General features: G+C 40.6%; 1 protein-coding gene across 1 annotated transcript; it reads right to left on the bottom strand.

The window, feature by feature from the left end:
* Positions 1-28,341: 28,341 nt before the first annotated feature.
* Positions 28,342-143,459, bottom strand: LOC124595279 (putative U5 small nuclear ribonucleoprotein 200 kDa helicase). Its single transcript, XM_047133957.1, has 26 exons — positions 143,334-143,459; positions 143,067-143,230; positions 131,421-131,592; positions 126,884-127,076; positions 124,477-124,628; positions 108,442-108,688; positions 104,026-104,379; positions 99,688-99,881; positions 96,426-96,581; positions 94,192-94,362; positions 81,200-81,370; positions 80,525-80,705; positions 73,523-73,638; positions 67,078-67,188; positions 65,125-65,256; positions 64,812-65,041; positions 61,857-62,013; positions 61,641-61,747; positions 61,336-61,435; positions 60,922-61,069; positions 59,977-60,136; positions 44,484-46,672; positions 37,939-38,228; positions 37,401-37,643; positions 33,466-33,589; positions 28,342-28,676 (listed from the first exon to the last, which is right to left on the bottom strand). Exons 1-26 carry the CDS (start codon positions 143,376-143,378, stop codon positions 28,549-28,551), a joined length of 6,435 nt encoding a protein of 2,144 aa, XP_046989913.1. The 5' UTR covers positions 143,379-143,459; the 3' UTR covers positions 28,342-28,548.
* Between the last annotated feature and the right edge of the window lie 720 nt (positions 143,460-144,179).

The raw sequence follows: 144,179 nt of genomic DNA, 5'->3' as shown, positions 1-144,179 counted from the left end.
CTAAAGCTTTCGGTTATGTCTGGAGATAAGTCTGGTGGGTGATAGAAGGATCCAATTATGATTTTATGCCCACTCCTGTACAGTCTTGTGCAAACAATATCACATGCAGCTTCAGTTCCGATCTTGGTGGATTTGAGTTTCTTGTCTACTGTGACAAATACACCACCTCCATTTCTCATTTGCCTATCCTCTCGGTATACACTTAAATTTTCCCCAAAAGTCACACTGCTATCAATTTCAGGTATGAACTAGCTTCCTGCATCTAGTATTACGTCAGCTTTACTGCTTTTCACGAATGCTTCAAACTCTGGCACTTTGTTGCGATTGCTTTGTCAGTTTACTATTAGTTATTTCAATATTCTCACTTGTGGGAGGCATTTCTTTCGATCTTATGTGGATATTTCTGGGTTTAAAATCGTTATTGTTATCTGGGTTAGATAACGTGTCACCTAATCTAAAAAGCCCTCGTGTGCACGACCCATACACAGTCAGGTACCTGAGTCAGCTGCGTTTGATACGTAGTGCACATCTGACCCATTTAGGGGGACCCTACAGTTCTCAGTCCCACTCTGCAAGTCTAGGAAGTCGCAGCCTAGCTTGTCACAGAACCTTCAAAGTATCTGGTTCAGTCCTTCCACTTGACTCAGAACCAAAGTCCCACAGTCAATTCTGGCGACAGTGCTGCAAATTGTGAGCTTCGTTGAAACTCCATGCCCAAGTCTGGTCTTCTCAACCTTCTCTGCCAGTCACTGGCATGACCCAAAAATTACCTCAGAGCCCTGATCACAGGCATCATTTGTTCAAACATGTGCCACACTCTGCAGTTGCTTGAACCCTGTTCAGTACCTTGAATGACGGCCCAGGCATAATCACTGAGTGCATCTGGTGTCATTTCATGTCCCTTGCTCTCATTTCCCCTAGGGGTACCATTATTTGCTGTACGTTTGAACTTCCGCCAATTAATAGACCCCTCCTCTTTTGGATCTGTTTCATAATGACACAGGACAAAACAGAACAGGTAAAATGAGTCCCACTGGCTCAGTTTCAGTTTCAGTGAAAGACAGAACCTCAGACTTGTTTGTTAGGGGGATTGGTACAGCACCCTGAGTCATCCCTAATCCCAGTCCACCCTGTACAGGATGCCTAGATCTGCCATTGACACACCACTCACAGTTAAATGGGCGTGTAATGACAGATCCTGTACTTCCTGCAGAGGAGACAGGATCTACAGTAGGGGATAATACTTGAGGTACCTCTGTCACAGGTATCATAGGTACACAACTCTCAGAAGCTTTTGTGTCACACTGATTCACAGCAGCTGCCAACTGTTTGACAGTAGTAGGACGATTTCTAACTGCTTACAAACATCAACAAACTTATCCGATATTCGAGAACAGCATTCACAATGGGGCTACATTTTGGCTGGTGCAATGTATTATAAAGTAGTGAAGCCTGTTGAATATCTTTTAAGCTTTTGAACTAGAAAGTTGCTGATTCCTTGTAAGAACTGAAGCAAATACGCAAAACGAGATTTCTATTAACCAGTAGTAAAAATTACCAGTTTCCTAAAAGGTTTTGATGTTAATTATAGTTGCTAGCCAACTCGAAAACAGTGTCAATTTATGCAGATAAAATACAAGGCTATACTTCTTAAAGGGAAAACTAGATGTACACAATATGTTAGTTAGAAAAACTGCTACGGTAAACAAATCACAAACGCCGATTTACTACAAATTGCTCATAGAGTACCGGTATACAAAGGACGATGGCAGCTTCCCAAAGTTCTCAAAAACACACGTTTATTTGTGTTGGTATACAATGAGATTCAGGAATAATGTATTCTTTGGCTGAACTGTGAATCACAAACGTTGATTTGCTACGAAATAAATTACAGATCCAAACACTCGTACCGGTAACTTTCTAAAATATAGTTTTGTAAGCGGCCGAAAATTTTCAAAATGACCTATTTCTCACGTAATTGTGCAACGAAATTAGAGAACGATTGTTTTGAACGAGGATAGGCCTACTGTCCTCAAAAATTTTAAAAGAGCACATGTAAGTTTACGCCTATAATTGACGATAACACTAAGAGTTTATCACGGCATTCGCGAATGTTCAAAATTTCAGGGTATATAACAATACAAACGGGTATTAATACAATCAATGAAAGATTACGCAGAAGCGAAGCCAACAGTAAAGTATGCGAATTTAGAACTATAAATCGACACGCGATCTTGTACACCTGGTCTCACACAAACGAAAATTCCGAATCCGGTACCAATTTCTCATATACTTGCTTCATTTCACCAGATTGGAATTGCCCTCTTGAAGCATTTCCCAAGTTGATAACGGGGAATAAAGTGGTAATGGTGTGCATTAACTACCTCATAATTACTCTGTCGCCAAAACTGTACTGACAGCCAAAGCGGTTAAATTCTTCAGGCTTCTTTGAGAACTAATTTTAAAACCACGGAGCACCAAACGTACTTATCCCATTGTTTCAGTCAAGTCTGGTGTCAGAACTAATTTCCTGATGCAACATCCTTCATACGGTAATAACCGCCTATCTTCTAGAGACGAATGGCCACACAAAACGTTTTAACGTAAGACATTCGTTGATGAAAAGAGAGTTAAGATATGATGCTTTGTCTGTTGTAACATTCGTGCAAAGCAAGACCGGGTTTCACGTCATTTTTCCTTATAAACGGTTGAGAGACTCAAACAGTAATGGATGCTTTGCTCCCGTTAACTTCACAATGCTCAGAATGATTACATCAAACATCTCATTATCAGGACAAAAGAAGTGAGTAGCGAGCACACAGGCAGATCTTTGGTGTCCAAGATCAGTGCAATGAACATTACAGCGGTAACGTAGTACCGGTATGGATTTTTATATGCGTGTATGGTCGATCTATCAGAGAAAATACACACACACACAAAGTATTGCATCACCCCAGTTCCTAGAACTTCTGAAGATAGATGTTGACTGTGGATATTGCATCACAGACACAGTTCATTTGAGTGTTCAGAGATATCACTAAACCCGCCCAAAGTTGTTAACAACCATGCATGAGCAGCGCCTATTAGATAGAGGGGCCCGAGAGCCGATCAGTTCCAGGAATTCCACCAGGAAGGAGGTACATGTTTCGTGTTGTCTGTAGTTCAATCATGCCTAGACGGTCAATGGCGCGGTACGATCGCGTCCGCATTGTTACTTTGTGCCAGGAAGGGCTCTCAACAAGGGAAATGTCCAGGCGTCTCCGAGTGAACCAAAGCGATGTTATTCGGACATGGAGGGAATACAGAGAGACAGGAACTATGATGAAATGCCTCGCTCAAGCCACCCAAGGCCTACTACTGCAGTAGATGACCACTACCTACGGATTATGGCTTGGAGGAACCCTGACAGCAACGCCACCATGTTGAATAATGATTTTCGTGCAGCCACAGGGCGCAGTTTTACGGCTCAAACTGTGCACAATAGGCTGTATCATGCACAACTTCAAAGCCAACGTCCATGGCGAGGTCCATATTTACAACCACGACTCCATGCAACGCACTACAGATGGGTCCAACAATATGCCAAATGGACTGCTCAGGATTGGCATCAGGCTCTCTTCACCAATGAGTGTCGCATATGCCTTCAACCAAACAATTGTGGGAGACATGTTTGGAGGCAACCTGCTCAGGCTGAACGCCTTAGACACACTGCCCAGAGAGTGTAGCAAGGTGGAGGTTCCCTGCTGTTTTGGGGTGGCATTATGGGGGGCCAACATACGCTGCTGGGCTCATGGAAGGTGCCGTAACAGCTGTGCGATATGTGAACGGCATCCTCCAATCGATAGTGCAACCATATCAGCAGCATATTGACGAGGCATTCGTCTCCATGGATGACAATTCACACCCCCATCATGCACATCTTGTGAATGACTTCCTTCAGAATAACAACATTGCTCCACTAGAGTGGCCAGCATGTTCTCTAGACATGAACCCTATTGAACATGCCTGGCTTAGATTGAAAATGGTTGTTTATGGACAACGTGACCCACCAACCACTCTGAAGGATCTATGTTGCATCACTGTTGAGGAGTGGGATAATCTGGACCAGCAGTGCCTTGATGAACTTATGGATAATATGCCATGATGAATACAGGCATGCATCAATGCAAGAGGATGTGCTACTGGGTAATCCCTAAGATCGAAAACCCGCAACTGCCTAGTGATTACCGACCAATTAGCATACTGCCTGCTGTTTCCAAAGCACTCGAATATATTGTTCATGACCAAATCACTGAACACTTGCATGAATTCAGCCTATATGACAAATTTCAATCTGGTTTCCGTAAACATCACAGCACAAACACTGCTCTAATTAAAGTAACAGATGACCTGAAATGTGCCATCGACAATCGAAAGGCAACAATATTGACGCTACTGGACTTCAGCAAAGCTTTTGACACTGTTAACTTTGACATATTGCTCAGAAAAATGCAACAGCTTAATTTCTCTGATAGTGCAATGAGATGGTTTGAAAGCTACTTAAAAGATAGACAGCAATGTGTTGTCTGCGTAAATGAAAAATCTTCCTGGAAACATGTTTCCTCGGGAGTGCCACAAGGATCAGTCTTAGGACGACTTTTGTTTTCTTTATATGTCAACGATATTTCGTCGGTTCTGTCCTCCTGTAAATATCATTTCTATGCCGACGACCTCCAGCTCTACCTAAGCGTCAGACCTGAAGACGTAAACACTGCAATCGCTCAGATGAATGATGATCTGTCTTCGGTAGTGACATAGGCGAAAAGCCTGGGGCTTAAACGAAATGCAAAAAAGACGCAAGTAATCTTAATAGCCCATCAGAAATTAATAAGTTCAGATTTCCGCGAACGGCTACCTACGATTCTGCTCGACGGTACTCCAATACCATATCAGAAAACAGTGAAGAACTTGGGTGTAACTTTGGATGAGCATCTCAACTGGGCGGAGAATACAGTCGCAGTGTGCCGAAAGACGTCTGCTTGTCTCTATGCTCTCAAAAAGTTTCGGAACATATTTCCACAGGACTTGAAACGCCAGCTCGTGCAAGCACTCGTTCTACCGAACCTCCACTATTGTGATGTGATTCAACAAGACACGAGTAGTGAAAACAAAAGACGGCCAGAGCTAACCATGAATGCCTGTGTGCGTTACACCTGCAACATTCGCCGATATGATCATGTTAGTGCTTCATATTCCGAGCTAAAGTGGCTGCGGCCGGACAAATTGTGTGACTACCACACTCTATGTCTACTTCACAGACTCCTCGTCGCGCAAGCACCCCAGTACCTTGCTTCAGAGATTAAAAACCTGTCATGCCATCATAATAGAAACACGAGGTCACTCTTATTTGGTATCCTAACTGTGCCCACTCACAAAACAAAAAGTTTTGCAAACTCCTTCTCAGTTGCCGCTGTCCGCCTCTAGAACAAACTGCCCCTTACCTTGCGCAAAATTCAATCTCCTGCTGCTTTTAAGAAGAAGTTGAAGCATTTCCTACTATCATCCTCATAAAGTTCTCCACAAAATTAATGTACCAGGCCAATCCTCTCATCTGTCAAATAGCAAAGCTAGCGTCTCCTCTCTTGCTCCTGAGATGCCTTCCCCTTCATCTATCTCTATTAGCCAGGGAATCTTCTTTTCCTTTATATTTCCTTAATTATGTTTCATCATGTCTATTGTTCTCCTCCCTTCACCATGAGTCTCCCTCATACTCCCTGCTGCCAGCACTCCTATCTAAAATTTGTCTCTTCAATAATGTCTAATTATAACAGTACTTATGATCTACAAATATAAACTCTATATGTATGTATTTTTCCAGGTGTACCTTTCTAATTGTTTACTTCACTTTTTGTACTAGATGTAGTTTAACATGCCTACTAAAATAAGTAGAATGCCTGGTTAGATGTAAGAGAGGGCCTGATGGCTCTAATCTTGCCAGGTTAAATAAATAAATAAATAAATAAATAAATAATAGAGGTATCAGTGTGTACAGCAATCTGAACCACCACCTCTGAAGGTCTCACTGTATGGTGGTACAACACGCATTGTGTGGTTTTCATGAGCAATAAAAAGAGTGGAAATGATGTTTGTATTGATCTCCATTCCAATTTTCTGTACATGTTCTGGAACTCTCAGAACCGAGGTGAAGCAAAACATTTTTTGATGTGTGTATTACAGCACTACTTGCGCTCTTACTGATTCCTGCATCATTTGACAGATCTAGCCTAAGAATTAGATGGTAGCGATCCCACATCATGGAGAAGAGCCAGTTCTCGGCCCAGGCAACTCAATGAGTCGCGTGGGGTGCCAAGCTGAGAGGGGCACCAGGGGCAATCAACTGCAAGATTTGTATTCAATGTGTACCACAATTAGCAGCGAAAACTGACATGTGTGACAGTGTATGAGAGAAAAGAAAAGGAGGAAAAGGCAGATTGCCGTTTGGCGAGGAGGGGAAGCAGTGCAGCATGTTGTGAATAGTCCATGGTGCCACGGCTGTAGTCATCAGCTGCACACAAGTCACATTTGATTGCCACTGTCTACAATTATTTACAGCATTTGTGATGTCTGGACAGTTCAGGGACTTACTTATTTAAAGAATACTGGAATTTGTTATAACATTCTATGTATCTAATGCGTATGTATTAGCCCGCTCTGTTGAGGCAGGCAGTTAACCTCCATCTGAATTTTCATGTGTATAAAATATGTGATGATATCATTTCAGTTTTATGTGCTCGTAAATTCATTTGTGCACAGATTCTTCCAAAAATTAGTTGGAGCTTCATCTACATCAAAATCAATTTTGCAATAAAATTGACCAATTTTATTTATTTGACTACAGGTAACCTATCCCCATGGTGAAATCTTGTACTTTAGTGGCAAACATGACCAAACTATATACATCAGATACACAGTGTGACAAGAAAAGTGTCAAGTGTCCCAACAGGAGGAAGTATTGGTCAAACCAGAAGAAAAATTTCCCATAATTACATTTTTGGAATCCAATACCTTTTGAGATATGGGGCATTTAACTTGTGAAGAGTAACACATAGTATTTGGTGGTGTCTTATTGTTGCAGTTCATTGTACATGTCTGAATGTTTGTAATTTACAGGACATAGGTGGTGACACCGATGCCAATCATAGCGGTGCAACAATATGCTACGGCCAGTTAGCTGAGGTTGAGCTATTTACATTAGCAGAACAGGATTAATGATTTCACGAAGTGTCAACAAACTGTACTATAAAAATTGCAATGGAGGCATCCATTGCCACGAAGGAAATGGCAGACATGGTATTTTGTTATGAGTTAGTCGATGGCAGTAATCATCAAATATGTGGACTGTATGCCAAATGACACCCAAAACCTTTCATTCCATCTGCAAGTATGTTCAGCAGGCTATTACAGTGACTTGCAGATACTGAATCATCACAGCGAACACAACAGACTGCATTAAGCCTTGCACAGTTTGCATGCTGGAGATGGAGGGGTAGGTATCGTGAAATGTACAAGATGATCCTGAAACAAGCTTGCAAAGTATTGTAGTTGCTGTAGGTATCACCCATACTCTTGTGTGATCAGTTCTGCATGAACGGTTGCTTTATCCCTATCTATTGTGTGCAACATCTGCCAACTTGTTGGCCAGCAGACTGCCATGCCTAATTCAATTACAGTTCTACCACTAGCTTCTACAACAGACTACTGAAGATTCACAGTTCACAGACAGCATTTAATTTACAGATGGGCCAGGATCCACAAAATATGGCATACTAAATTACCACAATACACACATGTGGGGAGATGCAAATCCTCAATCAGTCACAGAGATGAGGCAGTCACAGAGATGAGGCATCAGAATCACTTCACTATCAATGTACATGTGGGAATTGTTGGTGAAAAGGGCCATAGGGCCATACACTTTACCAAACAGACTAATAGGTGCTGCATACTATTGTTTTCTGTGTGATGAATTACCAGTGATACTAAAGAATGTTACTCTTGCAGAAAGACAATGACTGTGGTTTATGCATGATGGGGCACTACCCCAGTTCTTACAGATTGTGTGAAAAGACCTCAAAGCAATGTTTTTTAGTGTGCTGGGGGATGAGTGAGTAGTGGTGACATGCTGTGGGGCCCAGGGCAAACATTGTTAATAATTACAAGGAACTTTATTGATCTAGATACATGGCGTAGTGAGGAAGGCACACCTCTCCTCGCGGACCATGGTTGGGCCTGTTGTATGGGCAGCAGCTTCCACTTGGTTCTGCTGCTGAGCCAGCACCTCATTCTGCTGAGGCCAACAATCTCCATAGGCCACGGGCACTGACATTAGGGGTGTGTCATGAGGTGCTGCGATGGCATCCCACTTGGAAGCCAGCTCCTCAGCTCCACATAGGGCCATTGTGGTGGCGTGAGGAGATTGTTGTGTACTACTTCCTTCAGTGTCATGTAGGCCTGGCATCCTCTCGCCACACTTATGTCACTGTGACAAAAAGCAAAGATGGCACTGCCCTTGGACGGTAGTTGGCTGGCAGCTGGTGTTGTGGTACCAAGTCCCATGAAGGACTTAGTGCAGATGGCAGGTGTAGCCTGGCCTCGCACCCACGGCTACAACTTATGGAGCCCAGTTGTCTTCTGTCCAACATCACTCTGGCATTATGGTGGCACTGGTGGCTTCTGGTGATGACAAGTGATCCCTGCCTTGAAATACAGACTTATTTATATGCTTCTAGCACCCATTTATTTCAGTAAAATTCAGTACCTTGTCACATTGCCAAAACAAGAGACTTACCATGTTTACCACTGAGCTCAGCTATCCTCACTCCACAATCCACTGGTGTGTCTGTTATTGTAACCCACGTCACCACACTTATGACTACCAACGCGTGGTTGTTAACACAACACTCTATGGTGCTTCCATGCTACTTTTGTTAAAGACTAATAATTTTCTGACCTAAGACTGGGTCATGGCACTACAGTTTCATGAACAATGGATTCACTGTGGTGGTCTGGAAGTGTGGCGAGTTCATTCACTGCAGCTATTGTAATGCTGGGGATGGAAACATTTAAAGGTGTTGGTGTATGATAAACCCATCAAAAATGTGCAGACATTACAGGAGCATGTGATGTAATCTGAATGGAGCCAGGTTTATTTGAAAGTACGTGAGACTCATTGTGAAAAAGGCCTGAAGGATGCGTCAGGACGCATGTTAACCACATGTAGCATGAGTTACGGTGTGTGCTTTTATGTACAAAGAGATTGGAATGAAGGGACAGATTGGTCCATATCTCAACAGGTATTGGTTTCCAGACCTATCATTATAGGAACTTTCCTTCTAGTTTTGACCAATACTACTTTCTGTAGGAATACATGACCCTTTTTTTTTAACACCCTGTATCTGTATGACGTAATTTGTATCAAAAATGCATACGGATTTCTTTTTTATATTAACCATCCTCAGAGAATAAATACAAAGTTAACAAGTTTTAATACACTCCTGGAAATGGAAAAAAGAACACATTGACACCGGTGTGTCAGACCCACCATACTTGCTCCGGACACTGCGAGAGGGCTGTACAAGCAATGATCACACGCACGGCACAGCGGACACACCAGGAACCGCGGTGTTGGCCGTCGAATAGCGCTAGCTGCGCAGCATTTGTGCACCGCCACCGTCAGTGTCAGCCAGTTTGCCGTGGCATACGGAGCTCCATCGCAGTCTTTAACACTGGTAGCATGCCGCGACAGCGTGGACGTGAACCGTATGTGCAGTTGATGGACTTTGAGCGAGGGCGTATAGTGGGCATGCGGGAGGCCGGGTGGACGTACCGCCGAATTGCTCAACATGTGGGGCGTGAGGTCTCCACAGTACATCGATGTTGTCGCCAGTGGTCGGCGGAAGGTGCACGTGCCCGTCGACCTGGGACCGGACCGCAGCGACACACAGATGCACGCCAAGACCGTAGGATCCTACGCAGTGCTGTAGGGGACCTCACCGCCACTTCCCAGCAAATTAGGGACACTGTTGCTCCTGGGGTATCGGCGAGGACCATTCGCAACCGTCTCCATGAAGCTGGGCTACGGTCCCGCACACCGTTAGGCCGTCTTCCGCTCACGCCCCAACATCGTGCAGCCCGCCTCCAGTGGTGTCGCGACAGGCGTGAATGGAGGGACGAATGGAGACGTGTCGTCTTCAGCGATGAGAGTCGCTTCTGCCTTGGTGCCAATGATGGTCGTATGCGTGTTTGGTGCCGTGCAGGTGAGCGCCACAATCAGGACTGCATACGACCGAGGCACACAGGGCCAACACCCGGCATCATGGTGTGGGGAGCGATCTCCTACACTGGCCGTACACCACTGGTGATCGTCGAGGGGACACTGAATAGTGCACGGTACATCCAAACCGTCATCGAACCCATCGTTCTACCATTCCTAGACCGGCAAGGGAACTTGCTGTTCCAACAGGACAATGCACGTCCGCATGTATCCCGTGCCACCCAACGTGCTCTAGAAGGTGTAAGTCAACTATCCTGGCCAGCAAGATCTCCGGATCTGTCCCCCATTGAGCATGTTTGGGACTGGATGAAGCGTCGTCTCACACGGTCTGCACGTCCAGCACGAACGCTGGTCCAACTGAGGCGCCAGGTGGAAATGGCATGGCAAGCCGTTCCACAGGACTACATCCAGCATCTCTACGATCGTCTCCATGGGAGAATAGCAGCCTGCATTGCTGCGAAAGGTGGATATACACTGTACTAGTGCCGACATTGTGCATGCTCTGTTGCCTGTGTCTATGTGCCTGTGGTTCTGTCAGTGTGATCATGTGATGTATCTGACCCCAGGAATGTGTCAATAAAGTTTCCCCTTCCTGGGACAATGAATTCACGGTGTTCTTATTTCAATTTCCAGGAGTGTAATTCCAAGTACCAATTTTAATAACTGTGGTACCATCTTCTGGTTGTCACAAAATACATCCTGCTCACCTATGATATTCCTTCTCACCATGAAAACTGATAAGAGACCATTGACAGCCTGCTGCATCTAATAGATCTGCATCCATACTCTGTAAACCACTGTGGAGGGACAAGCAGAGGGTACTTCTCATTAAACAATGTATTAATTGCCTCTACACCCTCTGTAATTAATCAGATCTTGTCTTCATGACCCCTAAGGAAGTGATACATAGGTAGCTGTAGAACATTCTGAGATTCCTCATAGATACTGGTTCTTGAATCTAAGGGAATTTCACAGAATAGTTAACCCCTATCTTCAAATGTTGGCTAGTTCTGATTTTTCAGCATTTCTGTAACACTCTCACATAGGTCAAACAAATGTGTGACATTCTTGCAGTCCTTGTTTGTGTACAGTCAAATGATTCAAATGGCTCTGAACACTATGGGACTTAACTTCTGAGGTCATCAGTCCCCTAGAACTTAGAACTACTTAAACCTAACTAACCTAAGGACAACACACACATCCATACCCGAGGCAGGATTCGAACCTGCGACCGTAACAGTCGCTCAGTTCCAGACTGTAGCATCTAGAACCGCTCGGCCACTCCGGCCGGCTTTGTGTACGATCAAAATCCACTATTAGTCCCATTTGGTATGAGTTCCAAGCATTTCAGTAATATTCTAAGGTGGAACGCATGGGTGTGTTTTAAGCATCTGCTTTGTCAACTGATTGCATTTTCACAGTATCCTACCATGAAACAAAATATGCCACCAGCTTTATTTTGTACAAGTTAACTGATTTGAATTTTGAGTCACTGATACTGTAGTCATAGGCTGCTACAATTTTTCCAATTATGAAGTGGTAATTTTAAATTTCTGAACATCTGCAATGAGTTGCCAATCTTTGCACCTCTTTGAAATTTTGTAAAGATCTGACCGGATATTGGTGCAGCTTTTTTCAGATAGTGCTTCATTTATATAACTGTATTATCTGCAGAAAGTATGAGGCTATTATTAATATTGTCTGCCAGGTCATTAATATACAGCATGACCATCAACGGTCCCAACAGATTTCCCTGGGAACACTTGAATTTGCTTCTGCACCTGTCAAATACTCTCCATCTACGAGGATGGTTTGAAAAGTTCTCAGAAACACCACGAGAGGTCAGTGCTAACGCAGCACGTTGTTCACATGATATTCATTGTACTGTTGCCTTTAAACACGTGCCATGTCCGTGCTCTTGGAAGAGAGCTGTGGCAGTGACGTGACTCTGCTGTTGTTCCCACATAGTGATTTGCGAAGATGGAAAAAAATCGAGATTTAAGCGCTTCATGTAGAAAGATATGAAAGCAAAAGACATTCATGCTGATTTCCAGAATACACTGGCGGGCTCTGCTCCTTCATATTCAACTGTTGCCAAGTGGACAAATAAATTTAAATTTGGTTGGGAGAGTTTAGATGATGATCCGCGCAGTGGTCAGCCAAGATGTGTCACTATGCCAGAAATCATTGCAAAAGTGCACAGGATGGTCATGGAGGATCACCGATTAAAAGTGCATGAAATTGCTCATGCTTGCCAGAAGTCATCTGAAAGGATATATCACATTTTAACTGAAGAATTAGAAATGAAAAATATATCTGCAAGATGGGTGCTGTGACTCTTGACACTGGATCAAAAATGCATGAGAATGGACAATTCGGAACAATGTTTGGCCCATTTTAGGACAAATGAACAAGATTTTTTGTGCCGGTTTGTGACCACAGATGAAACTTGGGTGCACTACTATACCCCAGAGACAAAACAACAGACAAAGCAGTGGAAACATGCTGATTCTCTGCCACCAAAGAAACCAAAGACACCAAAGACATTTCCTTCGGTGGGAAAGGTCAAGGCGTCAGTGTTCTGGGATGCGAAGGGGATTCTGGTTGTAGAGTATCTTCCCTTGGGCAAACAATTACTGGAGAATACTATGCTAACCTCCTGCACAAACTGCAACAAAAGATACGTGAAAAAAGGCCAGGTTTAGCAAGGAAGAAAGTCAGCTTCCAACAAGACAATGTGTGCCCGCACACATGTGCCTTCGCCATGGAAAAATTACACAAACTAGGGGTTGAATTATTGTCACACCTGTCTTATTCACCTGATATGGCTCCGTCAGACTTCCATCTCTTCCCAAAACTGAAAATTTTTCTTGGTGGACAAAGATTCATTTCAAACGAAGAATTGATAGCCGGAGTTGACAACTATTTTGCAGGCCTGGAGGAAACTCATTTTCGAGATGGGATCAAGGCACTGGAACATCATTGGTCCAAGTGCATTAATCTACAAGGAGACTACACTGAAAAATAAAAAAAGTTTCAGTGATGTAAGTACTTTTTTTCTATTCTGTTCCGAGAACCCACTCTGATTGGCGGCTAAACCCCAATTTCGAACCACAGAGCCAGGAAGAAAGTGTGAAAAGGAATGCGCCAATGGGTGTCGATGGGGCAGCATAAGCAGATGCGGGGAGGGTGCATGGCTGGCGACCATAGAGCCTTTGGCCAAACTCTGATCTTCCACTGGCATAAACCTGTAGGAACTCAAGAAGCATGTCAAGGGGTTGTCCATGGTGGAGCCCATGCTGTATTTTTTCATTTGAACCTAGAACATGCAGATTAGACGTTCTGCCTTGCCGATTGATTTGGGCTGAAAAGGAAGAGCAATCACATGGCAAATGCCTTGTTGGGCACAGAATTCGTGGAAGGTCTCAGACAAAACTGTGGACCATTGTTCATCACAAGTGTATAAGACAATCCTTCAATAGAAAAAAATTTGGAGAGGGGATGAATCTTAGCCACAGCTGATGTCAAAGGACAGGGGACACCATATGGAAATTTAGAAAAAGCATTGACAACAAACAACCAGTAAGGACATAAGAAGAATTCCGTGTAATCAACATGGACGTATTCCCACGGACACTGTGGTATGGGCCAGGGAAAGAGCGTCGCCTGTAGGGTAGCACACTGAGAGCAGGCCATGATAAGATGTACAAAGTCATCATCGATGCCAGGTCAAAACACGTGCCAAAGGGTCAATAACTTGGTACGCTAGACTGTACAGTGTCCGTGATATAGGAGCTGAAGCACATCTCATCATAGGGTGACTGATATCACAAATCTAGGCGACGACCCATTCATAGCTAAGAGAACACCACCATCAAATCCTGAAAGGCAGCAACAGAGGTCAAAATAGTTATGCAAAGGATCAGAAGCCCTGCCGGAGGGCTGTCCAGCTGATCATGCTGAACAATGTGAACACCTTGAAGCAAAACCAGATTGGCAGCGACAGTAGTTGCAATCTGGAAACCCGTTATAGGAAATCCTTTTGCCGTACATTGTGCCATAACATCTAAGTGAAAACAAAGGAGTTCATCCTGATGAAAATTAGAATCTGGCCCCTTCAGAAGTTAGGACAGCACATTGGCAATGGCACGCTGCGTGGTACACAAAAAATGTATTTCATAGTTGTACACACAGAGAAACAAGGCCCAGTGCTGGAGGCAATGTGATGCTTCATTGGGAAATGATGTAAAAGGATTAAACTTGTTGATTGCATAAATACAAGGGTTGCCCAGAAAGTGATGCACTACATTTTTTTCTCAGCCAAAAACAATGCTATGAATGTGAAACATTACGTATGTATTATTTGAAGTCTCCTGAGTGAGTGTGCCAAGCTTCCATCCCTTCTGACAGATAGCGTAGCTGCAGGACAGGTTCAAAATGGCTTCTGTAGGTGATGTACGTTACAATCAAAGTGCCGTCATTGAATTTCTCACTGCAGAGAAAAAAAAAAAAAAAAAAAAAACGCGTGGGGAATATGCACAAACACTTGTGCAAAGTCTATAGAGCATCTGCTGTAGACAGAAATACAGATAGTCACTGGGCATGGAGGGTGGGGTCATCAGAAGGTGGTTCAGAGGAGCTCCATGATTTGCAATTGTCGGGGAGACCATCCACAGCTGTCACACATGACATGCTGCAGCGTGCTGATGTTGTCATTCGTGAGGACAGACACAGTGTGACTTCGAGGTTGGCACTGCATCTGTCAATCAGCACAGGAAGTGTGAATGCAATTACCCATACTCTAGGATATTGGTACTGACAGGGCAAACACACCCTTGTCTCGCACTGGAGGAAGGCCGAAGAATGGGATGGGGATTACATGGAAAAATAGGGTGCGTAGATAAAACACCATTCTTTCATTTGTGTAATTCTCATTATGATCAATAAAGAATTGTTGAAGAAAACATATGTGGTTCATTACTTTCTGGCAGCCCTCGTATTTTTGATGATTAAAGTCTGTTACACGTATCCATTGTGCTTATTAAACTTATGGAAAAACACTACAAACTTATGTACCAACATAATAATTTAGATTTCAAAATTGTAAATGCATGCTCACAGGCCAACATTCACTGAAATGACAACTTTCTTGTGGAGCAACTCATGGAGCGGATGGGCCTACATAGGTGCACCTGTAATAAATTTGTGATAGTAAGCAATTTTACCTAGAAATGCTTGGAATTGTTTGACATTTGCAGGGCAAGGCAGAGCCCTGACTACATGATGACATATATGCTTAACACCATCCCTAGAAACCTCAAATCACAAACACAATGTGTGGGTGAAAACAGTGGGACAAGCTGCATTTAGGACCATGACAAGGTGCATAGGATACCTAAGTACTTTTCCGTGGATGCACCCATCACGATGATGTCGTCAAGATAGTTGATGCAACCCAGAATGGACATCGTCAGTTGCTCCACAAATTATTGGGGTCCTAGCCACACCAAACGGGAGGCACGAGAATGGTGTAACCCCAAGGGGTTGTTAACGACAAGGAGCCATTTAAATTCTTCATCCAATGGGACCTGTAAATAGGCTTCAGATTAATTAATTTCAGAGAAAAACTGGCCCTCCAGTGAGTTTAGCCAATAACCCAACCGGATAGCGCAAAGGGTAGGTGTCAATGACACACTGACCATTAACTGAAAGTCTAAAGTTGACACACAGGTGACATGAAGGGGTAGACCACTGACCACTCACTCGATGTAACAGGCTGTATGAGACATGACAATGACAGCCTGTCTAGTTCTGCTTTAACTTGATCGATCACACAAAGCCACTGGAATAGAGTGCGTGCAGAAAAAATGTGGCAATTCCCAGGGTTCAGGGCAATGTGGCCTGCAAAATGAGTGGCAGAACCTAACCCATCTGGGAAAAAGAGACGATAATTCAGAAGACAGAAAATCTAACTGTTGGTAAGTGACCTGGTTGGAAACAAGGTGCACCGCACCCCAATCAGAAAAATCAAAAGCACTGAAAGCACCCAGACCAAACAAATTTGCGGTTTCGGCATCATCAACTACCAAAGAAGTCAAGGAACAAACCACAGCTTCATACATAGTAGTACCCATAAATTGGAATATGCTGCTTGTAGTAACGCACCAAGCATCGAGTAACTGGAGACAATGCAAGAGATCCCAATCCACATAAGTTTTTGAGTTCAGTAAGTCATGGCTGCACTCATATCCACTTGTAGTCTAAGCACTTGCCTATTACTCACACTTTGATAAGCAGTTTGTCATGATTTGGAAACGATGGAGACACACAATTAATATCCATCTCCACATCCATAGGAGGGAGCTGGGAACGACACACAGATGCTATGAGTCCTTTTTTTCCTACAGTTCTTGCAAGTTGCCCAATGCTTAGGGCATGCAGCCCTGTCATGTTCCATGAGACAGTATGGGCAAGATAGAAGCACAGAATGCTGCCATTGCTGTGGTTGTTTTGCATGTCTCTGTCCACTGTGGCATGGAGGCTGCAGTTGTACAGCTGCCACTTTGTCCTCCCACCTGAGAACTGACTGATGAGCACGAACACAAGCAACCACAACAGTGTCACACCAAGCTTCAATTTGATCACCTGTAGCATGAGATACCTCAAAAGATTGAGCAATATGTAAAGCTTGAGCCAAAGATGGATTCTCGCACTGCAGTGTCTATTGATGCATCTCCATGTCAGGAGCTAATCAAATGATGGCGTCGTGGACCATTGAGTCAGCATAGGAATCATTATGACCACAGGTAACAAACTGACATTTGCAACTGAGGCCATTGTGTTTGCCACCCATGCCCGGTAGGACTAGTGGGGTTGTTTACGACAGTGGTACAACTCTGCACATGCTGCAGTGACATGCTTGTGTTTACCATGATCATTTGACAACAACAGATGCATTTCATCAATCGAAAGAACACAGGTTCTGGAAGTGGGGCTAACTGGCACTACAACTTGTAGATCCAAACAGAAATCCTAGAAAGGGACAAAGCCTTACATATATTTACATCAGTGATACCAAAGGGAAGAAAGTGTTGCAAAAGCCACTTCTCATAAGCCTCCTAGACTTTGGACACATTGTTGTAAGGGGGAAAGGGCAAAGGGTATACTTGTGGTGTAGGATCCTGCATAGTCAAAGCGGCCAACAAGTTTGTGATAGCAGTCTTAAGAGCCAACTGTTGCTCAAGGAGAGATTTGAGCACTGTCTCGTCGGCCAGAAGAACCAAAGGAATAAGCAATAGAGTAAGCACACAGAAGTGAACATAATACTCATTGCCAACTGTATCGTAATGTAAGACTTGAGCAACAATATGACCACAATAAACCAAAGTTTATTCTTCCTCCACATACAGAAAAATAACAGTTGAGGACATAGACACAGACATAGAAACAGTCCAGGTACTGACTCAAGCATTTGCTGACTTTCAGTAAGAACACAATATGAGAATGAGTGGCTGCTGCACAGCACTTACACAGTGGAGGGCTCTGGTAGACAGTGGGGTGGATGATGTGCCGTGTACAGAAATCATATGGCCCACTGCAGGCAGCACCAGAGGTTGGCCCATGCAGATGCCAATGACAGCCTATTCAAAGTGTTGCGGTGCGTATCCAAGTACTACATACCAGGTTATAGCATTACTTATTACTAAAGCTGTCAGTGGCTCAGAAATGAGTTTAAGTGAATAAACAAAAATTTTGATCATTTGCTCAATAACATAAAAGTCTGACAGGCAGTAAAGGAAGATTTAAATCCAACCTAAAATAATTCCTTTTGGACAATTCTTTCTATGCCAGAGAAAAATTTTTAAATTAAAACTGGTAGTTAACAGTACAAAAGGAACTCTTCTTTTTAAGAATGGTTGAGGGAGTAGAGCCGAAAAACTGTACATTTATTAATGTTCAATTTAGGCCAGTGTGCCATTTAGGAAGTTGTAAATTGTTAGCATGTAGCCATCAATCAAAACTAATCATTTATATACATCACATAGATAAAAAAATCGTTGAAATGATCTATTGGTGAATGGCTGCTCTTGTAAATTTTATTTAACGACCAGTTTCATAGCATAGAAGCCACATCATCACATTGGATCTGTTAATTAGAAACAGTTCCCACCTACGGAGTTCTTAGAAAGTGGTGTCTGGGGGGAAAGTCCAGACAGCAAATGTGATGAAAGATTCGAGTCCAGTAAGAGAGGCATTCTCACACCAAACAATAGCAAGGGTGAACCATCCACTTCCAGTATTCCCTTTGCCAGCGTTGGGACTAAAATTAACTCAACATCCACGGAAAAATATGGGTCCATTCAATATAAAAATTTGTGCGGTTCCATTTGTGCCAAGTTTATTTTCGAGGCTTAATATGTGTTTTTAGACAGGCATGCGGTGGCGGCGTTGACGATACACACGTCGATGAGGCATAGCGCTTCAATGCTGTTGCAGATAGAGCTCACAGCGGAATGATTCTGCTGGCGAGCACTGCCTGCTTACATAGGGAGCGAACGACCTTGGTTACGTAATGGAGATGATAAGGGACTTAGACTCTGCAGGCACCAGCAAGCAGGTGTTATCCCGGACGCGCACACTGGGAGCTCAAGGTGTGCGCGTCTGCTGGTGCGCTGGCCTGGCACCGAGCCAAGCGGGTTGCGTAACCAACCGGCTAGGTGCCAAGCGGGCAGTGCGGCACTATGCTTTGTGAATTTTTTCAATCTGTTGTATCCTTGAGCCCCCGGTTCGAGATGTACCCTTGTCCAGGTCATTATTCGCAAGTTGTAGAGCATGTTCTGCGACAGGATATTGTGTTGCCGTATACAGCTTTTGTCTATGCCCAGTCATCCTAAATGATAACTTCGTGGAATGTAGAAAGCTGAATAGTGTTAATTCATACTGGACCTGGTACATGACATGTGTTGCTTCACAGGTGGCTCGCCCTTTGACAGTATATGTTTTGCCAGTTACAGGGCTGGTATAGGTGGTGGTACGAGAGTGCCTAGGGTCTATCTTATAGCATGGATTGTCACTGGGGTAGAAGCTGTAGGGCAGGGTGCAGAAGGACTGCAGATCTGACCAGGATATTACAGAGATTTTTTTATTTTTAGGGGGAGGGGGGAGGGGGAGGAGCTATTCTAGGTATGGTGGATAAAATGTTGTACAGAATGGGCCTCATTTCAGGGCATGATTTTAGGAAGTCACAGCCTTGTCAAACTAGCTGATTAATACATTCATGCAGGGTAAAACTAAGTAATGAGAGGTGTACTACTGAGTTGTTTTTTGGAGGGATCAACAATACCAGGATTGGATGTGACAGCCAAGGAAATCTGCTTTTGAACTAGGCTTGTGGGGTAATTACAGCCAGTGAAGGCTGAGGTTAGAGTGGTGGTATACTGCTGTAAAGAGTCTCCATCTGAACAAATTTGTTTGCCTCGAATGCCAAGGTTGTACAGGAGATGATGTTTCTTAATAGCTTTAATATGAACAGAAGTATGTAGCTGACCCTTGGTGAGGATGAGGTCAAATTCAAGGAAAGTGGCATGGGATCCAGAATACGACTAGGACTAAATGTCTTGAATGTATTACTCAGCTACTTCGACAAGGCTATGACTCCCTAAAATCATGCCCCTAAAAGAGACCCATTCTGCCTGACATTTTACCCACCACACCTAGAGTAGCTTTGTGTTGCCCCCCCCCCCCCCCTCCCTCCTCAGATTACTGCAATATCCTGGTCAGACCCTAGACCCTATGCTTCTTCTGCACTTATTTCCTTATCCTATGGCTCCTACCACTGTTACTGTCTCCACTGTATGACTTACCCTACCTCCGCCTGTATCCGCCATGTAACTGCAAAACACATACTATCAAACACAGATACCTGTGAAATGACATGTTTTGCATCAGTTGGTATGTAAACACTGTTCGGCCTTCTGCATTGGTAAGGCTACCACCAAGTATTGGTTAGGAGGAAAGAGCAAAGACAAAGGTTGTATATTGGCAACATAGAGCCTGCTCTTCAGTGGTTGTTTCACCAAACATGCCATCTGGATTCTTTTCCCAGATACAACTTTCTCAGATATACACAGGTGGGAAATGGTGTTGCACCATGTCCTTGGTTATCACCATCTACCTCTTAATTCCTTGGTCTTAGCATTTCTTCTCAATAACTATTCATTTCTTCATTCTCTTTTAGTTTTCTATATATCTTATTTTCTTCCTATCTAATTCTCCCCCCCCCCCCCCCTTCCACATATATTGCACTTACTGATCTCATTAACTTATGCTTATGTTTTGTCAATAACTTCTATCTTGCTTATTAACCTATCTTCCACCTTTAAGATCTCAAGTTTTCAAATCTCAACTGCCACAGTCTGCTTCTCATCCTGTCTGGTAGGTTTCACCTGACCCGGGGTTCTGGGCCCCTTTTCTGAACTCTCCCTATTTCTTAAACCTTGTCAGTCCTTCTCCTTCACCCCCCTTCCTTCCCCTTCAACCCTTCTGCCAGAAGAAGCTTGTGATTTGTTCAATCTTTATACGTGTTTTTTCCTGCCACTGCTTGGTGAGTAGATTTTTTGGTCTATCCAATTATATTTTCACAAATTGATTATTTTCATTAATATAAGTAAGGTACAGAAATCTTTGGCTGGTGAGGATAGTGAGAGAGTAAACTGTTCATCACAAAGGTCATTGATGACTGCAGTATAAGACAACAGGCTGTCATGTTGCTTACTGATATTGTTAGCACATCAGTCTGCTGTTGAAAATTAGAGTGTAATATTCCCTGCAGCTGTCAAAAATGTGTGCAATACATGACCTATATGGCTTTCTTTACATAATTTCTAACGATATTGTCAAATTACAGAATAACAGCACAATATTTCAAATTTCAGCATTTTAATTTGACTAGAATTAAATAATTCCACCAAGCAACAGTACACGACCATCCACTGAAACAGCAAGATCACCACAGAAACTCAATATATGTTCTACAATTCTCTTCCAACTTCAGTAACAATGTAAAACAGTGTTAATCCAATACAATAATATACTAATAAAAAAGTAAATAATCTTACTGCACCTGTACAATATTCTAACTTACAACTGTCAAAGAGATTTTCCATAGTTTATTTCCTCTGTGTCACAGTTGCTTATTTTACAACTCCATGTTTCCACAGACTTCCATCATTAGTTTTGCTAGCTTCAAGTGTTTGCAAATACACACATTACATCTGTGGCAATCACAGTTGGAGCATAATGTTGTGTGGTTTGATCTTGTAAAATGTCCTTTGCCCTGTCATCCATCTGCTGACATTTCAGTTATGAAACACAATCAGGTATTGTGGAACTAATGTATTTCCACCCATCCTATCCACATTTCATCAGTTATATACAAAAGTAGGAGGGCAAATTATATATGAAAAGCCAGGATGGATGAAAAATAAGAAATATTGCATTTCTAATTACTTGTTATTAAAATAGTTTGATTTTCTGACTCTGAAATTCATCTGCATATCTTTTCTTCTACAGAATTAATTATTGTATTAAATACACATTTGTGTACATATGTGTTGGATTAAATATTCAGTGGTCACAGAACTCTAGCAGTTTTATACTAACTGTTCTCTCTGAAAAAAAAAAAAGTTCTGTTACGCTGTAAAAGCCTAGCAAGTCAGATATTTTAAGAAAACTGAGGACTGACAGTACAGTGCATACAGTCAAAGTCTGCAAGCAATCACATTTTTCTCTTTTACTCAAACTAATGTGTACTCATCATAAATTTGATCTTTAGTTAAAAAGGACATAAACATTTACCGTATATGGTATTTATTCATGACTGTTTTCCTTCAACTCCTGACTTAAGACCTAGGGTTTTCAGCTATTTTGTATACCATCTACAACAGTGGTTCACAACCTGGAGGAATAATTATTTTTGCTCAGTGGTAAAAATAAGGTGTTTGGTGTGGTTTAGACTGATTAAAAAAAATCACTTTCTCACCATTTCAAAACTTCCTATGGATCATCCCCATCATCTTTGTAATCGACAGCCATCGAACATACAGTGCTGCAGTACACATCTTATGTAGACCTTTCCATAAATTATACATACACATATTTTGATACTTCCTGGCAAATTAAAACTGTGTGTTGGACTGGAACTCGAACCTGGGATCTTTGCCATTCGCAGGTATCTACAATGAAGTACAGTCTGAAAGAAGCTGCACAAATATTCAGTCAGATCTTAAAAAGATTTGAGTGAGGAAATGATTGGAACTTGGTTTAAATGTTCAGAAATACAATATTGTGCACTTCACAAAACAAAACAAAAAATCGTTAGGGACAGGGAACATTTCCAGACTGAGGAAGTACTGTGAAGGATCGATTTTTTGTCTGAAAAACAGGTTCCAGGTGCTGTCTGAGGCTGACACTGTCGCTGACCCTGATGCTGTTGCCTGTCCTGTTTCAGAGGAAACCACTCAGCCTGCAAGATCCGGGCAATCACAGAGGGTGGGATTATTGGTAGTTGGGAGCTCCAATGTTAGGCGCATTATGGGTCCTCTTAGGGACTTGGCTGACAAGAAGTGTAAGAAATCCAATGTGCACACCGTGTGCATACCGGGTGGAGTCATTCCAGATGTGGAAAGGGTCCTCCTGGATGCCAAGAAGAGCACAGGGTGCAGCCAACTGCAGATGGTTGCTCACGTCAGTACCAATGATGTGTGTCACTTTGGATCAGAAGAGATTCTCCCTGGTTTCGAGTGGCTAGCACAAGTGGTAAAGGCTGCCAGTCTTGCTTGCAAGATGAAAGCATAGTCGACAGGACCAATTGCAGACCTCTGGTACAGAGCCAAGTGGAGGGTCTGAATCAGAGACTCAGAAGGTTCTGCAACTGTGTAGGCTGCAGATTCCTCGACTTATGCCAAAAGGTGGTTGGGTTTCGGGTTCCGCTGAATAGGTCAGGCGTCCACTATACGCAAGAGGGGGCTACACGGGCAGCAGGGGCTGTGTGGCGTGGACTGGGTAGATTTTTAGGTTAGAGGGTCTCAGGAAAACACAATGGGTTCAGTCACAAAGGGAGCAGGCAGAACACAGGAAGAAAGTAGATACAGGAACCATTGGTATAACAGTTGTAAACTGTCGTAGCTGTGTTGGGAAAGTGCCATAGCTCCAAGCACTAATAGAAAGCACGGATGCTCAAATTGTTATAGGCACTGAAAGCTGGCTAAAGCCGGATATAAGCTCAGCCGAAATTTTTGCAAAGAACCTAACTGTGTTCATAATGGATAGGCTAAACAGGGTTGGCAATGGCATGTTTGTTGCTGTTAGAAGTAGTTTAACTTGTCGAGAAATTGAAGTGGATACTTCCTGTGACTTAGTATGGGCAGAGGTCATTGTTGGCAACTGGAATAAAATAATAATAGGATCCTTTTACCGATCTCCCAATTCAGGAGACACAGTTGCTGAAAGGTTCAAAGAAAACTTGGGTTTGATTTCAAACACATACCCGACTCATACGATAATAGTTGCTGGTGATTTTAATTTGCCCTCGATATGTTGGCAAAAATACATGTTTAATTCCAGAGGTACGCATAAAATATCATCCGAAATTGTGCTAAACGCATTCTCCGAAAATTATTTTTAGCAGTTAGTTCATGAGTCCACGCAAATAGTAAACGGTTGCGAAAACACGCTTGACCTCTTAGAAACAAATAATCCTGAGTTAATAACGAGCATCCAAACCGATACAGAGATTAGTGAACACAGGATTGTTGTAAAGAGATTGAATATGGTAATCCTCAAATCCTCCAAAAATAAGTGAAAAATACACCTTTTCAAAAAAGCAGATAAAATTCACTTGACGCCTTCCTGAGAGACAATCTCCACTCATTCCAAATTAATAACGTAAGTGTAGACCATATGTGGCTTGACTTCAAAGCAGTAGTACCAGCAGCAATTGAGAGATTTATACTAAATAAATTAACAAACGACGGAGCTGATCCTCCGTGGTACACAAAACAGGTTAGAACACTGTTGCAGAAACAACGAAACAAACATGCCAAATTTAAACAGAAGCAAAATTCCCAAGATTGGTGATCTTTACCAGAAGTTCGACATTTAATGTGGACTTCAATGCAAGATTCTTATAACAGTTTCCACAGTTAAACTTTGTCTCGAAACATGGCAGAAAATCCAAAGAGATTCTGGTCGTATGTGAAGTATGTTAGCGGCAAGAAACGGTCAATGCCTTCTCTGCGTGATAGCAAGGGAGATTACTATCGAAGACAGTGCTGCCAAAGCAGAGTTACTAAACACAGTCTTCCAAAATGCCCCCACAACAGAAGACGAAGTAAATATTCCAGAATTAGAATCGAGAACAGCTGCCAACACGAGTAACGTAGAAGTAAATATCCTCGGAGTAGCGAAGCAACTTAAATCACTTAATAAAAGCAATTCTTCTGGTCCAGACTGTATACCAATTACGTTCCTTTCGGAGTATGCTGATGCATTAGCTCCATACTTAACAATCATATACAACCGTTCGCTCAAGGAAAGATCTGTACCCAAAGACTGGAAAGTTGCACAGGTCACACCAATATTCAGGAAAGGTAGTAGGAGTAATCCATTAAATTACAGGCCCATATCATTAACGTTGATACGCAGCAGGATTTTGGAACATATATTGTGTTCAAACATTATGAATTACCTCGAAGAAAACTTCTATTGACACACAGTCAACATGGGTTTAGAACACATCGTTCCAGTGAAACACAACTAGCTCTTTATTCACATGAAGTGTTGAGTGCTATTGACAAGGGATTTCAGATGGATTCCAAATTTATGGATTTCCGGAAAGCTTTGGATACTGTACCACACAAATGGCTCGAAGTGAAATTGCGTACTTATGGGATATCGTTTCAGTTATGTGACAGGATTTGTGATTTTCTGTCAGAGAGGTCACAGTTTGTAGTAACTGATGGAAAGTCATCGAGTAAAACATAAGTGATTTCTGGCGTTCCCCAAGGTAGTGTTATAGGTCCTTTGCTGTTCCTTATCTATATAAACAATTTGGGAGACAATCTGAGCAACCGTCTTAGGTTGTTTGCAGGTGATGCTGTTGTTTATCGACTAATAAAGTCATCAGAAGATCAAAAATAAATTGCAAAACAATTTAGAAAAAGATACCTGAATGGTGTGAAAATTGGCAGTTGACCCTAAATAATGAAAAGTGTGAGGTCATCCACATGAGTGCTAAAAGGAATTAAACTTCCGTTACACAATAAATCAGTCTAATCCAAAAGCTGTAAATTCAATTAAATACCTAGGTATTACAATTACGAACAACTTAAACTGAAAGGAACACATAGAAAATGTTGTGGGAAAGGCTAACCAAAGACTGAGTTTTATTGGCACTTAGAAAATGTAACAGATCTACTAAGGAGACTGCCTACATTACGCTTGTCCATCCTCTTTTAGAGTACTGCTGTGCGGTGTGGGATCCTTACCAGATAGGACTGACGGCGTACATCCAAAAAGTTCAAAGAAGGGCAGCATGCTTTGTACTATTGTGAAATATGGGAGAGAGTGTCACAGAAATGATACAGGATTTGGGCTGGACATCATTAAAAGAAAGGCGTTTTTCGTTGCAATGGAATCTTCTCACGACATTCCAATCACCAACTTTCTCCTCCAAATGTGAAAATATTCAGTTGACACTGACCTATACAGGGAGAAACAATCACCACGATAACATAAGGGAAATCAGAGCTTGTGCGGAAAGATATAAGTGTTCGATCTTTCCGTGCACTATACGAGATTGGAATAAGAGAGAACTGTGAAGGTTGTCCGATGAACCCTCTGCTGGGCACTTAAATGTGGTTTGCAGAGTATCCATGTAGATGTAGATGTAGAATTTCAGCACTGATTTAGGAAAAAGCATGGAAAACCGAAATTGGAATTCAATGAGGATTTAACTACTGCCGAACGCAAGTCCGGTGTTTTGTTGACTGCACCATCTCATTTGATAAAACCTTATGATTATTAGTTCATTCATTTACATGTCATGTTCCATAAATTCCAACATGAATGAGGGCTGTTTGGGGTGAAAAAATGAATTTCACTCACCACAACTTGCTGGTATTAAAGTAGATGTATTGTAGTGTTAAAGTACATGTATTGTAGGAATGAAATCAAAACAGCGTTATTTGTTTGCATATTAAGTATTATTTATACCTCATCACTGTAAAAACAGAAGGGTTAAAATCTCCTCCCCTGTAAAGTTTAGGTACTTGCTAAAGTTTACGTAGTTGCTAAACTTTGTATGGGACACTGATTCTATCTTATCTCTTTCAAGGGTGATGTCCTCATAAAAACTGAGAATCACTGCTTTACCACAAGCATATTTCACATTTTCATCCAAAGTTTTACTGCCATCCACATATGTATTATTTAAAAGTTCTGACAGAAAATGATTCATACACTCTAATTTCTTCTGTAAAACTGCGTATGCAATCTCTATAAAGGGTCAACATTAATAAAACTGAAGGACAGATTACTGACTGGAAATGGTTTACGGTCGTCTGAACGTGTGTCTGGAAATGCGTTAATGCCATGGTAGATGCCGCTGACCACATGCCACATGTTCCTTGTGTGTTGCAGGCTGTGTCATTGACACAGCATACTGTGAGCAGCAGAATGGTTCGGTGTTCATGTCAGGAACAAGCTGAGTTGGTGTTTGTGTACAGCGAAGCAGATGGAAATGGTCGAGACGCAGCATGGCTATACCAAAACAATATCACACAATATTTCAAGCCCTTTATGGGTGTTTAAATGATCATGGGTCCTTTCAGAGAGATGAACATGCAGGGAGGTGGCAGACTGTGTGTACACCAGATTTGGAGGACCGAGTTCTGCAGGATATTGAGACGATCCCTAGTACACGCTCCAAGCACGTGGCCTGCCAACAGGGTGTAAACCAAAATACGATTATGTGTATCCTGTATGACAACCACTACTATCCCATGGAAGCCATTTTGAAAATATGCTGACACTTGGATGCAATGCAGCTCTGTAACATGTTCCAGGACGATTTGTTATCACACAATGCACACCGTCCATTTTTGGATACATGTTCATAAGACCTTTTTTCCTCCATTTTCAGTCAGGAATCCATCCCAGCAGTTTGTCGGTTCTATTAATGTTCATCCCGTATACATAAAGCAGAGTATATGTTTGTATCTCTTCCTAAACCCCTGGATCGATTTCAACCAAACCTGGTGCAAAAACTGCAGACCTCATGAGTATCAGCACTGTGGGGTTTATAATCTGCTAGTTGCAATAGAAGTGGGGATATGGGTAAAAAGTGATTTTTTCCAGCCCCTGGCATATAGGCTGTCATGCATGACAGGTGGATTGTGTGGGAATAGTATCAGACTGCCTTTCCACCAAGCTCTCGACAGCAGCCTACATGTTAGGGGCACACAATGGTTTTGCAGCCCCTTCTATAAAAGCTGAGCAGAAAGAAGGAAGGAACTGGGAAAAAGGGGACGAGGGGAGGAGGAGATAGATAGATCGAGAACGGTGAGGGAGAAGCAGTAGATGGAGAGAGGAGATAGACAGAGAAGGGGGGCAGGAGGAGATGGGCACAGAGAGGGGGGGCAGGAGGAGATGGAGGGAGGAGGACGCAGGCAAAGAGGGAGTAAGGAAGGTATAAGCCAGAGGAGGCCAAGGTGGAGATGGAACAGAGAGGGGAGGCGAGGAGATGGAAAGAGGAAGGAGAAGGGTACTGCAGAGAAATGGGGAAGAAAGAAAGAGATGGTGTGAGAGAGAAAACGAAGGAGACTGGGATAGGAGGAGATGGAAAAAGAGGGAGGGGGAGGAAATAAAACAAGATTAGGGGAGGACGAGATGTGAGCAATAATGGTATGTGTCGAACAAGTACGCGGGCTACGTTGCAGGGAAAAGGCTAGTGTTCCAATAAAAAGGAATCATTTATTAATCAAACTTTTTAATAAACACATCCACAGTAAAGTTTCACTCATCATTTACACAGCTCTCTGATAATTTATCCACAACTATTTTAGATGGATAAAACACATAAAATTATAAAGATGGAATGATATATATACAATAAAAGGATGATGAAATGCCATTATTTACACAAATCAGTCACTTGAAAATTTACAAGCCTGTTAGGCCTAGTCACTTCCACTATCGCTCTCACTGTCTCCGCTTTCGAAATCTCCTACATTAATTGAGAACTTGTATTCTTGATCACAGCCAAGGTATGCATCACTCATGAAATACAAAGTATATGTATGGTGACCTGCAAATGAAATATTCTGATCAGTAACATAAATAAATCTAAAAAATCAAGCAAATATTATTATTACTCACACTCAACAAAAATTGGTTATGCATTGTACCTGCAGTTAAGCGATGGTATGTTGATACACACAATGAAAAACACACAAACACAAATTTCAAGCTTTCGCAACCCAAGGTTGCTTCATCAGGAAAGAGGAAAGGAGAGGGAAAGACGAAAGGATGTGGGTTTTAAGCGAGAGGGTAAGGAGTCATTCCAATCCCGGGAGTGAAAAGACCTTAGGGGGAAAAAAGGACAGGTATATACACACGCGCGCGCGCCCCCCCCCCCCCCCCCCCCCCACACACACACACATATCCATCTGCACATACACACACACACACACACACACACACACACACACACACACACACACACATCCACCTGCACATATACAGACACAGACAGACATATGTAAATGCAAAGAGGTTGGGCAGAGATGTCAGTCGAGACGGAAGTACAGAGGCAAAGATGTTGTTGAAGGACAGGTGCGGTACAAGGGGCGGCAACTTGAAATTAGCGGAGGCTGAGGCCTGGTGGGTAATGGGAAAGAGAGAATATATTGAAGGGCAAGTTCCCATCTCCGAAGTTCTGATAGGTTGGTGTCAGTGGGAAGTATCCAGAAAACCTGGACAGCGTAACACTGTGCCAAGATGTGCTGGCCGTGCACCAAGGCATGTTGAGCCACAGGGTGATCCTCATTACCAACAAACACCGTCTGTCTGCGTCCGTTCATGGGAATGGCCAGTACGTTGCTGGTCATTCCCACATAGAAGGCTTCACAGTGTAGGCATGTCAATTGGTAAATCACGTGGGTGCTTTCACACGTGGCTCTGCCTTTGATTGTGCACACCTTCCGGGTTACAGTACTGGAGTAGGTGGTGGTGGGAGGGTGCATGGGACAGGTTTTACACCGCAGGCGGTTACAAGGGTAGGAGCCAGAGGGTAGGGAAGGTGGTTTGGGCATTTCATAGGGATGAACCAAGACGTTATGAAGGATAGCTGGACGGCGAAAAGACACTCTTGGTGGAGTGGGGATGATTTCATGAAGGATGGATCTCATTTCAGGACAGGATCTGAAGAAGTCGTATCCCAACTGGAGAGCCACATTCGGAGTCTGATCCAGTCCCGTAAAGTATCCTGTCACAAGTGGGGCACTTTTGGGGTTATTCTGTGGGAGGTTCTGGGTTTGAGGAGATGAGGAAGTGGCTCTAGCTATTTGCTTCTGTACCAGGTCGGGAGGGTAGTTGCGGGATGCGAAAGCTGTTTTCAAGTTATTGATGTAATGGTTCAGGGATTCAGGACTGGAGCAGATTCGTTTCCCACAAAGACCTAAGCTGTAGGGAAGGGACCGTTTGATATGGAATGGGTGGCAGCTGTCATAATGGAGTTACTGTTGCTTGTTAGTGGGTTTGATGTGGACGGATGTGTGAAGCTGACCATTGGACAGATGGAGGTCAACGTCGAGGAAAGTGGCATGGGATTTGGAGTAGGACCAAGTGAATCTGATGGAGCCAAAGGAGTTGAGGTTGGAGAGGAAAGTCTGGAGTTGTTCTTCACTGTGAGTCCATATCATGAAGATGTCATCTATAAATCTTTACCAAACCTTGGGTTGGCAGGCTTGTGTAACCAAGAAGGCTTCCTCTAAGCGACCCATAAATAGGTTGGTGTACGAGGGGGCCATCCTGGTACCCATGGTTGTTCCCTTTAATTGTTGGTATGTCTGGCCTTCAAAAGTGAAGAAGTTGTGGGTTAGGATGAAGCTGGCAAGGCTGGAGGAGATGGGTCCCACTGTGACGGAGGACGGAACTGTTCCAGGCAGGGTTTAATTTGGATAGTGTCTTGGGGAGCTGGATCTTTAGGAGTGGGATTAGGATTAAGATTATTTTTCTTCGTGGCAAAGCGATATTTCCAGTTCCATCCTCCGTCACAGTAGGACCCTCCTCCTCTTCCTCAAAATCACCCTCTCCAAACCTTCCAGGAATTTCTCACTTCAAGCCTTGTCTCTCGATCTTTCTTGAAAAACCTTAATCCTACTCCCAACATCACCACAGCTGAAGCCCAGGCTATCCGTGATCTGAAGGCTGACCGATCCATCATCATTCTTCCGGCTGACAAGAGTTCCACGACAGTGGTACTTGATCGTTGGGAGTATGTGGCTGAGGGACTGCGTCAGCTTTTAGGCAACACTACATACAAAGTTTGCCAAGGTAATCCCATTCCTGATGTCCAGGCGGACCTTCAATGAATCCTCAGAACCTTAGGCCCCCTACAAAACCTTTCACCTGACTCCATCAACCTCCTGATCCCACCGACACCCTGTGCCCCTACCTTCTACCTACTTCCTAAAATTCACAAACCCAAACATCCTGGCCACCCCATTGCAGCTGGTTACCAAGCCCTCACAGAACGTATCTCTGCCTATGTAGATCAACACTTTAACCCACTACATGCAGTCTCCCATTCTTCATCAAAGACACCAACCACTTTCTCGAACGCCTGGAATCCTTACCCAATCTGTTACCCACGGAAACCATCCTTGTAACCATTGATGCCACTTCCTTATACACAAAGATCCTGCACGTCCAGGGCCTCACTGCGATGGAGCACTTCCTTTCACGCTGATCACCTGCTACTCTATGTAAAACCTCTTTCCTCATTACCTTAGCCAGCTTCATCCTAACCCACAACTTCTTCACTTTTGAAGGCCAGACATACCAACAATTAAATGGGAACAACCATGGGTACCAGGATGGCCCCCTCGTACACCAACCTATTTATGGGTCGCTTAGAGGAAGCCTTCTTGGTTACACAAGCCTGCCAACCCAAAGTTTGGTACAGATTTAGTGATGACATCTTCATGATCTGGACTCACAGTGAAGAACAACTCCAGACTTTCCTCTCCAACCTCAACTCCTTTGGCTCCATCAGATTCACTTGGTCCTACTCCAAATCCCATGCCACTTTCCTCGACGTTGACCTCCATCTGTCCAATGGTCAGCTTCACACATCCGTCCACATCAAACCCACTAACAAGCAACAGTACCTCCATTATGACAGCTGCCACCCATTCCACATCAAACGGTCCCTTCCCTACAGCTTAGGTCTTTGTGGGAAACGAATCTGCTCCAGTCCTGAATCCCTGAACCATTACACCAATAACCTGAAAACAGCTTTCGCATCCCGCAACTACCCTCCCAACCTGGTACAGAAGCAAATAGCTAGAGCCACTTCCTCATCTCCTCAAACCCAGAACCTCCCACAGAATAACCCCAAAAGTGCCCCACTTGTGACAGGATACTTTACGGGACTGGATCAGACTCCGAATGTGGCTCTCCAGTTGGGATACGACTTCCTCAAATACTGCCCTGAAATGAGATCCATCGTTCATGACATCCTCCCCACTCCACCAAGAGTGTCTTTCCGCCGTCCAGCTAACCTACGTAACCTCTTGGTTCATCACTATGAAATGCCCAAACCACCTTCCCTACCCTCTGGCTCCTACCCTTGTAACCACCTGCAGTGTAAAACCTGTGCCATGCACCCTCCCACTACCACCTACTCCAGTACTGTAACCCGGAAGGTGTACACGATAAAAGACAGAGCCACGTGTGAAAGCACCCACGTGATTTACCAATTGACATGCCTGCACTGTGAAGCCTCCTATGTGGGAATGACCAGCAACAAACTGTCCATTCGCATGAACCGACACAAGCAGACAGTGTCTGTTGGTAATGAGGATCACCCTGTGGCTAAATATGTCTTGGTGCACGGACAGCACATCTTGGCACAGTGTTACGCCGTCCGGGTTATCTGGATACTTCTCACTGACACCAACCTATCAGAACTCCAGAGATGGGAACTTGCCCTTCAATATATTCTCTCTTCCCGTTACCCACCAGGCCTCAGCCTCCACTAATTTTAAGTTGCCACCCCTCATACCGCACCTGTCATTCAACAACATCTTTGCCTCTGTACTTCCGCCTCGATCGACATCTCTGCCCAACCTCTTTGCATTTACATATGTCTGCCTGTGTCTGTATATGTGCGGATGGATGGATGTGTGTGTGTGTGTGTGTGTGTGTGTGTGTGTGTGTGTGCGCGCGCAAGCGCGCGAGAAAGTGTGTACCTGTCCTTTTTTTCCCCTAAGGTAAGTGTTTCCGCTCCCGGGATTGGAACGACTCCTTACCCTCTCCCTTAAAACCCACATCCTATCGTCTTTCCCTCTTTCCTGATGAAGCAACCATTAGTTGTGAAAGCTTGAAATTTGTATGTGTGTTTGTGTGTTTTTCATTGTGTCTATCAATATACCATCGCTTTCTCATTTGGAAAGTTACAGCATCTTTGTTTTTTATATATATTTTTCCCACGTGGAATGTTACACACACGTGTGTGTGTGTGTGTGTGTGTGTGTGTGTGTGTGTTTTTTTTGTGTGCACGCTGATTACCTACTCTCCTACCACAGTTTGTATTCTACCAGGATTTTGCAAGTTATATTAATGTCATTGCTATAACAGAAATGTCAAACACAAAAACGACAGAACAAAACATACATGAAATACATATCCATAGGCATTGCAATATTGTATAGAAGAAGACATATCCAATACACACTAACTGACACTTAAATCAGAGACTGGCCACAATTTATGTTACAGTTCTCTTCTTCAAGAACCAGATCCTTACAAAATTCCTTCCTCTCTGAAGGCACAATAGTTCCAAGCAAACGTCACGAGAATAAAGCACTCACCTGGACTTGGTGCAACAAAGTCCAACTTGACTTTTGCTTTCTGCTGAAGTGTAAGCCTTTTAATTGACAGTAAGGAATTTGTTTTTGGGTCACCTATCACAACCCACCATCCTTCTTCACGTTTCTGCACAGGCACAGGAAGAAATGGAATTAAAATCTTGTCACAAATTATTATTATTATTATTATTATTATTATTATTACGGTATTTACACATGAAATATCTGATCCACAATACAGTAATACTCCAACTTATGTTACCCTGTTTTACACAAATCACCTGTTTGAGTGCTGCACACTTCTACTGACCCACTCCACTCACACAGTGCTTGGCTTACAATAGGTTCAGAAGTGTTTCCTACAGAACCATTTTATACACAGAGCTGGCTTGATTGATAGATTCTGTCATCCAAATGAAGAAGAGCTGATGTATTTGCATAACCCAAGGAAACAAAATCATTGTCTTTGGAATGTAAAATTAATACAGAGAGTACATAAAGTCCAGAAACACTTACAATTATTTATTGCAAAAGAACCAAACACTGTACACATATCATACATATGTCATTTTGTAGAGAAACCCTGAAATTATTATTATTATTATTATTAATTATTTTTTTTTTTTTTTGCCCCATGTGTACCTCCACAGCATAGTTTGCTAATTTTCCGATAGTCAGCGCTGGTCACAAACATGGTGAGTTCAGGTGTGGAGCGAGCTTTCTGGGTGTTGGAATTCAACAAAAACAAGTGTGCTACCACTGTTCAATGAATATTTAGAAATAAGTACGGTAAGAAGCCACCAACAAGGAAGGCCATTTACCACTGCCAAAACAAATTCGTATACAACAGGTTGCTTGTGCCTGGCAAAGACAAGCTGACGTCCCAATGTGAGTGAAGTCTATGAGAGACATTCATAAGGAGTCCAAAGAAATTGGCACATCTTGCATCCCGTGAACCTGAAATGGCTCCAATGACAGTGTGGAAAGTCCTGTGACAGAAGCTGTCTATGAAACCATTCAAATTGGAGCTAGTGCAGAAGCTCAATGACAACGACAAAGACAAGCATTTTGAGTTTTGTTTGCAGTTGCAGCAATTGAATGACGATGGGGATGGCATTGTTGATCACTTAATTTTTAGTGATGAAGCCACTTTTCACACTAATAGGAAAGTGAACAGGCATAATTGTCTAATCTGGGGGACAAAGCATCCACACGAATGCACTGATTTTGAATGTGATTCTCCAAAGGTAAATGTTTCTTGTGCCTTGTCACGTCGAAAACTGTGGGGGCCATTCTTCTTCGCCGAGAGCACTGTCATTGGATATTCCTACTTGGACATGTTGCAGCAATGGCTGATGCCTCAAATGCAATTGGAGACTCTCCATCCATCTTTCAGCAAGATGGGGCTCTACCCCATTTTCATTGTGAAGTTCACGGGTACCTGAACACAGAGCAGCTGCATCGACGGATCGGCTGTTTCACGAAATGGCCTCCCTTATCATCAGATCTCACTCAGTGAGACTTTTTTCTGTGGGGTCACATTAAAGATCTGGTGTATGTACTGCCTCTACCACGTGATGTAGCAGAGCTCTGGGAGATAATATGGGAAGCGACTGCCACAGTCGATGATGCTATGCTGGGACGGGTATGGCAAGAATTCGATTACCGTATTGACGTCTGCCGGGTCACTCATGGTTCGCATATGGAATGTTTGTAAAACAAACTTTCAGTGTTTCTCTTCAAAATGCAATACGCATGACATCTGTACACTGTTTAGTTCTTGTGCAATAAATAATTGAAGACGTTCTTGGATTTTATGTACACCCTGTATTATCACAGACTTTGATGCAAAAACTAAAATTTTTTGAACTGCCAAAAAAGTTTTAACTAGTGGAATCAACAGTCAGAACATCTACAAAGGTAAAGAAAAATTCTCTAAGCTACGAAAACCGCTCAACCACTGAATTAAAGTATCATTTGTGAACATCATGGTATTATCCCTCAGAAGGAAACAATATTAAAATTATGGTGTGCTCTCAAGCTGAGCTGATTTTTTAGAGACTGGAAGAAGCAACTGGGAAGTTGGCCAAAGATGAAACATTTAAAGCTAATAATGGTTAGTTTAGCCAATTCAAAAGTAGTCATAATTAGTATAGCATCACAGAAAGTGGAGAGGAGGCAAGTACTGATAGAGAGACTGTGTCACTCTATGAAGGAAAATTAATGGCAGTGATAGAAGAAGGTGGCCATACCAACCAAACCACGTTCAATGTAGATGAAACTGGTCTTTTCTGGAAGATGATACCCAACAGAACTACTCTTACACATGAAGAGAAAACATTTTTAAGTCTTAAATTCACCAAAGACTGACTGACACTGCAGCCGGTGATTGTAAATTAAAACCTCTTTTAGTTTATTGCCCAGGAAATCAGAGAGTTTTAAAATATACATATACATCTGGGTTGGCTGTGAGTTGGAAGTCGAATGCTAAAACTTGAGTGACAGCTTATTTTTTGAGGACTGGTTTGGTCATCACTTCATATCTGAAGTTGAACATTATTGCCAATAAAAACAATGCAAATTTTAAAGTGATACTATTAATCGACATCACACCAGGTCACCTTCCTGTTACTCTAATTAATTTCCACCCACATGTGAAATTTGTATTTTTGCCACTGAATACAACCAGAGACATTAAAAGAAGCTACGAGACAAAATGATGACTTCTGGAAGCAAGTGCAGCGGGAATTATTGGACAATCTCTGAACGAAATTTCCCAAAAAACTTTAAATGGCATTTGGAAAAACTGTGTCCAGTTTTTTCACTGCCAAAACTGGGAGGGGGGGGGGAATCAGTACCAGATCCTGATCAAATTGATAATGTGGTTGCTGAGGTGGACACTGTTGCCACACAATTAAATTTAGGGTAAAGGGGTTCATGAACTGTTGAATTCACACAATCAGGGGGTGACAACAGATGAGCTTATAGCAAGAGTAAAACATTGAATAACTTGATTTTTTACACCCAGTTCAATCAGAAGATCAACTGACAGTTACAAACTTGACATAAGGCCTCAGTTCAATTGTAAAAGGGTTATATATATAAAAAAAAAAACAGATTCAATAAAATGTGCATTTCTGCTACATAACAGGGAATAAAAAATTTATTAGCAAAGCTTTGATGAAATTATGTGTGTGGGGGGTGGGGGGAGTTGTGGGTCCTCGGTAGATGACATTTTTAAATTTTATGAAGCCTTCTATGTCACTTAATGTCTCACATTGTTGCAATGCATAATACTGTATTGTAATATAATTTTACTATATTGTTGTACATTTTCTTCTAAATTACATTGTTTTCTTTAGTCTCTTGTCCCAGTTGAACATAATTTGTATGTTTTTATATGTAAAAGTGGACCTTGACTTATGCAAATTCGACTTCCACGGTTATTGCTCAGTTCCACTTACCGCCTTAAGTCCATGATATTACTGTGGTGCCAAATTTCCAGATGAACAGCAGAAGTATTAAAATTTTAAAGATGGGACTATAAAGAGATTGTACATGAAAGAGAACGATGCTCTTACTGCTGTACCTTCAAAATACGCTCTTGTTTTTGTTTGCTGTAATTTCAATCACTATGCAATTTACAAGGGCAATTATACATGGTATCTTTGGTAATGGGACTTAATGTATTGACTGTAGTGGTTGACAGTGGGCCTTTCTTTAAAGGAATTGTTTCGAACAATGAAATGTGGTGGTTTGTTGCACTACCATCAACGAATATCTGTTAGTGGTTGGGAAAAACCCACCTCAGAGCATATTGCTATAAAAAGGCTTAGGTTATGCATGTGCATGTGTGCAAGGAGCGAAGACAGACAATCCAAACCTCTTTTCAGAAAGCTCATGATGTTTCTAACAAAAACTGCTACAAAAAATATTACCTGTGGGTAGAATGGTGCAATTACAGGACCTGTAACTTCATCTTCTCTCTCAAGCTGCACAAGAACATTCACAGATGAACCTGTATGTATCCTGTCCTTGTCTTGTACCTCATATCCCAGTTCAATATTGGGATAACGATTACAGAAGCGTGCAACATCTGCCATTTGTTGATCTGTAAGTTGCAGCAGCTTAGTGCGGTCTTCATCTTCAAGTTCCATAATATCAAACACTGTTTCCACACCCTGAAATATAATTGACACACAATTATCACATAACTGCAGCTAATTATTTCTTTTCCACATGATGGGTATGTATTTATCAACAGATAGATATTTTGAAAGAGAATAGCTACAATACTGCAAGGAATACATGCAGCATAATTTCCATCAGAAATATTTTTAGAACTGAAAGAAATCCAAATGTAAATATACATAATATAGTTTCAGAACTACAGGAGGTGCAGGGAAATAGCTTGCACAGATTTCTGACGCTTTTAGATAAGCTGTTCTAAAATAAGTGAAGAACAAATGAAACTACCTTCTCAGTACATCGCTTGATGATTTCAGGAGTAAAGTGTGGCAACTGCTTTAGATATGAGTCTTTGCTCCACATAGCTTGTGTCACCATCTGTGCCAGCTCCATAGCAGCAACAGCAGGAGACAGCCAACCATTTGAGCTCAGTACATCAACACAGGCCTGAATGAGTCGGATCGCCTTCCCCAAAATCACCTCAGTGTCTCCTTGCAGTTCAGCTCCAAGCTGCAATCGGGAAAGGTGTGCCTGCAGCATCAGGTTTGTCTTCACGTGTGGATCATTGAACCGAGCTCCTGAAAGCAAATTAAGTGTGTAAGCCACATTTTACAAAATCATGGCATATTTCACAAGGTCAGTAATAAAATGTGACGTTAAATGGAGCAAATTGTCCATATTAATAGTAAGACATAATTATTCTCCTGACAATTGAAATAATGGAAGGAGTAAAGGTAACAAACTCACTGTTGACATGTAGTAAATAAAACTGGACAAATTGGTAAGATTTCAGACAAACTCTTTCTTGAGTGCTACTACAGTTTAATTCATGAATGACTGCGGTTCATGCAGGTCGAGACATGAACAGGAACTGCAGTGTTGCCGGTTCCAAGCGGCAGTTGTGGTAGCATGCATACACGTGTCTTGTACTTATGAAGAAAGTACTTATCCTGCAATTTGTCTCTTGCTTGCTTATGTAGAATTTGTCACATAGCACCACCAACAGCAGTGACAACTCACAATAATGTAAAAAAGATTCACTAAATAACTCGCTATGATCACATTTAATGTTCATACTGGTCACAGCATTCACAGCAGAGCACTTGGACTGAAATATCATTGGCTGTCAGAGAATGTATGGCTCAGATGTGCAGAACAAGTCTAACACAGAAAACACACACACACACACACACACACACACACACACACACACAGATAAAGGCCTTTCTGGCCAAAAGTTTACTTGTTTGACACTCTTTTTGTTGTGTCCATCCACAGCATCTCCGCTATAGGGTGAGTAGTTATCTATTCTTTTCATAATATTGTCATCATTCCATACTGGACTTCCCATTGTTTAAACCTTTTCACTCACTTGTACAGCTGAGAAGCCCCCACACAGATAATTCACAATGGCACATTGAAGGTGTTAAGTCAACTAATGCAGTCAACAAATTGTGTCTAGGTCAATTAACATCACACATGTAAAAAATTTCTTTCACTGTGATGGACACCATATACGATCTACATATTTCATTGTTTCCAATTTATAAATGTGGAATTCCATTTTATCACTTCCATGGAGAATATCCCTTGACTGGGTCATGTTTTTCTATCTTACATCAGACCCTTCCCCTTTTTAAACAAGAAGAAGCAGAGAAAGGCTGACTGACACAGAGTTAAAATCACACTGAATTTGTAGTTATCAAAATTTTAGGCAGATGCGTAATCAGGAAAAGCTGAAACAGAAAATATAGAAGGGGAAAATGTGCTGGTGCTGGAGGGAAAGCCAAGTCTGCAAAAATCTCTGGATAAGGATGGACAAGGTGCAAGATAGGTGTCAGAGAAGTAACAACTCTTTTAAGAGATGAACATGATGATATCTTGGGCTACACAAAAAATTAGCAGAAAGCAGCAGGGTATTTCGAAAGATCTATAGAGGCATCTGTTATATTGCTAGAGAAGGCCGAAATGCACGCTATAAGCTCACGCAGGATGGCGTGAGGTCTGAAACAGGATACGTAATGAATGCTATAAAGAAAAGTACGTAGCTTCTGGAATACTTAACTTTAATCCATCATTTGTATGCATCGTTCTTGATGAGACATGCTTCATACGATAACTATCAATTGCTATGGCGCCTTGCTAGGTCGTAGCCATTGACTTAGCTGAAGGCTATTCTAACTATCTTCTCTGCAAATAAACGAGGCTTCGTCAGTGTTGCATCACTAGCTAAGTCGTCCGTACAACTGGGGCGAGTGGTAGTCAGTCTCTCGAGACCTGCCGTGTGGTGGCGCTCGGTCTGCGATCACTGACAGTGGCGACACGCGGGTCCGACATATACTAATGGACCGCGGCCGATTTAAAGCTACCACCTAGCAAGTGTGGTGTCTGGCGGTGACACCACAGCATCTACAATACCATGGAAGATGAGTGGGAATGAAGGATGAAAGATGACCTGCACCAGAAATTTGGAAATACACAAATTGGCTGAAAATTAGGGCACTAGAGGCTACAGTGGTTTGGCTGCATCCTTCAAGCTTATACACACATCCCATATTGAATTATACATTCTCAACCTGTTGAAAAATGCCCAAGGGGAATCCAAGAATGCGAGGGAAGAGTTGAGTGTCCCCCCCCCCCCCCCCCCAAATCATCAGTTCCTGACTGATTTGATGTAGACTGCCACGAATTCCTCTCGTGTGCCAACCTTTTCCATATCTAAGTAGCTATTTCAACCTACGTCCATTATTATTTGCTGGATTTATTCCGATCTCTGATGTCCTCTATACTTTTTACCCTCTACAACTCCCTCTACTACCATGGAAGTTGTCTCCTGATGACTTAACAGGGTACTATCATCCTGTTCCTCCTTCTTGTCAGTGCTTTCCATATATTCCTTTCTTCGTCTATACTGTGGAGGAGCTCCTCACTTCTTACCTAGTCAGCCCACCTCAATTTTCCTGAGAAGTAGTACCACATCTAATGCCTCAATTATCTTTCATTCTGGTTTTTCAACAGTCCTTGTTTCACTAACATACAATGCTGTGCCCCAAATGTAAATTCTCAGAAATTTCTTCCTCACATTAAGACCTACCATTGCTACTAGTAGACTTCTTTTGGCCATGAATATATTCTTTGCAGTGCTAGTGTGATTTCTATGTCCTCCTTGCTCCTTCCAACACGAGTTATTTTGTTGCCTAGGTAGCCTATATCTTAACTTCACCTACTTTTTGATCCCCAATTCTGATGTTAAGTTTCTCACTGTTCTCACTTCCACTACTTCTCATAACTTTTATGTTTCTTCAATTTACTCTCAATCCACATTCTGCACTCATTAGACTTTTACATTACATTCAACACATCCCACAATTCTTCTTCATTTTCACTAAGGATAGCAATTTCATCGGTGAATCTTATCACTGATATCGTTCCACCTTGAATTTTGATCCTGTTCCTGATCCTTTCTTTTATTTCCATCATTGTTTCTTCGCTGTGCAGATTGAACGCTAGAGGAGAAAGATATCATCCCTGTCTTACACCCTTTGTAATGAGAGTGCTTCGTTCTTGGTCTTCCAATCTTATTGCTCTGTTGCTTCTTGTACATATTGCTTATTACCGTCTTTCCCTATGGCTTAGGACTATTTTCTTCTACAAACATCTTGCACTATTTTACATTGTTGAACATTTTTTCGTGTTGACAAATCCTATCAAAGTCTCTTGATTTTTCTTCAGTCATGTTTCCATTATCAATCGCAACGTCAGAACTTTCTAAAGCCAAACTGATCATCATGTAACAGAACTTCAATTTTCTTTTCCATTCTTCTGTTTATTATTATTGTCAGCAACTTAGAAGATGCACAAGCTGTTTAGCTGATTGTGTGGTAATTCTCACACTTGTTGGATCTTGCTGCCTTCAGCATTGTGTGGGTGATATGTCTCCAAAAATCTGATGGTATATCACATCTCATACATTCTACATATTAACATGACTAATCATTTTATTGTCACTTCTGCCATAGATTTTAGAAATTCTGATGGAATGTTATCTATCCCTTCTGCCTTATTTGATTTTAAGTCATCCAAAATTCTTTTGAATTATCACTCTAATACTGGATCTCCTGTTTCTTCCCTGTTGACTCCTGTTTCTTTGTCAAACACATAATCGGACAAGTCCTCCCACTTATAAAGGCCTCCAATGTACTCTTTCCACCTATCTGCTCACTCCTCTGCATTTAATAGTGAAATTTCCATTGCACTCTTAATGTTGCTGCCCTTGTTTTTAACCCCTGAGCAAGTTTGCCTATGTATATATTTTTCACCATTCCAGTGTTGCTTTACAATTGCAAGCTCATACCTATTCCATCATTACTGGTTTCAGCTAACATAATGATTTGGTGTGTTGTCATACATCCAAGTGAGCATCAGCAATATAGAATAAATAGTTAGCTAGGTAAGGAAAAATTTGCGATCTGTGCAAGAAATGACCCACAATGAGGCAGCTGACTATAAGATAATTAGTAATCGAATAAGCGGTTGGCTGGGGTCTCATGCAGTGTTTAATGCTTCAAGTGATCCCATTACTGTGGGGTAATGTATATGGTAACAGAGTAATATAATGAAAGTTTATTTTAAACAATGGGAACTCCAGTATGGAATGTAACAATATTATGAAAAGGAAGTTGCCACTCAGGATGTAGCGGAGACGCTGAATCGCATTTGCTTGAGTGTGTGTGTGTGTGTGTGTGTGTGTGTGTGTGGGGGGAGTCTATTTTTGATGAAGCCCATAAAGAAAGCATTTCTTAAAATGTGTATAGAGCATGTTGCGCACCTGCTCGTTATGAAAAAGGTGCACCAGCTCAAGGGTTACTTTCACTGAAGATTGTTTTGAGTTTTCTATATGCTGAGTCAGTCTTTCCTACAATCATTTCATTTTTGATTTCTCCACAATTGTCATATAGCCATTTCCCCTTACCTTCCCTGCAATTACTATTTATTTCATTTTAAGTAACTTGTAGTTAGCTTCCATGTGTTCCTATGTTTTTGTTTCCTTTTTAGAGATGTCCACTTCTCTTCATCTGAACTACCTACTGAGTTATTTATTTTTGAAATATCTATAGCCTAGAGAAATTCATGCCTGTCTCCTCATTCTTTAATACTTCCGTATCCCACTTCTGGGCACACTGATTCTTCCTAACAGTCTCTTAAATTTCAATCTACTCTACATCATTACTAAATTGTGTCTACATCTGTTCCTGCATGTGACGTAATCTAATTGGAGTCTTTCTGTATCTCCCTGCCTATTCCAAGTACACCTCCTCCTCCTCCTCCTCCTGCTGTGATTCTTGAAAATAGTATTCACTGTCACTAGCTGAAGTTTATTTAGAACTCAATTAGGCTCTCTCTTCTACTCCTTCCCCTGCAATTGCATTCTAATCTCACTTGACTGTTAGATTTTCATCTCCCTGTATGTGCTAAATTATCTATTCAGTACCATCATATACTTTCTCTATAGATTCATCTTCTACTTGTGATGTTGGCATGTATATCTGAACTATTGTTGAGGGTGTTGGTTTGCTGTTGATTCAGATGAGAGTGATCCTATCACTGTACTGTTCGTAGCACCTCTCTCCCTGCCCTACCTTCCTATTAATAATTAATCCTATTCCCATTATACCATTTTCTGCTTTGTGTGCCATCCATTTCACTTCACTGACTCTCACTGTATCTATACCGAGCCTTACCATTTCTCTTTTCATATTTTCTAGCTTCCCTACCACATTCAAACTTGTGACAATCCATGCCCAAACTGTATAACATGACATTACCCTTTCGTTGTTTATTCAATCTTTTCCTCATGGTCACCTCCCCCTTGGCAGGCCACTCCCTGACATCCAAATGGGAACTAGTCCGGAATTTTCTGCCAATGGAGAGAGCATCACAACACTTTTTCAGTTACAGGTCACGTATCTTGTGAATTACATTGCGTGTCTTTAATGCAGAGGTTTCCACTGCCTTCCGTGTCCTCGTGCCATTGTGCATTGCTGATTCTTCCATCTTTTAGGGGTAGTTTCCCAACCGAAGGGCAAATGAGTGCCCTGAATTTTCGAACACTCCCTTCGCCCTCTTTGACAAGCATGGCTTCTTATGTCAGACATGTTGATGATTTTTATTTAAAACTTAAGCATCGGCGAGATCTGAACCAGGCAAGCAGGACATTTTGACCTGATCGAGTATTAACAATCCTTAAACAAGTGGAACCAACAACGGTGGAATAGGAAGCTAAACTCTCACAATGATGGACTACCATTTACAGTAGAAATCTCCTCTGGTGTGACTTACTGATCCTTTTTTATTGTGCGTTTTGCAGTATGTTCTTTTATAATTTTTTATAATGTGCTTCTTTCATTTTGTAGTGTGGTTATTTCTTTTCTGCTGTAGGCATTAAAAGGCCCATTGATGCAATAAATAATAATGATGATGGTGACGAGGAAGAGAGGAAAACTGAATATATCACTATGAGAGACTTATTTTTGACAATTATGTTACTAAATAAAAACAACACAAAGAAAAAATAATTTCTATGATATTACAATACACAACTAGACCATATGGTACAAGCCAATAAATATTTCTAAGTAGAACTGATACTGTACAGTCAATTATTATATCAAGGATTATTATTATTAATACGCCTACTACTGTTACAATCATTACTTATATCCTTCTGAAGTATCTGTAAGCACTCCACTCTTTAAGCAGTGACTTTCTATCATGTCTGTTCTGTCACCTTCTTCATTAAGGTAGATTAATATATAAAAATAGTATGATCTCACCTTGAGGCAGTTTATTTGGAAGGCGCTGGGCAAGATTCTTCAGTAGTGCATCCTCTTTGTGGCGTACGGGGACATCTTCATATTCTGCTGCAGAGGAGATAATCTCCAGCAGACCACGGATTTTGGTCTTATTATTCAAGGACAAACTGAATAATTCAATAGTTGTGTAATTAATGTAATAATATGCAGCAATCATACCCAGATTCAGAGGTAAACAATCCATTTCATCTTCAATGCTAATGCATTTTGACTGTTCCAAATCATTCAGTGTATTCTCTACAAGCTCTGATAAATGGTCAGACAGATGCCTGTGAGTTACACCTTGCAAGTTATAGTAGTTTGGGTTCTGTGTTAGCCTACGGTATAAGAAAGTCCATGTTAAGTAGTCAACTGCATCTTGTTTGTTTTCAATTGTTTTTGTAACAATCTCAGCATTGAAATGGTCATGGAGACGATGATCAAGATGACTCTCAACTGGTAGTGATTCATTCAAAAATTTCTTAAAGAAATCTTTCTTGGAACTCTGACACATGAGAATGCACTTTGCGTCATCATCTTCCAATGGTCTATTTGCCCGTCCAACCATTTGCAATACATCTGTAATGGGATAATCTTCATATGCATGTATCTTTCCATTGTAAAACTGAGTGTCCATAATGACCACTAAATGTGCAGCAATATTCACACCCCAGCATAGATTTTTTGTGACTACTGCCACCTGTATTGCACCTGAGTCAAACAATTGTTCAACAAGCCTATGGTCTCCAGGAGTAAGGCCTTCATGTATGTATGCTACACCTTGTGATAATGTTTCACGAAGTGTTTTATCCTGCATGCGATCTAAAAATGGTTTGATATCTTCTTCCTCTGCATGGAAAAATCTATTTGGTTGTCCTTCGGCAGCTGTGAAAGTTAGGAGGTCAATAGCTGTCAAGCGAGCTTGTTTCCTGGTTGGTACAAACACAATAACAGGTTTGTGAGGACTGTGTTTTAAAATAGCATTGTACACTGGTTTTGCCATCGCGATAAGTCTCGAGGCATTGTGTGTAATATTGAAACCCTGCACATGAAGTTCCAGAGGTACTGGTCTAACGGATGGATGGAAATTGAATGTTGCATTTGCATTACATCCAAGCCACTGAGCAACATCTCTTGCATCTGCTAAGGAAGCTGACAATGCCACAATCCTGATTTGTTTTTCTATCTGAGATGATATGTACCGCATACGAGAACATACTACTTCCAAAGTTGGTCCATCTTCACCACCAATCAACTGAAGCTCATCGACAATAAATAATTGTATATTCTGCACATTTTTTCGCTGCTTCCATCGCCTTGACAGAACGTCCCATTTTTCTGCTGTACACACAATTATCTGTCCTTTTGCCAGGAGTTTTAAGTCAGTCCCAGTTTCTCCTGTAAGTAATACAACCTTTTTACCAAGTGACATACCAAATTTTTGTTGCCACTCCTGAAACACTAGTTCTGCTAAAGCTTCTTTTGGTACCAGATACACACATCGACCATCTGAATTCTGTGATAATAGTCTCAGAACTGCAAATTCTGCGATTGTTGTTTTTCCAGAACCTGTAGGAGCTCCAATGAAGATATTATCATCACTATTATAAACAGCATTGAAGACTTGGGTCTGAATTGGATTAAATTGTGGAAATCTGTCAGAATATAATGATTCAAACACATTGTTCCTGAGAGCAGATACAGGCAATGGCTGCAGGTCAAGAAGCTCTGTAGGTGGCAAGTTCTTTTCTGGCAAAATCAAATGTCTGAAAGAGACGGGAAGTTGTGTTTCAGCTCCAATCCACCTATCTGAGACAATTCGTAAGAAATACTGTGGCGGAAGAGGTTCAAATACTGGTACAAAAAATTTTACGAGATGCTCATCAGTTGAATATTTTGATTTCAAAAGAAAATATTCGTGATGAAGAATGACTTCAGAATCAACATCTTCAACAAGAATCCAAAATGCTTCTGATGCACCATGCAGCTTCTCGTCCCACTGGAAATCTGGAGTAATTGTCAATTCAACTCTAAGAGTAGATCGGGTAATAGGTTGAATGTGAGTGGATAGCTCAAGTTTTGGGAATTGGTGTACATATTTGTGAATGGTTTTTCCCAGCTTTGGAACTCGGATGAGTTCTCCTATTTCATTTGGTCCCAGGTCATACAATCTGAAAATAAAAAATAAAGCTTCTATGTAACGTGATTATGAAACATGTACTATATACTTGACAATATTATGAAAAAGATACCATTGCTAGTCACCACATGCAGGAGATGTTCATTCACATACAGGCACAACGAAAAGACAGCTATACATGTGTGCTTTCAGCCAAAAGGACTACTTCAATGTAGAAAACACACACATATTCATGCAGGTCCAAATCACACACGCATGACCACTGTATATTGTCACTGAGGCCGATAGGCCTCAATGGCCAGAAACAGTGGCCATATGTGTGAGTTGTGCTTGCTTGAATGTGTGTGTGTTTTCTGCATTAGAAGAAGGTGTTTTGACCCTTTTGACCAAAAGCTCATGTGTATAACAGTCTTTTTGTTGTTCTGTCTGTGGTCCAATGTCTCCTCTATACGGTGAGTAGCAATCTATTATTTCCTAATACTATTTTATTCTATCCTGGCTTTTCCACTGATTTATACTATATATCATTCACATAAAATACATAACCACTACAGAATATAAATCACAAGATATTTAGGTTATCCAAGTTTGCTTGAAAGCTTAAAAAAATTAGGTAATTAGGATGTCTGAGTTATACTGATGGGGACAACACATTACTGGGAGAAATCACAATGAGAGTTCTGCACGTTTCAATCAAGGGCTCATTTGCGTTCTTGCTCATTTTGATTATCTACTGTTTTATTTGACTCAGAAGGTAGAATTAGTTCTTTTTGCGGAAGATGTGAATATTGGTGTCAACAGAGAAAAGAGGAAACAATTTTGTCGTTCAATTTATTATTTCGTTTTGCACAAATGGCGTCACTTTGAATTCTGGAAAAAATAGCTTGTCCTGTTCTGTACTGTAAATAACATCACACCTTTTATGGATGCAGTGTACAAACAAATAATAATAAATACAGTAAAAACTTCTAAGCTTCGGATGCGCCGGAAAAACCATTAGCAGGCCTGCTGTAACATTTATGTTCAGCCGACACTATCCCAAGGATAATAGCCAACACTGGAGATGCAAAAATCAGCAAGTTAACAAATTTTGCACATTTTGATTCACTGATGTCCTATAGGATGAAAATATTATTTTAACTCCTCACTTAGGCAAAAGGTATTCACTGCACAAGGGAAAGTAATCGGAATTGTGTACGGGTCCACATACACACATCGTGCAGGCACCTGTTTGAACAACTGAGTACATTAACCACAGTCTCACAGTACACTTACTCAGAGATGAGATTTGTCGCCAATAATCCAGAGCAGTTTGAGGGTAATATAGATATTCACGGTTACAATATGGGAAACAAAACGGTCTGTATTTCCTTCTTCTGAATCTAACTTTGACACAAAGCAAGCAAATACAGTCTTTCACTATCTGGCTACAGAAATAGAAGTCTGATAGACAGCTGAAGTGTTTTCAGATGTAGAAAATATTCATTAACCAATCCGTTTTACACAGTACAGGAATTCTTGAACAGACTGAGAAGTCAATTACAAATCTACACACACTTAACACAAAAGTAAACTATTTAAAACACTGCTGAGAAGACATTATTAGGACTTTAAAGTAAGACTGATTTTCACGCTATACAATGCATTTTAATAGTGAAGCAAACTTAAATTTCTTCGAAAGCAATAGGTTTACGGTTCAATACCTTTCTGGTGATGATGATGATTATTTATGGCAGAGGGCGCTAAACAGCTAGGTCAACAGCGCCTTTGCATTAATGTTATACCGAAGATTTTCACAATCTATGGAAGGAGATAATTAACTGGAAAACTACATTTGATTCCACCACAGAAAATGTAAAACAACCCCAAAAAGATGAGGTTCATAAAAGCCCGTAATAAAACCCCAGCGAGACACAGTGGGATAACTAAATAAAATCATGGAGAAAATACCTGTAAGGATGCTGTTAAAAAAGGGACAAAAAACAATGGCTGGATGATGACAGAAATAATACGTGATCCAGTCACTTTGTGATGCATTAAGATCTCACATACCGAAGATTTTCACGATCTATGGAAGGAGATAATTAACTGGAAAACTACATTTGATTCCACCACAGAAAATGTAAAACAACCCCAAAAAAATGAGGTTCGTAAAAGCCCGTAATAAAACCCCAGCGAGACACAGTGGGATAACTAAATAAAATCATGGAGAAAATACTTGTAAGGATGCTGTTAAAAAAGGGACAAAAACAATGGCTAGATGATGACAGAAATAATACATGATCCAGTCACTTTGTGATGCATTAAGATCTCACACCAAGTATTTTTGGAAGAATTCCGGACACCACACAAAATTTTAAGACACGAATGACACTCGCCTCCTTATCAGTCAAAATAGAGGGAAGACTCAGTTCAACCCTCAGATCATCATATAAAACACACTCAGTTAACAGATGTCGTACTGACAGCTATGTCCCGCATCTCTGACATACGGGGGGCGTCTCCCGACGTAAGAGGAAGCCAGGTGTCAGTGGACAAGCCAGGTGTCAGTGGACAACGTCCCACTCTAAGATGAGTAAGTCCTACTTCTTCACACCGTCGCGAGCAGAAGGAGGTGATCCATGGTCGCACTGAAGTCTTGATGGAAGGTAGTTTATTGTTTCTCACTTCTAGCCCACCAACATATGGTCTTCCTAGTCACAAATGAAGTGAGCCTGCAGAGGGACTGAACAGCGGGCAGCAGGAGGAAGAGAGCAAGCCTCCTTAGCAGCAGCATCAGCGAGTTTGTTTCCCTGGATGCCCATGTGCCTTGGAACCCAGCAAAAAATGATTTCCTTGTTTTGCCTGTGCAAGAGGAGGAGAGCGTCCTGCACTTGTTGAACCATCCGATCTACTGGGTACATCTGTCCAACAGCGAGAACGGCACTTTGAGAATTGGAGCAGATGATAAATTTTTTGTCACGGCGCCGTCTCATCTGCTCCACTGCCCTCAGGACAGCAAACAATTCCGCGTAATAAACTGAAAACTGCTCTGGGAGCCCTATCCTGAGGACAGTGTCGGGGAACACAACAGAACAACAGGAAACATCTCCCTGCTTAGAACCATCTGTGTAGATGGTAATAAAATCTGGGTGACTAAGTAAAATTTTATTAAATTTAATTTTAAAAACATGGTCTGGGGTACAATGCTTCTTGTAAGCAGTCAGTTCTAAAAGCAATCTAGGCCTTGCTAGTAACCAGGGGGATGCTCTACCCACCCCTGGCTTTGGACCTTAATGCCTCCCACCTGTAATAATTCAAGACTCTCCCTTGCACGGATCCCAAATGGCCGTCTTGCTTGTGGTCGATGATCGAACAGCTGTTCCACTGGCAGCTGAACAATGTAACTGGATGCTGGCGATGTAGCAGCAGACAATGACCTATTTTCTTGGCATACCACGAGAAGAAGATGTTGAATAGACAGTGGAGGCTCACCATCATCTGCACACAAACTAAGAACAGGGCTCGTGCGATAGGCCCCTGTTGACAGCCTAATACCATCGTGGTGAACTGCATCCAGCATTTTAAGGTATGAAGGCCTTGCTGACCCATACATCTGCCATCCGTATTCAAGCCAGGGTCCCATGAAGGCCTTATAAAGTTGTAGCAGATGCACTCTGTCAGCTCCCCAAGACCTATGACTGACACATTTAAGGATGTTTAAGGCCTTGAGACATCTCAGATCTCAGTTTCAGTTCTTTAATGTGTGGCAACCATGTTAATTTCTCATCAAAGATAAGACCCAGATACATCACCTTTTCCTTAAAAGTGAGATCTGTGTCCCCTAGTTTTAAAATGGGCAAATTAAACAGACAGCGGAAACGATTAAAAGCAACACAAACTGTTTTATCTAATGAGAATTTAAGACCTGTGGTGCGAGACCATTCCTCCAACCGCCTGATCATCAGTTGCAATTGCTGGGTAGCCGTGGTGAGGCTGGAGGATGCACAAAAGATGGAGAAGTCATCCACAAATAAGGAACACAGTACTGGACGTCGCACTGTGGTTGTAATGCTATTGATTGCGATAGTGAAAGCCGTGACTCTTTAAGACACTCCCTTGAGGGACAGCATTCTCCTGCTTAAAATCGTCAGACAAGACATTCCCAACCCTGTATGTAAAATATCTGTCCGAGAGAAAGGACTGTATGAAGGTCGGTAGACGTCCACGGAATCCTCACTGATGGAGCTGCGACAAAATATTATGCCTCCGGGTAGAGTCGTAGGCCTTTTCCAAATCGAAGAAAACACTGATAAGGTGTTGCTTATGAAGGAAAGCTTGTTGACTAGCAGCTTCGAGCAGGGTCACGTTATTAAGAGTGGAGCGATACCTCCTGAACCCACATGGGAGGGATTGAGTAGGGACCTGGTTTCCAGAACCCACACTAAACACCGATTGACCACACACTCCAGTGTCTTTCCTACACAGCTTGTCAGGCTAATACTACAATAACTACCAGGGTCTCTCCGATCCTTACCTGGTTTTAAAATTGAGATTAAAATAGATTCCTTCCACGAGTTGGGAAAGTCACCAGTTATCCAAATTTTATTGAAGAGCTGAAGGAGGACTTCATTCGACCATCAGTCCAACTATTGTAACATGCTGTAGGTTATCAGATGGTTTTATACGAGTCAGTCATTATCTGAGCTATATCCATTGTCGATGTTACGAGAGACCCCTGTATTCGTACAGCTGCTATTGGCAGTCGAGAGTTGTGCCTTGAGATCCTCCTAATGGCTTCCCATAGTTTAGATGCAGGTGTGGACCTATTGATGGAGTTCAGGAACTCTTTCCAAGACCTCTGCTTACTCTCCTGAATTATTCTCCTCGCCTTTGCACGTGCTATTCGAAAGTTTGCAAGATTCTCACCTGTAGGGCATCAATTGAATCTGCACATTGCTGCCCTCCTGTTCCTAATTGCAAAGCAACACTCATTATTCCACCAAGGGACAGGTCGCCTCCTCGGCACTTCCACAGACTTTGGGATGGATGCATCAGCAGCATTGTGAATCACAGCTGTAATGTGATCCACCCAGTCCTGGATACCATCACATTGCTTGAAAACAGCAAACTACTTGTAAAGCATCCAGTTAGCCTTCTTGAATAACCATCTCTGTGGCTTTCTTTCAGGATATGTTACATCAGGCAGATGGATCCAGACTGGGAAATGGTCACTACCATGGTCATCATCCACTGCCCACTGAGCAGTGTCCCCAAGAGAAAGTGAGCAGGAGGAGAGGTCTATGGCTGTAGACGAACCTGCAGCAGTGCTAAAATGTGTGGCTTGACCCATGTTCAGCAGTATAAGATCTGTTCTGTGTAGCATATCCTCAAGTACCCGACTCTTGGGGCATGTGGTGTTAGAACCCCATAGTGCACTGTGTGCATTGAAGTCCCCCAAAAGGAGAACGGGTCGGGGTAGTTCATTAAGATAAGTGAGGTCCCCATTATCAAGAGGCTCTTGGGGTGGTAAGTACACAGAGCTCACTGTGATGTCAACATGGACCACTATCCGAACAGCAACCACTTGTAGTGTTGTTGTTGAGGGAATAGGTGAGGAGAGAAAAGTCCTTTACGAACACTGCAAACTCACCTTTTGCCCTGTCACCAGTAAGGTCGTCGTTTCTATAAAGGTGATAACCTCCAGGTACAGGTGTGTCATTCTCTTTAAAATGAGTCTCTTGAAGGCAGGGGCAAAAGGGTCTGTCCTGTACAAGGAGTCTCAGTTCTGCCTGATGAGTCCTGTATCCATTTATATTCCATTAAAGTGTGGGAGCAATTTCGTCAATGTGGTCTTGATTTACCCCTGTCTTTGTGCCAAGGTGGTGAGGCGCTTGTAGAGTGAGGTGGGGTTTTGGGGCTGACTGGGTCTGGTGATGAGGCATCAAAATCCATGAAGTCCTCATCATCAGTCAGACGTGCCAGAATGACATCTGATGGAGCCCGGATCAGCTTTCGACCTGAATGTTGGGATCCTTTCCCTGCACCCTTTCCCAGCAAGGATGAGGGGGAAAGGTGGTGGTGAGAGCTACTTTTCTTCAAAGAAACTGGGTGTTGAGGGACACACTGCTTTTGGGGTTCACTGTGGAAGCATTACTGGTCTTTTCAATTGTAGCTGTTTGAATTGCTATGTATTTCAGTTTACTTCGGCACATACAGGCACCACAAGTACAGGTGCTAGAGATGGATAGGGAACATTGGAGGTCGTGTCAGTCGAAGCATTGAACTTACTAACGGGTGTCTGCACCGACGAAGCATAGGAAGTGGCAAAGACGGGGTTTCATCCCCTGATAGTCCTTTTTGGCTTCTGTGTATGGGATCCACTTGGTCACTTTGATTCCCTGAATTTTGCGGTCCTCTGCAAAAACAGGGCAGGCTCGGCTCCAGACCGGGTGGCTTCCAGAGCAGTTAATACAGACTGCTGAAGATGGACAGTCCGTCCTAGCTTCATGGGCTGCCTTTCCATACTTCCCACAAGTCGCTTCGCCTCTGCAACTCAGTGTTGCATGGCCAAAATGTTGGCATTTGAAGCATCGCATAGGGTTAGGTACATAGGGCCGAACCCTAAGTCGGAGGAAACCTGCCATGATGTGTTCAGATAGCGTTGGAGAATTGAAGGTCGCAATAATAAAAGTGGCAGTCTTCTCAGTCTCTCCATTGTTCTTGTGTGTCCTTTGTTCCACATCTATGATCCCCTGTGGTCCCCATTCTTGTCTCAGTTCAGCAATGTCTATATCCATAATATCACTGCAGGTTACCACACCTTCGCTGGAGTTAAGGGAGTTATGAAACTCAACAATGATGTCATACTCACTCAATTTCAGTGACTTCTTAAGGAGTTCCACCTGCTTTGCCCGGTGTCTCAACAAGCGAGGAACCATTGCGCAACCACTTAATAGACTTTAGCGTACCAACCAGCCCTTCTAAGCCTTTATGGATATAGAAGGGGGACACTTTTTCAAATGTCCCCTCCTTCCTCTTAATCACTACAAAGACATTATGATTCATGACTCATTGAGCCCCGTTACTGACAATAAGTTGATTATCAGAAGGACTAGCCTCCCTCATTCTTTTTGATGAATGATTGTGAGGACTCCCAGGCAGTACACCCTTCCCGCTGGGAGGAGAAGAAGATTTCGAGGGATCCAGCTCGGTCCCACGAGCAGCTAGGGAAATAAGGGTCCACTCAGACAGAGCCCTGTGTGCCTAAGTAAGCCTTATACAACTGAGGTGCAGCAGGTTCCCAAAAGGTTGCCCGCTAACAACTGATCCACCTCAACAACCATGCATCTCATCAGTGTGCAGCACACCTTGAGACTGAGGGTTTTTTTTTTTTTTTTTTACAAAAGTTTGTTCCATCCTCGCGATCCAGGCGGTCAAGCCAAGATCCCCATTCCCTGTGACACACAACCTTCCACCACCGCACCGCACGTTGGTGACTGAAGCATGCCCAGAGCTTACGGTGACAGAGGGACTGGTGGCGCTTACCAGTCCCCAGCTCAGGAACCCTGGGATCACCAAGCCCATACCCAGCAAATGAATGCTGAGCCCCTGGGGGCAATAGCTTTCTGGCAGAGATGAAATGGCACATTCACTTTTCAAAGAACTACCAGACACGTGATAGGCACTTATCATTTTGATTTTGAAGATTTGAAAACCATAAGGCTAAATCAAAATTACCACAGTGAGAAACAGAATTCCTATAACTGTGTGTCACATTAAAGTGCTTTATTCTAACATCCAGCTTTCTGATCACAAGGAGCAATGAGAAGGCATTGTATGAATCGCGAAGCAGATGAGAAAAGACAATTGTGAGCATCTATGTGTAGACACTACCTGCCTAACAACACCTGAAGATGATAACTGGGTTGTTCATCAAAACACCATGCAGAAAAATGGAATCGACATCTCAGCTGAACACCCAAAAGCACATCATAAATACCTACAGACAAGGACAGGAAAAAAATCAGTTTATCTTCTGCCCACTTTGGTGTTATTTCCTGATGGCTTAATTTTCAGTCTTATAACATCAATCCCCTCATCAAAGAGATCATGGCTGTACCTGTACTCCAGGAGCTATTCCAATTCAGTAAGAAAATATTCAAAACATGCATGATGCATGTTGCTCGTGCTCTGTTGGAAACAATGCACAAAGGAAAGTATGGAATTCAGCTGAAACTTTGAAACTTCTCTCACCAGCTCATTGGGCTAGAGCACTAAGAAGTTTTGATAGTGTGATAAAGAACAAAGAGTCTATACTAGAATACATTGTTTCTCCTTCAGTTTATTTCAATAACACAGTAAGAAGTGCTGTTCTGAAGAAGGGTAGATGGGAGAAACTTGGACACGCAAGTCCCTTACTATGACCAGTGTCTATTGCAATTACTCCACTGGAGCAAACAATGACCTGTTGTGTCAGATGTGCATCATCACTTTCCTAAAACTGCAGTAAGGTGGACCGCCTTAAAAACAACTGCTTCATGCTGCCTTAAAAACAACTGCTTCCTGCTATCTCCAGAAAACCAGCAATGTACTACATCTGCAATTACAAACACAACAAAATCCATCTGCAACCCTATCCATGCTACAGCAAATTTGTTAGTTCCATGGTACAAAGGACTAAAACAAGACTGGCAAATATGTGACTTGCATTAGTTTGGCTCGCACGTTTACATGAATTTTGGAGGCGTTATTAAACAGTTAGGCTATTCTATGTATTGTATGAATCGTGGTGAGTGCCTATTGGCATATTTGCATTTGATTCTGAAAATCTGTTAACCTGGAACTGCATTTAACCCTTTAAGTGCTCTGGACATGTTAACACGCACACCTTGTACCTGTCCCTGTGTGGTCTGAACATCTTTACGCACGCCACCAGTCCTAATACCTCATACTCTGAACGTTTCTACGCCTAGACACGTTCAGAGTACCAGGTAGAAGGACTGGTGGCGCACGTAAGCACATTCAGAGCACACAGGAACAAGTATAAAGGGTTAAAATGATAACTGTCAAACACCGTGCAGTGTTGCCAATGGCCACTCTGGAGTTGAGCTGACACAGGAAGCCAAGTTCGCACCACCCGACATCCCCAAAGTTGCTGCACATGTGAAGGATGAGTTGTGTGCCGCACCGCAGTCAGAAAACATGACTTGGCTCATACAAATCATTACTGCTGCTGCCACAGCCACAGTGATGGCCAAACTACAGGAGACTCTGAAGATAAATGCAAGTGAGATCTGTGCTCTCAACAAATCTTTAAAATAAATTGAGGATAGGAGATGACTGCTCGAACAGAAGCTGATCAAGAAATCTCATGAAGTTGAACAAATACCAGCAGCACAATCATCTCAGACTGCTCTGGACTCCTGAGAACAGCAGAGGGAATAGCGACAAATTAGTGATCCATTTTGCCAAACAGAATCTTTGCCTGCAGGTGACACTAAATGCCACAGGCAGAAGTCACAGTGTGGTGTAAGACACCAGGATCTTCAAAACCTAGACCCAAAATAGTGATGTTTGCACAGTCACAGTCTATCATAACAGTTGCAACACTCTGTCCTGTTTTTCTTATCAGCAGCGACAGCAGCACCCCAAATGGCCAGAAAGCAACATCTCTGAGTATGATATTGGATAAGTGTAAATACAAATGCTTATAATGAGTTGCAACATAGTTTTACAATAGCGAGTAATCGACAATAACTAAAATATGACACCATGTTTGTCGTTATTTAGAAATACATGTTTATATTCTCTTGCTTTCAGCAGAATATGCTGCAAATATACACATACTGGGAAGTATTTTTTCTTGATAAGCTGTAGCTTATGTCATTGAATTAGGGTGATTCAGTTGTTTTTACATTATTTCGCAATAACTTATGTCTCTCTATAATTTACTAATGCACGGAGCACAAAAATATAATGACAATGTCCTTCTTTAAGTAAAAAAAACTAAGAACAAACAGTATCCTTACAACAAATCAGTGTGTGTGCTTCCTCACCACTTGGAACACTCGTGTCGCTCAAGCTGTCAAATGGTAACAGACGGTGTCATAACTGTATGTATTAGGCTGTGGTATAGCACAGGAGAAGATCTGAAATCTTCAGAGTGAAGAAGAAATTCACAGTCAGGTCCAACGATACATGAGGACCTCACTTCTGAAAGGGTAAAGGTTTCGAACAGTGGAATCTCGAGATTTGGGCTACAAAAGGTGTGGAGAAACAACATCAGAATAACGGTTAAGACCGAAAATGGGAAAAGATCAGTATGCAATGGAGATGAACTTGAATGCCTGTGCTTTAGGAACTTAAAACATGTCAATTCTTGCTGCCTCTAGTTTGTGCGTTTATCTTTGTGTCTATTTTGAGGAGAAACAATTTATTTCTGCAATGCTTACCTTAAAACAGTTTCCTGCTATTATCACTTGTTTGTTTAGATTTACTTTTAGTATTCATTATAAATTTTATGTTGAATTCTCATACTTACAATACCAATATAAGTCATTATTTCACTACTCTCATAGGACTCTGATTCACGAGATTAATTTACCATCTTTCTTCCATTTTTATTTAGCAATTTTATCATATTACTGTTGTTAACCATCATTAGAACCATTAATAATAACCCGTATTTTTATTCTGTTTATCTTGCATTCGATACTCCTCTCTCCCAGCTGGCTGTTCAACGACTGGTCCAATACCTCCCTTCTTCCTGAAGATATCTGCTGCTTTTCTCTTCCGAGAACCTCCCCCACCGCAGAGTGCTCAGGTATACATTGTTCCCCAATTCTCACTGGTCCAGAGCCGCTAATGTCTAGTAGTGGCATCCTTGTAAGCTTTGCACCCGCATACACAAGCTACATATTGCACACGGAAATGTCCAATCTCTGCCAGCTCATATTGATGAGTTCTATCATATATTTCAAGACATAGACATTCATGTAATACTTCTGTAATAGAGCTGATTCAAACCAAATATTCCCACTATTTCAGTTCATCTAGACAGCTACATCTTTCTAAAACAAGACAAATGTAACCAAAGGGAGGTTGGCGCAGGAACACACATATACTCTTAAGTTATCACCTACTGTGCTACATAAATCCAACAATAATGAAGATAAACAAGTGGAATATATGTTCACAGAGATCAGATCCCATAATAGAAACTGATACATATCCTCTACAAATCTCCTAAAGTAGGCATATTTGCATGTTTCGATACTGCTTCTTCCAGTCTCAAATCAAGAGACGAGCATATAATTATAGCTGGTGACATTAACATAAATTTTCTACGCAATAGGCCATCCAGTATGAAATTTAAGTGGATGCTTTCATCTTGAAAACATGTCTATTTCAGTTTGCTCCCACCCAACATACAAACAGTAGTCCACTCTCACAGATACATTTTCAATAAAAACCCCAAACAGAGTAATTTTTACCTCTCAAATATCTCCACTGGCATGCCCACCCCGACATAATTTTCATGACATACTCAGTAGAATGTCCCAGAAAGAACTGCAACAAGCTACTCACCGAGATGTCAGAGTCACTAATTTATCTGAACTTGCAACTGAGGCACAAGAAATAGTTTGGAGGATGTCTTCTACTCTATTCTTGGACATGAACAAAAAGCTTCATGTATTTGCTAACAAACGTACGCAACTGTATGATAAATATAGCCCTTTAAAGAAGGAAACATATTGCTTGGCTAACTGAAGACCTGAAACAGCTCATGAATCTCAGAGATGCTGCACATTGGCCACACAAAATTTTCATATCATTTTCAAGCAGAACAGAACCAGTCAAGCTGTGAGAAGTGCAAAACTTGGGCAATACCTTGACTGACAACAGAAATAGACCAACTGGCCTATGGAAAAATCTGCATGGTCTTGGTATAGGCATAGTAAAAGCTGCAGCTTATCATACTGTCCCAGGTACTTCACATTATCAGTAACCACAACTGTAACACAAATGAAATGGAGTCTCACTGATTACTTTTTATGGGAGTAGGGACTGTAGCCACAAAAAATTCTAACGCATGTGACTTGCAATGCCATCAAAAAGATCTCGTGTATCAAACCAGCATCTACTGGACACAAAGGCATCACAGTCCAAATGATGAAGCTTATTACTGACCCACTACTGATCCCTATAACAAGGATCTTCAACCACTCCTTAACCACAAGTGTTTTCCCTGAGGCCAGGAAACAAGGACTAATTATGCCCCTACCTAAAAAGGACATTGCCACAGCACCCTTCAATTACTGAGCTATTTCCATTCTTCCTTGTCCAAGCCTTGGAATACATAGTGCACAACCAGTAAACAAACTACCTCAACCAGCCTACTAGATGAATACCAATCAGACTTGCATAAACATCACAGCACATCTGCCTTAATAAAGGTAACAGATGCCAGATGCTTGCTATGAATGCACAAGAGGAACCTCTCATGTGCTGCTTAGATGTCAGCAAAGCCTTTGACACTGTCAACTTCGATATTTTACTTGCCAAGCTTAGCAGCCTAAATTTCTCGCTAAGAACAATGCAATGGTTTCACTCAGGTCTGGTGGCTCGCCAACAATGCGTCATAATCAACTCCATAAAGTCAAAATGGAGGCAGGTAGTATCAGGTGTCCTCCAGAGTTCGGTATAAGGTCCTACACTCTTTTCGTTGTACATAAATGATGCGTCATCTGTTTTGTTCTACTGCAAATACCAAATGTACACTGATGACCTCCAGTTTTATCTAAGTGCAACCAATAAACCTAGAGACAGCAATTGGGAGTCTCAATAACCTGTGTACACTATCAAAATGGGTGCAAGATATATATAGGGTTAAAGCTCAACCCATCCAAAACCCAAGCACCACTGGTTGGTCATTCTAGGCTTATTAGCCTGAATTATTGGGAATCCCTACCAGCTTTAACACTAAATGGGAAAAACAGCAACTTCTCTCCTTCAGCAAAGAGTCGAGGAGTAATAAGAGACAAAAATCTAATGCAAGATAGCACCAACATCTCTCCACGCGTTAGAAAAATATAAAAAGCTCTTCCCTCCTGAGAAAGGAACTTGTACAAATGCTTATACTTTCATTTTTTGATTACACTGACCCGGCAAGGCGCGCGCGCGCCCACACACGCCCACACACACACACACACACACACACACACACACACACACACACAGAGAGAGAGAGAGAGAGAGAGAGAGAGAGAGAGAGAGAGAGAGAGAGGGGGGGGGGGGGGGGGAAGGGGGAGGGTAGTGACAACAAAAATTGTGGATTTAGCAAAATTAACTTACCTCTCCCAGGGGAAATTTTTCTTCTCAATTTTTTTCACTATTTCTTCAGGCATTTTACGGAACTGTCTAAGAGGTGACATAGACTGCCACATTCGCCTGTCAACCATCTTACATAACGACAAAGCTTTATCTGCCAACTGTGCCCAACCACGGTACAACACTAAAAATCAAAAAAGTAATTAGGTTTCCACACATAAAAAAATGTATTTTTTGTTATGAAGACGTCAATTCTTGGCACAATTTTCTAATACAGTCTAGTTCTAGAAAAAGGGGGGGGGGGGGGGGAAGAAAAGATGTAAGCAGATTCAGAAAATTCATGGTGGAACTGTAAATTAAATGCAGCATGAGAAAATAATGCACAGTTCTCAACACTGATACAGCAGTAGGAAACTGAGTATTTAATACATAAAACGAATGAGTAATGAATGAGTAGGAGATAAATCTGGCAATAATGAATTGATGAGAGGGTATAGATGCATTAATTAACAGTTTCAAATACATTAAAAGATAGTATGACTAAAGGAGACACAACAAAAGAATGATTATCCAATTATGTTACAGACAAGTCCCAAAGAAATGCAGATGCCCGGTTTCTACAAGTTACACTGGTAATAATATACAATGATACAAGAATAAAATCATAGTAGCCAAAGGTGATACGCAAAATACAAACACAAACCAAATGGCGTCAGTTCTTCAAGAAAATAACTAATGAATGAAAAAATAGAAGTAGTTTAGAGAATGCAAATCCTGACAGGGATGGGTAAAAAGTAGAAAAAATGTACTTTACAAGAAAGAGTTAAACAGAAATTAAAAAAGGTGCCATAATTACGTTTCAGATTCACGGTGGGGGAAGCTGCAGAAAGAGATATGAATACTGATGGAAAATATTTCTAGATTCTGAAAATATGACACTAAAATCCAATAAACATCACAGAAAATTACCTATTTCAAAAATAGCACGCATCAGCCGTGCAGCTGACTGTGTAACATACACCATATCTGACATTAAAGCAAATCCTTCAAGTTTCAGCTGAGAGATGTATGCTTGCAGGAGCACATTAACTTTTGCACTAGGTTCTTCTATGCTCTCCTGTGTACATAAAAAAAATCAGACATATTAAAATGCTTATAATACTATCAAATACAATGCAGTGATTATACCGGAATTCAAAGACACATTTGAAACCTTTGTGTTAAATATGGAGTTTCACTCACTCAAATCACACTGCACAAAATATTCTGGGAAGAAAAGCATGTACTACAGTACGTAACACATAGAAAATGCTGTGATTTATCTTTTCAAATGATTATTCTTCTTATTTGCTGAGTTCTTCATTGAAATAATGTAAAACATACCTTAATTGGGATGGGTACTCGTTCCATGAGCTTCTGTAACTCCAGTTTCTCTTCTTCACGAACTGTGATATTCTTGAACTCTCCAGACAAAGAAAACACCCTAAAAGAAAGGTTATTCCATTAAAATGTGTCAAAATCGAAAACTGTGGGACAGTTATGTAACAGTAATCATGAATCAGGAAGCATGCCACCGTAATTCTGTAAACACTATAAAACATATTTTTTTCCCTACTCCCCCCAACAGTAGTTCAAAATGGTTATAAATTGCCAATAATCATAAACCTCACATCTGCGGGTAGAATTACCTGAAAAGTTCAATTTCACTGAGGGTTGGCTTTAGAAGCTGATTATATGTTGACATTGTTTCATGTGTACAATAGTAATGACTTGAAATTCGACCAAGTTCAGTTACCTGCAAAACATAGTACAAAATTACTATTCATTGTCTCATTTAAACATTGAGGTCCTTTGATATGTCATATTTACAGCTTATTTTAGTGAATAAAATTATAGGGATATACCTGAAAGTGACCTGTTTTCCTATCATATTTTATAAGACCACTACGATCCAAATGTAAAGCTGCCGTGTGGATGAGATTTGCCCTGTGTTGCACAAGTAGTGGATCTTCCTTCACTGTATCATGGGAGATACCATACAGAGTTGGAGCTCGTAAAAGCCTAAAACAAACCACTGAATTATAATTTTCACAATTTAACTATTTAAAATAACAACAAAGTAATTACAAGATTCATTCCTAATAATTTTGAGAGAGAAATGCAAATTCCAGTATTTATAAAAAAAAAAAGGAGTTGTCAAATATACTCAGATACTTTCCTCTAAGTTGTATGTATTGATATAAATATGTAAAGACCCCATGTTTGGCTGGCTTGGGAAACTTGTTGGGTAACACTTTGTGACTGGAATTATCAAAAGGATAGTTGCTACTCACCATATAGCAAGGATGCTGACTGGCAGACAGGCACAACAAAATGACTGTCAGAAAATGAGCTTTCGACCAACAACGCCTCGTCAGAAATAGACAACATACACACACACACAGTCACGCAAACACAACTCACACACATGACCACAGGACTGTAGCCACATGTGTGTGAGTTGCGTTTCTCTGTAGGTTGTCTATTTCTGACAAAGGCCTTGTTGGCTGAAAGCTCATTTTCTGACAGTCATTTCGTTGTGCCTATCTACGACTCTGCATCCCCATTCTAAATTATAGCTTCATTAGGAAAGATCCAGACCAAAACAGGAAAAAATAATTTTTTTAAAGTAGTCAGGAAATTGAACATCTATTTAAACACATCAAATTTAAATCTGTCAAGCATCACTAACAGAATACCAAATGTTGCATATTTTACTCCTGGCTTGGATGATCGCTGTATGAAGACTCTCGTGCCACGTATTACACACAGTTTCACATCCAATCCCTAAAAAACTTCAAAGTGTTAGTAAAATCCAACAGTTGGCAGCAACAACTAATGCTCTGTACACACATTAAATTCCTCTTTAAAGTGATTTTTTTTTGTATCTCAATTTGTCGAACTACTAAAAAACCTTAGCCACAAAAAGAAAAGAAATGCAAACTGCATTTGGTTAAGGGACTGATTCCCATTAAACTGCATTCAAAATTTTAAAAGACTCCAATTTCAACTCCATGACTGATAGGTAAAGATACTATTTACAGGTTGGCACAGAGAAAAAAGATTTTGCAAAGAACAGTACAGTGTGTACTATCGGATGTTGGCAATGCTTTCTTCAATCTGTTCTTGAGCTGGACAAGGCTTGTTGGTCTAGCATGCTGCACAACTCTCTTCTGCTGTTCCCATAAAAAGCTGTCACAGACTGACATGTCTAGAGACTTGGACAGCCACGCAATGTCAGCATTCCCCCAAATTAAGTGATCCCCAAACAAATGGTTCACTGCAACCATAGATAGTCAGGCAGTGTATGACATGGCTTCATTTTGTTGAAACCAGATCTGCTGAATGTCAAAATTTCGAAGAGCATGGAGCCTTGTAGCCAAAAATGTTTCTTTGTTGAAATAACGTTCAGTCAACACACTGCCACCAAAGCCTCCTTAACTTTCAAAGAAGGGCCTGTCACCAGAAGACAGGACAGTGCACATGGCACAGTACCACTGTGTAATGGATGCTGGTGAAATGTGACAGGATTTATTTGTACCCGGTAACATTTGTTCTGCTTATGTACATGACCACTTAGATTAAAATGGCCTTCAACTGATATCCAAAAATTTTCACATAAGTTCGCATCCTCACTGATTTAACCAACAGGTATATGCACACAAAATTATTAAGTTTCAGTTCAGTTCTGGAACAGACAGAAGTTTATGAGGATGAAGCTCAAGACTATCAAGTATTATTTGCACACACTGACAACCAATCCTCAATGATGGGGCAAAGTTTCGCACCAATCAATGATGATTCATTACCACTGTAGCTTGCACAGCATCAACATTTACGGGGCTTCATACAAGACAACACACATCCATGATGTTGCTTCCCCCCCGTCCCCTCCTTCTGTGGGACCAAACTACTGAGGTCATTGGTCCCAAGGTTTGCACACTACTTAATCTAACTTGAACTAACTTATGCTAAGGACAACACACACACCCATGTCCAAGGGAGGACCTTAACCACCGATGGGGGGAGCTGAGTGAATCGTGGCAAGGCACCTCAGATTACGTGGCTACCCTGCATGGTCTTTGCACTGGAAATGTGGATATTGAAGAAAAGCACACGAGCAGGACACAGGGTTGAGAGACGACATTTTAAAGACAGATAGCCCCCAATTGGTTTCAATCCAGACCACACTAGAAATTCTGGGTGAACATAAAATGAATGTGCTCTCAATGACATGTTTTAAAACATAGTTTGTACACATGGTGTGTTGGCAAAGGAGTGCCATTAATATTGATGAACTGCCCCACAAACATTAGTGTCACAGATGATATAGTTTTGACTTTATGCACTAGGAGTGTTGCTATCACATTGTCATGAGACTGCCCATGAACTGAAGTAAGTAGGTGAATCATGCCTGGGGGGGGGTCACCAAATGTTGCCTAAGTCTGGGATAGTGTAAGGAACAAGATGATGGGAAAAATAATAAAAGAGATGCCCACATAAGAGATTGCAAGAGAGACAGGGTTACAATAGTACGGACGTGTTACAAGAGTGAAGGTTGGTAGGAAGCCGTGACAACCTCATGAAATGACCACAAGACACAAGACCACAAGAAAGACCATGAGGTGGAGGCAGAGTTGGAGAGAAGTAATGTGTGAAGAAGAGAAGTGAAGATTATGGCAGAGAGGAGAGGGAAGAATGGTGGGAGGACAGGAAAAGATGGAGGGACTTCTGATCCAAGCTAACCAAGCCAGAGGCTGGAAACTGAAGAAGAAAAGGAAGAGCAGGAGGAGGAGGAGGAGGAGGTGATGATTACTGACCTTATATACAAATACGTGTATCCCAGCCATGTTACAGCATCTTTGACATTCTGTATTGTGCCAAGAACAATCTCAGCATTCAACATGTCAGGTAATTTGCTGATCATTTGTGACTCTATAGGTAGCTGTTGATTCAAAAGTGACAAATAGTACTGAAGTTCACTGTGATTCGTTATCAGAACACCCTCACCCTTGGTGTCATACTGTGGTCTCCCAGCACGTCCCAACATCTGCGGAAAAAGTTAAACACAATTATAAATATAGCAAACACATTTAACCTCCCTAAGAACAAGACAAAGTTCTATGTTCTTACCTGGAGCACGTCCAGAGCACCAAGTTCAACCCAGCGCCCCTTCTCAGGGCTGTAAACCTGTGTGCCTTTAATGATGACAGTGTGAGCAGGAAGATTAACTCCCCAAGCCAGTGTTGCTGTGGAAACAAGTACCTGGAATTTTGATATAAAAAGAATAAAGCTCTACATATGAACAGGTGTAGCTGGTAAGAAAGAAAAAGAAATGGAAGCAACAAACAATGTGTATGATATCTGTTTTCTTTTAGCACAACATGAACAGTAACCTGCATGAATGACAGAAACACACACACACACACACACACACACACACACACACACACAGGCGTGTGCTTGTCCGCACGCACATACAACTCGCATACACATGGAAACTGTTGTCTTCAGGCCCTGGGTGTGTGTGTGTGTGTGTGTGTGTGTGTGTGTGTGTGTGTGTGTGTGAAAGCATATTACTGTTCCATTCTGCATTTTGCATTGTTGCAATAAGAAACTAAAATTCTAAGAGAAAGACAAGACATTCTTGGCGTAGGGAAACACAGTGATAATCTTTCAATTTTTTAAGTTATATACACTGCCTGACAAAACAAGTGCAGCATCTGGAAGGGGAGCAGAAAACAAAATGAAACTCCACAGCTGAGATGATATGTGATACTGTTTCAATGATTACAATGTTGAGTGAAATTTGCAAAGAACTTGGCAGCATGAGCCCACTTATCAGTATGATGTTGCCTCCCCCCCCCCCCCCCCCCCATCCCCATGCATGAACTGAGTCAGTTGGAAAGGGGTCTAAAGCCATTGTACCAGGGTGTCTAAAGTCGTTGTACCCTTTCCTGAGGCAATGTTACCACAACTGTTGTAACTGGTCCTGGATGTCATAGATACTGGCTCTGATACGGAATTGATGACCGAGCTGATCACACACATGCTCCATCAGAAAGAAATATGGTTTGTGTTGTGGTGTTAACTGTAACCTACACATGGGACAGTAATTGCCTAGCCCAAATGCTGCTAGCCTCTGAACAAAGGTGTGGGACAACACAGAATTTTGCAGAGAGTCCATTACTTGTTCTTGCATGGCAGGTGCAGATGTGAAGGGGTTACCATGTACTTGGTGCACAATACAGTGATCCTCCTTTGTGAGGGTTAGATGTGTTTGACTGAAACCTTGACAACCAGAATGTCTGCTCACATGTTCCCATACAGTCCAACATCGGGCCACTGTTGTGTCTGAATGCCCCACAAATCTAGGTATTGCATGATCTGATCAGCTGGCCAAATGAGGTCCCTTTCAAATGCTGATAACGCTGTCTCACTTGAGTATGTGGCACCTTCATGACCTTCACAGTGATCACTCAATATTGATGCTGTTGAGGCCTAGCAACTACACTACACACCAGCAATACTAATGCACTCTTGTGACCATTCTACCTATCACAGCAAATTGCAACTCTAATCATATACATATTCATCGATGTTGTGTCATGTACAAAGACATATTGACATGTGGCCATGTGTTCTGGGTGCTTCACTTTTTTTGTAAGGCAGTATATTTCAGCTGCACGTTAGAAGTGCCCCCCCCCCCCCCCCCACACACACACACACATGCACACTTATTGCTGTTGAAAAATCAACTTTTCAGAGATACGCCTCACTGGGAATGTGCAGGCAGGAATAAGATGTGTAACACAAAGAAGTGCTGACACTTAAGGATACTAAATTCTGAATGAATTCACAGCTTCTATTAAAACTCACTCCTTCTTCTCCCATGTCACTTCTTACCTTCTCATGGATGACATAGCTTAAAAACTGCTCTTCAGAATTGCTGTCTATCATACTTTCGGGTTTTTGCACAGTGTACAACATTTCATCTACGTTTACTGATTTCTGAAAGAAGTAGTAACAGCATGGTACATGCTATTAACAATACAAAAGTTTATTAATTTGAGCACAGTATTTTACCTGAATATGTCGATCAGCAAACAGATCTTCAACAAGAGTTCTGTCAACACGAGTCATCCCAGCATGATGGATGGCAAATCCGTATGGCAGTAGATCTTTCAGCTCATTGTTCTAATAAAAGAGCAGGATAATCATCAGAAGTATGTAATTTATTATAAATAAACAAAATGATCTCAGTTTTGAGTACCATGTAATGACAAAAAACTCCACATATTCCTTCACTGCTTCAGAACTGTCAGTTTATAATATTGTTATGCAACTGTGAAACATGACATATATAGTGTTGTCTAACAAAAACTATTGCAAACTTTTTTTTTCTTTTCTCGTGCTATAATATTAATCTCTCATGACACTTTTCTACACTGGCAACAATTTTTTAACTTCATTCTCCCCTCTCTTAATAGTATAATCACTTTGTCATCAACATCATCTTCACCACCACCACCACAATCATCACTCCCCCCTTCCAATCCTATAAATTTAGGTCTTTTAACCTGATACTGTTACTGCCACTTCTCTTCTCCTCTTCTCTTCTAGAACAGCTTTGTCAGGTCAGAAATATTTTAAATTCTAGTCTTGCTAATGGGTCATACTGATATGCAGATTTGGCTACCTCACATTATTGCACGTGCTGAAGGAATCTGTGCCTACTTTACTTTTCATGTTATGTGTAAGCTTAAACAAAAACACCAAAACTTGTTCAACTGTTTTATTTTTTATGACAATTTTTACCCAGACCTAACATCCATCAGGAAGGCTGCAGCTTTGGTTCTCTACATGGATGTTTTCACACTAAACAGACTTGTGTAGAGGTTCTCTGTATGGATATTTTCACATTAAAACAGTTTAACATTTAATCATAATATTGCACCTTATCTGCACTTACATCTAATGTTCCACAATGCACATCACAGTATGTATAACAGAGGATACGTTGAGTCCCCTTTTAATTTCTCCTCTTTCCTGGGCCATTTGTGAATCATGAGTGGTAAGGACAACTACAGTAAAAGTCCAATATATTGCAAATTCAGATATAACACAATGTAAAAATCTTGTTACAATCTACATTAAGTGTTTCTGTAACGTGTCTCTGGCCAGCTTTTAAAACTGTCACTGGACAGAAACCTGAACACACATTTCATGATTAACACTGTGACACTATCAACAACGTATCTACATAACAATGTTTGAAAATAATCGAAATGAGTACAGCCATAATTCACTTCATTTGGAGTCTAGATTTTCTTGTGGTTGTTATAGTGTCCCAGAAACAAAAAGCATATTCTTTGAGTGCTAAAGTGAAAATTATTATTTACATACAGAATGGCTACACAAAATCCAGTTTAGTCGCATCTGAAGAAACAATCGAAAGGTGGATGAAACAAGAGAATAAACTTAGAAGTTTTGTAAACACAACTGAAAAAGATGTCTAAACAGACAGAAAGAGGATGACACAAAAAATTGGTTTTCAGTAATGCCAAAATGTGCTACTTTCTGGACCGATTCTTAAAGCTCATGCTGAAAAATTTCTCTCTGATCTACATGGCAGCGAACATTTCATTGACTCTGATGAATGGTATCCTAAGTGGAAATGCCAAGGAATTTGCCAAATAAGCACTGAAGGAGCAACAAGGTCTTTTCATGGTGAATCTGCTTCACAATTTCCTGATATTCTATGGTAAATAATGGCAGGTGAAAACTTAAATGGACATAACATGCATAAGTGTGATGAAACGGAACTTTATTATGGACTGCTTCCTACCAGAACTCTCGATGTAAGAAATTCAGGAAATAAGACTGCTTTCAAAACGAAGAAAGATAGAATTCCCCCTCTACCTGGGCTCTCTGGCACAAACATCAGGTAGCCATAAGACGAAACTTTTTTATAAAGGAAAAATTACAAGCCTAAGATGTTTCAAGCACATAACCATGTCATCATTACATTCACTAACATGTATTCAAAGAATGCCTGCATGACATGCGACATCATCATGTGGCACAAGAAGAGTTTCTTCCACCAGTGACAAAGCACCTACAATCACTTAAGCAGAGAGACGAAGCTCTGCTAATCCTTGATCATTGTTTAGCTCATCCACTTCTTGATGATTTGCAGTCAAAAGAGGGAAAACTAAAAACTTTGTTTTTGCCTAGAAGCACAATGGTATAAATTCAGTCAATGGATCAGGGTATCAAACAAGCATTTAAGGCTCATTGTTGCAGGGAACTCCTCACATCAATACTAAATTCTGATGATGAAAGAAAATATCCTGAAATCTGTAAATCTGAAAACTGGCATATATTCAGCTGACCACTGTTACAAATTGCTGGAAACGTTCCGTAAAAGAAAATGCAACAGATGAAGAATGTTGTAAAATAGAGTTCAGAAGCAGTGGCATCCAGTCTCCACATGATGTTCTGCAGGGCAATTCTGAACTCGAAGGCACGAAACTGCTGGGCAGCTGTCGACAATGACTAACCGATTGCAGCAATCATAGACAACAAAAATATAATTGGTGCTGTATGACATGAATGCGGTAAATCGACCGAAGATGAGGATGAGGATGAAGAAGAAGAAGAAACAACAGAAGATGCTCCCAGTACCTGTGAAGTATTGGATAATATAATGAAAGTTAATATACAGATGTAGTGACAAAGTGAACCAAATCATAGTCAGTTGAAACTGATAAGCATAAAACAATGCACATGAAGGAAAATGCCTAAAATGACCCACCACAGACAGCTGACTGACTTCTTTTAGGCAGCGGAAAAATGAGCGTACAGAATCATAAATAATCATATATTTTGCAGTGTATTTTATGTTCAGTGTTGCAGTATGGTATTTTATTTGGAACTACTTTAGTGTTATTGTTTGGTTTTCATTTGAATGAAGTTCATCTCATTGTTGTACTAGAGAATGTTTTTACATATTTTACTTCTAACATTCTTTAAACACATAGTACAGTAAGAGGCATCTATTCCACTTTGGATTCCATCTGATACACTAAAGATATTGATAATCTATTTTCACTCTGACAAATGGTCGCTAGCCTTATGCAGTTTTTTGCTCCTAAATAGTAAAAATATAAACAAATTTTATACACTAAATTTGAACAAACCACATATACCAAATTAAATTTGGCATATGTCTCAATACATCTGACATATGCAGATTCTGATTCCACTGTACCTCATTCAAATCTTCAAGAAGGGAATTTACAATTAATGGAGTATTTACTACCTCCACAAAACATATCACTGTTGTGAGAAGCAAAAAATTCCACGCGGTGTGTATTTCACTTACCGCAAGAACATCAGAAGAGTCTAATTACAAATGCATTTTGCATATGTACATTCATACATACAAACCTCATTTAAACTCACTCTCTCTCTCTGCCAGAAATTTCTAATTACATGCTTTCCTTTTCATACTTCAAGATTTCCATATGTTTTGGCCCTCATCACTATAATAACTTTTTGGCTTTGTTTTAAATGACTGTGAAGATTAAATGATCCCACTTGTAGCATATGATTGCCCACACAAGCTATATGTGAGTCTTTTTTGATCCCCCACTCTTTGAAGAAAACTGTCATAAACCCAAACTCCATTATGAAACATTTAAAAATAATTATTTTCTGAAACTTTCTGTGTGCCGGACCAAGACTGGAATTCAGGACCCTTGCCTTTCGCAGACAAGTGCTCTACCAACTGAACTACCAAAGCACGACTCATGACTCACGACCCGTCCTCACAATTTTACTTCCGCCAGTACCTCGTCTCCTACTGACCAACCTTCACAGAAGTTCTCCTGCACAACTTGCAGGCGTAGCACCGCTGGAAGAAAGGATATTGCAGAGACATGGCTTAGCCACAGCCTGGGGGACATTTCCAGAATGAAATTTTCACTCTGCAGTGGAGTGCGCGCTGATTTGAAACTTCCTGGCAGATTAAAACTGAGTGCCAGACAGAGACTCAAACTCAGGACCCTCGCCTTTCGCAGGCAAGTGTTCTTTAATCTGCCAGGAAGTTTCAAATTAGCGCACACTCCACTGCAGAGTGAAAATTTCATTCTGGAAATGTCCCCCAGGCTGTGGCTAGGCCATGTCTATGCAATACCCTTTCTTCCAGAGGTGCTAGTCCTGCAAGTTTTGTAGGCAAACTTCTGTGAAGTTTGGAGGGTAGGAGACAAAGTACAGGGTTATTACAAATGACTGAAGCGATTTCACAGCTCTACAATAACTTTATTATTTGAAATATTTTCACAATGCTTTGCACACACATACAAAAACTTAAACAAAAACTTAAAAAGTTTTTTTAGGCACTCACAAATGTTCGATATGTGCCCCTTTAGTGATTCGGCAGACATCAAGCCGATAATCAAGTTCCTCCCACACTCGGCGCAGCATGTCCCCATCAATGAGTTCGAAAGCATCATTGATGCGAGCTCGCAGTTCTGGCACGTTTCTTGGTAGAGGAGGTTTAAACACTGAATCTTTCACATAACCCCACAGAAAGAAATCGCATGGGGTTAAGTCGGGAGAGCGTGGAGGCCATGACACGAATTGCTGATCATGATCTCCACCACGACCGATCCATTGGTTTTCCAATCTCCTGTTTAAGAAATGCCGAACATCATGATGGAAGTGCGGTGGAGCACCATCCTGTTGAAAGATGAAGTCGGCGCTGTCGGTCTCCAGTAGTGGCATGAGCCAATTTTCCATCATGTCCAGATACACGTGTCCTGTAACGTTTTTTTCGCAGAAGAAAAAGGGGCCGTAAACTTTAAACCGTGAGATTGCACAAAACACCTTAACTTTTGGTGAATTGCGAATTTGCTGCACGAATGCGTGAGGATTCTCTACCGCCCAGATTCGCACATTGTGTCTGTTCACTTCACCATTAAGAAAAAATGTTGCTTCATCACTGAAAACAAGTTTCGCACTGAACGCATCCTCTTCCATGAGCTGTTGCAACCGCGCCGAAAATTCAAAGCGTTTGACTTTGTCATCGGGTGTCAGGGCTTGTAGCAATTGTAAACGGAAAGGCTTCTGCTTTAGCCTTTTCCGTAAGATTTTCCAAACCGTCGGCTGTGGTACGTTTAGCTCCCTGCTTGCTTTATTCGTCGACTTCCGCGGGCTATGCACGAAACTTGCCCGCACGCGTTCAACCGTTTCTTCGCTCACTGCAGGTCGACCCATTGATTTCCCCTTACAGAGGCATCCAGAAGCTTTAAACTGCGCATACCATCTCCGAATGGAGTTAGCAGTTGGTGGATCTTTGTTGAACTTCATCCTGAAGTGTCGTTGCACTGTTATGACTGACTGATGTGAGTGCATTTCAAGCACGACATACGCTTTCTTGGCTCCTGTCGCCATTTTGTCTCACTGCGCTCTGGCGGCAGAAACCTGAAGTGCGGCTTCAACCGAACAAAACTTTATGAGTTTTTCTACGTATCTGTAGTGTGTCGTGACCATATGTCAATGAATGGAGCTACAGTGAATTTATGAAATCGCTTCAATCATTTGTAATAGCCCTGTACTGGCGGAGCAAAATTGTGAGGATGGATCATGAGTCATGCTTGGGTACCTCAGTTGGTAGAGCACTTGCCCGCAAAAGGTAAAGGTCACGAGTTCGAGTATTGGTCTGGCACACAGTTTTTATCTGCCAGGAAGTTTCAAATCAGCAAACAGAGTGAAAATTTATTCTGGGAATTATTTTCTGATTGTGAATACAATACTTTTCTCAGACAAAGCATGTTTGCAGGATGCATTCGAGCATTTACAAAAACTTCAAAGTGCATGTGACCCTGCATGGTACATAAAGTATATGCAGCTTCAATATCTGCCTGCTCCCTTTCATCAAATGACTGCCCCATCAGCTCCCTTTGGCCTCCTGTTATAACACTGTAGATAACCGCAGGGACCACACAAGCTGACTACACTCTGTACACTGTAGATAACTGCAGGGACCACACAAGCTGACTACACTCTGGACAAATGCCTGCTGCCTCCTGTTCCAGCCAGGCCCACAAGTTGCTCGTCACCTACTACAATAGTATTCGAGATAACTGGGCAGAGTACACTTTTGGAAACTCTGAGTTACTTGCTGGTAAACTGGATCCACTGACGAGCTCAAGCATCAACTTGAATTTCTCAGATTTTTACTGTCATAGTCATCTCATAAGACATATGAGAGAAGAATGAACATTTCTCCCTACTCTTCTCGGAATGGAGAGTCTCAGAATTCAAACAGTAAAGTTTGTATGATGCATCACAGCTGCACGTTAAGAACAACATACCGATTTCTATGGGCAATATGAATCTCAGTTTAAGCTGAAAATTTCTTATGAATAAAATCGTAACACTAAAAAGTTACAAAAATTAAATGTGAAACACACTGCCTTGAGTTGGTGTTCTTTGTTCAATGCAAAATTAATGTTACACTTACCTTAACTTGTTCTGCTTCTGTTCTCAGAACCTCCATGGAGGCAGATCCTTCTCTTAGAAACTGACCAAGTGTATCCTTCTCAAGGCACATGTCCCTTATAGCCCTTGCTGTCTTTCCTTCATAATAACAAAAAAACAAAGATACACACTGAAACTGAGATGGTGATGGCAAATTACAAAACTGGCTAGCATAAAGTTTTATTGACCAACTGCATAAAACAATTCACAAGTCAAAAGCTTCTGACAAGCAGATGAGACTTTCAAGAAAATTAGTACTTCAATAGGAATAAAGAGTATTTCATGAACAAGATTAATATTTATTGCTAACTGTATTTATTGCTAACACTCAAGAACGATGATAGGAAATTGACTATTAATGAAAGTTTAATCAACGAATGTGGAAATATAACTGTTAAGTGATATACATGAAACAGTTTTACTATTTGGGAGTGTTGATTGACGCTATAACGGAGTTTCAAATCGGGAAAAAAGGCCAAGAAGGAAGACTGCAGTTTAATGTGCAGTCAAGTATATGGGCACAGACCGATTCACTATAAATCACACGAACAAAGAATGATAGGAAGAAAAAATTTGAGCATATCACAAAATTAATACAGTGATTAAAATGATGTGGCAAAGGATTAGAAATAAACAAATTACATTTGAACCAATTAATTGAATAAAAATAATAATAAACATTTCACTAAAATTTAAAAATAAAAAATTTCAAACCACCTGAGAAAAGATTCAAAACTACAACCATGTTGCTCGTCAAGAAAATATCTTAACCAATAACACCTTATTTTTATGGCTGTAGAGCAGTTGTCGTCAGACTACTACCCGGGGGCCGCATGCGGTTCAAATCAAATACTCATACAGCCTGTGGTTTTCAGTTGTATACTGTAATATATTGCATCTAGCAGTTAACAGCCAAATCTAAAAATGTCAACTAACATTCAGCCCTTCTTAAGAAGATAGTTTTCCTGCTCAGTAACAAACAAAAATACTAATAGAGACTGCAATGTTTTAAAGTGAGTTTAATTTTAACTGACACTGGTGAATTCAGCGGTGAGCTAAGTAAGGTCAGCTATTTATCTAAGGTGATACCAGAGTTATTAGTAGTATGATCACAGTGGGGCTGGAGGATGTCAGAAGAGGAAGCTTTTATCGTTTGTCTTCCACTACTGACAACTCACAGGCATGCACAACTTGTACCACTCAGCAGCTATGGTATAAGTTTTGACAAAGAAGTAATATGCATTTGTGAAAGTGCATTACACAGCCGGCCATCTTCAAAAGCAGTACCGACTGAGGTGACACAGTGGTTAGCACACTGGACTCTAATTCAGTGAAACAACGGTTCAACCCCCTGGCCAGCCATCAAGATTTACGTTTCCCGTAATTTCCCTAAATTGCTCCAAGCAAATGCTGTTATGGTTCATTTGAAAAGCCTACAGATAATTTTCTCTCCCATCCTTGAAACAATCCGAGCTTGTGCTCCTTCTCTATTGACAGTGTTGTTGACACTCCAATCTTTCCACTCCTCCTTGAAATGCAGCACTTATTTGTTAATTAATTAAGGATGTTGTAATACAATGCAGCAAGCAGAAGAAAACTACCATTTAAATCATTTATCAAACCTCTGTGATAGTTCTCATATTCAATAGTCCATTTAAGTATGACTATGGACACTATCATTAGTCAAAGTCATTCGCACGTGTAGAAAAACCAACACTTCACCATGCAACTATGGTGTCAGAACTCTTAGATCACTGTGAACTGGCAGCAATCAGAAATAGCGAACAGTCGAGACAAAGTGTTCCAAATGGTGCTGACTTTTAACAATCAGTACTTGGGGTCCAGCGGCCAACTTATTGCACCCTTACTATAGTCGCAGCACAATTTATGTAGGTTTACCTATTAATACCTTCTTCTATGGGCCATTGACCTTGTCGGTGGTGGGGAGGCTTGCATGCCTCAGCAATACAGAAAACTGTACCATAAGTGCAACCACAACGGAGGGGTATCTGTTGAGAGGCCAGACAAGCGTGTGGTTCCTGAAGAGGGGCAGGAGCCTTTTCAGCAGCTGCAGGGGCTACAGTCTGGATGACTGACACATTTGGCCTTGTAACATAAACCAAAACGACCTTGCTGCGCCAGTATTGCAAATGGCTGAAAGCAAGGGGAAACTACAACCATAATTTTTTCTGAGGGCATGCAACTCTATTGTATGATAAAATGATGATGGCACCCTCTTGGGTAACATAGTCCAGAGATATAACAGTCCCCCATTTGGATCTCTGGGTGGGGACTACTCAGGAGGATATCATTTTCAGGAGAAGCAAAGCTGGCATTCCACTGACTGGAGAACAAGATGTTATATCCCTTAATTGGGCAGGTAGGTTAGAAAATTTACAAAGGGATATGAATTGGTTCAAGTTAGATATAGTGGGAACTCATGTAGTTTGTAGGCAGGAGGAACCAGACTTCTGTTCAGGTGAATACAGGGTTATAACTACAAAAGCAAATAGGGATAATGCAGGTATAGGTTTAATAACGAATATGAAAACAGGCATGGGAATAAGCTGCTATGAACAGCATAGCGAATGCATTATTGTAGCCACAATAGACATGAAGCCCTCATCCGCCACAGTAGTACAAGTTTATATGCCAATTAGTTCCACTGATGATGAAGAGAATGAAGAAATATACAATGAGATAAAAGAAATTATTCACCCAGTGAAGGGAGACAAAAATTTAATAGTGATGGGGAACAGGAATTTGACATTAAGGAAAGGAAGTGAAGAAAAGTAGGTGAATATGCAAAGGGTGAAAGGAATGAAAGAAGAAGCCACCTGGTAGAGTTCTGCACAGAGCATAATTTAGTCATCGTGAGCACTTGGTCTAAGAATCATGAAACAAGATTGTATACATGGAAGAGACCTGGAGACACCAGAAGGTTTCAGACTGATTACATAATGGTAAAACCTACATTTCGGAACCAGCTTTTAAACTGTAAGACATTTCCAGGGGCAGATTTGGACTCTAATCACAATTTATTGGTTATGAACTGTAGATTAAAACTGAATAAATAGCAAAAGGTAGGAAATTAAGGATATGGGACCTGGATAAACTGACTAAACCAGAGGTTGTTGAGGGTTTCAGAGGGAGCATTAGGAAATGATCAACAAGAACAGGGAAAAGGAATACAGTAGAAGAAGAACAGGTAGCATTGAGAGATGAAATACTGCAGGCATCAGGTGATCAAATAGGTAAAAAGATCGGGCCTAGTAGAAATCCTTGGATAACAGAAGAGATACTGAATTCAGCTGATGTAAGGGAAAAATATAATAATGCAGTAAATGAAGCAGTGAAAAGCAATACAAATGTCTAAAAAATGGGATAGCCAAGAAAAGTAAAATGGCTAAGCAGAAATGGGTAGAGGTCAAATGTAAGGATTTAGAAACATATCATTAGGGGTAAGATAGATACAACCAACAGGAAAATAAAAGAGGCCTTTGGAGAAAAGAGAACCACCTGTATGAATATCAATAGCTCAGATGTAAAACCAGTCCTGAGCAAAGAAGCTGAAAGGTTGGAGGAGTACATACAGGGTCTATTCATGGGAAAAGCGTTATGAAACGGAAGAGGGCGTCGATGAAAATGAGATGGGAGATATGATGCTGCAAGAAGAATTTTACAGAGCACTGAAAGACCTAAGCCGAAACAAGCCCTGGGAGTAGACAACGTCCTGTCAGAAGTACTGATAGCCTCGGGAGAGACAGCCATGACAAAACTCTTCCACCCCATGAGCAAAATGTATGAAACAGGGGAAATACCGGCAGATTTCAAAAGGAATATAATACTTCAAATACCAAAGAATACAGGTGCTAACAGGTGTGAATATTACTAAACTATTAGTTTAATAAGTCATGGTTACAAAATACTGACACAAATTCTTTACAGAAGAATGGAAAAACTGGTAGAGGCTAACCTTAGGGGAATATCAGTTTGGATTCCAGAGAAATGCAGCAACATGTGAGGCAATACTGACCCTATGACTTCTCAAACATGGACAATAAACAATTTAGATAAGAAGACAATAGAAGGTTTTGAAACGTGGTGCTACAGAAGAATGCTGAAGATTAGGTGGGTAGGTCACGTAACATACGAGCAACTACTGAATAGAACTGGGTTTGTGTCACAAGCTGACTAGAATAAGGGACTGGTTGGTAGGACACATTCTGGACTTCAAGAGATCACCAATTTAGTACTGGAGGGAAGTGTGGAGGGTAAAAATCGTAGAGGGAGACCAAGAGATGAATACAGTAAGCAGATTCAGAAGGATGTGGACTGCAGAAGTTACTTGGAGATGAAGAGGCTTGTACAGGATAGAGTAGCATGGAGAGCTGCATCGGACTGATGACCACAACAATAACAACAACACAAATTAATAACAAGATCGATACATATGTGGCCTGAGGACCCACCCTACAATGTCAGTAAAGACTCTTGAGGAAAAAAGTCTGATGACTGCTGCTCTACAGAATCACAAGAAATTCTTTTTCATCAATTACTCAGAAACAAGGGCCCAATTTGATGAATGTCTTGCAGGGTTTGATACCTGGGACACAAATCTACATCACGTCAATGCCACTCTTGGGGACCTACCATTAGAACTGAATTTACACAGACTATGAATAGTGCCTAAGGAGAAAACAGTAACCACCAGTCAAGAAATTTCTTATATTCTATTTCACAGTGTATGGTCGCACATTACTGGTTTTAAATTCTTAGCAAGTCATCATCAAATGATTCAAATACATTATATACTAACTCAAACAAAATGGCCAAGTGAGCTCATTTCTTTCAAGTTCCACCTAGATGCTACTGCCTCTTAATCTCATTCACTGAACATATAAATCTATTTGTTTCAGCTGTCATTTGTACTTCAGTAATGATTGTTGTCATTACTGTCCTATGGCCACTTGTACCACTTTCAATGTGGACATCCTCAAAGAGGTCAGGTCTATTTGTTGACATTAGATAGAAAAAATTTATGTCATGAACTGGTCTCCAAAATATCTGTTCTAAGCATTTTTCAGAGAGAGCATATTGTATTGTTTCACATACTATTTACTAAACTGTAATTATACCAATTGATTGTTGGATGATTCAAATCTCCTTTAATTATAACAGTGTGATTGGGGAAGGTACGTATTAGTGAGCTGAGATTTTCTCTAAAGATTTCTGTGAACAAGCACAATACATACAATAAATATCATAGTTCCTATACCCGTTTCTTGCAAAAGAAAAGAGCTATTGTTGTTGCTAAACCAGTGGCTTAATCATGTTAGCTATTAGAGAGCAAGTTTGTTTTCTGGCATTACATCTGTTAAATGGTCACTATAAAAGTATGAACCCTAGCAAAACGTTTTTGCTTAAGAGACTGACAATTTTGTACTCTTATCATTTAATCTTCAACACTCCATGGGATAATTACACTTTGGACTGTTCTGTTCCTCAGCTTTGCTGATGTTTGAGTTACTGCAAATAGTCTTGCCTTCCTCAATATTTTTCTCAAATAGTCTTACTACACAAAATTATTTCTCAACTAACAGATATCACAAAATGTTATTTATCCATCTTCCTACAAATTATATGGTCAATATTAGTTTTCATGTGTTTCTGCACTTTCAGAAAGCCATCTTATCTTTTATTACTACTACTACTACTACTACTACTACTACTTCACCCATATACAAGGTGTGATTCAGAAGTTTCATGACTGATTCATTTCTGAGTAGGGGAGTGCGCACGGACCGGTTCCGCAGGGTGGGGAAAGTAGTGGGGAGTCTCAGGGAATGAACCGACGCTGCGGCAGTTGCCTCTGGAACCCTGGAGAGTGCGCAACGCTTGCAGCGCAAGTGCGCGTTATTGAGCTCGGTCGAAAAGTGGGAGATGCGGAAATGGAGCAGCACTTGGAGCAGCGTTATGCGATTAAGTTTTGTGTGCGACTGAACAAAACTGCCACTGAGACTCTTGCTATGGTTCAAGAGGTGTTTAAGGAAGAAGCCACATCTCATGCAATGGTCTTCATGTGGCACAAACTTTTCAAAGAAGGCTGTGGGAATGTTGAAGATGACGACCGCTCTGGGAGGCCATCATCAAGCTGAACGGATCAAAATCTGCAGAGTCTGTGGGAACTGTTAAACAATGACCATTGTCTTAGTGTGAGTACTACACCGCTTGAGGGATCAAGTTCGCCATGTCTGCCCGGCAATCAAGGGCGACTGGATTCTTCACCAGGACAACACACTCGCTCACACGTCACATGCCACCGCCTAAGTTTTGGTCAAGTTCAATGTGAAAACACTACCGCAGCCACCCTACAGCCCCGACTTGGCTCCAAGTGACTTTTTTCTCTTCCCCCGAATCAAGACAGGCCTAAAGGGAAGCGATTCAACTCCAACTATGCCATCCAGCAGGCTTCGATGAGAGCCCTTGACAGCATGACGTCCAAGGCCTTCCAGAAGGGCTATGAACAGTGGAAGACATGCTGGCAGCACTGTGTTGATGCTGAAGGATCATATTTTGAATTTTTGTATTTAAATGTCCAATAAATTTCTAGTTCTGAGTTAAGTCTTGAAACTTTTGAATCACACCCTGTATCTTATTACACAAAGAAATATCATTGTAGCCACACTGTAGTTTTTAAATAAGGAAGATTGTACTTCTGAAGAACCAAGAACAATTTCTATTTTTCTGAAAATTTGTGAGATTCCCCCTCCACATACATTTTTTATTTGTAAGAAAAGCTTTTAGAATAACATTAACAATCAAAAACTAAATTACTTTACACAGTATACCACAGGTTATTCGCTGATAAATATAGTTTCAAAATGATTTTTAACATGTATCTTGGCTTTTCAGGACAGGCAATTTCTATAACACGAACGCTTATTATTACATGTCATGAAAAGAACAGTATCAAACATGTTACCTGTCTCTTTGCGTGAATGTACAAACACAAGGACTTGATTACGTCCTGCATGCTCCATCACTTTTTCATAAACAATTTCATTCATGACCTGGAATCTCTTTAGAGCCTTCTTTTCTGTAACTCCAATATACTGTTGCTCAAGAGCAACAGGGCGAAAACTGTTGTCAAAATAAAACAAACCCTGAAACATAATTACTTTATTAGTAGTTGTAGTACCGTTGAATTCCATTACAAGTGACAATTGCCATTACTTATGCATTCATTTTCGAATTACAATGAACTATTTAGAAGTTATTAGATAAGCAGATAATGTATGAATGGGTTTTTGTAACCATTTGTGAGAAAAGTGATGAGAAGGAATAAGATAGTAACCGGAAAGAGGAGGGGCCAAGGAGGTAGAGGGAGATGGGAAAGAGCGTGAGTGAATGAGTGAGTGAGTCAGAGGGAGGGGAGGGGAGGGGAGGGGAGGGGAGGGGAGAGGAGGGGAGGGGAGGGGAGGGGGAGAGGGGGGATGTGGCTAGCGGAGCTGGATGGACTTTTAGGTCTCTCTTTCACTGAGAGCTGACACAGGGCAATATGTGTTAGAGGAAAGGGCAATGACGGTGCACCACATCTATAAACACAAAGGTGTTTATGTTCAAATGAAGATGTAGATGTTTTGATTTGTCAGCTTACCGTTTCATGTTTGACTCTTAAAAACTTGGCAACATCTTGATAGTTTGGTAAAGTTGCACTCAAGCCAATTAAACGGACGTCTTCCTGTGTTGTTTCAATATTACGGATTGTTCTTGCAACAAGTGCTTCCAGCACTGGACCTCGCTCATCATGCAAAAGATGAATTTCATCCTGAAGAGAAAATGAGAATAATTTTATTCACTTCGCTTTCATGACACTATCAGCGAGCTGTACAAAATTAAGAACACACACACACACACAAATCATACCTCTACAATTACATTGCACTGGCACAGTGTAACCATACTGGTGTGTGTGTGTGTGTGTGTGTGTGTGTGTGTGTGTGTGTGTACAGACACATTCTGACCCCCCCCCCCCCCCCCACACACACACACGTAATAGGGTACTAAAACAATCTGTACATGGTTAAATGTCCAATAAAAAGAGTAAAAAGAGATGAGAGTGTCTGAATACAGTACGGTACCATTGACCGCCTTCAGAACTTCTTGAAAAAGCAGTTTTGCCTACACCACAGTGACTTACCAAAGAAATGTAATATGATCTAACAAAAGGAATGCAAAACAATTTAATGAAGTTCCTGTATTAAATATATTGTTAATGAACTTTCTTTTATCTATTCCTTTTCCCACACAATTTGGAGATTTTAAAAATTAAAGACATGAAGTGTCAGCTGAAGTATTAGCCAGGCACGGGATTTATGAAAAAAATGATACTCAATGGAAAATGGTTGTTGGCGAACCATATCAAATTAATGTGTGAACTACATTTTAGAGAAACAGTGCAGAAAAATTGAAACACAGAACAAAATAAGGAAAACTGAAACAATCACATATAAAGCAAACTGCACAAACACTATAATTTGAGGAATACTTTTCAGGGAAAAAAAGGTTTGACAACGGTTAAGTGTCCAGGTGATCAGAACCACTGTACCAATGAAGAAATGTAATGCATAATAATAAGAATGTATGCATACTGCTACAAACTAGTTATGTTCATCATAGTAATGGATAAAATACTAGGAAGTAGAATGTTTCTTAGAGCATGATCATGAACCTTGAAAAATATTTTCAGAAATTGATGTTACTGATCACTAATGCTTATATTTTGCTGGAAAAAATCTTGAGCAAATGAGGAGAGAGAGATAAAAAGCAAAACAGTAATTTTAAGGCCTGAGGGAACGACGTCGTTTAAGAAGTATTCAATATTATAGGGGGAAAAAAAAGAAAAAAAGAAAAAAAAAAAAAAAACGCAAGATGAGAGGAGCGTGTAAGTGAAAAAGGTATGTTCCTGACAGGTAAAATAGGACTGCATGGGCACACAGCATAAAGAGTAAAAACATAATCAATACAGGATTAAGTACTTGAGAGCACAGATATAAGTAAAAATACGCTGATACTGATTTAACAATACACACAAATTGGTAGAAACAAAGGTCCAGTACCTTCTAGTTTAATGAGCAACCTACTGAAAACAGCATGCTTTGATTCCTGATCTCTAACATTGAATAAAATTTCATGGCTCTGGATGCAGAAGCCCCAGCTGTATTTTCCAAGTGGAAATGATGTGAAGAAAGGAAAGTTACACATCCCACTGATACTGAAGTCAGGAGAGAGAGAGAGAGAGAGAGAGAGAGAGAGAGAGACCATGAGTCCAGTTGTCTAACACTGGGGAAGGGAAGTGACCACAGCCTTGTTCTTAAGAAACAAGGTAAAAGACAAGTGATTAGCAACACATTGATGACTTGGTCATTTGGAATGGAGCAATTGCCAGGGCAGGGCACGGTTGGAGAAGGGAAAGAGCCATGTCCTTTCTAAGGAACCATCCCTACATTTGCCTTGAGTGATGTACTGAAGCTACACAAAAGCTAAATCTGATCATTGCCTGGAATAAAAAATACGATCCTTCTGCATGTGAGTCTGATGAGCTAACCACTGCTCATCCAGTATCTTATTCAAAAAGATATCCCAGATTTCACCAGAAATGTTTTAGGGAAACCAACAAACAAACCACATCAAGATACCAGGCCATGGAGCGAAGACACAAAGCAGGGCTAACTGTTATCTATGGATTCATTTCAGACTGTCATAAACTCAAACACGTATACAAAAAAAGAATGCGACTCACTACGAAATTCAGTTCTTTCAAACAACAAAATAAAATGAGAACATTTCACCGTATGGAGCTTTCATTTTGAGCAAACATCATATATCAATATGAAGCACGGGAACTGAGGGGGAAAGTGGGAACAGATGACTACAGTAAAATGATATGAGTACAGTATTACTATTTCTTAGGTTAGACTATTCTACATACTTGTTAGTGACAAGTAAGGTTTACTGACATTAGTTAAAGTAACAAAAGGGTAGTTTCAATCACACTGAGCATGGCTGATCTAAGGAATTATTCAAAATAAATAAAAGTTTACATACAGCATTTATAAAAAGCACACATTGAAACAACAAAAGATTTTACGAAAAATCTCAGAAACATAGCTGTTACCTATTGGCATATGAATACTCAGCAAAGAAAACATGAAATTTTTTGTAATTTGGTACATACAAGGTGACAATCGTTGAACTATATGGAAGAAAATGTAAATGATGCTGTCGTTGACCTTCTGAATGGGTGTTTTCAGCTGAGCAATGGTTTTGAGGTGGTTGCTGTACACCTTGCCTTTAATTCAGCCCCACAAAAAGGAGTTGCACGTGTTCAGATCCAGAGAATATGGCAGCCAATCGAGGACCATGCCAGTGACATCAGGGTACCTGAGGGCCAGAATGTGGTCCCCAAGTGTTCCTCCAGGTCATCAAACGCTCTCCTGCTTTGATAGGATTGAGCTACATCTTGCCTGAACCACATCTTGACAAAATCAAGGTCACTCTGAATAACAGGTATGAAATCATCTTCCAAAACCTTCATGTACCATTCGCTAGTCACTGTGCCACTGAGGAATATCGCACCAATTATTTCATGACTGGACATTGCACACCACACAGTCACCCATTGAGGGTGAAGAGACTTCTCAATTGCAATATGCAGATTCTCTATTGCCCAAATGTGCCAATTTTGCATATTGACAAAGCCATCCAAATGAAAGTGGGCTTTGTTGCTAAACCAAACCACATTGCACATGCTAATTCTCATCATGTCCTGTGGCCAATCGTGCAGTTTGAAGCTGCTAATGCAAACCATTCAGAAGCTGTGATGATTTTACTTCATATAGTTCAATAACTGTCAGCCTGTATTAACTTCGGACATCAATCAAGGTGGGCCCACAATGGCTACAGTAAATATAAACTGAGAGCAGGTGCATTAGATACTGACAAAGGGCATGTCTTATGTTTATTCATGCTGGATGTATTTTCTAATAACAGATTATATAACCTGCTAATTCAGTTATGTGTATGTTGTTGACATCACAGGCCAATTCATGTTTATATTGCAAAGGCTGCTAAGCTCTCTGTTTTTCAGTTTGTGTATGAACAGTATTTCAACACTGCCAGCTCTCATGTACATGTGTAAAAATAGTATATTTGCCTACTAACGGCTTGGTTGCATAAAAAGTCATACAGCATGTAAAGAATGACTCTCCTCTAATGTTACGAACACATCTGGTAATGCTCTTACCATTGTGCTACCTTTGCGCTTGGGACTCTGAAGACGGAAATAATGCAGAAACTCATCACTGTATGATCAATAAAGTCATTCCTGACCTGCTGTACAATATTTATTTATTTATTTATTTTTTAAAGCGGCAGATCTATACCTAATTACTAGAATGACTGTTAGCCTCCTATGTAACTTTCTGTCACACTTTCATTAATTATTTTGTCTCGAGGTACATGTCTGCAGTCTTGGAACACTTGGAAAGTACATGCCACAGCATCATAACATGCCTCTAAAGAAACCAAAACAAAATGGCACAGTCCTGTGATAAAGTGGAGTATCATGGGGTAATTCATTTTCGACAGCAGCAGAAATATTGCAACCATATCAGGCCAATCCACGAGGCTAATGAAGTCATTTGGATTGGCCTGACACAGCAGTTGCTGTGAAAATCAAATTACTAGATGATACTCCACTCTCTCAGAGGTCTGTGTCATTTTCTTTTGGCTCCCGTAGAGGCGCAATACAATACTGTGGTACGAGGATTTCAATTTCCACCAGGGCCTACAAACGAACAAATAATTAATTGTGTAATGTTATCTTTTTCCCTCGAGATGATAACGACTGCCCCCCACCCATCCCACTCCTCATTGCCACCGTCTCCATCTTCTTAGACAGGCACGGTAACTGGATTAATAGGATAACTTGCTTCCCTATTTATTGCATTGACTGTTATTTAATTACTGCTTTTATTTATTACAAATTTTCATGTGGAAATTGCAACCAACCTTTCAATTTATGATAGCACAACTATGTACTTGTTGACGTATAGGCCATGCATATCTTTAGCAGCAATGATCAAATATCTGTGTATCTTTGATTCTAGCATGCTGTAACATGGTATTTTTTTTAAACCAATATAAACAGACATCAACTGAACCCCTTGCCCACGCCTAACATGTCATCCCTTAATTTATGTCCACTGCATCCATTGGAGTTTCACGTGGCTGATTTCTGCAGTTCACATGAATATAGACGCAATTCTAAAAACAAGACGGTTATGATGTACATTCTACACGTAAACTTTTATTTATCAAAGGATATATTCTAAGATCCACTACACCAAGTGTGACTGAAATGTCTTCCCATACACATATCTCACACCACGGAATAATCATTTAAAGCAGCAGTAATAATGATCACACTCCACATATGCATTTTCATCAAAACACCAGCAGCATGACAAATGCTTACAAACGAACAAATAATTAATTTGAGTCAGTCACATGTTTATTCCAAGAATCAACAGAAATTGATGCGCAGGCAAATCACCAGGTAAGGGGCAACAATTATAGTAGTGAGATACATCAAAATAGGAAATGTAGATGCAAGGCTACGATTAATTGAAGGAATGTTGAGGAAATATCATTAATCCACATTAAGAGTTGAATTTCCGATACCACATACACCAAAAAAATCAGGAAACATACCACTTCCTTCAAAATATGTAACACAATGAGAAAATCTGATGAATAAGAGCTCATATGAAGATTAATGGACAGTCATTTTTCCTACATGTTGTTGTTGTTGTGGTCTTCAGTCCAGTGACTGGTTTGATGTAGCTCTCCATGCTACTCTATCCTGTGCAAGCTTCTTCATCTCCCAGTACTTACTGCAACCTACATCCTTCTGAATCTGCTTAGTGTATTCATCTCTTGGGCTCCCTCTACGATTTTTACCCTCCACGCTGCTCTCCAATACTAAATTGGTGATCCCTTGATGCCTCAGAACATGTCCTACCAACCGATCCTTTCTTCTAGTCAAGTTGTGCCACAAATTTCTCTTCTCCCCAATTCTAGTCAATACCTCCTCATTAGTTATGTGATCTACCCATCTAATCTTCAGCATTCTTCTATAACACCACATTTTGAAAGCTTCTATTCTCTTCATGTCCAAACTGTTTATCGCCCATGTTTCACTTCCATACATGGCTATACTACATACTAATACTTTCAGAAATGACTTCCTAACACTTAAATTTATACTCAATTTTAACAAATTTCTCTCCTTCAGAAACGCTTTCCTTGCCATTGCCAGTCTACATTATATATCCTCTCTTCTTCGACCATCATCAGTTATTTTGCTCCCCAAATAGCAAAACTCCTTTACTGCTTTAGGTGTCTCATTTCCTAATCTATTTCCCTCAGCATCGGCTGACTTAATTCAACTACATTCCATTATCCTCGTTTTGCTTTTGTTGATGTTCATCTTATATCCTCCTTTCAAGACACTGTCCATTCCATTCAATAGCTCTTCCAGGTCCTTTGCTGTCTCTGAGAGAATTACAATGTCATCGGCAAACCTCAAAGTTTTTATATCTTATCATCATCATTATCATCATCATCAGTGTTCTGCCTAAAGGCAGGTTTTCACATGGTAGTTCTCCAGGTTGTTCGGGCTTCTGCCATCCTCTTTAGGTCTGCATAATTTCCTCTTCCCTTTATGTCGTCTATCACCTTGTATCTCCTTCTTCCTCTCAGTCTTCTCCCACAAACCAATCCTTCCAAAGCATCTACTAGCAAGCACTCCCTTCTCAGTGAATGTCCCAACTAGTTCCTTTTTCCTTTCTCTTACAAACTTCAGCAGACATCTTCTCCCACCAACCCTTTCCAATACTCTTTCATTACTCACTCTTTCCATCCGGCTCATTCTCTCCATTCTCCTCCACATCCACATCTCAAATGCTTCTAACCGTTTTTCATCCTCTCGTCTCAGTGTCCATGTTTCTGCCCCATATAGTGCCACACTCCAGACAAAACATTTGCCAAGCCTTTTCCTTAGTCCTTTATCTAATTTGCCACATAAGAGTCTCCTCTTTCTGTTGAATGCCTCCTTCGCTATGGCAATTCGAGTTTTCACCTCCTGGTGGCATCTCAAGTCTTCAGTTATTGTGCTTCCGAGATATTTAAATTCACTTACTTGGCTACTGGTAGATTGTCCTATTTTAATATTGGACAGTCTGCGTCTTGTACTGATGACCATACTCTTTGTTTCTGCTGCGTTTATTTGAATCCCATATTCCACACAAGCTTCATTCAGATCTTTGAGCATGTTGTTCACTGCCCGCTCACCTTCTGCCACTAATACCATGTCATCAGCAAATCTTATACTTTCTATTCTCTTTCCACCAATACATATTCCTCTTTTCCCATCTAAACTTTTCGCAATAATCTCTTCAAGGTTTACGTTAAACAACAGTGGGGAAAAGCAACAACCTTGTCTAACACCTTAGCCAATGCTGCTTCCTTCTGACATTTCATTTCCAATCCCTATCCTTACTTTCTGGTGTAAATATAGATTCTGTATCAGTTGTCTCTCTTTCCAATCTACTCCTTTCCTCTTCAAGATATCCATCAGATTGCTTCACTGAACTCCGTCAAAAGGCTTTTCTAAATCTATAAAAACAGCATTCGTTGTATTTCTGTTTCATCCATTTTTCTCTTGCTTCTTCAGTTTCTCTTCTTAATTCATTATTCAGTTTCCTGTACCTCTTTTTGCCTTTTTCAGTTTCTACACTTTTCCACTTTCTGCGTTCTTCCATCCTTTTCAACATGTTTTCTGTTATCCATTCTTTCCTGGTGCTTTGGGATACTCTAATTCCTAGTACTTCTTTGACAGAGTCCATGAGTCCTTCCCTCATTTTTATCCACTTGTCATTAACACTTTCATCAACACTACCTCTTTGCCATTTTTCCATAAATCTGTTCTCCAAATCTGATGCCTTTCCTACCTCTTTGAGTCTTTCTATGTTTAATCTTTCTTTTGCTTCACCTCTCCAGACTTTTTTCAACTTCACTTGTATTTCGCCCATCACTAGGTTGTGGTCTGAATTTATATCCGCTCCTGGATAAGCTTTAGCATTCTTCAAACAGTTTCTAAACCTTTTTTGTACCAGGATGTAGTCCAGCTGATATCTTTCCCTATTCAAATTTGATATCCATGTGTAACGTCTCCTTTTGTGGTGTTCAAATAATGTGTTACCCACTGCCAATGAATTTTCTTTACAGAAACTAATTAGTTGTTTACCTCTTTCATTTCTTATTCCTAATCAAAATTTTCCTACTGTATCTTCATATCTTCCTTCACCCACCACTGCATTCCAGTCCCCCATGATGATAATGCAGGCATTTCTATTTTCTTTCTCGATGAGTTCTTGTATTTTCTCATAATATTCTTCCACTTCCTCATCTCTGTGCTGGCTGGTTGGCATATATACCTGTATTAATACAAAATCTTTTGAACTACCCTTCAGTCGTATCATCATCAGTCTTCCATCAATATATTGTACCTTCATTATCTTATTTTTCAACTTTTGCCCTATCAATATTCCTACTCCGTTTTCACCACTCTTGACTTCCCCTGAGTAAAAGTGTTTATAATCTCCACTTTCTATCTCCTCATTCTCTTCCCATCTCATTTCACACAAACCGAGGGCATCTAATCTGTTCCTTTTCATCTCCTATTTTGCATTCTCTAGCTTTCCTGCTTGCAGAAGTGTCCTCACATTCCATGTTCCAATCCGTACCTTTCCTCTCTTCACTGTCCCTTTCTTCCTTTCAAATATGTCTACTCTCACTGTGTTCCCCTCCCGGAGATCCGAATGAGGGGGAGTTTTAAATCCGGAATCTTTCAGTACATGGTATCTCTCTTATATCTTCTCCATGGATTTTAATACCTACTCCGGATTTTTCTTTTGTTTCCTTGGCTGCTTGCTCAATATACAGATTGAATAACATCGGGGATAGGCTACAGCCCTGTCTCACTCCCTTCCCAACCACTGCTTCCATTTCATGCCCCTCGACTCTTATAACTGCCATCTGGTTTCTGTACAAATTGTAAATAGCCTTTCGCTCCCTGTATTTTACCCCTGCCACCTTCAGAATTCGAAAGAGAGTATGCCAGCCAACATTGTCAAAAGCCTTCTCTAAGTCTAGAAATGTAGGTTTGCATTTCCTTGATCTATCTTCTAAGGTAAGTCGTAAAGTCAGTATTGCCTCACGTGTTCCAACATCTTTACGGAATCCAAACTGATCTTCCCTGAGGTCGACTTCTATCAGTTTTTCCATTCGCCTGTAAAGAATTTGCATTAGTATTTTGCAGCCATTACTTATTAAACTGATAGTTCGGTAATTTTCACACCTGTCAACACCTGCTTTCTTTGGGATTGGAATTATTATATTCTTCTTGAAGTCTGAGGGTATTTCGCCTGTCTCATACAACTTACTCACCAGATGGTAGAGTTTTGTCAGGACTGGCTCTCTGAAGGCTGTCAGTAGTTCTAATGGAATGTTGTCTACTCCGGGGACCTTGTTTCGACTTACGTCATTCAGTGCTCTGTCAAACTCTTTATGCAGTATCATATCTCCCATTTCATCTTCATCTACATCCTCTTCCATTTCCATAATATTGTCCTCAAATACATCGCCCTTGCACAGACCCTCTATATACTCCTTCCACCTTTCTGCTTTCCCCTCTTTGCTTAGAACTGGGTTTCCATCTGAGTTCTTCATATTCATACAAGTGGTTCTCTTTTCTCCAAAGGTCTCTTTAACTTTCCTGTAGGCAGTGTCTATCTTACCCCTAGTGAGACAAGCCTCTACATCCTTACATTTCTCCTCTAGCCATCCCTGCTTAGCCATTTTGCACTTCCTGTCGATATCATTTTTGAGACGTTTGTATTCCTTTCTGCCTGCTTCATTTACTGCATTTTTGTATTTTCTCCTTTCATCAATTAAATTCAATATTTCCTCTGTTACCCAAGGATTTCTATTAGCCCTTGTCTTTTTATCTACTTGATTCTCTGCTGCCTTCACTACTTCATCCCTCAAAGCTACCTATTCTTCTTCTACTGTATTTCTTTCCCCCATTCCTGTCAATTGTTCTCTTATGCTCTCCCTGAAACACTGTACAACCTCTGGTTTAGTCAATTTATCCAGGTCCCATCTCCTTAAATTCCCACCTTTTTGCAGTTTCTTCAATTTTAATCTGCACTTCATAACCAATAGATTGTGGTCAGAGTCCACATCTGCCCCTGGAAATGTCTTACAATTTAAAACCTGGTTCCTAAATCTCTGTCTTACCATTACATAATCTATCTGATACCTTTTAGTATCTCCAGGCTTCTTCCATGTATACAACCTTATTTTATGATTCTTGAACCAAGTGTTAGCTATGATTAGGTTATGCTATGTGCAAAATTCTACCAGGCGGCTTCCTCTTTCATTTCTTACTCCCAATCCATATTCACCTACTATGTTTCCTTATCTTCCTTTTCCTACTGTCGAATTCCAATCACCCATGACCATTAAATTATCATCTCCCTTCACTATCTGAATAATTTCTTTTATGTCATCATACATTTCATCAATCTGTTCGTCATCTGCAGAGCTAGTTGGCATATAAACTTGTACTACTGTAGTAGGCGTGGGCTTCGTGTCTATCTTGGCCACAATAATGCGTTTACTATGCCTGTTTGTAGTAGCTTACCCGCACTCCTATTTTTTTATTCATTATTAACCCTACTCCAGCATTTCCTCTATTTGATTTTGTATTTATAACCCTGTATTTACCTGACCGGAAGTCTTGTTCCTCCTGCCACCGAACTTCACTAATTCCCACTATATCTAACTTTAACCTATCCATTTCCCTTTTTAAATTTTCTAACCTACTTACACAATTAAGGGATCTGACATTCCACGTGCCGATCCGTAGAACGCCAGCTTTCTTTCTCCTGATAATGATGTCCTCTTGAGTACCGTATTTACTCGAATCTAAGAGGCACTCGAATCTAAGCCACACCTGAAAAATGATACTCGAAATCAAGGAAAAAAAATATTCCCGCATCTAAGCCGCACCTGAAATTTGATACTCGAAATTCAAGGGGAGAGAAAAGTTTTAGGCCGCACCACCTAATCGAAACAAAGTTGGTCCATTGTAATATGAGAGACAATTTAGGTCGAATGAATGACGATACAGCTACAGTAGTTTGGTTCGAGTCATAAGCTTAGCAGTTAAGCTTTACTAGGTAGCCATTTCTATGCGTCATGCGCTCTGTCCGTATTTATACGGGTACCCTTCCTTTTTCACGTGCTTCGTCTGGTTTGAATTGATTGCTTATTTTTCTTTGATCTGATAAATGCTGTTCTCTTTGTTTTAGGTGTTTACGTCACTCTAAGCTGAAAATGCATTACTGTACTGTGTCATGCATTGTTTGTCGCATTCTGGTAATGTGTTTTTACGAGCCGGCCGCGGTGGCCAAGCGGTTCTGGGTGCTTCAGTCCGGAACCGCGCGACCGCTACGTTTGCAGGTTTGAATCCTGCCCCGGGCATGGATGTGTGTGATGTCCTTAGGTTAGTTAGATTTAAGTAGTTCTTTTCTTTGATAATGATCAACAAGAACCAAATAATAGACTGTGTATGATAGAAGAAGTTCTGAACGAGAGTTTGGCGAAAATTTTTCTCCATTTGAAAATCTTTGCAGACGCCTGTTTAGTACATTACATTCTGCACTGAAATTAGAGTCATCTTAGATTTAAAAATCTAGTCGATTGCCGTGCTTCATTTCTGACTGTACCACTATTAGGCATAAGAATAATATGAATATAAACATGACATGATATGTATATTCCTCCACGTTTGCTGTTGTCTCACTCTAGTTTCGTAGTTTATTAGGCAGACTGGATTTAAATGAGATAGCAGCAAACACGAAACAATACATGGCAAAATGTTTATATTCGTATTATTCTTATGGTGAAGAGAATACTGCATGTGATTCACAATACATAAAAGTTCCTATTAGCAACCATCTCTTCTCACAGGTGGGAAAAAATTCAGAACGTAGAGTTGGCCATATTGACAAACATCCCAAACAGTCTTTCCAGTCGGATTTTCGTAGCACATTGAAATGCTGCTACATTCGAAGATGAACAATATGGAATTTGTATTTACTTCGTTGGATAATGTATGAAAATGCAGTGGTCGAAACTTGAGGCGGAGAAAAAAGCTCATCTTCCACCTTTTTTTTAAATTTATTTACTGACGCAGAGGTTTTGGCGCCAGTATTTATCTTTGTGCCTGCAAAGCATGCCTGTGTAGCGCTACATATATTCGACGGCAGAAGTTAGTTGTGGCGGCACCTACCAACATTTTTCAGAACTTCCGCTTACTTTGCACTCGATTCTAAGCCGCAGGCGGCTTTTTGGATTACAAAATCCGGAAAAAAAGTGTGGTTTAGATTCGAGTAAATACGGTAGTCCCCACCCAGAGATCTGAATGGGGGACTATTTTACCTCCGGAATATTTTACCCAAGAGGATGCAATCATCATTTAACCATACAGTAAAGCTGCATGCCCTCAGGAAAAATTACGGCTGTAGTTTCCCCTTGCTTTCAGCCGTTCGCAGTACCAGCACAGCAAGGCCACTTTGGTCAGTGTTACAAGGCCAGATCAGTCAATCATCCAGATTGTTGCCCCTGCAACTACTGAAAAGGCTGCTGCCCCTCTTCAGGAACCACACGTTTGTCTGGTGTCTCAACAGACACCCCTCCGTTGTCGTTGTACCTACGGTACGGCTATCTGTATCGCTGAGGCACGCAAGCCTCCCCACTAACAGCAAGGTCCACGGCATTCTCAAATGCACTAGGGGATGTGAGAAATAATAGTGATCCCAGAAGTACATTCAAATACAAACTGTAAAATGGCTCGTGGAGTATAGATGAAGATCATAGTGGTGATGAATGCTAAAACATAATTTTGTGTTATTTTGTTGCTCACTAATGTAACAAGATGGTTAAAGGTATATCAATGTAACTTAGAATAGTGAAACTAAACATAAAGAATCCAGACAAAAAATGAAAGCATAGACCAGAAATTTAATTGTTGATTACATTTGGCAAACAGATTTTTAATTAAATTTGCATAATAGTACTACATGATTTTGTTGTAATTACATGTTTCAGTGCAAGTAATCACCCGAAATTTTTTTTTTTAATTACTCAGAAACATTGAAGAATTACGAATTTAACTTTGCATCAATCCAGAACATTTCATGTTTAATATATTCCCATATCACAACACTCAAGAGCACCTCATTTTCATGATCACTTAACTAGATGACATGGCTCCATTTAGCAGACACATGACCATTATTAATCAAAGTAAAACTAATTCAGAAAACACTGACAACATAATTAGCAGAATATAATTAGCAAAACAATGGTGGGTGCACTGTAGACTTCTATTTGAATACATTCAGCGTAGAAAACTTATCAATGTGTGCTTGTTTATGCAACTGAGGGTGTACTCACAATTATAACAAGTCGTACAAGCTGTGTGAAGGTCTTCTCACCACCTTTCCGTGTGATGATGTCCCACTTCTCTGGTGTACACACTATGACTTGGGTGGCCTGTACTTGCTCCCTTGTCAGTTGATGATCTCCTGTCAACTCTGATACAGTGATTCCGTAAGAGTTCAGCTTCTGCAATGAAAACATTGGACACTCATATTATACAATACATTCAGCAGATAAAACACACACACACACACACACACACACACACACACACACACACACACACACACACACACACACACACACCTACACCTATCTGTGGTTGCAGTGAAACTGATCGTTGATTATCAATAACACTTATCTGGGAAGTTGGGAGGTGGAGATGTGGTTGGGAAGGACGCACGAGGCAAAGTGGGGGTAGTGGGACTGAGTGAGGCAAATCTTTTGACTGATGATTCAGTGGCTGCACAACAAGACAAAAGGAGTTCAGAAGGTAAAGCACATATCAGATAGAGAGAAGAGAAAAAGGGGGGGGGGGGAGTGGAGGAAAGGAAAAGGAAGAAGAGACGAAGAGAGAGAAAGGGGACAGAGAGAGAAAGGGAGAGGGGTGGAAAAGGGCAGGGGGGGAGGGAGGGAGGGAGGGAGGGAGGGAGGGGAGGGAGGGGAGGGAGGGGAGGGAGGGGAGGGAGGGGAGGGAGGGAGGGAGAGAGTGCCAGTGGGGGAGGGGGAGGAAGAGTGGTATGAGATAACAGTACATGATCTCTGGACAGGAAAGGAGTGATGTGGACCAATGGGAAAAGGAGAAAGCTGCAGGTTTAGGCCAGCAGGATTGCAAGAGTGCAGGGTATACTGGAGAGACTATTGTAATGTGGGTGGTTCAGAGAAACATGTGCTGGAAGGGAGTATCCAAATGGCTCGTGAACTGAAGCAGCTGTTGGAAGTCGTTTCTGTTGCAGAGTGCAGCGTGTTAGGCAACTAGATTGGTTTGCCACTGTTTAGCAGTGGCCATTCATGTGAGTAGACAGTTGGTTACTTCTCCAACCCGCAAAGAATTCTGTTCAGCTAATTCCAGCAGGCCTGATCTATAAAATGGCTACTTTCACAGATGATATGGAAGTTCTGTTTACTGGGGACCTGGATATGATATTGTCTCTCAATAAAGACTCTGGTAAGCTCCTGCTTTCCACTGCATACGCCACAACTAGTGATGTACTGTCTGGCCATCATCATACTGCAAACGTGACCATCCAGTTGCCAAAAAAGCGATGCACTCAAACACAAGGGGCTCCAACAGCTGATTTACTACACAGGCACTTCAATACTTCCTTCAAGCACAAGTTTCTCTGAACTATGCAGGTGGGAATGGTCTCTCCAGCACATTCTGCACTCTTGCAATAGCCCGGTCTACATCTCCACAAACCTGTTTCCCACAGCCTCTTCTCACCTTTCCTGTTTTCTCATCTGTCCACACCACTCCTTACCTGTCCAGATCATATACTGCCTTCTCTTACCATTCTTCCTTCCGCCCATACACTCTCTCTCTCTCTCTCTCTCTCTCTCTCTCTCTCTCTCTCTCTCTCTCTCCCTCCCCTCCCTTTTCCACCCCTATCTGTTTTCCTCTCCCCTCCCTGCCTCCATCTACTTCTCCACCTACGTCTACTTTCCTCCCCTCCCTTCCACACCCCTCCCCCCCATCTACCTCTCTCTTAAATGCTCTACATTCCAAACTCCTTTCATCTTATTGTGCAACAGCTGTGTCATCTGTCAAAAGACCTGCCTCGTAATATCCTGCAATCCCCTCCTTGCCTCGTACGTCCTTGTACAATTCCCCCAGCAACTGCTCTCAATATAATCAGTCTCACTGGGTCTGTGAGTGTATCCGTCTGGGTGGTTATGTATGTGAATATGCATACTTTTACTAGAATGACAGCAAGTGCTCGAAAGCTAGAGTGAATAATGTTTTCCATTACATGTTTTTGTGCACCACACGCGATCCACTACAGGAGAGTGGTTACCGTTCCTTTAGTTTACATATTTTCCACACAGGAATTTCTAGTATAGTTATACATTCAGCAGTTAAATTTTCAAAATGATAACTGTGAAATCTCATAATAGTCTAAATGGCAATATAACAACATATGTTGACTAAAACAAACATCAATAAACTAGTAAACTTAATCAAATCAGTCCATACTTATATTATTACAATAATTACTTTATAAAACAATTCCAATCTTATGCAGCTTTACCTTGTTGAAATTACCCACTAATTCCTGTACTAGTGACCTCATGGGAGCAACGTAAATAATCTTGAATTCATCCACATTTATTGTACCATCTGGATTAATATGCTTCCCTATCTCTCTCATCATACAAAGTAATGCTACATTTGTTTTACCAGCTCCCTGAAACAACAGGTTTTTATTAATTTTAAGCCAAAAATATTGTTGCATTCACTGTATAATGTAAGAATATTATTCATTTTACATAATCATCTATCTCGTTGAAAACAAATACACCAGAGTTCAAGTGTTTAATTACACATTTAAATACTGAAGCAGTTAGTTAAGTACATAACAATTACTATAGAGATAAACTGCGACAGACAACACTTAAATTAGTCTCCATTTTTGTGAAATAGGAAAAGTGAAACATATTCGCATTTGGTTATTACTACAGCTGATACTGTTAACAGTGACATCGTTTTAAAAGGAGGACTGCTAAACGGTGAAATCCTACTGTCCCACCTAAATCCTACATAAATGCTTTATTTTAAAAAAAAATCACTTACCATGACATTGCTTATTGCAGCTTATCAGAGAAAACAACGTATTTTTGTTACATTTACAGAGAACTATATTGGCTGTAATATCCAATGTTCATTATGCATGTTACATAGTTGGGGATTACTAACAACAATGTAATGCCTATTTTCAAACACTTGTTTCTCCTGTTTTCTGTAGAGTGTTGGTTTCAAATTAGTATGTGTGTTAAACAGTCAACGCAAGCATCACTTTAAACATATCACAAAAAAAGATGGAAGGATTTAATATTGAAGGGAAGTCACACATAATTTGGTGATTAGAAATGGGGAAACAAACAGCATCACGAAGGAATTGGGTGTGTCATACTCAACAGTTTCTACAATTTGGAAGGACAGACAGAAAATACAATCTCTTTTTCAAACACAATTCCTTAAAAATCAAGTGGACGAGATCATCTGAGCACAAAGATATTGAAGAAGCTTTACTTACATGGCTTAAGGGGCAAACATCAAATAATGTGGCAATCAATGGAACTATTCTTCAAGTGATAACCAATGAATTTGCACATCTGCTGGGAAAGCTGAACTTCAATTGTTCTTCATATTGGATACAATGTTTCCGAGCTTGATGTGATATTATCACCAGGAAAATTTGTGGCGGAGCTAATGGTGAACCTGATGGTTTAACAGACTATTTAAGAAGCAGCCTGTTTTGGGTGAAAGTTAAAAGACAGATGATATATTCAATACAGATGAGACTGACTCGTCTTAAAAAATGACCCAAGATAAGAAATTTAAAGGTGAACTGTGTTTGCGTGGTAAAATGTTTAAGATAAGAATCATACTTATGGTTGCTGCAAGGATCATGTAAAGAAAAGTTTTTTGTGGTCAGAAAATCGAGGGAACCTAGATTTTTTTTAAACATTTACTCCCTACCTGTATTTTGTGAAAACAATGCAAAATCTTGGATGACATCTGACATTTTTAAAAAGTGTTTGCATAACTGGATTCTCAGCTGAAACCAAAGAAATGAAAAATTATTCTCCTGGTCAACAATAACTGCGCTCCTAATCCAGTAGTCAATAATCTGCAGTGCAATAAACATTATGTTTTTGCCTCCAAGCATCACTTCTGTTCTACATGCTGTGAACCATGGCGTCAGAAAATCTCTGAAAATGCAGTACGGCAATCTTCAAGTGATGAACATGTTACAAAATGTCGAAAGAAGGTAAAGAAACACTTTTTGGCATTCTTGATGTAACTTTAATATTATCAGAAGTGTGGAAAATGTCACTCAAAAGACAATTGCCAACTGTTTTAACAGGCAGGATTCAGAGAACTTTCTTCACCATCCCATAGTGAGGGCACATACTCAGCAACAGCTGATGCTACTAAAGATGAAGCCGAGGATGACATTCCTCTGACAGAATTAGTGCAAGAACTTTTTCTATCTTTGTCAATTTGTGAAACATAGGACTTTGCCCAGATAGAAAACAATCTTATCGTGTATGGCTCAGTGAGTGAAGAAGAAATTGTAGCTGACAGCCAAGGCCATACACGACTGACGAAAAAGAAAGTGAACAAGAAGAATAGTTTGCTGTGCAATCACTTAACGAAGCTCACACTGCAGTGAATACTTAACAAAAATTTCTTATTGTCAAAGAAAATACTTCAAACAAATGCATTATCAAATGCTAAATGGGTATGCATATTTAAAAAGCAAAAAGCAAACAAAGATAAGTGATTGTCTTACGTATGACAGTATACAGTAGTATGGGTTACTGTATTGCTTTTTAAAGTTAATGGAAATGGTTGAAAAACTAAAGAATACTGTCCTTGCTGTGATTGTAGAAAACTACAAAATTAAATTCCAATATGTGTTATCTTTTCAAAGTGCAGAAGTGGAATAATAGCGTATTCATTATTGATGTTTTGTGAATAGGTGTATTGGATGTTTTCAATATGTTAGGTACAGTACTTCATATTTGTGGAACATTTTAAAGAGAAATCTAGACGAAAGTGTAGGCCTCCATGTAATTTATGGACAGACTACTGTCTTTTCATTTTGGTAGTGACACTTAATTTTTGTAACAAAGTAACTGGAATGAAAATGTGTCGTTTATAACTATTATACTATACGGCATATACAGTAAGTTTTAAGTATGCTCAACATTTCATCTTATTCATTATCCAATATTGTGTTCAATATTAAACATTGTTGGTGTTGAAGCTTTAACTGTATTGCAGCCTACACTTTACAGAAAACAAATTTTTATCAATATATACATGAAGATACATGAAACAAAAAAATGTACTTGATATAACTCAGAAAAGCAAGAAAGGGACAGGAAGGAAAATAAAATGAAAACTGCACAAAGTTAAGTTTAAAATCAAATATTTTAAGTAAAACTTGTATATACGGCAAATATTTTCTATAAATCCCCTAGTGTCTATCTGAACTTTGAGAATCACTGAGGTGAGGGAATAGACAGGACCTACAAAAAATATGTATTTGTCGGATTTTGACATATTCACTGATTTTATTGTCAGACACTTCATCCTGTTCGTACTCACTTCAACATTATCCCTTATCCTTTAGGTAAATAACACCTCTCCAACAGCAACTTTTGTTTTTGTTTTTAGTTAACTTGTATTGCTCTAACATCATCAAAAATGTAAACTGACTAATACTGGAACACAGAGGAAAAATCAAAACTAATTTTAGGTCTGAACTGCAAGGAACGAACCGTTGGTGCACACAGAAGTAGATTTTCATCAGATTCCAATGCTACTTTGTACAGTCTGCTTTGAATGCGATTTAGCGCTTTACAGTCTTCAAATGCAGGTTGAACATACTTTGGCAGTTTCTCAATTGGAACGTTACATTCATCTGCTCCATAAGGCTTTGGCTTCAAAGCTGGAACATGCACTTCTTCATAACCTGCAAAGAAATGTTGATATTAAGTAATTTAAAATTTTACACTAGGCATGTATTTACTGAGTTACGTGGAATGACTATCTGTTACTACTTCAACGATTAAAATAGGCAACACTAATCTTCTTAAACTGCATTACACAAAACTATAATTACTTACAATAATTAGCAACAATGAAAGATTATAAAGTTTATAAATACTGTTCTGCTTATCATGATATGCTGTGTAATGAGTTCTTATTTAGAAGGGCCATAATTCAAGTTCCAATTTGACCATCACTGATTACCTCCTTTACTAGATGTTACTGTGAGAATATTTCTTCACACAAACAGGACAGAAAAAAAAATCAATTAAGAGAGAGAGAAAAATACTACAACAAAACACAGAGGAAAGTAGTGAAAAAGAAACTGCGACACGCAGAGGAAAAGAAATAGGATGCAAAAGCAACTTGGGGGGGGGGGGGGGGGGGGGGGGTTGAATTTGGCTTAGAGAAATGTGACACATATAGGACAAGCTACAACATGCCTTGATAAACATTATATAGGTCAGTTAACACCAAACTTGGCCAGAGAAGATGTTCATACAAAGTAAAAGCAGGAATGCTAGTTCCAGTGCATCTTGTATACTGTAAGGAGTGCAATATCAGGTCATGAATGAATTCACATAATGTAGAATAATAATCCGTACTCACGACACAACTTTGTCATTCCATGACATTTCAGATTGTACAAGGCATCGTATAATGCTATTGACAATGCACGTGCTGTACCTGTGATTAGAAGACAGTCACATGCAGTGACAAGCATGTACTGGGTCACAATATAACACAGCATATGATGACCACCATCTTGGAAGAATTAAACAGTTTTGACCATTGTGTTAGCCAGATGTTGAAGCACTACAACAAATAAGGACCAGTAAGTGGTCTGACTTTGTCATTTGCAGGTGGGACCAGTAGCATGGATGACACAGTCTATACTTCTACTAAAAAGAAACCACCAATGTTTTCACTGGTGTTCCAAGTTACATAATGCTGTGTTTTCAAACTCCAGTTCAAATGTCTTCTTCATTTCCAGCAGTGCAAGTGTCAGATTCTACTATGGTGACCACAGTCCGATACTTTGCATTGTTAAGCAACATGACCGACAAATTTTAAGTAGGATGGTTTGGAACAACACTGAAGACAACAAGTGCTTTCAACTCCTATTTATTGATGACAATTAAACAGCAGTTGTTACATCAGGAATGCTAAGTAAAAGAGGCACTGCCATCTTGCTGCAGGACAAAGCCTTGTCACACGTAGTGGGGTACCACTGCCATGTAAATTTGCCTGTAATGTCACCCACAGGCCACTTTATGATGTGCTACTTGTTCTTTACACAAGGGAATGATAAAATACAACATGTCAAAACCTGCCTACTTTTTTTTGTTTTTCATGGGAAGAACCTACCAAACAAATCAACTGACAAAATTTTAGCAGTCAATATGCTCTACCAAGCACAATTTTTTTATATATTTTTCATTGCTTGTCAAATGGCTGGAGCAGACTGTCCCTGAAGGTGTACTGGTAAACAGGTAACATGACACTATATGAGTCTACACCATTGTTTCCACTGGTAATTTTTCGCAAATCAAGACATCCTCTAATTACCACTCACTTGAAATTGTAGCATATTTAGCATACAGAAACAAAAATAGTTATCAATTAATTCTGCAGTGTTAGTGAGTGTTAACGATGGAGATAAAAGTCAGCTAACAACAATTATATTTTCACATCTGCAATTAGAATCTATCTTTGTGCAAGTTCCAAAATTTCAGAATAACACTAGAATTTGAGAATAACATGAAATCTAATTAATGTTCCCAATCTTGCAAAAATGAAATATGAAGATGTGATATGCAACTGACATCAATTAACTCTTCTGAAGACGTGCATGTGTACAATTTAGCGATTAATTTCATGGACATTCATTCAAATAATATAGACATTTCAATAGAAAGTGCGGAACATTACAAGCAATTATTCTAACAATTCGGGAAACAGTGGTTCGGGTTATGATAGCTATGCCAGTTGACCGTTTTGAAGTTCTCAGTGACAAATAAAGGAGCACTGGATTGTTGGTTAAACAGAAGAACGGAATAATGCTTACAGTAAGCAGTGTGCAACACTTGTACCATTTTTAAAAATCTGATTTTCAATAACATGAACCAAAGAACAAATTATGCAAAGATAGACATATGTGCCAAAATGCAAATATTGTGAAAGAAAAAATATTTGAAACCTTTAGAATTACACATGAGGGACAATCTACAGTTATTGGTGGAAAGCTAAGTGATGACCCTGCTATTTGCATGAGATAAGGACATTGGCAATTTCTTCAAACTGGTTAAGCATATTAACAAAATTGAACAATATTAGAAGTAAAATTACAGTTTACTTCAAGTAAACATGTTGAGGATATGTCATCGGTTCGTAAGAGTAGAGAAATTAGAAGCTGACACGAGAATGAAGCTCACTGTTGTCCATGCAATTGTTGCCTACAACTCCGACTAGTCAAGTTTCACAAAAAATTACATGCAAGCAAAATTTATCATTCTGTGATGAAAAACGGCAACTGATGCACATTTAACACATTTCTACACTGTAATGCCAGTGATTAGTATGCCTGGACAAATGGGGAGGAGTAATTTTCAACACATAATTCAAAACATCATCTTACCCTGGACTCTCGACCCGGACATAATGACAATACTGATTTAATGTGGACTGCCTCCGGTACAACTAAAGTGATTCAATCCCTTGATTAAAAAAATAAAATAAAATAAAATAAAAAAGAATTCTTCAACAGTGGAAAGCATTTTTCTGGATATTGTCAGACAATACACCTTTTGATGGATCTTTGTCATTTCATATTTATCAGCAGAACAATATTCAGGAAACTTTAATCATTTGTGCATTTTCAGTTTGCATCATGTTTTGTGAATGTGATCAAAGTAGGCATGGGATGCCAAACAAATTGCTGGGAATTTTTCTTACTCCATCCCAATTTTGCTGAAAATTAGTAAATACTATAAATACCTAAATGCAGTAAACCTTTCTTCTGTTAGAGCACCTGCTGTAAGAAAACTGTTTGTTTTGACACTTAATAGACACTACTATTTCTGAAACTATTTTGAGAAATAAACAAGGGATTATTTCATTGTTATTCTATATATTTTCCTGGCGTAATGGCCATTCCATGAGGATTGCAGCCAAATTACATTGACATCTTGCCATGACATTTCAGCTGACTACTATTCAGTGCAAAACACTCACCTGATGATGCCTGAATGGTTGTCAGCCAAAATACCATGGCAAGATGTGGACGTAATCTGGCTGCAATCCGAAAAACCTCATGGAATAAATGTTTAACTGACAGTAAAATGCACAAAATCCCATAAATTTTAATAAGAACTCTGCTACAATAACTATTATAAAATGATGTAAGTATGTAGTATTCAGTTTCAAGAAATTAAATTCCCGGCTGAAGTAATGCAAGGTGTTTGCAATATGGTTTCAAAATTGCCACTATTTTTGTTGTCTGCTAATGACCATCAGTAGAATTATATCTGCAGTAGTTTAGCTGTTTGTATGAACCCAAAGTTATCCAAAAAGTTAATGACATTCGATATTTCTGTATGGGTTAAGTGATTAAAATTGCAATGAGGTTTCCACATTGGTTTCAGTTGTCATAAATGTTCCTGCTCAATTGTCAATCCACGTGCTACGCAAGAAGAGCTGTATAAACTGGTGTAAAAATGGTTCTGCAGATGGCAAAAAGGCGTAATTTCAAAAACTTTCTAAAAATACTTGCAGTGCATCTTAACGGATGGGTGCCTCTTATCCTGAGGTTACAGTCACATGCCCTTTCTTGTTGACCTGCCGCAGTTCGACCCTCTGTCTTTCCCAAGAAAGGAGCTATTAATTCCAAAAGCTAGGATTGTGTATGTACTTTTATGTGTATCTATAGCAGTACTGACATTTTACCTGAAGGTAAATACCAGCCACCAATCCTGTCTCCTAATTTTATAATAAGAGGTATTTCAAACACAAAAATATAAATAAAAATACTCAAGCAAAAAGATCTACAAGATGTAAATTCATGTTACCTTTTCTTTGCTTACGGAAGGACCCATCAGGCAACTGACAACGTTTGTTCGCCATAAAATGACTTCCCTGGGCGAATACAAGGTCTTCCAGGTCTACAATGACACGCTGTCCTGGTACATTGGCAGCACTAGCAGCTCCAACATCCCCAGATCCCTCACCTCCCTGGTCTCGGCGAGACCTGCCAGATGAGCCTCGGCCACCTCCACCACCTCCGACAACTTCTTCATCATCACCTCCACCTGTGTCCAATGCTCTCAGAATTTTAACTAGAGATGGATCCTCACTCATTTTCTCTCGTATCTTCTGGCGCTCAGATTCACTTTGAGAAGAAGCCAGCAATGTGCAATAAAGGACTGAAATCAGAAGAACAAACTTAAGTTATTCTTAAAACAATCACTGCAATTCCGACTTTCTGGGAAGGTGAAGGTCACTAAAGTCATTCTGAACTGAATAATGTCACTATATATTCACTAGCATGTACAGGAATTTTCCTTAAGGAATTGCCATAAGCTAATTTTATTTTATTAAACAGATATCGTTACAAAATGAGGTGCGGGAAAGGTCAATGAAAGTCTAAATTAAAGTAAAATGCTGAAGAAGTATAGACCTAAAAATTATCTCAATTCTACAATTTTCTGTAACTGATTAATGCAAGACACACGCATCTGTAAACACAATACCGGAAGAGCAGAAAGAACAATATGCACGTAGCAATATGCACATACACAGATGGCAGCTGTATCGCATACACAATGTATAAAAGGGCAGGACCCTGGCAAACAGTCACTTGTACTCAAGCAATTTGTGTGAAAAGCTTCCAAAGTGATTATGGCCACAAGGTGAAAATTAACAGACTTCGAACACCGAATGGCTGTTGGCACTAGATGTGAGGTCATTACATTTTGCAAACTGTTGAGAAATTCAATATTCTCAGATCCACAGTGTCAACAGTACACCAAGAATACCAAATTTCAAGCATTACCTCTCACCATGGACAATGCAGTGGCCGCAGGGCTTCACTTAATGACCAAGAACAATGGTGTTAGCATAGAGCTGTCAGTGCTAACAAACAAACAACACTGCACGAAATAACCACAGAACTCAATGTGGGACATACGACGAACATATCCGTTTCAACAGTGCGGAAAATTTGGCATTAATGGGCTATGGTAGCAGATGACCAACAAGTGTGCCTCTGCTAACAGCACGACTTCATCTGCAGCACCTCTCCTAGACTGGTGACCATATTGATTGCACCCTAAACAACTGAAAAGCTGTGGCCTGGTCAGATGAGTCCCAATTTCAGTTGGTAAGAGCTGAAGGTTGGGTTTGAGGGTACCACAGACCTCATGAAGCCCTGGACCTCAGTTGTCAACAAGGCACTGTGCAAGTTGGTGGTGGCTCCATAAAGGTGTGGTCTGTGTTTATATGCAATGGACTGGTTCCTCTGGCCCAACTGAATTGATCATTGACTGGAAATGGCTGTATTTGGCAGTTTGGAAACCATTTGCAGCCATTCATGGACTTCATATTCCCAAACAACAATGGGATTTGTATGGATGAGAATGTGGCTTGTCACTGAGCCACAATTGTTCGCGGCTGGATTGAAGAACATTCTGGACAATTCGAGTGAATGATCTGGCCACCCAGGTCACTCAACATGAATGTCATTGAACGTTTGTAGGACAACAGGTCAGTTCGTGCACAAAATCCTGCACTGGCAACACTCTCACAATTACGGACAGCTATGGAGGCAGGCAGCACGGTTCTCTTCTGCAGGGGACTTCCAAAGACCTGAGTCCACACCACATCAAACTGCTGCACTATGCTGAGCAAAAGGAGGTTGGACACGATATTAGGGGGTATCCAATGACTTTTGTCACCTCAGAGTAAAATATTAGAGGTATAACTGACACACTATGCCAGACATTGAGTTCTCACCAATATCACTAAAGCTTGGGATGTCATTCAAATAATGCAAATTTGAACACAGGTCAAATTAATTTGTACAACTGGAAGTTTGTTTATTTTGAATACCAATCACTTTGTTATGCATAATGATATTGGATAAGAAAGTGATATTTTAGATGCGAGGCAGATCACCGCAACATGTTTCAGTTAAAACCGTATATAGCCTTTTTAACAAAGGGGCGAAAAGCTATCTGCCCCCTCCTTAACTACGATGCTTGCAGTTTCATATGTGACAACTGACTGTATGATGTGCATCTATTATCAATAGGAATTCCTGATACGAAAAGTTGAGGTTTCTTAAATTTTTATTTCAGAAACATGCAACATTACACATAACATATCAGTATCACATCTTAAATACTATGAAGAACACTCAAATAACAACAAAATAGTTTTAGTTGCCAATCAACAAAAGAAGCAGCTGTATGTACATGAAAATGTTTGGAAAATACCACAGTAGCTTTCAAATTGGAAGATTCCATTGCGTAGCAAATGAGACTTAAGTGGAAAGCTAACAACTCACTGTAAAGTTGAAACATTGAATGGTTGATAGGATTATAAACAAGACTGGAAATGTAGAAATGGGTCTCAGGCAATATATCAGACGTAACTGTGAAATTCTCCCAATATTTCATCAGCGCAATGACTGAAGCCTCCTATTTACGCCAGTCTATAAAGAAAATGTGTAGTCCTAAACATGCCAAATAAGGTGACCAACAGAGAAGACCTCCTGACTGGTGGTGATAGAGATAGCTACATTCCCTGCCAGAGAATGAACCAAGAGCTTTGATGTATGCACAGAAACTGTCACTGATAATGGGCACTGCTGTTGGCTGCCCCAGAACCCTCTGTCATTAAGCCAAATGCCAATATACAGTTCTGGCCCAGCCTGCGCCCATCCTTGCCTTTACTATCCGAATATCCATGTCACCACTGAAACATCAACCCACGTATGACCAATACTTCCCTTTTGTAGCAGCTGCGATTTTAATTTGACCAGTGGTCGATCCTATGTTGTGCGAAGTCAGTATCTTGTCTATTTTAATATGACACTGAACAAGAAATACAACAAAAAAAGAAACAAGGCAACACATACATATGCAATCTGAGAATAGACCTTAATATAATGTGCAAAGGTTTCCAGTTGCATCAAGCGGTTAAAATGTTACGAGCTTTCAACCAAGCACTCCTTGACAATTGCCAACTGAAATCAAAGCTGATGGGCTGCTGGTATACCCTTATATACTCCAGCTGTTGGGCCTTGTGGTCTTGTGATAAAGCGCGAGCCTGGAAAAGGACGCAGGATCGAAATCTTGGTCGGACCACAGATTTTTCAGTCTGCATTTTAACCTAGTCTTAACCTCTCAACGATGTGAGGAATCAACAGAAATGAAACATGGTTGGATTCCATCTTCAACTGTACGGCCCCATATTCCACACAAATAAATGGGATAAGTTACGGACACACAAGTCACCAAAGCACTCTCGCTCCAAGCTCAATGCTTGTTACTGGCTATAGCCCATCAATTGGTAGTGACCTTCATCCAGACATCGACCCATCAAGACCTTAGCACACCAGCCACATCGCCAACCAGGGCACCGGCCATAGCACCGACAGCCCACTAATGAGACACAGACCCAACTTCAATTAAGACACCCATTTGGATTATTGTGAGAAATCTTTATCTCTATCAGAAGTAGCTTTGCTTTTCAACATTTTCATCAGACTCATGAACTGTGTTTTAATCGAGTTAAGCCTCTATGGACTGCATGGTAACAACCAATTTCATTTTAGTATTTAGGTCTTGTTCTTGTTCCAGCTTTGACTTCCTGCCATCTTCTGAGCCCACCAAGAAGTGCCTATTTATGCTCTTCAGATAATGGTCCTCTCCGTCTTGCAGCCGTTGAAGCCATTTTAAAACCTTGGTAGTTATTCACCAATCATCTAAATTTGTTCCTGTCAGGAATTTCTCTCTCTGAGATACCAATCGTCCGAAGACCTTTTCACATTCTTTTTTGTGTTACCAATAAAAATACTTATTGCTTGTAACCAGTGCACTGACTTATTTTTATGCTGTCCTTACCAACTCGCAAGGCCAAGACATAAAAGATGTCACAGTCAGCAGCCAAAGCATATAAGAGCATACCAGCAATCCATCAGCAGCCATCTCACTTGACAATGACCACACATTATTTGGCCAAAAGCTTAAGGCATTTTAACCATTTGACATGACTCGTAAACAGAGAATATTTTATTAAATAAAACTGCCATGGGATTCTGCATTCTTATAGACCTTAGCTGTATTTCACATTTTCAAAACTCCTTTCAATTCCCTTATAGTTTTTGCGTAACTGGCTATTTCTCTTTCAATCACAATTTTCTTACAAAATAATTCCCTCAAAAAGCATGTTAAAACAGAACTTTAAATGTAGTTTTTACTTACTCATCTGCCGATGTCGCTTCAATAACTTTATGAAGTCAAAACAGCTGTAGCCCAAAAGTAATACAAGTTGATTTTCACAGTCACGATCATCCCCAGCATCTCGTAGTACAGCTAAAACTTCAGCTGCTCGAGCTTGAGAGACCATAGCATCATCATAGAATTTGCTGAGTCGACGCTGAAGCCAATAGGCATCAATGTCCAATGGATGTAGAGTTTTTTCCTTCCGGGTCTCTTCTGCACCACCCAACTGAAACAGAAACAATTGCGCATTGTCAAGACATCCATACAAAAGGAAATTATCGATACTATCACACAAATTTAGAAACCTACAGAGTGAATAATCACATACAACTTTTACCCTGAATGAATATTCAAACACTGGATACTAATATATTTTTCAGCCTTCAACACAGGATGCAAATTAAAACAAGTGAAGAGATCAGAATATCAGAAAGTGATAAAGTGAAGATAATATAGATATAGACTGACGATTCTTCAACATAATCACCATGGACAATAAGACATCCATTGCAGTCACGTAAGAGCTTGACTATACCAAGGGACACACAAATTTAATTCCACTAAAATGGCAGTTTTCAAGAACATAACTTGAAAACAGTGGTTTTAATGTAACATCATGAAATTTCGCATATTTTCTCTTTTCTTAATTAAAATATTGTGAAACTGTAGGCAGCAGTTGATTAATAATGGCCTTATGCTTTGACCTCTGCACAATCACTGATCGCAATAAAGATTTAGTTGGTATGACATGCCAGAATAGCCATCAGTTTGGTTGTATTGAAAGGATTAAATTTTTGACACAAAAAAGTCATATCTTTATTAGTTACATGTTAAACTTGTAACTTAGAAACTAAAAACTAAAAGATAAGTTTTATTTCATCAAAATATAAGCCGTATCATAGATAAAGTTACTGAACTGCTTACAGATGTTCATTCTGAAATTACTGGTATGTCGGAGCACCACTTAAATAATTTGACAATTCAGAGGCTTCCATTACCAGGATACAGATTAGCTGGCTGTTTTTAAAGGAGTTCCTTGCGAGGTGGGGGAGTGGCTATGTACATAACAAGCAGTATTCCATTTAAGTCCATAGATGTATCACGGCACTGCACTGAACAGATATTTGAATGTTGGGCAGGGGCAGTTGAATTTAGTGATACTAAACTTCTAATTGTTGTTGTTTATAGGTCGCCTAACTCTTGACTTCAGAGCATTTCTGCTCAAGCTAGAGAGGCCTCTTGATTCACTTTGTAGGAAGTACCAGAAATTAGTTATATGTGGTGACTTCAATATAGATTTTGTATATGATGATGCAAGAAAAATGATGTTGGTAGATCTCCTAAATTCATATGATCTCATGCAGACTGTTTTTTTTTTTTTTTTTTTTTTTTTTTTTTTTTTTTTTTTTTTTTTTTTTTTTTTTTTTGTACGGTGCAGGGGAACAGTAGTACAGCCATAGACAATATTTTTATTCACTCTTCATCACTAGATGGACACTCTGTTAGTAAAAGGGTGAATGGCCTTTCAGATCATGATGCACAAATTTTAACACTAGAAGACTTTTGTAGTCAAACAAATGTCGCATATAATTACAAACTATGTAGGAAAGTTAATCCAACAGCAATAGAGAGTTTTTTAAACCTTGTCAAGGAACAAGAGTGGCAGGATGTTTATAGTGCCGATAACGTAGATGATAAATACAATGCTTTCCTTAACACATTTCTCATGCTCTTTGAGATTTACTTTCCATTAGAACGTTCTAAATGGGGTACTAGCAGTAATAGGCAGCCTGGATGGCTGATTTGTGGGATAAGGAAGTCACAAAGAGCAAAGCGGGAATTATATTAAAATGTTAAAAGAAGTCACAATCAGGGTACAGTAGCCCATTACAAACATTACTGTAAGGTGCTTAAAAATTTTATTAGGTACGCAAATTGAATAGCTAATTCACAGAAACCATATGGTCAGTTGTGAAGGAAGTATCTGGTCAGCAGCCCAAGGTCGACAATATAAAGTCAGTTCACAGTAAAAATACTTCTGCTCTGATAAATCAGATATATGTGCATTATTTGACAATCATTTTCTGAGCATTGCTGGTGAATTAAATAAAAATTTAGTTTCTACACGGAATCATATAACTTTCATGGCAAATGCCTTTCCGAGACTGATGTCTGAAATACTCCTCTGTGATACAGGGGGAGATTGAGTCAATAATTAAATCACTGAAGACTAAGGACTCTACAGTTATGATGGGGTGCCTAGCAGAATATTAAAGAACTGTGCTGCACATGTTAGCCCTGTATTTAGCCATATTTGTTTCCTGAACGATTAAAGTATTCAGTAGTAAAGCCACTTTATAAAAAGAGAGAAAGGGATAATGTAGATAATTTTACACCTATTTCTATGCCATCAGTTTTTGCTAAAGTTATTGAAAGGCTGCGTGTGTAAGGATAATTGATCATTTTAAATCACACGATTTGCTATCAAATGTACAGTTCTGCTTTAGAAGTTGTTTAACAATTGAAAATGCTTCTCTTTTCTCTGTGAGGTACTGGATGGTTTAAACAAAAGGTTTCAAATGATAGGCATATTTTTTTATTTAACTAAGGCGTTTGATTGTGTTGATCACAAAATATTGCTCCAGAAGTCAGACCATTACAGAATACAGGGAGTAGCTCACAACTGGTCAACTCTTACTTTAGCAACAGACAGCAAAAGATCATTATTCACAATATTGAGAATAGCTGTGATGTGGGTCTGAGTGGGTGTGGTCAAGTGAGGGGTGCCCCAGGGATCAGAGTTGGGGCCACTCCTGTTCCTTATTTATATAAATGATAGTTCCTCTAGTATTATGAGTAAAGCTGAAATATTTCTGTTTGCTGATGACACTAGCTTGGTAGTAAAGGATGTTGTGTGCAACATTATCTCGGTTTCAAATAGTGCAGTTAACAGCATGTAGAAAATAAACTAACGCCAAATCACAGTAAGATTCAGTTATTACAGTTTTAACACACAATTCAACAAAACACGATGTTTTAATTTCACAGAATGGGCATATGATTAGTGAAACTGAACAGTTCAAATTTCTAGGTGTTCAGACAGATAATAAACTGTCGTGGAAAACCCATGTTCAGGATCTTGTTCAAAGACTTAATGCTGCAATTTTTACTATTTCAAACTGTATCTGAAGTGAGTGATCATTTGACATAAGAATTAGTCTACTTTGCTTATTTTCATTCCTTTATGTCATATGGTTATCATATTTTGGGGTAACTCTTCCCATTCTAAAAGTATACTTTTGGCTCATAAACAGGCGGTTTGGGCGATAAGTGGTGTAAGTTCACAAACCTCTTGTCGGCCCCTGTTCATGACTCTGGGTATTTTGACATTGGCCTCTCTATATCTAAAAACAAAGATGATGTGACTTACCAAAAGAAAGCACTGGCAGGTCGATAGACACACAAACACACACATACACACAAACTTCAAGCTTTCGCAACCACGGTTGCTTCGTCAGGAATGAGGGAAGGAGAGGGAAAGACGAAAGGATGTGGGTTTTAAAGGAGAGGGTAAGGAGTCATTCCAATCCCGGGAGCGGAAAGACTTACCTTAGGGGGAAAAAAGGATGGGTATACACTCGCGCGCACACACACACACACACACACACACACACACATCCATCCACACATATACAGACACAAGCACACATATTCAAAGGCAAAGAGTTTGGGTAGAGATGTCAGTCGAGGCGGAAGTGCAGAGGCAAAGATGTTGTTGAATGACAGGTGAGGTATGAGTGGCGGCAACTTGAAATTAGCGGAGATTGAGGCCTGGTGGATAACGGGAAGAGAGGATATACTGAAGGGCAAGTTCCCATCTCCGGAGTTAGTGGGAAGTATCCAGGTAACCCGGACGGTGTAACACTGTGCCAAGATGTGCTGGCCATGCACCAAGGCATGTTTAGCCACAGGGTGATCCTCATTACCAACAAACACTGTCTGCCTGTGTCCATTCATGCGAATGGACAGTTTGTTGCTGGTCATTCCCACATAGCATGCGTCACAGTGTAGACAGGTCAGTTGGTAAATCACGTGGGTGCTTTCACACGTGGCTCTGCCCTGGATCGTGTACACCTTCCGGGTTACAGGACTGGAGTAGGTGGTGGTGGTGGTGGGAGGGTGCATGGGACAGGTTTTACACAGGGGGCGGTTACAAGGGTAGGAGCCAGACGGTACGGAAGGTGGTTTGGGGATTTCATAGGGATGAACTAAGAGGTTACGAAGGTTAGGTGGACGGCGGAAAGACACTCTTGTTGGAGTGGGGAGGATTTCATATATATATATATATATATATATATATATATATATATATATATATATATAAAAAAAAAGAAAGATGATGAAACTTACCAAACAAAAGCGCTGGCAGGTCGATAGACACACAAACAAACACAAACATACACACAAAATTCTAGCTTTCGCAACCAATGGTTGCCTCGTCAGGAAAGAGGGAAGGAGAAGGAAAGAGAAAAGGATATGGGTTTTAAGGGAGAGGGTAAGGAGTCATTCCAATCCCGGGAGCGGAAAGACTTACCTTAGGGGGAAAAAAGGACAGGTATACATCTAAAAAGAAAGATGATGAAACTTACCAAACAAAAGCGCTGGCAGGTCGATAGACACACAAACATACACACAAAATTCTAGCTTTCGCAACCAATGGTTGCCTCGTCAGGAAAGAGGGAAGGAGAAGGAAAGACAAAAGGATATGGGTTTTAAGGGAGAGGGTAAGGAGTCATTCCAATCCCGGGAGCGGAAAGACTTACCTTAGGGGGAAAAAAGGACAGGTATACAATGTATACCCGGGATTGGAATGACTCCTTACCCTCTCCCTTAAAACCCATATCCTTTTGTCTTTCCTTCTCCTTCCCTCTTTCCTGACGAGGCAACCATTGGTTGCGAAAGCTAGAATTTTGTGTGTATGTTTGTGTTTGTTTGTGTGTCTATCGACCTGCCAGCGCTTTTGTTTGGTAAGTTTCATCATCTTTCTTTTTAGACATATTTTTCCCACGTGGAATGTTTCCCTCTATTTTTTATATATATATATATATATATATATATATATATATATATATATATATATATATATATGATGATGTGATTTTCCAAACGAAAGGGCTGGCAGGTCGATAGACACACAAACAAACACAAACATACACACAAAATTCAAGCTTTCGCAACATATGGTTGCTTCATCAGGAAAGAGGGAAGGAGAGGAAAAGACGAAAGGATGTGGGTTTTAAGGGAGAGGGTAAGGAGTCATTCCAATCCTGGGAGCGGAAAGACTTAACTTAGGGGGAAAAAAGGACAGGTATACACTCGCGCGCACACACACACACATATCCATCTGCACATACACAGACACAAGCAGACATTTGTAAAGGCAAAGAGTTTGGGCAGAGATGTCAGTCAAGGTGGAAGTACAGAGGCAAAGATGTTCTTGAAAGACAGGTGAGGTATGAGCAGCGGCAAACTGAAATTAGCGGAGATTGAGGCCTGGCGGATAACGAGAAGAGAGGATATACTGAAGGGCAAGTTCCCATCTCCGGAGTTCTGACAGGTTGGTGTTAGTGGGAAGTATCCGGATAACCCGGGCGGTGTAACACTGTGCCAAGATGTGCTGGCCGTGCATCAAGGCATGTTTAGCCACAAGGTGATCCTCATTACCAACAAACACTGTCTGCCTGTGTCGATTCATGTGAATGGACAGTTTGTTGCTGGTCATTCCCACATAGAAATCTTCACAGTGTAGGCAGGTCAGTTGGTAAATCACGTGGGTGCTTTCACACATGGCTCTGTCTTTGATCGTGTACACCTTCCGGGTTACAGGACTGGAGTAGGTGGTGGTGGGAGGGTGCATGGGACAGGTTTTACACCGGGGGCAGTTACAAGGGTAGGAGCCAGAGGGTAGGGAAGGTGGTTTGGGGATTTCATAGGGATGAACTTAAGAGGTCTACTTGTCTACTTGTGTCTGTGTATGTGCAGATGGATATGTGTGTGTGTGTGTGTGTGTGTGTGTGTGTGTGTGTGTGTGTGCGAGTGTATACCTGTCCCTTTTTCCCCCTAAGGTAAGTCCCTCCGCTCCCGGGATTGGAATGACTCCTTACCCTCTCCCTTAAAACCCACATCCTTTCGTCTTTCCCTCTCCTTCCCTCTTTTCTGATGAAGCAACCGTTTGTTGCGAAACCAGGAGATTCACCTCAAAAAACTATTCAATCTCCTGGTTTCCCACCTCCGGAAAGGCAACTCACTCACCCTTCACAACCTTTCCAGCAAACCTCAACCACCTCTCATTGCACACAAACCCAGTCTCTCCCATCTACTCAATCTCCCACTTCCAGCTCCACTCCCTACAAAACCTCAAAATTCCAATCAACACAATCTGGTACCACAACACCCTAATTCAGTAGTTAACCTTTCCTCCAAACCTCTCTCCCAATCCGAAACCTCTGTCCTATCCAAAGGCCTCACCTTCAGCCCCACTCCCAGATTCAACCAAACAGCCCTCGTCAAAGATTTACTGTCCTACACTCGTACTCTCTGCTGGAAGTATCACTTTGCCACGAAGAAAAATGATCCTAATCCTACCCCTAATGATCCAACTCCCCAAGACACTATCCAAATTGAACCCTGCCTGGAACAGTTCCGTCCTCCGTCACAGTGGGACCCACCTCCTCTTCCTCAAAATCACCCTCTCCAAACCTTCCAGGAATTTCTGACTTCCAGCCTTGCCTCTCAATCCTTCTTAAAAAACCTTAATCCTACTCCCAACATCACCACTGCTGAAGCCCAGGCTATCCGTGATCTGAAGGCTGACCGGTCCATCGTCATTCTTCCGGCGGACAAGGGTTCCACGACCGTGGTACTTGATCATCGGGAGTATGTGGCTGAGGGACTGTGTCAGCTTTCAGACAACACCACATACAAAGTTTGCCAAGGTAATCCCATTCCTGATGTCCAGGCGTGGCTTCAAGGAATCCTCAGAACCTTAGGCCCCCTACAAAACCTTTCACCTGACTCCATCAACCTCCTGACCCCACCGACACCCCGCACCCCTACCTTCTACCTTCTTCCTAAAATTCACAAACCCAATCATCCCGGCCGCCCCATTGTAGCTGGTTACCAAGCCCCCACAGAACGTATCTCTGCCTACGTAGATCAACACCTTCAACCCATTACATGCAGTCTCCCATCCTTCATCAAAGACACCAACCACTTTCTCGAACGCCTGGAATCCTTACCCAATCCGTTACCCCCAGAAACCATCCTTGTAACCATTGATGCCACTTCCTTATACACAAATATCCCGCACGTCCAGGGCCTCGCTGCGATGGAGCACTTCCTTTCACGCCGATCACCTGCCACCCTACCTAAAACCCCTTTCCTCATTACCTTAGCCAGCTTCATCCTGACCCACAACTTCTTCACTTTTGAAGACCAGACATACCAACAATTAAAGGGAACAGCCATGGGTACCAGGATGGCCCCTTCGTACGCCAACCTATTCATGGGTCGCTTAGAGGAAGCCTTCTTGGTTACCCAGGCCTGCCAACCCAAAGTTTGGTACAGATTTATTGATGACATCTTCATGATCTGGACTCACAGTGAAGAAGAACTCCAGAGTTTCCTCTCCAACCTCAACTCCTTTGGTTCCATCAGATTCACCTGGTCCTACTCCAAATCCCACGCCACTTTCCTTCATGTTGACCTTCACCTGTCCGATGGCCAGCTTCACACGTCCGTCCACATCAAACCCACCAACAAGCAACAGTACCTCCATTAAGACAGCTGCCACACATTCCACATCAAACGGTCCCTTCCCTACAGCCTAGGTCTTCGTGGCAAACGAATCTGCTCCAGTCCAGAATCCCTGAAGCATTACACCAACAACCTGACAACAGCTTTCGCATCCCGCAACTACCCTCCCGACCTGGTACAGAAGCAAATAACCAGAGCCACTTCCTCATCCTCTCAAACCCAGAACCTCCCACAGAAGAACCACGAAAGTGACCCACTTGTGACAGGATACTTTCCGGGACTGGATCAGATTCTGAATGTGGCTCTCCAGCAGGGATATGACTTCCTCAAATCCTGCCCTGAAATGAGATCCATCCTTCATGAAATCCTCCCCACTCCACCAAGAGTGTCTTTCCACCGTCCACCTAACCTTCGTAACCTCTTAGTTCATCCCTACGAAATCCCCAAACCACCTACCGTACCCTCTGGCTCCTACCCTTGTAACCGCCCCCGGTGTAAAACCTGTCCCATGCACCCTCTCACCACCACCTACTCCAGTCCTGTAACCCGGAAGGTGTACACGATCAAAGGCAGAGCCACGTGTGAAAGCACCTACGTGATCTACCAACTGACCTGCCTACACTGTGATGCATTCTATGTGGGAATGACCAGCAACAGACTGTCCATTCGCATGAATGGACACAGGCAGACAGTGTTTGTTGGTAATGAGGATCACCCTGTGGCTAAACATGCCTTGGTGCACGGCCAGCACATCTTGGCGCAGTGTTACACCGTCCGGGTTATCTGGATACTTCCCACTAACACCAACCTATCCGAACTCCGGAGATGGGAACTTGCTCTTCAATATATCCTCTCTTCCCGTTATCCACCAGGCCTCAATCTCCGCTAATTTCAAGTTGCTGCCACTCGTACCTCACCTGTCATTCAACAACATCTTTGCCTCTGCACTTCTGCCTCGACTGACATCTCTGCCCAAACTCTTTGTCTTTAAATATGCCTGCTTGTGTCTGTATATGTGTGGATGGATATGTGCGTGTGTGCGAGTGTATACCTGTCCTTTTTTCCCCCTAAGGTAAGTCTTTCCGCTCCCGGGATTGGAATGACTCCTTACCCTCTCCCTTAAAACCCACTTCCTTTCGTCTTCCCCTCTCCTTCCCTCTTTCCTGATGAGGCAACAGTTTGTTGCGGTTGCGAAAGCTTGAATTTTGTGTGTATGTTTGTGTTTGTTTGTGTGTCTATCGACCTGCCAGCGCTTTTGTTCGGTAAGTCACCTCATCTTTGCTTTATATAAAACAAAGATGAGGTGACTTACCGAACAAAAGCGCTGGCAGGTCGATATATATATAATGGAAGGAAACATTCCACATGGGAATGTGTCTGTATGTGTGGATGGATATGTGTGTGTGTGCGAGTGTATACCTGTCCTTTTTTCCCCCTAAGGCAAGTCTTTCCGCTCCCGGGATTGGAATGACTCCTTACCCTCTCCCTTAAAACCCACTTCCTTTCGTCTTCCCCTCTCCTTCCCTCTTTCCTGATGAGGCAACAGTTTGTTGCGAAAGCTTGAATTTTGTGTGTGTGTTTGTGTTTGTTTGTGTGTCTATCGACCTGCCAGCGCTTTTGTTCGGTAAGTCACCTCATCTTTGTTTATATATATATATATATATATATATATATATATATATATATATATATATATATATATATATATATATATATATATAATAGAGGGAAACATTCCACTTCCAGCTCCACTCCCTCCAAAACCTCAAAATTCCAATCAACGCAATCTGGAACCACAACACCCCAATTCAGTAGTTAACCTTTCCTCCAAACCTCTCTCCCAATCCGAAACCTCTGTCCTATCCAAAGGCCTCACCTTCAGCCCCACTCCCAGATTTAACCAAACAGCCCTCGTCAAAGATTTACTGTCCTACACCCGTACTCTCTGCTGGAAATATCACTTTGCCACGAAGAAAAATGATCCTAATCCTACTCCTAAGGATCCAACTCCCCAAGACACTATCCAAATTGAACCATGCCTGGAACAGTTCCGTCCTCCGTCACAGCGGGACCCACCTCCTCTTCCTCAAAATCACCCTCTCCTAACCTTCCAGGAATTTCTGACTTCCAGCCTTGCCTCTCAATCCTTTTTAAAAAACCTTAATCCTACTCCCAACATCACCACTGCTGAAGCCCAGGCTATCCGTGATCTGAAGGCTGACCGATCCATCGTCATTCTTCCGGCGGACAAGGGTTCCACAACTGTGGTACTTGATCGTCGGGAGTATGTGGCTGAGGGACTGCGTCAGCTTTCAGACAACACTACTTACAAAGTTTGCCAAGGCAATCCCATTCCTGATGTCCAGGCGGAGCTTCAAGGAATCCTCAGAACCTTAGGCCCCCTACAAAACCTTTCACCCGACTCCATCAACCTCCTGACCCCACCAACACCCCGCACCCCTACCTTCTACCTTCTTCCCAAAATTCACAAACCCAATCATCCCGGCCGTCCCATTGTAGCTGGTTACCAAGCCCCCACCGAACGCATCTCTGCCTACGTAGATCAACACCTTCAACCCATTACATGCAGTCTCCCATCCTTCATCAAAGACACCAACCACTTTCTCAAACGCCTGGAATCCCTACCCAGTCTGTTACCCCCGGAAACCATCCTTGTAACCATTGATGCCACTTCCTTATACACAAATATTCCGCATGTCCAGGGCCTCGCTGCGATGGAGCACTTCCTTTCACGCCGATCACCTGCCGCCCTACCTAAAACCTCTTTCCTCATTACCTTAGCCAGCTCATCCTGACCCACAACTTCTTCACTTTTGAAGGCCAGACATACCAACAATTAAAGGGAACAGCCATGGGTACCAGGATGGCCCCCTCGTATGCCAACCTATTCATGGGTCGCTTAGAGGAAGCCTTCCTGGTTACCCAGGCCTGCCAACCCGAAGTTTGGTACAGATTTATTGATGACATTTTCGTGATCTGGACTCACAGTGAAGAAGAACTCCAGAATTTCCTCTCCAACCTCAACTCCTTTGGTTCCATCAGATTCACCTGGTCCTACTCCAAATCCCATGCCACTTTCCTTGACGTTGACCTCCACCTGTCCAATGGCCAGCTTCACACGTCCGTCCACATTAAACCCACCAACAAGCAACAGTACCTCCATTATGACAGCTGCCACACATTCCACATCAAACGGTCCCTTCCCTACAGCCTAGGTCTTCGTGGCAAACGAATCTGCTCCAGTCCAGAATCCTTGAACCATTACACCAACAACCTGAAAACAGCTTTTGCATCCCGTAACTACCCTCCCGACCTGGTACAGAAGCAAATAACCAGAGCCACATCCTCATCTCCTCAAACCCGGAACCTTCCACAGAAGAACCCCAAAAGTGCCCCACTTGTGACAGGATACTTTCCGGGACTGGATCAGATTCTGAATGTGGCTCTCCAGCAGGGATACGACTTCCTCAAATCCTGCCCTGAAATGAGATCTATCCTTCATGAAATCCTCCCCACTCCACCAAGAGTGTCTTTCCGCCGTCCACCTAACCTTCGCAACCTCTTAGTTCATCCCTATGAAATCCCCAAACCACCTTCCCTACCCTCTGACTCCTACCCCTGTAACCGCCCCCGGTGTAAAACCTGTCCCATGCACCCTCCCACCACCACCTATTCCAGTCCTGTAACCCGGAAGGTGTACACGATCAAAGGCAGAGCCACATGTGAAAGCACCCACGTGATTTACCAACTGACCTGCCTACACTGTGAAGCGTTCTATGTGGGAATGACCAGCAACAAACTGTCCATTCGCATGAATGGACACAGGCAGACAGTGTTTGTTGGTAATGAGGATCACCCTGTGGCTAAACATGCCTTGGTGCACGGCCAGCACATCTTGGCACAGTGTTACACCGTCCGGGTTATCTGGATACTTCCCACTAACACCAACCTGTCAGAACTCCGGAGATGGGAACTTGCCCTTCAGCATATCCTTTCTTCTCGCTATCCGCCAGGCCTCAATCTCCGCTAATTTCTAATTTCAATTTGCCGCCGCTCATACCTCACCTGTCTTTCAACTTCATCTTTGCCTCTGTACATCCGCCCCGACTGACATCTCTGCCCAAAAAATGCCCAAACTCTTTGCCTTTGTCTTTGCCTTTACAAATGTCTGCTTGTGTCTGTGTATGTGTGGATGGATATGTGTGTGTGTGCGAGTGTATACCTGTCCTTTTTTCCCCCTAAGGTAAGTCTTTCCGCTCCCGTGATTGGAATGACTCCTTACCCTCTCCCTTAAAACCCATATCCTTTTGTCTTTCCTTCTCCTTCCCTCTTTCCTGACGAGGCAACCATTGGTTGCGAAAGCTAGAATTTTGTGTGTATGTTTGTGTTTGTTTGTGTGTCTATCGACCTGCCAGCGCTTTTGTTTGGTAAGTTTCATCATCTTTCTTTTTATAGATATATATATATATATATATATATATATATATATATATATATATATATATATATCCCTTACTGTCATTTCTTGTTAACAAGATTAGCTTATTCCCAAGAATAAGCAGCTTTCACTCAGTTAATACTCGGCAGAAATCAAACCTGCATTTGAATTGGACTTCCTTAACTCTTGTACAGAAAGGTGTGCAGTATACTGCTGCATCCAGTTTTAATAAGCTACCACTCGAATTCAAAAATCTTGGCAATAATCCAAGCACTTTCAAATTGAAAATGAAGAGTTTCTTCATGGGTCACTACTCCTATTCTGTCGAGGATTTCCTTGAAAATTAAGCTGATTCTTCTTGTATTGTTGATTGCATTCACTTTAACTTATGGATTGACTTTTTTCGGTTCATAAGGATTTTATTTTTATCTGTTATTACTTTTATGTTATAATTTCATGTACTGACACAGTCTATGACCTTGGAGATTTGCTCCTCAATTTGGTCCTGTGGTACTTGACGTGTAAATAAATAAATAAATAAAAGATAGACAATGATGGAAGCCACTGATTTACAAACATACTCAGGAAACTGCAAGTGGGCAATGAAGAAGAAGTTAGTGTGGGTTTACACTCATGGTAAAGTCCACTCAGAGTATTTTATCCTGACAATGTTTACATACAACATAAAAGGAATGAACATCAATGTTGCAGATGTATGAGGTGGATCTTTGCAGCGTTAGGTGGCCAGAGCTGCATATCTGATAAGTCAGTGTGCGGAGTAGCATTCAGCTGGGAGGATGGGTTGTGTGTCCACAGTGATTTCCGTAATACTCTGTGTTTGGTGTGTGGCGATTTTACAATGAATCCACGAACAGAACAGCGCGTGTGTATCAAATTCTGTGCGAATCTCGGGAAAAGTGCTACGGAGACCCTTGCAATGATTCATCAAGTGTTTGGGGGCAGAGCATGAGCAGTAAGCATGTGTTTGAGTGGCATGCTCAGTTCAGGGCCAGCCGTACAGACATTGAAGATGATGCTCACACTGGAAGGTCCGTTAGCCGCACAATGCCAGACCTTGTTGCCAAACTTCAACAACTGGTTCGTGAGGATCGACGTCGAACCGTTCAAGACCTTGTGGATGAAGTGGGTATTGTTTATGGGACTTGTCAACAAATGCAGACTGATGAATCGGGCATACATCGTGTCGCAATCGGGCATGCATCGTGTTGCTGCAAAATTTGTGCCAAGGACCTTGACTGCCAATCAGAAGGCACAGGGTGTTGAAGTGTGCACAGACCTTCATCAGGCCACATCTGACGATCCAACCTTCTTGTCACGGGTTATCACCAGTGACAAGAGCTGGATTTATGGTTATGACCCAGAGACAAAGCAACAATCGTCCCAGTGGAAGAGCCCGGGCTCTCCAAGATAAAAAAGCGAGGCAGGTGAAGAGCAAAGTGAAGAGCATAATCATCATTTTCTTTGGTACTAAGGAAATTGTGCACAAAGAATTCATCCCACCCAACCAAACAGTGAATTCCGCATACTACTGTGATGTTTTGCGATGGCTCCATGAAAACATGCAGCGTTGATGGTGCGAACTTTGGTGTCACGGGAACTGGCTGCTGCATCACAAGACCGCACCCTGTCACATGTCCTTGCTCACCAGGACCTTTTGCTACAAAACAACATGGCAGTTGTACCTCACCCACTGTACTTGCTAGATTTGGCACCTTGCGACTTTGCTCTATTCTCAAAACTGAAACTCAAGTTGAAAGACTGTTGGTTCAACACACTAGAGAGAATTCAAGAAGCATCGCTTGCGATGAAAAACACCCTCAAAGAACAGGACTTCCAGAAAACGTTTGACCAATGGCAGAAGTGCTGGGACCGGTGTGTACATGCGTATAGGAACTACTTCAAGGGTGATGGTGACCATTAGTCCAAAGGTAAGGTTTTCAACAGATGGCAGCACCAGTCCCAAAAATTTTGGATAGCACCTCGTAGAGCACAGTGTACAGCTTTTCCATCTTCTGCAAAAATGCTACTGACTCTCAATCAAGCCATGTCAATGTCTAGCAGTTCCTCATCTGAGGTGAAATATCATCCACCCACTTTTTCAATTTTGGGGAAAGGTGGAAGGCTGTTGAAAAAGGATGGGTAATCGAAAAGGTGCTATTACAATAACTGAGGAAGTTGTAGAACTGACGTAGCAGCATGAAACTGTGACAATTATAAATTAGCTTTCCCTGCTGATGGTAGCTATTTTGCAGACAGAGAGGAAAGCTAATCACTATTACAACTAATGTCTCAATCCCCAGGGTGATTATGTTAAAAAATATTCAATGTATGTAGCATAATATGATAAAAGCCCTTTCTAGTGTTCAAAACACACACCCATGTACGTACACACGGGAGGGGGAACAGGAATACGAATGTACGGAATATGTGCATGGTTACAATTTGTGCACAGAGATATAGTCATGCTGCATGTGTGTTTGGGGGAGGGGAGGGAGTGGTAATTTGTTGAAAGAACAGTACGGATTAGAATACACTGACCTAAAACATAACATGACCATCTGTTGTGGCTGAAGTAAAAAGAGGGAGTGTGTGGCATGAAACATCTGTCTGTGAACTAAATACTGGATGGTTGATCTGAAAAGAACTTCATACAGCCCAGTATTTTCCATTATCATATTCAAGTAGGCAGTACGGATTAGAATACACTGACCTAAAACATAACATGACCATCTGTCGTGGCTGAAGTAAAAAGAGGGAGTGTGTGGCACGAAACATCTGTCTGTGAACTAGATACTGGATGGTTGATCTGAAAAGAACTTCATACAGCCCAGTATTTTCCATTATCACATTCACTACTATACAGATAACTTGTTATTCTAAAATTCTGAATGTGTCTGTTGTTCTTACTTGTACTGTCACAGAGGGAAGAGAACTCTTAGCTGTATGTTGTTGCACTTGCTGTCCTGTGCTATCTATTATTGCAACATTATCAGAAAAATTCATTCCCTACACAACATCCTGATAGATCCTGCATTTACAGTTATTATTTTTCTTGAATGAAATTTTCACTCTGTAGCGGAGTGTGCGCTGATATGAAACTTCCTGGCAGATTAAAACTGTGTGCCGGACCGAGACTCGAACTCGGGACCTTTGCTTTTCACGGGCACATGCTCTACTAACTGAGCTACCCAAGCACGACTCACGCCCCACCCCCACAGCTTTACTTATGCCAGTACCTTGTCTCCTACCTCCCAAACTTTACAGAAGCTCTACTGCGAACCTTGCAGAACTAGCACTCCTGAAAGGAGAGCTTGTGTAAAGTTTGGGAGGTAGGAGACGAGGTACTGGCAGAAGTAAAGCTGTGAGGGCGGGGCGTGAGTCGTGCTTGAGTAGCTCAGTTGGTAGAGCACTTGCCCGTGAAAGGCAAAGGTCCTGAGTTCGAGTCTCGGCCCAGCACACAGTTTTAATCTGCCAGGAAGTTTCATTATTTTTCTTGTCGTAATATAATATTTTGAGCAAACGATTCTTTTCTCACAGATGATTAAACAGGCAGTTGAAAATATTTTGGTAAGTATATTATGTAAAACATTAAAACATTGTAGACATTCTACAAAAGATACAAAAAATAATAAACAAAGCAAATATTTTCCAAATACATCCCCTAAAGTGGCACATGTTCAGTGCAGCAACTATTAGCTTAAACATATTACCACACTCACATTTTCGGCATGAATTGCACGGTCCAGCTTTGCTTCTTCTCCTTCATCATCATCCTCTTCTTCACGGATTTCACCATACATATCTTCATCATCTTCCTCCTCAGATTCTTCAAACTGCACATTTATGCCATATGTTTCATCAATATTTTCCTCTGAAAATTTCAAATTGCATTTTGTAACAGCATAGTTGATCTACCAAAGCAAGTTTGTAATTAATGAAATTTAGTGGCAACAAAAAGAAAAAAATGAATAACTAGAATAAAAAATAAAAATCAGAACAGAGACAATTTATTAACTAAATCAGCTTATTGTATGCAGCTCATTGAATATCAGACTAATAAAAATTTTCTGGATCAGATATATTTTGATCTCTGTGTTTAACAACTGTTTACTACAAAATGTTTCCTTCCACCATATGTAGTACTGAATAAAGATAAAGAAAATAAATTGTCAGGGTCATTGCCTGCAACATTGAAAATACACTTACAATGCAACTAGCAGTTATTTGCGAAGGAGTTTCCAACAATAAAACATGCTCAGAATGAAGCGACATGTTTACATAACCAATATCCAGGTGTCCCTTATTTATAAAAGATTGATAAAATAGAGAAGAAAATGGAATTCTGTTAATCAGCCTGACACAAATAGAAATGTTGGATCTCCGATTGCTTATAACATGGTGTTCATTTGCCCACAAATGAGAAATGGAGGTGGAGGAAGCAGAATTTTATTAGGGGTATACATAAAAGTAAACCAAGAAGACTGAGACTAAGATCACAGTGTCAGAATACGATAAAAGCGAATCAAGAATGAAGTGTAAGAAACAGACAAAATATGAAAATAAGATGTCCTAATTTAAAACACACGCAGTAGTGGGGCCACAAAAGACAAGAGTTTATTAATCCACATTCAAGTGCACACAAGTATAGAAACAGTACAAAGCAATAGAATATATCCAAAGATGAGCACCTGCTGCACTGGCCTTATATAGGGAACAGCTCCGACAGATGGCATGGCAGGTGCCATGCCACATGCACTAGTCATGGTTGGCCACTGGCAAGCTGGCTCACACACATGCCGACGATGGATTGTTTGATTCTAGCGCACCAATGAGCATGACCACAGTGCTTACCCCATCATGATATACAGGGTTACAGCATATGAGAAATTAGAAATAGTGGAGGTCAATCACAGACAAAATGAGCAGAGATTGGAAATAGCAGTATAACCGATACACAAAGAAGCAAAGAAGGTAAGCATATTAGCCTGATTTATTCTGCTGTTCCCACCCACTATCCTTGAATAGGAAGGGCAACTTGTAGGGTTTTTATATCTTATTTGCCAACGGCATGCTATTATTGGTTTCCTATCGACTGTCCCGTTATGCCTCACATGACTGCAAGGGCCGAATGACTTTCCACAACCAACCCTTACAAAGTTCACTCACTTACGAGCCTTTCAATCTTTTTTCCCTCACAAAATAATCCAAAAGGTTCTCTGAAAACACTACAGCACACAGTACAGAAAGATCCTTAGAATATGATTAACAAAGTGGGTGTGAACATTGAGCACCACGGAAACAGTAATCTTCCAGTATTGAAGAAACTTGATCAAAGAAAATATATAGGATTAAAATGTGTGGTTGCCCAGGTTCCTAAGGTTAATAGAAGGTTATTTCCAGGAGTCAAGCAATGATATGGTCTCAAAGATAAGTTGTACACAGGTGAGATTATGTGTAGGAGAAAGATCATATATGCTTATCAAATCTAGTGAGAACTCTAAACAGGACAGGAAATGCATAGAGCGTTAAAGCATGGCAACCATTAAGTGACATAACACACACCCAAGTAATAAAGGGAAAAACATGCAATGTACAGCAGTAAACAGACAACTATACACTGCCTAGAAAATAATAGTAGCACACCAAAATTCAATATGAATGTGCATAAACGGATTCTGCATGTTAAGCAACTGATATTCTTAAATATAACTGAGTGAAGGCATCTAATGACTTCTTGAGAATCATGCAGTAAATTATTTTATGGGAATATGTTAAATACCCTTAATCAGAACATAGTGAAATCTGTCTAGAACAGGATTTGGCATTCATATTCTTTATCATCCAGCAAATTCGGACATTAGATGCAGATGAAGGAAAACTGTTTACATATCATATTATTTTAGTACGGGTACATTATCTCTTTTATAGCTGGAATGTTTTAGTAATTGTGTATTCCACAATATTTACAATTTGAGAGCAGTGTTATGCCATTATAGGTACAATAATACAAATTTCTCTTCCAAATCAATAGTATGTGCATAAATCACTCTAATATCCAAGGTGAGAAACACTTGAGGCTTTCTATCCCTAAACACAAGAGCTTACAATAAAATATCCTACACATACCGGAGGTCTGTGTTTTTTCTTCTGTTCCAAAGTCTGTGATCTTTTTACCAAGGTTGACCAAGAGGGCAAATCTTTCATCAGTCAGACTACCGAGTAATGACTCTGTTTCTTTCTTCTTTTCCCTCTCTTTTAATCGATCATTCTTAAGAACTGCCAAAACTTCATCAGCTGCTCCACACAGGATGTCTCGCGGCTGTTAACAGGATAACACAGAAATAAATAAAACAAGTAAAGCACAACACATGATCTCTGGTACAACTTTTGGTTAGATTTGGTAGCTACACGCTATGTAGAACAATATTTCATCTATCTACACAGTAATGAGTTTGATGTTTTCATCCACATCCATTTTGCTGCACTGACTTACCAGCTGGCTGATTTTGTTTTATCATTATTTTTTATTTTTATTTACTTATTTTGTAAAAGTAGCCCAATTTTCCTCTGGTAATCAAATATTGAAATATGTCTATAATTATTAGGTTAAAGTGCCCTAATGCCTTTTTTGTGTTTTGTAAATTCAATTTATTTCTGTTAAGGCAGAACTCAAAATCTGAACTCCGAAGCCCTCACTGAGAGCAGTGATATAATATCTCTCTCACACACTACTGCCTCCAAAGAGATAATCTAATTCAAGTACAGTCAGTTCTAATCTACACTCTGCAGGCCACCTTATTGTGTGTGGTGGTGTGTATTTTTGTATACCACTGTCACTCCCACCCCTTTCCTGTTCTAGTCACGAATTGTGCATAGGAAGAATGACTGTTGGTCGGCGTCTGTGCGATTTCATGACATATGCATAGGACAAAGCAACACACTGGTTTATAAATGTATATGCTTTCATAATTTCTACATACGCCGCATCATGATGTACAACATATCTTTCAGTGTTTGCCACTGGAGTTGGTGAGCACCTGTGTGATACTTTTCATCTTTACTGAACAAACCTGAGATGAAACATGCTGCTCTTCTCTGGTTCTTCACTATATTATCCGTCAATCCTACACAGTACAAGTCCCACACTGATGAGCAATATCCAATAATTACTGGTTGAAAGAGGGCTTTCTTTGCTGCATCCTTCGTGGATGGACTACGCTTCCCAAGGATTCTTTCAATGAATCTCAGTCTGACATCTGCCTATCCTTCAAACAGGTGTAGTTGTCCCACTTTAAATTGCTGCACAGGCATACCAACATCATAAGCCACGAACAGCCTCATAGAGCTTCTAGTGTTATCTACTAGGTCATATACATTTATTGTGAACAGTAATGTTCATATAACACTTTCTTCGGATATGCCCAGAGCAACTGTCACAACTGAAGATTTATCTCTTTTAACAATGACGTGCTGTGTTCTACTTGAAATGGACTCTTAAGACATAACCCTCATGAGTTGGTTTCTTATTAACTGTTCAAGTTAATTTTTGGATAAAGCATTAAGAACAATTCCACTCAGTTCTCTGACTCTATTACCCAACACAATCACTTGAAGCTTTCAGTCTATAGCTGCAAAGTTGAAATTCCCCTGCAATACTATAACATGGCCAGGAAATTTGCAACCTTATTCAACTTCTACTTGAAATGTTTCACCATTACTGCTCTTGGGACACAGGGTCTACAAAATTATTAATTGACTTTATGACTATAAAAAGGCCTTCATCACCATCATCCAGGGTAATATTGCAATACACATTCCAATTGAAATTCAGAACTTCACTGCCATTAATACACATTTACAGTTAGTTTTCTGCCTCTATTACTATGTGGGCATTATTACAGTTTCGAAATGAGACCAGTTATGAGACCTTTCCAGGGTGCTCCCACTGTTAACTAATTCTATATTCACATTTTTTCTATGATTTACCATGACAATTACTTCACTCTGTAATTATTTGGGCTGTTATTCCTTTCTCTTTCTCCCTCCCTCTCTCTCTCTCTCTCTCTCAAGAATTATAACATTTACCAAGCTCACATAGGATTTTCTCTATCCTGAACAATTAAATGTCCATGCCACACATACTCTGTTACCCCAGCAGGACCTTCCTTGTGCACAGTGTACCCCTGACCTATCAAGAGTGGTCCTAAAACTCTTCACCCTACAATCTGCATCCAAATCAATACAGAATCATCTGAGTGATTTAAGCCTTCCACTCAAATCCAAACCATACGACAGTGATGGAACAATACTGTACATCAATAGCTCAGCTTCCAGATTACACGCACAGCAAACAGTCATTACCAATGCAGCCAGTCACTGTGACAACCAAGGGATGGCTTCTGAATCCAGGAGGTAGGTGTCACTGGTGCCATGAGTCACAATCTGGAGCAGGATGCACCCAGTCCTCTCCATAGGCTCCACCAAAGCCTCACCTGCATTTGTGAGAAAACATCCCAACAAATACACAGAGTGGACACTAGCTTTCGTTTCCAACCTGCCTGCTGTTTAGCTAAGGGGTTCCATCGTTCACTCAATGTTGGAGTTAACAGGAACCCTCTGTACTTGCACGGACCTTTTAGATAGATTGGTCAGTCCCAACAGGTGTGGTATTTCATGGTGGCTCAGATGTACTTTCAATAATGGGAAGACCTCAAACCTGTTTTTAAGGCATAAAGGGGACAACCTTGTGGTCAGTGTACCTTTTATTCATAGATTTGCAACTGTCTCCACTGTTCGCTACTCACTACACACTAGGGACTTAAGGCAACTTTTGTCTCAGGTGCCTCAATGCCACCACAGCCCAGGATGACAGCCCGAATTCTGTTTAGCAGACCAATATAGCTTCCAACTGTTCCCAGACAGTGGACAATTCCCCCCTACATCCATGCACAACTGGCACAGTCACTACCCATCATGAAATTAAGTTTGTCCATACAACAAGATATATAACATCAACCCAGTAGTCACTAGTTGCAATCTGCATACTGCTGCTATCGTGCTCCTATTATCACAACATAAAAAACAGGTTACACAAGTTATTGTTCAAAAGATATACAAACTCTTAAGAAAAACTCTACCCAACACAGATAATATTAATGTCTCCATGGAAGCACATGCAAAAAACACTAAATTAATCCCTGTGTGGAAAGAGAACAGCTGCTCCTGCTAGTGACAGCTCTTATCTTGATGGCTGGAGCTATAACGACTACTCAGGTGCTACACTAGCAACAATCACAAAATATAAAGTGAATCAGGCAACAGCAATAATGGTGGTATGAAGCTACACTGAAAAAAGTTCACACAAACACTAACAATAAAATAAATGCAACCACTTAGAAAAAGTTAATACACTCTACAAAAAACATAACATTCATTTCTTCACAGACACACATGCGAAAATCACTAATCGATCATAGTTTAAGCTGGTCGCAGCTCTCACCTGGATGGCTCGAACCATCTTACGAGTCATTCAAGATAACACACTATAAACGGTAAATGGCATCATTTGATTTAAAAATTTTCATGCTTCTCTTATTGAATAATTGGTAGCCACACACACAAAACCGATTGTGGACTTCAGACATGTATGATACAGAGAAACAAGAACAAGTCTAACACTTCAGATAAAAGGTATGAAACTAAACGTCCAATGCATCTGAAATTGAAAGTACAACCATCTTTAACCTATGGCAATGAGATATGGATTTTAAAGGTATATTTCATTCAGAAACTGGTGGTTACTCAGAGAGCAATAGAGAGATTTATGTTGAGAATTGCAAGGGTAAGGCAAGATAACAAACAAGTGCATCAGGAAATAGACTGTAGTGGAAATGAATAATTATCAATATACTGAAAAAGAAATGGAACAGAGGCGCGTGGGACATATGTCAATCACAAAGTTACTGTAACTGAAGTAAAGATGACATTATGAGGAGCCACAAATATGTGTATTGCTAAAGACTGTAGTCTAATGCTTAGGAAGGAGTTTAGACAATGTCAACTTCAGTGTCAAATACTGAAATTTATTCCTGAAATTCAACTTAACTGTAATAGGTATGCTGAATTTCTCAAATAAATTTCAATATTTGAAACTGTAGTTTGTCACAATTGTAAATATATATAAAGCGAAGATGGGCCAGCGACAAAAATCATGATAGTCTGTGACTTCTCTCTGTCTTGATTCTAAAACCTGCATGAGAATCTTGTTAATGTGCAAATGTGGGTAAATGAATTAATAATCTGTGAGGAGAAATAGAAAGGTGTGTAGCATGTGGAAGTTTGGGTCAGTCTGTGTAACAAGCTTGGATAGCCTAAGTGGTCAGCCGAACACTCGCAATAAGCGGGAAATTTGGGTTTGAGTCCTGGTTAAACACAAATTTTCATATGTCACTTAAGGTAGTACATCCACTTATCACAATCAAGTTGAATTTCGCGAAGAACTTTAATCTTAAATTGCTGATGATGACATATTTGTAATATGTCTCACAGACACACCTTGCCTTCAAAGGGTGGAGACACACTGAAAATAAACTTTTCTCCTCACAGCCTGTTATCAGGACACACACACACGGCCAAAAGATTGCAGAATATACAAGTACCATACCTGATCTCCCAAAGCTTCTTGGATGAAACTCAATAAAACCTCATACGTTTGTCGGGTTTCTTGTGTCTTTGGTCTGTACAGTATTCCCACCATTTCATCCACACCCTCTGACAACAGCGTTGCTCCTTTCATTCGTGTAAAGTCATACTGAGCTTCATCTCGTTTCTGCCTCCTGTAAATAGTTAGATGCACAATTTATGTCAGTCCTGGGCCACATACCAACTTACACAATTTTTGCAAAAGCATATGAGTAACGCTACCATCCAAGCTCACATGAAGTAGATTTTGGGGAAAAAAAAGAAAAGAAAAACAGGCAGCATGAAGGAACACCATTCAAAGCAACTCACAACACACCTTCAACTTATCACTTTAAACAAATTCATACAGCACAGAAACATCATAAAGTTACAAAGACAATGTGATAACTGATATCCTCTTCCCTATCAGTCTTTCTCCATTAGTTCAATACCGATAGCCAACAGGTTTATTTGGAATAGGAACATCCCACATCAAATTCCCCCAATAATTCTAGGATTCATAGTTCAACATCTCTGATTTTCACAAGACTTTTCATATTTTCTAAGATTTATAACGCAAGAATTTCTGTAATTTATTTTTTAAGTCTAACTTTTATACTGAATTTTCAGAGTAGTGGTGCTCTCATCAGTTGGCTCTGTGACAATGTCCATGCAAAGTGGTACTTATCTACAGAAATACTCACAACTCCAGCCTTTAAGAAGCTTTTGATTTGGTACCCCCCCCCCCCCCCCCCCCCCGGCAGAATTAAGAGAAGCATATAGTTAGGAGAAATGAAATTATTCAAGTGCTAAGTTGTAAAGAAAATTACGTAAAATATTAATGCATGTCACTTTCCAATTTCTATAAAAATCAAAAAGGCATTGAGAAATGCTCATATTATATTTCTCTAACCTGTTGGGGGACCTCATTTTGACCTTAAATAATTCCAAAGTTTTTACGCTTTCTAATAAAATAAAACTGTTAATGGGTTTTCTATGAATGGACATACAAATAAATCGAAAATCAAAATATTTTTTTCTGTGATGAAGAAGGGGCCTTTCCAAGCAAGTTTATTGACACTTGACACCCACTGTGTGAGGTGCAGGGGCATAATATTAACCTATGTAAATATCAATTATTATAGGCATGCATATTAGCTTCCAGAAAAAAAATTCCACCTTATTAATTCAGTAATTTCTGACATACTATAATATAGCGGACATATCAGTGCAGTAAACCACCTGCTCACAGTATCAGAAAGTGTTCTGTATGCCTGCAATAGCTACCTTGGACCTGCACAGACATAAAAAGAATGCAACAATCACTGACATACAATGTTCAATGTCACTGACATGCAACAGTCAGCCCATTTAGCCTAAGTTGTTCTTTATCTTTCTGTGAGACAGGTCATATGAATTTGTATTTGTTTACAGTCCAGACATATATCATTCTACTTGTAATGGAGTGCATTTTTAAATGAAGTAATGCTTATGTAATTACAATGGCAAGTAAGAATTCATGCAATGTTGGAAAATTACTTAAAACACCATGTCATTTGACAATCTACATCTTGATAAAAACTTTTCAAAAATTTTCAGAGTTGAGTGACGACCATCAAGTTATGATACCACTACAGTTCAATATAAACTTTCTAGAAAGTCAAGAAAGAACTACTATATGTTAACATCACAGCACTATTACTTAGAAGTTTTTAAAAGTCATCAAAGAACTGGTTGTGATCCTTTCAAAATATACAGACAATTACAAAATCCTAGGTCAGTAAGCTTGGCTTTATCTAAAAAATTAAGTGCTTGGAGAATATATGTATCCAGACAAAAAAACTGTGTACAATACATTGTAAGATTTGTGAACAAAAAGGTGAAATCAGTGATGGAAATGAAAGTGGTGCACATGACCCAGAGGTGACATTTCATGAGGAAGTGCCTCAAAATGAAAGTATACAGGATACTCAAAATCAAATGGTTCAAATGGCTCTGAGCACTATGGGACTTAACATCTCAGGTCATCAGTCCCCTAGAACTTAGAACTACTTAAACCTAACTAACCTAAGGACATCACACACATCCATGCCCTAGGCAGGATTCGAACCTGCGACCACAGCGGTTCCAGACTGAAGAGCATAGAACCACTCGGCCACGCCGGCCGGCATACAGGATGCAAATAAAACATTGGACAATATGGGACACTCTCCCTTAAAACTTCATTCCTTTCCAAATCACAGCAAGGTCTCATATGCCAAACAGAAGCTAGAAAATTTGAAGTTTGTTTTGAAAAGACAAATGTATTGGGAATTAGATTACAGTGTTCAAGTTCCTGACAGTACAGAATATAAGATAGATGATGAAGGTGGTGGGAAAAGCAAAGATTTTAATGCCATGATATTGCTAATGAAAGAAAAAAAAAGAGTTTTAACTTTAGCTCCTCCCTCTTGGTCAAACAAAAAAGTAACATCAGAATTCAGTGTTAATTCGACAGACAAGGAAACTGAAAACAGATATGTGTATTTTATAAGTTCCTAAATCAAAAACAGACAAAATGACTGATGATGAAATTGTCAAATTTGTCACTGATCTTTAGCAAAATGATTAATATACTCAAATGTTATAAGGAGCCAAAGACCATGTGAGCTTTCAAAATAATATGTAAATGCAAAAAAGACTTATCCTCTACAACCAAATGGAACTTATATTCTTGCTTTAAATGGGAGAACGTAAACATCAACATCTGTTTTTCTAAATTTTGTTCACTAAGAGCAAAGTGGTGTACTGCAGGTACTCGTTTGATGTGTGTTGTGTGTGTGTGTGTGTGTGTGGGCGCACGCGCGCATGCACTCGCGAGCGAGCAGGGAGGTGGGGGGTGTATCCACCCAAATGCATAATGGCTTTTGGATGTACACGGAAGAAACATAAAAAGAATTTGTAAAGTTTTTTGTGTGTAATTTGGAAAACTATTACAGCATGCCTAATCACTGTGATAATTGTCACAGTGCTGACACACTGTCAGAATTTTTTGAAAGAAAAATTAGATTATAAAGATGCTAATGATGAAACATTTGTTCACTACAGTATTTCCTCATTGACATTGTATCTAACAAAAAGTCCAAACGAAACATAAAACTCGATTCAGAATGTTTTATGTGCAAGCTCTCACTCCTTTGTGATAAACAGAAGAGTGCTAGAAACAGTGCAGTCAACATGCATATTTTACACTAGAAATTCATTGATGCGAAATATGCAGAATGTTTTTAACAATTTACACAGAAAAATATTGCCCACTGTTTCTGCCCGGACTACTAACATGATTTGTGAAATTCTCAAAAGTTTTTGGATGGAGGTTTACAAGTAAATAATTCATAAAAACTCATCAAAATGCAATTTTTTACATTTTTAGTAATAAATATTTACACAATACAGATAGCCGGAGCAGAGAAGATACTGTTTATAATTACATCAGTAGTATCTGGTAATATGTCAGAAAAGATAGTGGTCTGTGACTTTCCAAATTAGAAAAAATTAGGTGGATAAATTAACTTACATTTTGTATTTTCAGTTGAAATTTATAAGTTAAAAGATGCTCATAAGCGTACAGGTGTAAACTAAATTTCAACACACTATGATGGAGCTTCAGTGCAAAACATCTGCCGGGTCTCCAGTACTTGATATGAAATTACCCTATAGTGGGAAGTGGGGTGGGGGGTGGGGGGGGGGGGGGGGTGGGGGGTGGGGGTTTGCTGAGACAGATGAATCGCATTTTGTTAAGTATGGGACGGGTAGGTCTCGAGGTTGGTTTGTGGGTCCAGGTGGCCGTTATTTGGGGGGGTTGCTGAGTTTTGGAGGGCCATATTAAGAGGGAACTGGTGGGTTTCATTGAAGATTATATTGCTGAGGAGGGTTGCACTATAGTTTCTGATGCATTTTCATCCTGTAGGGGTTTGGCAAAGAGGTGTTATGAAACTGGGGTTTGTACTAACATGATAGAGCAGCTTTGGGGGGAGGGGGGGGGGGGTGCATTTACATCAGTTATAGGGAGGAGGAAGAGATACTCTTCCAACAAGCAATCTCATTTAGATGAGTATTGCTGACAGAAGGGCATCCCTGGGAATCACTTTGTTTTTTGCATTTGTTTTAGGGTTGTGGGGGAGGATGTATAGGCCGAGGGTGGTGAGTTAATAGAGTTGGGCTTGTATGAGTGTTGGGGTGGCGGGGTAGTGGTTGTTGAGATTATGGGGTGGGTTGTGGGTAGGTGGGGATTGTTATGAGGTTATGTTGTAGAAGACCGATTTGGTAACAGTTTTTCTTGTTTTGTATGATGTGACTGAATTTGGGTATTTTTGTGTTTTTTCTTTGCTGGTGGCTTTTTGATTGGGGGAGGGGGGTGATGTGGTTGTTATATTGTGGGTGGTTTAGGAGGTGTTTTTTGTTTCTGTTTTGTTGCTTTTGAGTGCGAGTGTGTGTGTGTGTGTGTGTGTGTGTGTGTGTGTGTGTGTGTGTGTGTGTTCGCAGTGGCCAACCTAGATAGTGTTGCTGGATGCCACTGTTGGTAAGTAATTTTTGTTTTGGGTTTATTCTATAGTAATTGTGACGTTTTGTGTATTTATGGTAGGTTGATTGTGTTTTAACTGACGTTGTGATGTCAGATTTTGTGGTTGTTGAGGTTTTGGTTCCACTTTTCGTAGTTATAGGTGTGTGTTTTTTAGTACTGACAGCTGCTGTTAAGCTATGTAGATCAAAGAAAATGTCCGATTCCCATGTTGTGGAATGCTCTAATTTTGGTTTTTTGTGATATTGTTTATTTTGGGATCTTGCGGTGTTTTTTTTTTATTGTGGTATATATAGATTATCCATGCCCTAAACCCCAAATTTTTCATGGTTATCCCATTAGTTTCATTTTATTTTTGGAGTGAGATGTTACTGCGTCATTTTTACGTTTTCCCATTTGTTGACGTGTGTATGTAGTGAAGTCATTGTCGCCATCTTTGATACACTGAAAAATAGCACTTTCCACCATGCTGATGACATCATGGGTCAAAGTGGTGGAATTGGATGCTTCTGTAATGCCAATTAATGGGCAGAGTAGTGTCTAGACAATCACATAGCATGACATAACAGAGCAATAAAAAATCAAAGTTAATAAGTTTTAGAACAAATTAAACTGCCAATAATACACTAATGTTGGCCCAGAAAAGTCTATAAAGCAAGTGGAAGCATTAATACACCAGCTATGCTTGATACTGCTGCGTATTTAAGTCACCATCACAAACCTGTGAAAAAGTTTCACCAGGGTCATTCCATGTCAATTCAACCAATTTGAGAAAATGTTCCAGCTGATAGACTCAGATTTGGCTGAAATTTAGCACACCAATGCCACCAAGTGTGGAACACTCATGTACAAAATTTTGAGTTCCCCAGCCAATTAATTCCAGAATTATGGCTTGTGAAAGAAGGTGGCATGACCCGGAAATTGCAACCCGCATCTGGCAATCTATCTTCAGACCCAACTTCAGGTCTTAATAACTTTGGAACTATTCCACACAGTCCAGTGAAATTTTTACAACCCAGTAACATCCACTTAGAGAACACACTTCATGAATAAAAACACCAACAACATATTTCTGACGGAAAATAAAAAATTCAAAAATGTGATTCAAAAAAATGTAATACATTAAAAGGTACATATTGTAGGTGCCCTCCATGCCAAATATAATTCACTCAAAAAGGGTATAAATTTTTTTGTGGTAAGCTTAATGTGGCCTAAACACACACAGAACTCATCTTGCCCATATCAGTCACACAAACAGAGTTACATGCACACAAAAATAAAAAAAATTTAAAAATTACCTGAAAACATGGATTTTCTAAGTGTGGTAGCACAAAAGGGACAAGTGATATCGAAGCCAAATTTCAAACACTGCAAATTAGACCATAATATAAAATTTGGTAAAATTTCAACTTGTTATTGCAAGGCATTTGTGTACAATAGAAGTTGACAGAGATGTATTTGGTTACTTTTCTTTTAACATGATTCAGCAAGTAATAGTGATGATGCAGACAGCTTGTTTCTGATAAAGCTGCAGCAATTGTTGGGAACCATTAGGCAACAGAAAGTTAAACAATAGTAGTTTTCAGGGTCAGAATGAGTCATTGTTAGGCAAAAACAACAAAAGAAACAAGCAACAATTACAGGTCACTCATGTTTTTAAGATTATAGTTCCGACTGGTCAGTACTTTTGTGGAAAGTCAGTATGGAGGCAGAAGAGTGTACCAGTGGTGCTTTTGTTCAAACAAGTTGCAGTATTGGTAGAGCACAAGCATCTAAATGTCATAAAACAACATATGGAACAAAATGTGGCATTCACTTTGTACTGTATGATCTGGATGAATCAGACCAAGATTTGTTGCTATGGAGATCCGGGATACACCCTGTGGGCACAAGAAGTACAGTTCCAAGAAACTTTAGTGTTTGTTATCATCATATGAAAGTGTTTCTGGATAAGTATTCTTTCCTACAAAGAAGTTGTTTTGATCCATTTCAGATTCTTAAGAAGACAGTGAAATGTAGCCTCAGAGAAATTGATATAAAATCAGTATTGAAAGTGAAACAGTGCATGGGACTTAACATGAAACCAGGACAAAAGTTATGTTTCAGGTGCGTTACCCTGCTAAAACATGAAGAATATCCTGATAATTTACATGACAGTGACGAAGAGTATCAGCCACCCACAACCACAGCGGATGAGCAATTAAATACTTCAGTGACTGCTCTTGGTTTGTCTCCCATGAAGACACACAAAGTTGGGAAAAGAGACAAGCCCAGCTATGGTAGAAGAAAACTACAAGAAGCTCAAATGGAATTAAAACACAAAATAGCTGACACACTAATGGCGGAAGAGGAAGAACTATCTGCTCCAAAGGAACAGAAATCATGCCAGAAATGCTCTGATTTGGACAAAATTGTGCATGATTTGAAAGAAAAATGTGCCATATCCACGCACCAGAAAGAAGTAGCTATTCTTACCCTTGCACCTTCCAGCTGGTCTATTGACTACACTGCAAAGGAATTCAATGTTTCTACATATATGGTAAAGCAAGCTAGGAAAATAAAAGCAACCCAAGGAGTACTTCCACAACTTCAGCGGGCTCAGGGTAAGCAATTCAGCTCAGAAATAAAGGTGCTAGTGTCTGAGTTTTATGAAAATAATGACTACGGCCGAATAATGCATGGAAAAAAATACTATGTAACGGTGAAAATGGGAAATGTACATGTACAGATGCAAAAAAAGTGTGAAATCTTATGGGACTTACCTGCTAAGGTCATCAGTCCCTGAGCTTACACACTCCTTCACCTAAATTATCCTAAGGACACATACACACACACCCATGCCCGAGGGAGGACTCGAACCTCCGCCCGGACCAGCCGCACTGTCCGTGACTACAGCGCCTTAGACTGCTCTGCTAATCCCGTGCGGCTGTACAGACGCAAAAAAGATTGTTGCTATGCAACATATCAGCACTATATGTAGAATTCAAGGAAAAGTATCCCAATACCAAAGTAGGTTTATCATCTTTTTTCAACCTTCGGCCAAAATAGGTTGTGCCTGTAAGTGCGAGGGGCACACAAAATGTTTGTGTATGTGAGACCCATCAAAATGCTAAGCTGACGTTTGCTGCTACAAAGGATTCTGGTCTGGATTACAAAGGTGCAATGAAGCCGCTAGTGTGTGACATCAGTTCCTACCAGTGAATGATACACAGGTGTAAAAATTTGCAGAACGCATGAATAACAAACTGTATGGTGAACTCCTATTAGATGACGATGAACTTGTTTCTTATGAACAATGGACACACATGGATCGCACAAATATTGAAACAAAGCAAAGTACAGTGGAAGATTTTGTTGAAATGTGTTGTCAAAAAACGGACAAACTGACCACACACAGCTTCACAGCAACAGCACAATCAGTTTATCTCTGGTTTTGTAAGGATAATTTCAAACAAGATGAAATTATAGTAATACTAGACATTTCTCAAAAATATACATTTATAGTTCAAGATGTCATCAAAGGATATCATTGGGACAATAGTCAAGCAACTCTCCAGCCATTTGCAATTTACTATAGAGATGAATCAGGTGATGTGTCTTCCATGAACCTGTGCATTTTAGTGACTGTTTAAGTCATGATTCCATTGCAGTTCATGCCCACATTCGCACTGTCATGGCATATGTGAAAAACAAGCTGCCTCACATACATTTTGTGAAATACTTCAGTGATGGGGCAGCTAATCAGTATAAAAACTGTAAACATCTCAAAAATTTATGCATGCATTACCATGATTTTCAGATTCATGCAGAATGGTATTTTTTCGCAACAAGTCATGGAAAAAGTATGTCATGGTATTGGTGCTACCATTAAGTGCATGGCATCACGAGCTAGTCTGCAGCACCTTACAGAAGGTCACATTCTAACACCTCTTCAATTATTTACCTGGGTACAGAAAAATATCTCTGGCATACAACCATTCTATGTTTTGAATGATGATGTGAAATCAGTCAAAGAGTTGCTACAAAGCAGACTAGAACATGTTAAAACTGTTGCAGGCACAAGGCGCCATCATCACTTCTCTCCAACGGACTCTGACAATGTGCAGATGAGCAGGCTGTCCAGTTATAACTATAGGTTCATGCACGACATACGTCTTCACAGTGTGCCTGACTCAGGATTCAGAAGCAAAAGCAGCAACATACAACCAGGTTGCTATGTTATTGCTGTTTCTGATGACAAATGGTACTTATGATGTGTTGCAGAATGCTGTGAAGCAGAAGGTGATGTATTTGTGAACTTCATGGCACCAGCAGGACCAGCAAAATCATTTCATTGGCCACATTTGGCAGACAGCTGTTGGATTCCTTTTAAACATATTCTTATGACTGTACCAGTTCCTTCCACAGTGTCAGGAAGACAGTACAATTTGCCACTCAATGTACAGAGTACAGTAGCTAAAGTGTGGGAGAACTTCCGTTCGAAGCACAATCGACTGGTTTTTAGCAGTTAAGGTGCACTAAACATTAATGATAGGTTGGGTTACTCTGTCTATATGTTGTTGTTTAGTGATTAAACAGTTGTGGGAGAGGATAAGAAGACGCAGAAGAGTTTACGATACGTTTTTACAAAATTGTGTTCTGGGACAATGACCACATCACCAAATACATGTCAACTTTGATTGTACACAAATGTCTTGCAATAACATGCTGAAATTTTGAGATATATATCATTATGGTCTACTTATGCAGTGTGTGAAATTTGGCTTGGATACCACACTTAGAAAAACCATGTTTTTCAGGTAATTTTTCAAATTTTTGTATTTTCGTGTGCATGTAACTCAGTTTTTTTGGGACTGATTATGGGCATGATGAGTTCTGTGTGTGTTTAGGCCACATTAAGCTTACCACAAAAAATTTATACCCTTTTTGAGCGAATTATATTTGGCATGGAGGGCACCTACAATATGTACCTTTTAACGTATTACATTTTTTAAATCACATTTTGGAATTTTTTTATTTTCCCTCAGAAATATGTCGTTGGTGTTTTGATTCATGGAGTGTGTTCTCTAAATGGATGTCACTGGGTTGTAAAAATTTCACTGGACTGTGTGGAATAGTTCCAAAGTTATTAAGACCTGAAGTTGGGTCTGAAGTTAGATTGCCAGATACAGGTTGCAATTTCCGGGTCACGTCACCTTCTTTCACAAGTCATAATTCTGGAACTAATTGGCAGAGGAAACTAATACTTTGTGCACGAGTGTTCCACACATGGTTGAATTAGTGTACTGAATTTCAGTCAAATCTGAGACTATGGGCTGGAGCCCATGGATGAACTGACATGGAATGACCCACTAATATCATGGGCAAAATCCTGTGTCACTCATAAAAACAAAGTTTACGTGGGGAAGTGACACTACAGCCTTCAGAAATGACTGCACATTTCAGCTGCAAAGAAAATCAATGAGTACCAGCTCCTATAGTAATAGCCACACGAAGACAGTAAATCCTCATACTTAATACGATGCAGCAAAAATCAAAGTGACTGACAGATTGCAGTGGGAGGGGCCACTTTGCTGCAAATGACTCATTTGTGAAGTCCACTTGAACACCATCCTTCAGGAGAATATTATTGCAAATCTATAGATAAAAGGAAATCACGACTGACTGCCCAAGCAGAAAAACAACTTTCTTTTAGTGTAGCACTGCAAACGAAGACCATGTAGCCTTCCAAGATTGTTTACAACTTTTGGCATCAATATTTTCAGGATCTATACAGTCACTTGATTCATAATACTATTATATACTGTTTAATGTTTCACATCAAAAATTACAATAATGCTCACGCTTAATCATACATGAGTATATTTGGCTAAGGTGCGAAACTGGAACCCATCATGAAATCTTGGTTGTGCAGTGAGATTGGAAAGCAGCACAGGCCAAGGTCTACAGCAGGTTCAAATGAGATAACCTGGCTGAGTTGGTGAAGCCAATGAATGCGAATGCAAAACGCAGGCTATGGTAACAGACTGACTTGTAGCATGGTGTAATGTTTATGCTCATGCCATATTTAAAACACTGTTCATCACAACCAAAACTGGAACCCTATGATCGTATAAAACTCCTATTAAGTCTAGTAATGACTCTTAGATGTTAATGTAGCATGCAAAAGCAATTCATTATGGTTGTAAATCTGTAATAATGGGTGAATAGGAAAACTGATAAAATACTACATATTACATTGATAGGGCTTGGGTGCAGCAGCTCTCTCTCTAACTGTGCATGAACATAGACAGATTTCAAAACATAATAAGATATTGTGAAATGGAGACAGCAAGCTAGGTGTTACAAATTTCACTAGTCTGTACACTACGTAATTATTTGGTTAATCCAAGTCTTAGCTTGAAAGTGTCATTTAAAAGATTGAGATTAAGGAAGTCTTCAATATATTTTAGAGTCACTATCTCTAGTGTAACAAACAATGTAATTCCTTGTATACACCAACCATGTGAATTCCAGCAGTAGTATTTCTCAAGTAACAAGGGCCAGAAATATGTAGATGACAGTATTTTGGTGGAGGACGTGTTTCGACGATTTTTTAAATAGTGTTCCTAGTACATCAAAAATACGTACTGTAATCAAGGTCTACACGCAAGGGCCATCTAGTTGGTTGGCAGAAACTGAGCAACAAAGTGAAATGAATTATACGTGGCTATTCACCATCGTGGGAAATATGATAATTCTGTCACAATCTACAATATATATAAATTAGGTGGCACTCAACGTCAATAGCATTCAAGTTTGATCTTTGATGATGAGTGGAATATTTAGCTATAATGAAATTCTACCACGAGGTAGGCTGAGTTGATTTGGGGGAAGAGACCAAACAACGAGGTCATCAGTCTCATGTATTACGAAATGCTGAATGGCTTATAGACGAAAAGCATCAGGAAAACATTCGATTCAACGGCGAAATGCTGAATGGCTTATAGACAAAAAGCATCAGGAAAACATTCGATTCAACGACACACAGCGACGTGAAAATCAATCAATACATTATGTTGTACGTACTTCGCTTTTCTCTCTGCAGCTTTCACGGGTTTAGTGCGTTGGTGCCTGTCCCCCATTCTTGTCCCATCAAGTTTCCCAACAAGGGACATAACTTCACCGGTCGCTTCATCGCGGCTGCGACGTTCGATAAGCCTGACATCGGCTTGGAGCACAAGATTTGAATTCTGAAATTTACGAGAATAACATTTTCGATAGTATCAAAACATTTAGGCCTATCAAATATATAAAGTGTATCAATATAAAGAAAAAGCAATTTTGTTTACTTACAGCTTTATACTCATATTGTAGTTGACGGGCAGCTGCGTCCGCCATTATTTACGTTATTTGTAGAGTATAATGATAATAACAACACAGAACACAACATCAAACACTCATGTCCATTGATTACCACTGCCCAAACACCTTTGTATCGAATAGACTCTACTTCTACCATGTCCAAAAATAATCCAAAGTATATCATAAAGAGAGGATAACGGGAGTTGGCGTGGATGTCATTTCGTATTTACTAAGTCGTCGTCTGCAGAAATAGCGCCTCAAAGATGAGTGATAAGCGTTCCAGATCGTGAAAGTATTCGCTTGAGTATGTTTTGAGGCTGGCAGATACAGTAAATAACTTCAAGAGTGAAGCAGTAGTCTCAGTCAATAAAAATATTAGCACAAAACATTTAACTAAATTGGTAGGGTATTTACATGTATAACAGTATAACTATCTACCTTGAAATTAGTTAAAGGCTCTGGTATTTGTTGTTTTAGCAGTAAGAGATCTTTCTAGAGTTCCGAACAAAGTATGAGAAAAAATATGCAACAGTTTACATTGACAGAAAACTTCACATAGATGTAGCAGAGGCTACAACAGAAGGACGTCACACCTTCTATGAACTGCGTCACTTCCCATGTTTCGCTGTCACTAAAGTCTTGTCCGCCAAAGCTCCGAAAGCCGTGTTCGAGCCCCAACGACACCACGTTCGCCCGTGTTGAACTCCCGTGAGCGCCGGGATTAGATCGAGTGCCACATCGTGCTACCGCGCCAAGCTTGTCAAACAAGAAAAAACCCCATGTTTTATGAATAGTGCGTCCCTGCAAACGTTTTGTTCACTTTTTTCCACATGTTTA

This window comes from Schistocerca americana, chromosome 2, assembly GCF_021461395.2.
Source record: "Schistocerca americana isolate TAMUIC-IGC-003095 chromosome 2, iqSchAmer2.1, whole genome shotgun sequence".
Classification (NCBI taxonomy): domain Eukaryota; kingdom Metazoa; phylum Arthropoda; class Insecta; order Orthoptera; family Acrididae; genus Schistocerca; species Schistocerca americana.
Note: the sequence above shows the minus strand (reverse complement) of the source record. Positions and strands in the feature narration are given on the sequence as shown.

Coding starts and splice junctions, on each gene's coding strand:
- LOC124595279 (XM_047133957.1), bottom strand. CDS start 143,378: ATGGCGGACGCAGCTGCCCGTCAACTACAATATGAGTATAAAGCT. Junction 108,689..124,476: donor GTGCAATTCATGCCGAAAAT/GTGAGTGTGGTA, acceptor TTTCTGTTTCAG/TTGGGTGGTGCAGAAGAGAC. Junction 80,706..81,199: donor TAAGAGTCAAACATGAAACG/GTAAGCTGACAA, acceptor ATTATGTTTCAG/GGTTTGTTTTATTTTGACAA.